The sequence below is a fragment of the Vombatus ursinus genome, unplaced genomic scaffold (genome assembly GCF_900497805.2).
Source record: "Vombatus ursinus unplaced genomic scaffold, bare-nosed wombat genome assembly UNPS02007822.1, whole genome shotgun sequence".
Taxonomy (NCBI): Eukaryota; Metazoa; Chordata; class Mammalia; order Diprotodontia; family Vombatidae; genus Vombatus; species Vombatus ursinus.
Genome location: NW_020947600.1, coordinates 1423356 through 1567534, shown reverse-complemented (window position 1 = coordinate 1567534; position 144179 = coordinate 1423356). Strand labels below are relative to the sequence as shown.

The window sequence follows — 144179 nt, the reverse complement described above, 5'->3', positions numbered from 1 at the left end:
AAGTCCAGGGTGCGTGCCAGGCTCGACCTGACTTTTTTTCTCCTCTAGCTCATATTCTAAGATGAACTATCCACTTTCCCCTTAAGATTACTATCATTTCTGTGTCAGCTGCCAGCTCCTCCTTGTTGGTCAGAATGAGGTCCCAAGTGGCCTTCCTCTTCCTTTATTCTTCTACCTTTTGAAGAGTGAAATGATTATTAAGGCAAGTCCAAAATGTAGCAGATGTTCTCCAATGGTCAGAGAATGAGTTCCAGTAGACATCCAGATATTCAAAATTGCCCATCTTTAGGATATCACACCCCATGTCTACTCTGTGATCTGTTTCCTTAACTCCTGAGCTTCCTCCTGTTGCCCAGGTAGTCTGGCGTATAATCCCAGGATATCACTTCTGGTAAGTGATCTTCACTCAAACGATTTTTGCCAACATGCTCCCCACCCCCTTCTACTTCCTGGTTTTCCTCATGTGAGCATACCTTCCTTTTTTTTGGGGGGCAATGGGGGTTAAGTGACTTGCCCAGGGTCACACAGCTAGTAAATGTCAAGTGTCTGATCTGAGGTCAGATTTGAACTCAGGTCTTCCTGACTCCAAAGCCGATGCTCTATCCACTACACCACCTAGCTGCCCCCATATCTTCCTTTTTTAAAGAATTTTTTTCTCAATTACATGTAAAAACAATTTTTAACATTGATTCTTTATGGTTTTTAGCATATCTTCTTAATATACCATATATTAATCAATACTTTAATTACTATACTAATATTATTTAATTACAATACTAATATTAATTAATAATACAATATAATAATGAATGTTTTGCTCCAATGCTCTTTAATATATTCTGTTCCTTTAAAATAAGATATAAGCCTTCAGATTCCTATTTCAGTAGTGTGACATTCCATCAAGTCTTAGTGATATCTATGAGGTCAAATCTGCCTCTTCACATTTACATTAGGATTTCTAGTTTTGTTGGCTTATTACCCCTACTTTGTGCACTTATTCATGGATAGATATCAGAGGTCTTGGGTTTTATTGCTATCTTTCCTCTTGGATATTTTCTTCTGTGAATTAATGGTCTTTTCTGTGATAACCCTCATGTGTTGCACCTATTACTCTTGATGGTATCTGATGTGATAAATATGTGTGGGTGGTTTTCTTCCTTTTCCTTCCTTTTTTTTTTTTTACCAGATTCTCAAGACTCTGAGCAAATTTATTTTACCTTTTTTATTAGGCACACTACATCATTGACCAAGAGTCTATATCATGCCTGTACTGTAAGCTGTGCTTCAGAAATCCAAATCCATTCTCAAATATAATCTTTTAACTTTTCCAGTTCACCTTTCTTTTCTGAAACTCCTGTTTTCAATCAACAGCAGTTTTGAAAACATGATTCCATTTTTGGATGACTCTAATTGATAGGATTTTTTCTTCTTCTATTGAATCAAGACCTTTCATTAATGATAATAATGAATTAATTTTGTTTTGAATTATGTTGAAAAATAATTTTTATATCAAATCAAGATCTCCCACTGATGATGGTGATGATTAATCTCATTTTTAAACTGAAAAATTTTGTACCAGGGCACTTTACTAGCTTGGGCACAGTCATAAGAATCAATAAAAAAAAAAATCAAGCATTTATTAAGTACCTACTGTATGTCAAGGAATGGCCTAGGCCCTGGGAATACAAATACAAAAGTGAGAGAATCCCTGCCCTCTAGGAATTTACATTTCAATTGGGGATATATGTTCCTAGATAATTGTAGATAATGTACAAGATAAATACAAAGCGATTTCCTGGGGGGTAGGGGGGGTGGGATGCTAATAGGTGGTAGAATCATTAAAGGCTTCTTCAAGGAAATAAAGTTTGAGTTAAGCCTTGAAGAGAGCTAAGGGTTCCCAGAGTTTCAGATTCAGGCAGAGCATTTTGGACATAAGGAATATCCTGTGTAATGGTACAAAGGGGAGAAAATGGTATCATGTATCACAAACAGCAAAGAGGTCAATTCGGTTGTAACATTGAATGATTGGGGAAGAGTAATATACTTCCTGAGTAAAATACTCAACCTGGAAGGACAGGCTGAAGCCAAATTATAAAGGGCTTTCAATACCAAACAGAAGAATTTGTATTTTTTTTTTCTAAAGGCGAGGAAGAGTCTTTTTGAGCAGGGGAATGACATGATCAGACCTGTGTTTTTGGAAACTGACTTCAGTACCCATGTGTAGGATGGAATTGAGGAGGGAGAGATTGGATATGGGGAGATTAGTTCTGAAGTTATTGCCGTATTCCAGGAGATGGTTGATAAGGGCCTCAGCTAGGGTGTTAGTGGTATGTGAAGACAGAAAGACAGAGATTCAAGGGATGTTGAGGTAGTGGAATAATAAGACTTGGCCACTGATTGTCTATAGGGAGATGAGTGAAAGTGAAAAGTTGAAGATCACTCTTAGGTTGCAAACGTGTATTACTGGAAGAACAGTGGTGCCATCAGCCATCATCTTCACAGGAAGAAGGGTGAGTTTAGGGGAAAATATGAGTCCTATTCTGTACATGTTAAGTTTGATATGTTTGTGGGATATCTAAGTGGAAAAGACATGTGACTGCAGTTCACAACAGAGATGTAGATTGGAGAGGTAGATTTGGGAGTCATCAGAATAGAGATGATCATTGGATTGAAGGGAGATGATGAGATCACTGAGAAGAAGCAAGGAGAGAAAGAGAAGAGGTCCTAGAGAGAACCCTGGAGAATGCCCATGAACAGGGGGCAGAACATAGATGATAATTCTTCAGAGGAAATTAAAGATTTGCTCATTCTGGCAGGAAGAGAACCAAAACAGAGCAGTGCCACAATAACCCAATGAGGAGGGAGCATTCAACATGGTCCAATAATGAAGGGAGGTCAAGAAGTATGAGGCATGAGAAAAGGCCATTGGCTTTAGCAATAAAGAGATGATTGCTGACCTAGGAAGGAGCCATTGCCATTGAGTTGTGGGGAAAGAAATCAAATTACAAGGGCTAGGAAGTGAGGGCTACATAGTTTTTCTAGGAGACTGGCCGCGAATTCGAAGAAATATAAGGCACATTGGAAGCAAATCCCAAAACTATCGACTTTGTGTCAAATCCAGAAAAACCGTAAGGTATCATCAAGGACCTACTTATCCATATTGTGTCTCTGCATCTCCAAGGAACCTTTTCTCTATTCCTGAGTTCAGAGAATCCTCACTCTTGGCATAAAGGGACTTAGATTTCCACTGAACAAGTTATGTAAGTTGAAATAATGAGAAAAATATGGTAAATTTGGGTAGTGTCAGGTATTAGTCCAACCCAGGCATTTCTTCTTTTCTCAGTTTCAAGCCTTTAAATATTATCATGAAAATACTTTATGAACCTTGATGTACTATACAAATATCAACTGTCAGTAATAATAATTATTAGTAATAATTTTTAATAAATCGTGACAGCTATCACAACCATATGGGGCTGTGAGTAATGCAAAATTCTTGGCCATCATGTGTTCCTATTGGCTGCTATGTTTTCTGTTCCACCCACCCAGGAGGCTGAACAATGATTCTGGCTGCTTGAGTGAGACTTTAGGACAGGGTCATCCCCTTTCCCCATGGTTATTGCTCATGGCCATGCTCATAACTCATCTCACTGACTGAATTATCAGCAAGTCAGTGATGGGAGGAAGGGGTAATTGTACAAGATGAGGTGGGAATGCATTTTAAAGGAGGAGTAAAAAACAAAAAAAGAACTGTGCTTAACTCAAGTCAATTCAATGAAACAAATGTTTAAGTATCTACTGCACTCTAGGCACTGTACTAGGTGCTAGGGTTACAAAGACAAAAATACAACATGGCTTGCCCTCAAGGGGCTTTCACCCTCTGGAAATTTTACAGTAGGGGCAGCTAGGTGGTACAATGGATAGAGCACTGACCCAGGAGTCAGGAGGATCTGAGTTCAAATTCAGCCTCAGACATTTACTAGTTGTTTGACCCTGGGCAAACCCAGGGTCAAACACTTAACTCTGATTGTCTCAGAGGGAAAAAAAGAAACTTTACAACAAGAATAATGTAAGGTAAGTGGAGGGAAAGAACACTGAGAAGGAAGGGGTGGCCTCTGAGCTGAGCCTTGAAAAACATTTAAGTTTTTGAGAGAAGAAAATGAGGAGGGATTCCAAGCATAGGGTACATTTAGTGGGAATGTAGAAGCAAGAGATGAGTGTTGATTTCAATAAATAGTTAGTAGTGGCTTTTGTCTGGTGCATAGAGTTCAGAGAAGAGAACACTGAGAGAAGGTAGGTAGGTGACTAATTGCATAGGGTCTTAAAAGCCATGATTGTGTTTCATGTTAAAAGCAATAGGAGACACTGAAGTTTTGTTCTTTTGTTTTGTTTTGTTTTGTTTTTAGCAGGAGACTGAGACCATCAGAACCTTGCTTTGGGAAGATTATTTTGGCACATGGGTAGAGGATAGACTAGAGTGGGGAAAGACTGGCAGCAAGGAAACCAGCGAGGAGGCTATTGCAATTGTCCGGGAGAGAGGCCTAAATTGAAGGTGATGGTGGTATGTTCAGAGAGGACACATCAGAGATGTTGTGGAGATAGAATCAGCAAAGCTAGTCAGCTGATCTGGTTGGGAAAAGGAAGAGGGAAAGAGAAGAGTGAAGGATAACTCCAAAGCTGTAAACAAGGATGACTAGAAAAATGGTGGTGGGCTCAACAGAAACAGAGAATGTGGTAGGAAGGGCAAGTTTAGGCAGGAGTAGATAATGAGTTTTGTCTGGGACAAGCTGCTCTTGAGATATAGGGGAGACATTTTGGTGACTACATCAAGCAGGCAGTGGTAATGTGCTTTAGGACAGAAATTGGAGTTAGATATATAGATGTGGTGCACATTCATGGAGATGAGAACTGAACCCATGGCAATGGACAAGGTCACCAAGAAAGAATGAGGAGAGAGAAGAGCAAAGGGCAGTCTTGGGGAATATGCCTGCATAGCAGGCAAGAGATGGAGGATGATACAGCAAAAGACATTGAAGAATGGTCAGTCAGGAAGAGAACCAGGTGAAAGTAGTTTATGAAAGCCAAGAGAAAAAAGAGTATTCAGGAGAAAGCAGTAAACATGGTAAAAAACTACAGGGGGATGTTGCAGGACTGAGAAATGAGATAATATTTATAAACCTCTGAGCACAGAGCCTAGCGCGTAGTATAGGCACTATATAAATATTAGCTATCAAAATCACTTGATGATGATGATGGTGATGATGATGATGGATGGCCACTCAATTTAACAGTTAACAAATTATTGGTAACTTTGGAGAAAGTGGTTTCAGTGGAATATTGGGGGGAAGGAAACTAGATTGTAGAAACAAAGAAATAAGGCTTTAATGGTGAGATTTCAGGAATTGTTGGGGAAAATACTTTGGGGTATTATAATAATAGACAGCATTGTATACTACTTTATATATGTTATATCATTTAATCCTTGCAACAGCCCTATGAGATCGGTGTTGATATTATCTTGTTGTCATCCCCATTTTACAGATGGAGAAACTAAAGCTAAGACAGTGCCCAAGGTCACTCAGTTAGTAACTGAGGCAGGATTCAAACTCAGGCCTTCCTGTCTCTTAGCCCAGCACTCCATATACTTTATCACCTCACTGCCTAAGGATCTCATGGCAACCCTGCTGTGTAAGGAAATGATCCCAGGCAGGAATTCTAAATGTTTGATTTCCTCTACTAGATCATAAACTCCTTGAAGGTAGGAACCCATCTTATTCACCTTTGCATTCCTTAATATCTAGGACTTCACTCTAAATTCTGTAAATACTTTTTTAAAAAATTTAACTGAAGAAAGGCAATAAACTCTTGTAGTCAAAGGCCAAGCACAATTTACCAGATATAGCCCATATGTAGACAAGGGTCCTTGTCCCAACTTCCACTGACAGTGACAAGTAGGGTCCCTAGAGAAGACAGCTCTCCCTCCTTAGGGTTCTAGGGCTGACTACATACTACCCCCACCCCAGGATTCTAGGAAGGGCAGTGAGATTCTTTATTTTACTCCTTAAAAAAGCAAAACACCCCAAAGTTTCCTAGGAGCTCATAGTTGACATGAGTCTCCTCTCCCTTTCCCTTCTAGTGAGTCCCACATTCACCCCCCCCCCCCCAGGACCTATAAGGCTTCCATTCTTACAGGAATCCCTAAGGGTTAGTCAGTCAGTCAGTTCACAAGTATTTATTAAGCACATACCATATGCCACATAACGTGCTAAATGTCAGGTTAGGATTCCCTCTAAAAAAAATGAACTCAGGATTGCTAGAGATCTATAGGTTAACAAGCATATCTTAGACTACTAGGCCTACTACGTAATGGACCCTGGGTTCAGTGCTACAGACACAAATACAATAAATAAAACAATACCTTCCCACAAAGTAGGTAAAAACAAATGAATACAAAGTAGGTAAACATCAGATGGGGCAGCTAGGTGGCTCAGTGGATAGAGTGCCAGGCCTGGAGTCAGGAATTCTCATATTCTTGAGTTCAAATCCAGTCTCAGACACTCACTAACTGTGTCGCTCTGGGCAAGTCACTTAACCTTGTTTGCCTCTGTTTCTTCATCTGTAAGATGAGCTGGAGAAGGAAATGGCAAACCACTCCACTGTGTCTTTCAAGAAAACCCCAAATGGGGTTTGCATATGATGGAAACAACTGAACAAAAACACAGGATGGCCTGAGAGGGACAGTGGTAAACACTTAAAGGGACCAGGAAAAGCTGCAGAAGGTGCTGCTTGACCTGAGTCTTGGAGGAAGAGATGAATTTCATAGGGTGGAGGTGTGGAGGGAGTGCATTCCAGGCATGGGCAGAGCCAGTACAAGGGCGAAGAGATAGGAGACAGAATAATGTGTATGAATAGCAAGAGAAGGCTGGGTTGGCTGGATCACGCGGAGTCAATTAATAAACATTTATTACATGACTACTCTGTGCCAGGCATTGGGCTAAGCACTGGGGATATAAAAAGAAGCCAAAGACAGTCCCTGCCCACGAGAAACTCACAGTCTAATGAGGGAGACAAACAAATATGTGCAAACAAGCTCAAAACAAGCTAAACAGGAAATAATTAGCAGAGGGATTGGGAAAGTTTTCTTGTTGAAGATGGGATTTTAGTTGGGACTTAAAGGAAGCCAGGGAGATCAGTAAGCAGAGACGAGGACAGAGAATATCCAGTGTCTTGTTTATGGAACAGTGAGGAAGCCAGTGTCACTGGATTGAAGAGACAATGGTGGGGAGTAAGGTGTGAGAAGACTGGAAATGGGACAGGGTGGGCACATGTTATGTAGAGCTATGAATGAAAACAAGGATTTTGTGTTTGATCTTGGACAAGATAGGAAGCTAATGGAATTTTTTCAGTTGGGGGGGATGGGAAAAGAGTGACATGGTTGGACCTGTGCTTTAAGAAAATCAGCTTGATGGCTGAAAGGAGGATGGAGTGGAACAGGGAGAGACTTGAGGCAGATAGACCCACCAGCAATAGTCCAGGCATGAGGTGATGAAGGCCTGTGCTAGAGTGGTGACAGTGTCAGAGGAGAGAAGGGGGTATAGTGGAGAGACGTTGCAAAGGTAAAATCACCCAACCTTGACAACAGCTTGGATATGGGAGGTGAGAAATAGTGAGGAATCCAGGATGATTCCTAGGTTGTGAGCCTGAGGGACCAGGAAGATAGTGTTGCTCTCTACAGTAATAGGAAAATTGGCCGGGGGAGGGCGCTTAGAGAGAAAAATAATGAGCTTTCTTTTGGACATGTTGAGTTTAAGATGTCTTTTAAAAATGCAGTTCAAGATGTCTGAAAGGCAGTTTGTAAATGTGAGATTGGAGGTTGGCAGAAAGGTTAGGGCAGAATAGATAGATTTGAGAATTATTGGCATAGAGACGGTAAGTAAAATCATGGGAGCTGCTGAGATCACCAAATGAAGTGTTATAGAGAGAGAGGAGAAGCAGGTCCAGGACAGAACCCTGAAGGACACCTATGGTTAGAGGGTGTGATCTCAAAGAAGATCCAGCAAAGGATGCTAAGAGGAAACTGTCTGATCGGTAGGAAGAGAACCAAGAATGGTATTCTGAAAACCTAGAGAAGAGAGTATCGAGGAAAAGAGAGTGATACACAGGGTCAAAGGCTGCAGAGAGATTAAGGAGAATGAGGCTTGAGAAAATGCCTTTGGATTTGGCAATTAAGAGATCACTGGTAATTTTAGAAAGAACAGTTTCAGTGGAATGATAAGGTCAGAAGCCAGATTGTTAGGTGTTAATAAAAGAACAAGAGGAGAAAAGTGAAAGCACCTATTGTAGATGGCCTTTCCAAGGGGGTTAGCCACAAAAGGCAGAAGGGAAATAGAACAATAATTATCAGGAATGGAAAGATCAAGTGAGGGGTTTTCAAGAATGGGGGCAACATGCGTATATTTGTAGGCAGTAGGGAAGAAGACAGTAGAAGGCGAGGGACTGGAGTGATAGAATGGGGATAACTAATGAGGTTGGAAACAGAGGTGAGGGCAAGGTTGTGAGGCCTTAAAAGCCAAACAGAAGAGTTTGTATTTTATTCTAGAGGCAATAGGAAGCCACTGGTGTTGATTGAGTAAGGGAGTCACATGGTCAGATCTGTGCTTAAGGAAAATCACTTTGGCAGCAGTGTGTGGGATGAACTGGACTGAGGAGAGACGTGAGGTTAGGAGACCAATTAGGAGAATGTTGCAATAATGTAGGCAAGAGAAGCTGACCTAAGGTGATGGCTGTGTGAGTGAAGATAAGGGATCTGATAACACCCTATTTCATCTCTGACATCATAACAGCTCACAGGAGTAGCAGAGAATGAAGTCCATGTTTTCGCTCCTTAATACTGTGGCCTCAGTCCCTTCCTGCCTCTGGGGCCTTGTTCTCAATCCCCTTCCTTCTAAGAGGCTAGTGCTGCCCAGATAAATCTTGTTTTCCCTCTAGAAGGCTGGGTCCCGAGATCCTCCCAAAATTGGAGCTGTCCAAGCTCTCCTGCATTTCTATTTCTCTAAAGGAGTAAGCCCTGCAAGTGCTCAGGGACTCAGAATTGTTCAAGAAATCCTCACTTCTCTATCCAAGAGACTGAGTCATGTTACTGCAGCCTTTCCTGAAGCCATTTATTTGAGAGGATCTACCACTACCTCTTGAAATCTACCATTAACTCTTGGGCTGTTAGGTGAGGCAGTGGCTAGAGTGCCCCATCTGGAGTCAGGAAGACCCAAACTGAAATCGGGCCTCAGATACCCACTAACTGTGTCACTCTGGGCAAATCACTTAACCCTGTTTGCCTCAGTTTCTTTATTTGTAAATTGTGCTGGAGAAGGAAATGACAAACCACTCCAGTATCGTTGCCAAGAAGACCACAAAAATGGGGTCACAAAGGGTTAGACGCGGCTGAACAAACAACCACCACTACCTCCTGTGACTGCTAGTGTCTCTGTTTCTGCCTCTTTAAGACTATCAATAGTGGCTTCCTGGGGAAATCTGTTCTGGATACATGGGCTTCTCATCATCATATCCCCAGGTTCTAGGCCTACTCTTAGCTCTATTGAGGATTCTTCTCTGACTCCCCAAAGCTCACACAAAAGATTCCCTGCTCTTTTTTAGAGCCAATAGAAAGAAGAGGGGAGTGACATCCAACCCAAGATTGCCCAACTCAATCAAACTTAATAATTTATCCTCAGAGCTATGCATGGGTCAGCAAATACCCAGGCCAAGGAGGTGGCTTCAACCTTCTCACCAAGGTATTAATGGGTATGGGCACCTTGCACTGGGAGAGATAAAGTCCCAAACGGTAGCTTCATTAAGTTAATCAGGCTCCCCTGATCTATTCCTCTCCACTGTATGAATAATATAATCATATCAAGCATATCCTTGCTCCACTGAACCAAAAGCATAAACATCAGAGCAGCAGTCAGGAGCGCTGCCAGGAGGTAACAAAGAAGGGTGACAAGCCTGTGGGCGTCAGAAGCCAAGGCTCTACATGCATGTTGGTTAGAGGGAGTAATGGAATTGTGTTTTATACAGTACCACTGGGATTTTAGTCTAGTGTCCAGGAGCACATTCTGAAGCCTCAGGCTTGATAGGAAAAATTCTTGCATTTAAGGACAGATCTTGTGCTCACAACAGGGAGCAGCCCCTATAAGTCAGAGGCTCTTTTGCTGAGAATGTACGGACACAGAGATAGCAATGACCAACTGCAGTCAATCTCATGAATTCCTCTCCCTCTAGAGTGTGTGTGCCCTGCCAATCATACCTCTCTCACAGCCATATTTCCGTTCCCTTCCTGGACTCTGGCTCACAGATACCTTCACTAACATTGTCCAAATACTCTGGCACTACTCCCAGAAGTAACTGACTTAGAACAGAGAATATGAGAGCTGGAAGGGTCCTTAGAGATCATTTTTCCCACCCACCCCCTCATTTTATAGTTGAAGAAACTGAGGCTATAGAGGAGAAATGATTTAGAAATCCTCTGGTCCAATGATTGCCTACTGGACTGCAACCTCTGCAAAATTCTGATGTTGCAGAAATTTTTCTCTTGTTTTAAGCCCTTTTCTCCTACTGAGAGCCTCCTACACCTCCATATCAGGCACATGGGGCCCTTCCAACATGACCTGGGTCTGACTTTAAAATAAGATGAGAGAAGTGGTATGTTAAACAACTGGATTTGGAGCCAGAAGAGCTGGGTTCAAATCTAGCTCTGAAACAGACTAGCTGTATGACGCCAGGTGAATCATTTAACCTATTTGAGTCTCAGGCTAATCATCTATAAAGGGGGACTAATAATACTTAATCTATCTACCTTACACAACTCTTAATGAGGAAAATGCTTTGTAAGCCTTAACAGGCTCTACAAGTGTGAATTATAAATTATGAGTTATTATTATTATGGGTTGCTGTGTATCTGTCAGTAATGAAATTCAATTATCCAGAAGTGGATTATAAAAATCCAATAGTGGGAAAGCAAGGTAGGAAAAGGGGAAGCCCCAAAGCCAGCCTGATTTGGGTGTGGGTAGACAGAAGTCAGAAACACAGGCTAAAAGAGATAATACCAGAGAGCAGGTTGTGCTGACCTACTGTGAAGAAGTCAGTATACTGAAGAAACCTCCAGGCATCGTAGGTCAGTTAGCTTGAATATGTGCCTTCTACCCCCCACCCCCCAAAAAAGAGGAATTAGGAAGGGAAAACTCTGCCATCATGTCTAATCTGGGGGTATTGTGCTATGAGAAGGTTTTGATGTTTATGATGCTTCCATTCAAAGATTAATTGAGGGGGTGGAGGTTAATGTTATCATTCTAGTCCAAAGTAAGGGATGATTTTGCTGCTGCAATAGTTTTAGGGGAGAATCTGAGGGCTGCCCCCAGAACTCGCTGCAGGCTGTGTGGGAGATTGACAAGAGTGAGGATTGAGGCAATAAAGCATCACCATCTCCATTCTGTTCCAGGGACCCTTGTGCTGAGACAAACAGCTGCAGCTGTACCAGGCCTGAATGGAAGACAGAGGGAGATACAGGCCCTTGATAAGGCTCTCCAGGCCTTGCCTCAACTGGAGGGCACTGAGCAGGCACTGGAGTGGGCTTTCTTGAGGGAATTCCTAGGAGGGGTTAAATAGAATTGACACTCAGACAAGTGCCTTCCTTGGGAGCATAAACCCACTGGTAGAAGCCCTCTCACTCTGGGCACTGGGGAGAAGGGACTGGGAGGAATGCAGATCCCCACTTCCCCAATGCCCAGACATGGATGGTCTAACTCCTGGAATCCAACACTCACCTGTTCTCTGGTCAGGCTTTGACACTGGCCCCTCACAGCCCTCCCCAGGGGAACTTGTTTCCTGAGCTCATGCTCTGACTGAAAAAGCAGTCTCCAGGAAGACAATTTTAGTTCCTAGAGTTAGAAGGGATGTGGTCCAGCAGGGAGATCCTTTGGGAAACCCTGAAATTATGCCCTGTGGCTTCCTGACAGACAAGACTAGAGACTCTAATGCGGCTTTTCAGGGCTGGTAGAGGTGGGGCCTGAGACAGATGAGGAGCCTTAGGGGTCCTTAAGATGGTGGGGAGGGAGAGACTTGGCTTGGCCTTCTAAGAAGAGGGCCAGGTACACTCCCACATGATTTCCTATGGATTGGCAGGGACTCAGTCCAGAGTGGGGGTGGCAGTGGGGGGATGGTGAGAAGCACTCTCTGCCTCCATCATTCTGTACAGGGTCAAATTCTCTACCTTCCCCCAACCTCAATCAATGTGAATAGTAGTCATTGTGGGAAACAACTGGGAAGACACTTTTGCAGCCCCCGTTTACTGCTCCTTGTGGAGCTGTTTCCCCGGAAACAGAATAATCACCAATAGCTAGCTAGCGCATGGCAACTGTGTGAGTTTGAATGTGTGTGTGTGCATGTGTGTGTGTTTAAGTGGATCAATACATGTGAATACGTCTGGGAGTGATTCTACTTGTGAGCATGTGTATATGAGAATATAAGCATGAGTGTGTGCTCATATGTAAGAGTGTATGTGTATATGTGTGTATGTGATAGTACTTTAATGTAATCATGTTTGGCAGTGGAGTAGACATGAGTGGGAAAATCTGCATTTGTGAGTGTGTGTGTGTGGATGAGAGAGTACATGAGTGTGATTGTGTGTGACAAGGGTTAGTTTGTATTTTTTCCTTTTAAAAATTATAAACTATAGTGTGGAAGAAATTTTACTCTTCTTCTCTCCCAATGCCTCATCATTGTCCATAGGAGACAAGGAAGTCCTGAGTAAGATGAATTTTTTGTGCAGATATTCATAACCGTGGCTCCTGCAGAAAACATTCTGCAAGTTCATATTGTAGGGATGACCCTTCTGACCAAACCCCACCAATGTTCAGGAAAAGGGTAGAAGCCATACTTGTTTAGGATCCTGGGGTCCTGTGCTCATATAAAATACAGAAGAGACTACCAATTGCAGCTATGTGTGTGATTTTATAATCCTCATAATTATATACAAACCAAGCCCTCCCTGGAAATGACCTTGACTGCTTGGAGTGCTATACAGGTTTCCCAAGGTCTTCTCTGATTGAGGGCTGAGATTCATACATGACTTCTTTCCAGCCCCTTTCTCTCCAAACTTCATTTTTTTCCCACTCATCACTTTTTTTGGTGCTTTACTCCTCCTATTTCCTGAGCTAGAAATAGAGCAATAAACTCTACAGTGATTAAATCACAAGCTGAACATTATGGTGTATATCATACATGACATATTATTAGATTATGACATATTTTAAACATAACAATGCTTCCATACCTCAATGGATCTGTGATCTCAGTGGTGTGGGCCCTCCTTCTATTGGCTCAGACCACAATCCCTTTATGCCTTCTCATTCTGACACCCTTATCAATGACTTTCCATACCCCAGCGGCCCCCCCCCCCATTGAATTTCTACCCAACATGCTTGAGACCTTGTGGACACTAATGCAACATTGAAGCTCTACATCTATTATCCTTTACTGTTACCACATGGCCAACCCACATCCTTTTTTGGTCTTACATGTCCTTAAGGATGAGTGTATTTTATGATTCTTCTGCACAACTCATTCTTTCTAATATGGGGCAAACTCCTTACATCCTTGAAGGGGCTTTTTATTGTCTCTTGGCACACCCACAAATTTGATTCTTCTCAGATGATAGTGTTGCATAATTTACAATCATAGAGCATCACTGGGAGAATACTGTTGAGAAACAGAAGGAGGGAGGGAGAGAGAAAGAGAGAGAGAGGGAGGGAGGGAGGGAGGGGGAGACAGAGAGATTTTCTCAGCAATTAGAGGCAAGTAATCATTAAAGTACTCATTTTCCAAATGTAATTTAGCCTGATTTCCTTCCTCTTATTCTGATCCCAGCTTATAGGCCATATGCAGTACCTGCTGAAAATGTACATACTGATAGATGTATGTCTACATATGGTTACTTGTTATAATCTAGGCAATAGGTTTCTTCCATCCATTTTGTCCATGTGGATGGCCATATCAGATTTTTTTTCCTTGGTGGTAATTTCACTGAGGAATTCTTGTCTGGCTTGGGGCTCAATGTCATTAGTTCAATGTCATCTGCAAAAGGACCTCTCAAGGATTGGCAGTGTTGTTTTTGTGGGGATGTCATGTAAAATATCCTCCCTGACATTGGTAATACTTCTGAGGGCAGAGTGGACAGTTCCAATTTTCTCAAGACATTTTTTTGTTGGTTCTGAGCAGAAGGGACTTCAGCCACTGTCTCTGCCTCTGAAGTTTTAGGTATCTCCTTTCCTCATCTCTTTCTGCTCCTACCTCTAGCCTGGGTAGGTTTACTTATTTTGTTTTTGCCTACTGCCCAGAAAAGACCATGAAATCTCAAGGTCTGGGGACTCCGCAGCTCTTCCCTTTCAATCTCAAGCCCTGCTCTGTCTCTTTGGGTCCCAAGGCTGTCATAAGTCGAAAGAAATAACTTGCCCCCACAAAGAAATGTCCTTTTTAGTTGACTTAAAACAGCAATTTTCCATTAGTTTTCCTTCATCTATCAGTTTTCCTTCTGATGTACCAGCTTAAGCCAGGAACACGGAGCCATGGTCCTGTTCCAAGACGAACACCTCCTCGTTTGTATCAAAATAACTTTCCCTTCAAACAGGCGGTGCCACCCCAACCAACTAGCGGACCCAAGCGGTCTCGCCGCTCCTGCTCCTACTTTGGCTTCAGCCCCCAGGAGGGGGCGGGGTATCAGGGAGGCCCCAGAACTCCAGGCATAGTAATCCCCGGAGACCACCCCTTCCTTCTCTGGTTTTCCGGACAAGTTCTACCCCTCCTCCCCCGGCCGTGGGACGGGAGGGACTCAGTTTCAGCCGTCTCCTCACAAGCGTGGGGGTGAGGGGGTGGAGGTGAGATGCAAAGGTGAGGGTGGAGATGGAGGGTTGGGAGGCTAGAGATAAGAGCAGGCTTGGGATGGCCTGGGAACCTGGGGAATAGGTATGGGGGAAACAACGCCCTGGGATCAGGGATTGGGGCGCGGAGGCGCCAAGGGTTAGTGATGAGTTGACTGGAGGCATTGGTGGCGGGGGGGGGGGGGCCGCGGGGGTTGGGGGGGGGCTCAGGGGAGTGAGGGACTTGGGTGCCAGGAGTCAGGGCTCCTGACAGAGCCGGGCAGAAGTGGAGCTGTGGGCGGCCCTGTCACTGGGGGAGTTTCGGGGGGGGGGTGCTGTGGGGGGCGGGGGGGAGCTCTCTGCGGTCGGCGCCGCCGCATCGGTTTCCCTGAGCCTGGCTGAGGCGGCTGCCGTGCTGGGAGGCGGCGGCGGCGGCGGCGGCGGCGGGAGGAGGAGGATGGGGTCCCCGGCGGCGGAGGGCGCGGCGGCGGCGGCCGCGGCACTGGGCCGGGAGGACGCGGGAGGATGAGGAGCCGGCAGGCGGTCCGGCCGCACCGCGCCGGGAGGAGGCGGGGGAGGCGGAGGGAGGCGGCGGCAGCGGCGGCGCCCGGGGCAGCAGCCGCGCGGGGTGTGGGCCGGCGGGGGCGCGGGCGCGGGCGCGGGCGCGGGCACGGGCGCGGACGATGAAGTGGAGCGTCCGCGGAGCCTGCGCCGCGCTCTCCTCCGGCCTTCTGCTCGCCTGCGCGCTCAGCGCCGCCGCCGTGGGGCTCAAGTGCTTTTCTCTGGGCTCGGAGCTCCGCGGGGAGCCCTTCCGCCTGGGCACCGCCGCCGGCGCCTTCTACTCGGGGCTGCTGCTGGCCGCCGGCCTGTCTCTGCTCGGCTCCGCCCTGCTCTGCTGCCGGCCCAGGGAAGAGAGCCCCGCGGGGGCGGTGCCTGGCGCCGGGGCCGGGCCCGGGGCTCTGCCGGGCTCGCTAGGGAGCCCGGAGGCCGAGCTCGAGAGCGGAGCGGCGGAAGCCCGGGCTGGTGCCGCGATCCCCGGCAGCCAGAACTTCCTCCTGCTCGGAGTCTTGGTCTTTATGCTCGGGGTCTTGAGCGCCTTCGCTGGAGCTGTGATCGACGGCGACACCGTGTCCCTGGTGGAGCGTAAATACTCGCACTACTGTGTGAAGCCGCGGGCCCTCGCCCCCGCTCCGGCCCAGGCCCCAGCGCGAGCCCGCAGCCCTTTGGACAGCTCCGAGAATGCCCCGGCGGCAGCACTGGCCCCGGCTCCGGCCCCGGCCCCGGCCCTGGCCCCGGCCCCCGCTCGTGTCCGCAGCACCCTGGACAGCTCCGCGTCGGCCCAATGTGAGAAGCTGAAGGATTACCAGCGCGGCCTCGTCATCTCCACCGTCTTCAACTCGCTCGAATGCCTGCTGGGCTTGGTCAACCTGCTCCTCGTTAAGAACTACAAGTCGTCGCAGGCGCGACGAGGGCGGCGCGGCCGGCGGCGGGGCGGCCGGGGCGGGCGGCCCCGCGGCGGCCCGGGCTCCCGCCAACACGCGCCCTCGTCCCGGCAGCAGCGGCGGGGCCGGCGAGGCAAGCGCGGCGGGCGGCGGCTGCTGCAGCGGCCCAGCGAAGGCTCCCTCTTTTCCCCGGACGAGACCGACCTCCCCTCCCCGGGCCTCAGCGGCGGCGGCTGCGGCGGCGGCTGCAGCGGCGGCCCCTTTCCCGGGGCGCGCCACGCCGTCTCCTACATCAACGTGGGCGTCTTCCACGCGTTCGATGAAGCCGGCGTGGAGGTGCGCTGCGGGGGACACCCCTCGGTGGAGCTGCCCGGCTACTCGCCCTCAGACCCAGAGCTCCAAGTCTCCTACCCCTACTGCTGCCGGCCTCCCCACGAGGACGTCTATCCCCGGGATCCGGGAAGGGTCAGCTGAGGCACGCTTTCCGCAGCCCACCCCGGGGACTGGCCGCCTCAAGCCCAAATCCGTGCCAGAGAATCGTTTTGTTCATCGGAAGGTGGGCAGGCTGGGGGGAAGGGGCGTAGTGGGCCACTGCCTCCGCCCCTAGGGGAGAGCGAGACCAGCTTCTCTCCAGTTTGGCATCTGCCGGGGGTCCCGGGGCGTGGGACCCCAGGCGCCAGCCTCTGCCCGTCCCTTCTCCGGCTGCTAGACTCGTCCCGCTGTCGGGAGCAGAGGCTTTGGCTGCTGGCCACTTCTGTGGTATTGGATGTCTGGGATGGGCACCAAGAAGGGAGTACATTTGTATTCAATTTTTATGTCTGGGGACTTCCCTCCTCTCCTCTGTGTCTGTTCGATATCCGGATTCCGTTTTAAAGTTTACAATAAATGTTTATAGGTTGGTTCATCCAACCACATTTCTCTTTGGCAAATCGTTTTGGTCAAGGGAAGCTTCGGCAGCAGCGCAGAGCTACCGGAGGGCCAAGAGCAAGGGGGAACTCGAAGCAGCCTTGAGAAACGTCGGACCCTCCACTGGGAAGAGGAAGAGAGGGTCCTGTTGTGTTTGCCGGTCTGGCGGGAGCCTGCTGTGTGACTGGTTGTACCCTCACCCCAGAGTGCCGTGAGTTACACTTTGGTTGTTGGGAGGTGGATACACAAGCCAACTTGCACTTTCCAAGATAAAAGAAAAGAAAAATGAAGAACGACATTTTTTTTGTACACGAATGTGCCTGCTTTTGTTGACAATTTCTTACTGTAAAAGCTTTCCAGTGAATGGTGAAAATGGTTGGTAAATTTATTGCAATTTAATAGCAGGGGTTTCCTTACTTAAAAAAAAATTGAAATGATATTGGAGAATTCCAATTAAAAGAGAGTCAAAGGCTATCTACGCACAAAACGGTTTAGGAAAAGAAGGTGGGATTCAGTCAGAAATGGATCATTGTGAAAGCTATCAAGCAGGTCTGTTCAGTGGGTTATTTGCCTGAATCCAGCCTATCTTTTCTTTTCTTTTTCTTTTTAAAGTTGACTGTTGTGTGTGTGTGTGTGTCTGTGTGTGTAGACACTGACACGAGGTCCCATACATTCCTCTTTTGGAAGCCAGTTCTGGGTTTTTTACTGCAACGCAGAGCTTATTTTTGGTTAACAGATGAACAATTCAATCCTATTTTAGACAATTGCAGTCACAGTCTTTCTTGTAAAGACCATCTTGAATATTACAGCACTTGATTTAAAATATACCCCTTAAATAGCCTTAATTGCTGTGAAGTTCATAATCTTAAGTGAACAGGATATCTATGTAAATGTATGTATATGTATATTACAAATGACATGTCAATATACATACAGGCAGACACACACATATGAACTCTGAGAACATGTTGGCAGAAAACTCCAGTATTCTAATCTTGCCACCAGATAAAATATCACAGGACCCCTCTTTAAGATTGGTGTGCTAAGACAGGGCTAATGGCCTTAAAGACAAGCCCTATCATGTCAGACTGATAAAATATGAGCTATGGTATTTTGGAGGAAGCATCATCTGACCTGAATCAGGATAGTATGGAAAGAGCACTGGATTTGGAATCAAAGTACCTGAAGTTAGAGGACCTGGGCTCTCATGAGAGATCTGCTACTTACTACCTGTGTGACCTTGGGCAAGTCACTTCATCTACCTGGGCCTCAGTTTCCTCATCTGTAAAATGGTTAGACTAGATGATTCCTAAGGTCCTTTCCAGCTCGAAGTCCTATGATCCTATTATCCAAAGGGGTCTTACTCTAGTCCCCAAAGAGAATGCTTAATCCCCAGTCCTCCATGCTAATGGGCAGACTCACAGCTAAGATGGCAGAGGAAACCAAAAGAAAATGTGAATTCTCATTTGGGACTTCATGGTGGCAATGCTAATAGCATCAATTTACACTAAGCAAGCAAAGGGGAAAGAGTTAGGGACTTTATGTTTTGTGGTGCATGGAGTTTACTTTTAATTTTAAAAAAATATTTAAAATGAATGGATATTGAAGTAACCTATAATCTGGGGATTCTGGGATCAGATCATATTTCCTGTGGGTAGCAGGAGTGATGGATTTGGAGCCAGAGGACCTGGGTCCAAATCCTCACTCTGCCTCATTCTACTTACGTGACCCTGGGTAAGTCATTTGCCCTCTGAGGGCCTGTTTCCTCATCTGTACAAGACAGGGTTGGACTAGAAGACATCTAAAGGATGCTTCCAACTCTAAAATCCTATCATCTCAAACTGGGGCTATCTTTATTTAAAGGTTAGGTCCGCTCGGATGCCCCCTGCTGATGACATTTGCTCCATTGTATTCCATATAGCATCATCATAGTCAACCCCTGTCAGGAACCTGGAAATGCTGTTCCCACAACTATGGAGGTGGTCCTGGTGAATCAGATAGTTCACAAAGCACCAAAGCCAAACAGAAAACTGAGGAAACATCACAAAATTTAAGCAACTCCCCTCTATTCCAAAGTGGTCTACATGGCACAATAGAAAGCAGAGCTTTGTTATTTAACTGATTCATTTTGATCATGTAGGTAGATGAGCGCATTAATTCAGACCAATTAGTATTAAGCTGGTGTTTGGCTGTCAGCCAGTATCCATCAAATTAGTCAGATAATTGGTCAGTATCCACTTTGTGTTTTATAGACACACACAAAAAAGATGGAGGCATTTGGTTTATGGAATTCATCAATATAGACTCAAATTTATACTTCATTTTGCTTGTGTCAACAGTAGAGGAAAATGACTCATCTCCTCTAGCCATGTCTATATACTTATTGTATATCCACCTTCTCTTTCACATTAGTTATGCTTTGGTAACAAGCACTTACAAAGTGCCTATTATGTAAAAGGCACTGTGCTAGGTGCCAGGGATACAAAGACAGTTAAAAATAGCCTCTGCCCACAGGGAACGTATATTCTACTAGGCAAATATAACATAGGGAGGAGGGTAGGAACTGGACCTTTGATTCCATTGGTATAGGGAACTCATTCTACCGAAGCAGGTCAGCAGCCTTTCTGCCACTTATGGTCTTAGGATTCAACATGTAAATTTACAAATATATTAATGATCATTTGAGGAAGTAGAGAGCAGTAACAACTATGGGAATACACAAATACACCAATGGATGTGAGATTTCCTTGATGTGGTTATTCCCTCCAAAAATGAAGTTCACAGACTGCCCATGTCCTTCCAGGTTCATTACAAGGGGTCCAGCCAATGTGCTGGGAAGCCTTTATCAATTTCAGTTGACATCATGAAGATACCAATGAAACACACAAGGGTAGTATCACAGTTACATAAACTTGGGAGGGTGGTTATAGAATGTAAGCTCCTTGAAGACAGGGCCTGTTTCTTTTTTACATGTGTATCCCTAGCTCATTGCACAGTGCTTGGCACATAGCAAGCACTTAATAAATGCTTGTTGAGTTGATCACAGTTCCACAGCACCAAACAATTGTGGGCTCTCCACTTCACCTTGGCTAAGTACACATAACACAAAGTGACAGTAGGAGTGGGGTACCTCAGGGAACTGGCAATTATCCAGTTGATTTGCTCAACTTAACAATTAATCTAGATGGTTTGAGCCCCCAAATGGATGGTTTCACCACAATAACTCTGTTTGGCTGGCTATATTGATCAAAGACATTGGATGACTGCTAGAACTTCAAAATGGATGATTTCACCACAATTACCCTGTTTGACTGGCTATATGGATCAACGACATTGGATGATTGCTAGAACTCTCTTTGTGTTTTGTGCTGTGTAGACCCTGCTAGACTTGGCAGAGTTTAGATTTGATATTTAGCTGTAAGGTAATCTTTTCCTGAGGAAAAATAAGACTCTTTTCCTAATATTAAAAAATGGTATGAAGTGGAGAGGAATTCAATTTCTGGAAAGGTTGCTAAGTTGAGTTTGGACCCAGTGACTCAGAAAGGATACATGCAGTATTAGCATAAAGTGCTAAATCTCATAGTATTATTTTGTTTTCTCTGATGTTTTTGATGTGCACAATTTGTACAACCTAAACTGTCAAATGCCTTATGAGTCTTTCCAAATTTGCAATCAAAATGTGTAAAACTTTTTTTAGTCTTTTCTTGGGATAGCACACACTTATTTTTGGTTTACTACTTATTTCCAAACTCTGGTGGCCCAAAGCTCTGGACATGGCTGATTTTCCCCTCTTCCCAGAACCTGGGATGAGAAAAGGTGTTCTCTCAGATGGCCTCATGGAATGATGGGGGTCTAGCCACTGGTTAGAGAGAATGGATAGGACAGGTTGTCTGCTTCAGAGAGTCACCCCACAGCACAAGCATGCTGGCCAAAACCTGGGGTCAGGAGCTGTCATGATGGATATCTAGGTGGAAGGGAGAATATAGGAAGAGGAGCTGGAGAGGCTATTTGAGTTGTCCTTTTCTCTGTGGGCCCAAGAGAAATTTAATTCATACAAGCCCACGGGGCTAATAATGCCAAATAATATTTTAAAGGCAAAATATTGTTAGTTCCATAAACACCTAGTTCTATTTTTTGGAGGTTGATACAAAATCAGAATACCAACATTTTATTTTTAAAAGTTTTGCTATAAGAATCAAAATTCCAAATATTCTGAAACTCCAATTGTCCCAAAGACCAGTGCTCAGGGAAACTCCATGGAAAAGGAAGGAATTGGTCTGATTGTTCTCATGGTTAGAATTCTAGCTCCAGATTTCTTAAGGATGCTGAATTTATTATTTTTTTATTCATGTCCATCTCACTCTATGTTATCTTTTCTATCTGATATTTAGAATTTCCACTTTATGCTCATTCAGTATTGTTACTTTTCTTCAAATGGGCCTTTTCCCCTGTCACTTTTCCAGTTTATGATATCAATGAAAGGTATAGAAGTATATTAGATATGTCAGCAAGTATATATTGAATAATTCATCATTTATAAATTAATATATTTAAACTTCATTCTATGGTTTGAGGCAGTGGCGACATTTCTCAGCCCAAATTCATATATTGTTTATTTAAATATAGAACAGCTGAATTAGGGTAGCAGGTGATGTCTTGGGAAAGTAAACTTACCAGAGAAGACAGGCTTTCATAAAGGATTCATCAAATAGAGCTTGTGTGGCCTGAGACCCCTGGCAGAGCAGTAACACCCTGAAGCTACTGGGGAACCACTTCAGTTGAAACAGTGTTGACATAGGCAATGGGTATCACTTTTCTGAGTGAAAAATTCAGATAAACTACTGGCCATTTCATTTTTAAAACCCAATCAAAATGATGGCTTATTCATTTTCATGTACACCAAATAAGGTTGTCTGACTGGATTCCTGTCCTATCCCCCCACTTCTCCACCCCCATTAATTAGTGTTTCAATGTTGTATTGATAGTCAAAGTGATAAATGTGGCCTATCAGGCCTGGCTGTGATTCTTGTTACTTCTAGGAATATCAAGGAATATTTACCACCACATTCTGCTCATTGGGGGCTCCATGATAAGGATGAAGCGTGTTTACTTTTTAGTAGCATTAATTTTCTGACCCATGGATTGGAGGCTGTATTGTCTTAACATGGGGTGAGAGATGCCTCCAAAGGGGTCCATATTGGAGAAGGCCGTTCTTTCTAAGGTAGGAGTTTTGAGAGTAATGAGACCCTGGAGCTTGGACAGGACAGTAGAATTGGGCAAAAAGCAGCTTTTACATGTGAACCACAAGGCCAGGTCTTTGGAACCCCTTCTAATTACCAAAATGTTGAACACTTGTGCTAATGTATAGTGTCTGTAGACTCTGTACAAACTGTCCTACCCAACTGGAAACAGATTGCTGAGATAAGAATGAACAATGTCCTGTGGTGTCATCACAGAACAAAGTGGAGTTGAGATTTGGTTAATTATCTGGTTAAGCTGACAAAACCATGACATAACTGTAATCTTGTTGATATGCCATCTTTCTTCTTTGTTCAGTTTTATCCTTGAGGGGAATTGGTTAATGGATGCGCATTTTCAGTGCCATCCTTTGGTGCTGTCCTGTTATTGTTGGCCAAAAAAAAAAATCTCTTTCATCTTATAACACAGTAAGACCTGAGAAAATGAACATGCCACAGAGACTTGAAAGGAGAATTACTTCTGACATGTGAATAAGGATAAATCATTTCTATATCTCTGTAACTATTTTTTATATAAGAGGAGAAGGCTCCCACCTGTTGCCAATTAATATTATCCCCATACGCTCCAAATATATTTGCCTGATTCTGTTCCTTTTTTTTTCTTTTGTATTGTAATTGACAAGACAGGACACTTAGAAAGCTGGGAATGGGTTAAAGAAAGTCTCATTCAGTTCAGGAGTAAAATGGTATTAAAAGATTATGACCCTTTTACACAGTTTGACTTCTCTGAAGGATTTCCTGGTGCTGATGAGAGAAGAGCCTGGTCGTTGGTATTGCAGAGCTATATGTTTCAAAGCCAATGTTAAGTCATGTTAAATGGTTTTTTAAGTCTCTGGGTTGAGAGGGAAATCTATTTACCTATGTGAAACCATTCAAGGAAGCCCTGTTCTCCATTTTGCCTTCTGATCTGACATTTGATCCTCAGCATAATTTCAATAAATACTTTGTCATTTCAGGATTAATAAAACCTGTTTTAAAGCACACTGCATCTAATACAAGCAGCTCTACGCCCTCGGCTCCTTCCTGGTGACCTTGTGATGTTGTAGGCCTATTGCATTTCCTGTAATTTCCAGGGAGCATTTCAGGTGCTGAATGCCACTCATCTAGCGATGGCAGGATCTCATTTCCAGTGGACTACACAGGGATGGCCCATGATAACCAATGACTCACCAAGGATGGGAATTGCTGAGCAGACAAAAAATGAATAGGATATTGCTTTAGTTTCCACCTGCCAGCTGAAAGTAATTGAGTCAGAGCAAGAGAAAAGGAATACCACAGAGCAAGAGTATCTGAACCTTCACTCAACCCTAGCAAACAATAGCAGCCTTGGTGGAGCCCTTCAGCTGGCCATTTTCCCCCACTTCTCCTCCCTGCCCTGCAGGGCCAGCTGAGACCCCAGTTTATCCCTGATCAGGTGCTGACTCCCCATACCCTCCTTCCTGCTTCACCTTATTTCTCACACCACCCCCATCTATTTTACTAAAATATTGTTTTCAAGGGAAACTAAGAGGCAACATGATGCCATGGAAAGATGCTAGATTTGGAGTTACAGGGCATGGGTTCAAGTTATAACACTGCTCCTTAATGTCTATCTGTGTGGCCTTGGTCAAGATCTCTTTGAGTCTGTTTCCTCATCTGTAAAATAATGAGGTTGGACTAGATGACTTTTATGGTTCCTTCCTATTCTAAATCTATGATATCATGATGATTACTCTTCCTTTTCCCGGCCACTTCTTCCACCCAGTGAACGACTTACGTAATTGACAACGTGTGCTTCGGACATGCAAAATATTCCTATTAATTACCTGAGTGGAGAAACTTTTAGTAATTATTTAAAAATATTTTCAAATGAGACCTAAATCAGCTCATCTGAATTTCTTCATGTAATCAGCTTACAAATAAATTCTCCTTAAGGTTAACCAGGGCACTGGTAATGACAGAGAGAAGCAACTAGCTTTCCTTATAAAAACATGTCAAGCTGGTCACACACCAGTCTGTTGGCAACTGTGGTCCTACCTGATTTTTATCACTGCCCTTCTTTGCTATCAACCAAACTGCCAGCGTTTTTCAGTTACCTGTTTGCTCAGCCCTGTGTCGTGACAGAAAAGAAACAGTTCCTGTCCTTGGGGAGCTTATAGTCTGAGGGTTTTTGTTTTTTTTTTTTTAAAAAAAGAGTAGACTGAGGTCCATTCTTCAGGAAGGTCACTGTTTTGGAAAAAACAAGACTCACTTAATGTGTGACTAAATACCCATTGGGATGTCTTCACGAAATAATCAACAATGACACCAACATTGCATTCTTAGGCCAAACAGAATCTATTGTTTTTCAAGCATATTTTAGGTACTTTTTTTTCTCACTTTATGCTTCCCCATGATGAAGTTTTTATGCTCTTTCCTGCCACGAAGACAGCCTAGGATCTGCAAGTTTATCCTGCCTTTCAGGGGGCATTTTGCTGCTTGGAAGAAATTAAGTGTCCTTTGTAAACTTGTAAGTTTCATTGTTGCAACGCATTTTACAGGTAACATACAGAAATGTCCAAGAAGATTCTCTGAGCTGGAAGGGCATTCAGTGGTTCTCTAGTCAGACCTATTACCATTCCCACTCTTTTGGGTTAGTTCTAATTAGTAGGATTTCCTTCCCCACCCTATGCCTTCTAGAGAGGGGCACACAGCATGTCAGACTCAGCTGGAAGGGTCATCAAGGACAGCTCATTCAGTCCAGATCTGAATGAGAATCCTTTCTACAACTTATCTAATACATGGTTATTCAGCCTTGCTGGAAGGTATCCAATGAAAGGGAACTTTACTTCCCAAAGGCAACTGATTTCACTGTTACCTAATCCTCATTATTAAGACTAGGAAGGTAGCATGGTGCAGTGGACAAAGAGTTTGCTTGGGAGTCAGGAAGACCTGGGTTTAAGTCCTGTCCCCAACACACACTGACTCTGTGATCTTAGGCCAGTCACTTAACCTCTCAGTGGCCTGGTCAACTGTCCATGACTGGAAGTTCCAGAGAAGGTGTTGACCTGTATTAACTAACTCCTAGAGTTCTCTATAACAATGAAATTATAGGTCCTGTTCCTTTCTCTAGTTGCTGAGACGTTTTTTGTTGAGATAATGAGCCAAAATCTACTTCTCCATAACCTGTAGCCATTACTCCTAGTTCTGCCATTTGACGTCATGAAGAAAGAGTTTAAATCCTTTTCCGTGGGAGGGTCTTTCAAACATCTAAAGCCAGCTCTCCTGTTCCCCCCAAGCTATATCTTCTCTAGCCTAAACGCCATCCCCCTCCCCACATACACACACACATTCATTCGACCAGTCCTCCTATGGCATAACCTCTTCCCCATCTTGGTTACCGGCCTCTAGATGCTCTTGAGTTTATCAACAAAATACTTCAGGTGTAGTCTATCAAGAGAAAAGACAGTCAGCCACCTTTCTAGTCCTTGAACCCATATCTCTCTTCAAGCATTAGCTTTTTTCCTGCTCTATCATATTGTTGAGTCATACCAAGCTTGCAGTACTCTAAACTCCCCAGGAACCGATTACTAACTCCACGCATTTCTTCTACTTTGTACTTGTGAAATTGTTTTTTTAACCCGCATTAGATTTTGTGTATCCCTAATAAATTTTAATCTTATTAGACTCAACCCAATAAGCTAGGACTAGAAAAAAGTTTGGGGGCTATTTTGTCCAACTGGCCTCATTTTACAGATTAAATAAACTGAGGCCCATGGAGGTTGTGACCTGCCCATGGTAACAAGCATCAGAGGCAGGATTGGAACCCAGGTCTTATCCCCACAGTACCACAATTCCTTCCTACATTTTGTCAAGATCTTTTTGGACCTGATTTTGCCAACCAAAGTTTTAACTATTCATCCATGCTTTGTGACATCTGCAAATTTGATTTTGCAAATTTTGCAGAAAGGCCAGTTATGCCTTTAAGTCCAAGTCATTGATAAAAATATTAAACAGCACAGGACCAAGGACAGATCTTTAGGCCTTCTAGGAGACCTCCTTCCAATAATATAGACCCATTAATAACTATTCTTTAGCTCTAGGCATTCAACTAATTCTAAATCTACCTAAATAAAATTCAATAACATTTATAAAGTACCAGTGCCTGGCACATAGTGGGTGTTTTAATAAACAAGCTTTTATTTTCCCTTCCTTTCCCACTTAATTATATGTAACCCATTCTTGCCATTTTCCCCATATGAACAGCATAGACAACTTTGTCAAATGTTTTGCTAAAATATACGCAAGCTTTATCTCTGGTATTCTCCTGATCAACTGGTCCAGCAATACTGCCAAAATTGGGATAATTGTCCCTTTATAGTCATATTTTGTCAGGTATTTCATTGCCCTGTGATGTATGTAGACTTGAACTTATTTGAGGGCATCGAGGTGCTCTTTCCATTCCCTCATGTTCTTGGGTTTCAACTCTGTTATTCTTTGTTAAGTTTTCACCAGATCAAAGATCGTTCTCTTTGGTAGAGAAAATAAAAGCAAAATACAAGTTCAGTGCTTGTTAGTCCTCCAGTAACTCCAGTCTTCTTCTACTTACTTCCCAGAGAAGTCTATAGTTACTGGGTAATAGAAAGACCAAAACGTTTAAAAAGCTGTATAAAAAATGTTTTGTCCCATCTTGATGATGTGTGAATTGTAATGGATTTAGCATCAAAAACCGTGGGCTCAAAACTTGACTCTACTACTGACCATCTATGTAACCTTTGGCAAATCATTTGAGTTTTTGGGTGGCTCAGTTTCCTCATCAGTAAAATGAGGGGGTTGGACTAAATGACCTCTAAAGTCCCTTTGGGCTCGGTGTCTTTGGCAAGACCAAGTTGCTGCTGTATACTAACAGAACAATTCGACTTTCCAGAGGTCACACAGGACCCTCCTTCTATCTTTGCTATCCATCTTTCCTATACCCATTGGGTGAACTATACTGGGCATTTCTGGCCATTCTAAGTGGGAATCATCATCAGAACATATATCCACATAGCAGAGTCACTGCCTTATGCTTTATGTACCCTTTTAGTGGTCCTCTTGCTAGAATTCCCCTGCTATAGTTACCTCTACTTTTCATGTTCAATGTTGTACCAGCAGCAGTATAATTTTAAAAAGTCAAGCTACCACTTTAAAAAGAGCAACCACTGAAAGTTCTTCATCTTCACATCCCTCCTTGGGGGTCCAAACCGTTCCAAACCTTCCTCCCTCAACCCCCTCCCACCAGCAACAGTCCTGTCCCTTCTTTGATGTTCCTCTTGCCTTCCACTGAGCTTTGGCTCTTTGTATCTGACTTAGCATTCATTTCCACATTCAGCATCTTAATCCTCTTGGCACTGTTCTCACATGACCACACCACTCTTGTATTCATCGTCAGTTATCTGCTCTTGCTTCCATCTTTATGCATTTTTAAAATCTAAGTTGGACGAGTTCTGAATGCTTTCACAATGGTCTCTAAGGACAGTGTTCCACCCCTCCCCCAGTCCCATCCCACCTCACCCCACTCCCTGCCTTTACACTATCAGAGTCCTTAATCAAAATTTCATCTGTAAGTGTATTTTTTCTTGGACTGTCTTCCCTCATAGAATTCTAAGTTCCTTGATTTTCCCCAAGTTTGCCCTTTGCTCCTATTACCATCTAGGCCAGGCAGAATAAATCTAATCCCTTTTCCATGATTGCCCTTCGTATTTTTTGATGGAGACTATACATACCTTAAGTCTTTTATTCTCTGTGTGAAATATCTGCAGTCCCCTCAGTATGTTACATTTCAAACACACTGTAGGGTCTTCCCTCTCTATACGTGTCAGGGATTGTTTCTAAAATGCAGCATCCAAGACTGAATACAATACTCCAGGTATTGTCTGGCCAGGGTATGGAACAAGATTACCCCACCCTTGGTCCCGGAAAACTCTGCCTCTATTAATGCAGCCTAAGATTGCATTAACTTTGAGGACTGCTACATCACACGCTGATTTATACTGAGCAGGTTGTCCAAGATAACCCCCAGAATTTCTTCAAATGAACTAAGGCTGCTTTGCCCTTGTACAGTTGATTCCTTGAACTTAAGAGACCTTTGCATTTGTCATCTTATTAAATGTGAACCATCTATCTTCCACCCCCCACGCCCTATCCCCATTTCCTAAATATGAGGAAAGGGAAAGCCTCAGCCTTTGAAATGCATTCAGTGAGGGAATCTGGAGACAGATGTCTTGAAAGGTGAATTCCCATGGTGATACTACTGTGAGGAAAGTGCTTCAAAGCACTATAAAATCTGAGTTGCTATTATCAAAGTAGCCCAGACCATTTCTCAGGTTCTTTCCTACTACCCAGAAGGCCAGCAGAATCTCCCTAGAGATCTCCAACCCTCCTGGAAATATTATTCAGACAGGACTGGCCTCTGCAATCTTAGTGAAAGCAGGGGGAAGGGCAAGGGAACCAGGAAGAGGCAAAAATACACAATGGGCAAGAACAGAAACCCCAAATTATTGTGTGCAGGTTTGCCTTACATCAGAATGATGGTGCAAACTTGTTCTGACTTTCCTAGAATATGAGGCTGGTCTTTTCCAGATCACCAGCATCAAAGCAAACTCTTACTAGTTCAACAGACAGTAACTTGATGTAGCTGGCCATAGGCTACTCAGCCTCTGCCCCTGCCACACTAGCACACTAACTCTTGGTTGGGTTGATAACTCCTGGTACTGTTACATTTGCCTAAGGGCATGACTAGGACTGTCTCTAAACAGTCATGTTTACTGGAAATACTGACCCCATCATTCTGGCCTGTCAATATTTTTCTGGGCTGTGATTTTGCTCTTTCAACTTATTAGCCAATGATCCCAGGTACATGTCACACACACAGAGACACTCTTACACTAAAACAGTCATATGAAATAAGTTTTTCATTTTCAGGAATTGAAAGTAACAAATGGAATCCTCTCCAGCTCGATTTCTTTCTAATAATCTGAATCCCTTGTGTCAGAGCCCATCTCTCCCTGCTGGAGAAGGGCTGGCTATGACTGGATGCCAATTTTTCCAGTAACACTCACAATATGAAATCTCAAGACTAAAGGTAAATTTAGGTTGTTATAAGGTCAGTTACTTACACACCTGTATTTACCAATTCAATATAATGAATTTCATTAAACACCTACTACTTCTGTGCCAGGCAATAGATACAGGGTACCCCAAAAGGCTTAATGCAATTTTAAGATATTAGAGTTATATATAATACATAATATATAATATATGAAGGTATTAAAAGAAAAAAACCCAGGCCCTGCCCTCATGGAGTTCCCATTCGACTGGTAGGATTAAACGCTTTGGTCTCGACTCCCAGATTCAGTGCCCTTGCCCTTTTCCCCTCACTTCTAAAGGAGAGTAATCCTACTGAAAGGGGTAGGTGACCACAGGGTCAGAGAACCTAGTCAAGGTTTGACTTCACACAACTCCACCTATTATCTAGTCTCTGTGCTGATTTTCCATTCTCTGAAAATGTTTTCACTTAAAACCCAAAGGAGGGAAAGCACTTTGGCTGTTCTGGGCAAAGTCAGGTAGCTGCTTCCCAGAGCTCTCTGGGAATGTTCAGCTGGCTTTCATCAACCTTCACAAGTTTTGCAAAACTGTGGTTTTTTTTATTTTTTAATATAAAGTCAGTTCCTTGTTGAACATCTTCCATAAAGGAATATTTTTGTCACTCCAAGCCCAGTCTGGGGATCCATCCTAGAATATGAAAGAGTTGGAAAAGAGCTAAAAAGTCATTTAGTTACCATCCCATACCCTCCACAACATCCTGGAAAAGCCTTCCTCCGTCCTCCACTATAAGACCTTCAATGATGGGGAACTTACTTTCCCAGCACATAAATCTTTTATCTGTCCCAGCTCAGCCACTTAACTGTGGCCATAAGCAAATCATACTTAATATCTTTGGTCCTCAGTTTCCTCTATAATATATGAGGACTGAGTAATCTTCCTCAACGTTCTAGCTCTGAAACTGTGGTTCCCTCCTCCCTATACCAGTCAGCAACTTTCACCCAATGATAGACCCTTTGTTAACAAAACTGAATCAGTTTAGTCTTATGTAGCCAAGGAAGACAGTGTGGAATGGTGGGGAAAGCACTGTTTCCACGACCACAGGACCTGGTTAAATCCTCCCTCTTATGCTTACTACCTGTGACCTTGGGCAAATTATTAGCTTTCCCTGGGTCTCAGTTTCCCCATGTGTAGAAGTAGGGAAGGAGAGGGGCTTGAACTAGATGCCTCTCCCTTCCCTAATCCTTCTTCTGTAAGGCATCCCTTTAAATATATAGGAATGTATCTGGCACTTTCCTCCTGGGCCTCCTCCTGTCTAGGGTAAATCTCTCCAATCCCTTCAATCGATATTTACAGAACAAGCTATGAAGCCTCTGACCATCTTGGTCATCTTATCCCACAGATGCTCTAGTTTAACGTTCTTCCTGTTAATCACAATGTTAAAAATAACAGTTGCTAGCATTTATACAACACTTTAAGGTGTACAAAGCACTTTATAAATATCATCCACTTTGATCCTCACAACCACTCAGGGAGATAGGGGCTATGAATATCCCCATTTTGCAGATGAGGAAGCCGAAGAAGAGAGAAGCTAGTGACTTGCTCAGGAATACACAGCTAGTAAGCGTCTGAGGTGGAACTGAATTCATGTCTTCTTCATCCTCTAGGCCACCTAAGCCAGAAGAAAGAGGGGCTATGATCTGTGAATTTCTGGACAGGACGTTTTTATTGATGAAGACACTAAGATCACATTAGGGGTTTTAGCTGCCATGTCACATTGATGACTCACAGCGACCTTAGAATCACAAAAACCTCCAGGTCTTTTTCACAGGAACTGCCACATCTCACTGTTCCTGTCCTTGTTTCTCTCTAGCAAAGTTCCCAAGTGTTTGCAGGACACCTGGTGCTCCCCAATTCTTAGGTGCATGGACGTAGTCCAGGGACGTTGCCCTAGAGAACAGGGGGAGTAGAAGGGAGCATCCTCTCTCCTCCCTGACCCTCGACCAGCCCAGGGCAAAACGTGGGGCATCAGCATACTCATTAATGATTCTTTTCGAGCCTTCTGTACCTTCTGTCACTTGACTGAATCAGATGATCTTCCTCTCTTTCAGTTTCCTCCTCTTGTATCTCCTTCAGCCTAGGATATCTTTTGACTACAATTCAGTAAGTCAGCTGCTGGCTATTGCTCATGGATGGTCATATAGTTATACTCATGTCCCTCTTTCTTTCTCCCTGCCATCTCATGAATAATCATGGCAGAGATGGATAAAAACATGTTAGACAGACACATCTGCTTCACATGCACCACAGTCTAAGTAAGGATCCATCTTCTCCCTCCACTTCTTAAGCCCTCAGAATTAAGCACATCAAGCAGCTGGGTAAAGCTGAAAACTTTTTAAGACTGTCATTCACTAACAAACAAAACTCTGAGTCAGATTTATAACACATATGGAGTAAATTAACAAAACCAGAAGTTTTTAGACTTATTTGAGTTAAGGAAAAAGGGTCATGGTTTGTAATCAAATTTAATATTCTGGAACAAAATTAGTACTTTTTCAAATGGTCAAAGAGTCTTTCTCTTCCCCCTCCCCTCACCTGTCCCCTACCCAATCTCAACCACAAAAAGTCACTTAGAGTAAATCTATATTCAAATACAGAAGTCAAAAAAGTTGAATTTTTTTTTCAACAACTGGTAGAACTCATCAGCCATAAATAACTTTTTATCTTTTTCTGGAATGATCTTCTTAGTAGTTAAGCTTATCTTCCATTACTCAAATCCAGTCAGCAATTAATAGGCTTTTTAAAAAGCACAGTTCTTTTCTGCATACTTAATAGACTAAGGTTTTATGAGATTGGTTTGGTCCATGGCTGTGAAAAACACACAAATGGTAGCTGTGAGTAATAGATGCATTCCTTCATAGAGAAGTTTTGGAGAAAACACACTCCATATAAACAAATGGTAACGTAGGGACGTCACCAGGATGATGTACGCAGACACAGGGATGGAACATATCACTGCATAGCAGAAGCAGGCGTGACTCATTGCTGAACTCCTGCTAATGAAGAAAAAACCATGAAGAGTGTTAATGTTATTGCACACTTACACTTTATCTTAAATGCAGCTATTTAAAAAGTAATCAATAATCTGATTTCCACAAATGAGCCCAAGGAAGGCTATTAATTTTTACTTCTCTAATTTATGATAATTCATGGTAACAACCTGGGCTGGGCCAAATTCCATTTCTGCAGCAAGTATCATGAAAAAGGCATCCGCTAAACCAAATAATAGTGTAAATGAGAATTTAGGAGAAATGCTTAACTTGGTCAGGAACACAGATTTTTAAAGTACTTTGGCACCATCTATTTGAATGCTAACAATGTGATTATTACACAGGACTCTCCTCTGTTATTTAAAGAAGGACTCCAAGACTCTCTCCTTAATAACAATGTTAGTGGTTAGTTATTTGAAAACAATTTGTCTGTACTCCTTTAAAAATATTCAGTAATTCAAATTTTTACTAACTCAGACTGGCCTTTCTCCAACTTAATCTGAGATTTAAAAAAAATATATCTTAAAATATTTAGGGATTAATGATCCTACAGTCTAATGTTCTACAAAGGCTAATGTTAATTGACCATCCTTCTGTTCCAGCTGATGCTTAGGTACAAAAGAGTCTTGGAGTCAGGTCTCCCAAAAACTAAAGTTATCAGAAAGCCATTTTCCAGAGTAGAAATTGGATTAATGAGAGATTTAGACAAGGGAAGGCATGTGCCCTGAGGCAAAGGAAAAAGCTAAGCTAACATGCATAGTATGCATGCCAATGACTTTACGGGAACTAAATCTTATTACTAGCACAGACTAAAAAATGGTGGGATATACAACTCATGCTTGTATGCAAAGCTTAAAAAGCTATCAATGAGTCTTTTAAAGATTGTTTTCCTTAGATTACAGTTACAATGCTCAGTATACCAACCTGTAAATGTTAAATCACAGCATAGCATAAAAAGATCTTATTCTATAGAAGTCCACATTAAACAGTGACAGGTTTTTGTTGAATTTCTTTTTCTGAAAATGGTTTTTCATCCATCCATGTGGCACAGACCCTACCACAATCTCTACCCTAACGGAGATCCCTCTTCCTACATACTAAATAACTGTAATGGAGCCAGCCACTTCCTCCCTCTTCCTTTTGGAGATCTTTCAAGAAGCAATCTGGAATAATTTCTATGATCCAGTCCAGCTATCTGGGAGGAAGATGAAAGGTGGAAGACAAACAGAGAAGGCAGGATTTGCCCTCTTGAGCCTCTGGACTAAAGGGAAGGGAAGGGAGAAGGCAGAAGGAGAAGAGTGAAAACTCAAGATAAGGTGGAGGAGATAAGAAGGGAACACAGACTGTACAGGCAGACAGTACAGGTAGTCCAAAAACGAAGTCATTCCACCAGAGTTATGTGTGTGGGTGGGGGGCCGGGTGCTAAGTGACCCAGATGTAAGACAACAGGTTTCAAAAGCTGAAGGCACAATGGCCACAGGGCATAGAAATGTTAGCCTAGCCAGCCTAGTCTTCAGGGCAATTTTCCTATAACAGTAAGATGCAAAAGGTAAGCTGAATTGCTGCAAGCACAAGAGAGTCACCCACACATGCCTGGAAGGGCTTTGGGGGATAGCAACAGTGGTGGGAGTTGGGGACCCAGGACACTTGGTGGGACTGAAGGAGAGACGAGGGTAAACACTAACTGTAAACAGAGACTGGAGGAGAATCTTTGGCATGAGACTAGAAAGATGACATAGAAAAGGGAATTCTCACCTCTTTTGTTGGGCTGAATATAGGGCAAGTCTCTGGGGAAAGTGGCCCATTCTTTGGCTCAGATGTTAGCTCCTAGAGCCCCCACAAGAGAGGGGTGAATGAGCAAGATAGGTGAGAGGTCCCTAGGGCCTGGTGCCTCCCACACAAAGGTTTCATGCACAAAGGTACTGCCTTCCTCTACTGATTTATTTTCAATTTATCCTGTAGATAGCTCGTGTGTACATTATTGACATGTTGTCTTGCCCATTAAGAGTGTGAGCTCCTTGAGAGCAAGAACTGGCTTTAACCTTTCTTTGTAATCCAGCCCTTAGCACAGGGCCAAGCACATAAGAGGTACTTGGTAAATGTTTATTGATTGACTCTAATAGAGCACTACACATCAAGAATGCCACCCAACTGGGAAGCACTACAAAATACACTGTAGAATGACAGAAGGAAGGCTTCCTAAGATCTACGTCTCCTCCTATATGAAGAAGGTGGCACAGCAGCATCTCTATTGTGAAAGAAACTGATTGTCACACACCAAAACCACCCAAGTCGATAAAACCATTAGGCTCCACAGCACGCCAAAGTGAATGATGCAGAAGCACAGTAAACAAAAGAAAGGCAACCAAAGCCACAAATGTTTTTTTTAAAAAACAGAAAGTGCTCAAGGGTGAAGGCAGTCAGCTACCCTGGAAGCCTGGACAAGTATTCCCAGTTCACAGGTAAATAAAACATGAATTTCAATGAGGAATAATGCACAGCATCCAAATTACCAATTCTTTTGCTATCCAGATGCAGTAGCCTTAAAAGATCATCATACACAAACATTACCAACATGTAAATAAAGAAATGAATTGAAAAGGAGAAAGTTCTTAAGCTGAACAAGCTAAGGGTACTATTAAATCATTTTCTTTATGAACTACAAGACACAACAGAAAGGATAAAACAGAGTCTAAAGAATTTGGCATCAGTAAGAAAAGGTTAAATTTTAGTAGCAACTAAAATCCATGCACATGATGAAACCATCATGTGGTAAACAAGGTAAATAAGGTGTGGGACTCTATCCCAAGTGCGACCCACAAAGAAGCAGCAACCCCCATTCCAAAGCCGAGCACAGAATGGGAAGAAGTCTAAGTCATCACCAAGCTCCCAAAAGCAAAGGAAGTCCTAAGGCCCAGGGAATCTCTTGGTGGGAGAATAAAGAGAAAATAATGAGAAATGAGACTGGAAGTGGTGATTAGAAGAAGAAAGGGAAATAAGCCAAGAAAAATCTTCTGGCTTTCACTGGCAACAGGTTCCATTTTTATTCCTCATCCCTTATATATTAACTATACCACCAAAATTTGTCTTTCCACTGATATACCAGCAGTACACTACATCTAGCTTACATACCCTAATCTACATAGAAAACAGAGACAGAAACAATCTCAGGGTTGGAAGACACCTCAGAGATCATTTTGGTACAAGCTCTACCTAAAGCAGGAATTCCTTTTACAGCCTCCCTGACAAGTGGTCATCTAGATTCCACTCCAGTCTAGGTGAATTCATTAGGCAGCCATTTGCACTTTTTGGAAAGCTCTGATTCTTGGAATTTTTTTCCCTCAAGCTAAACAAAAACGCATTTTCTTGTAATTTTATCCATTGGCCCTAGGCTGTTCAATAGGGCTCACCACCAAACAGCACAAACTTAACTCCTCTTCTACATGATAATTTATCAAATACTTGAAGATGGTCATTTAGTCCTCCCTAAGTCTTCTCTTCACTGTTCCTTCAACTTCTCCTCCTATAACATAGTGTGGAATCCTTTTAACTGAGTGTCCCTTCCCCGGACATATTCCAACTTACAAATGTCTTTCTTGATATGTAGCCCCACGATCCAAATACCACATTCTCAATGTGGCCCAACTGGGGCAAAGTTCTCCAGAAGTACTACTGTCTCCTTTGCTTTGGAGGTGATACTTCTGTTAACAACGTCTGAAGAAACACCTGCCTCCTCCTATCGTAGAGGTGACCCTGGGTTCCCAAAGACTATGCTAGCAAGTCCCACCAATCTGGAAAGGCTTTAAAAGCAGTGATTGTACTGTGTCTGTTATCCTCTTCAAGGTCTCACAGGCAACTCAAACTCAGTGTCTAAAATAGAATTCATTACCTGTCCTTCCTCTAAATGTCCCTATTTCTCCTATTTTTGTTAAGAGCATCGCCATCCAAAGTCATCCAGTTTTATAGCTCTGGAACAATCTTTGATTTTTCACTTTTCCTCCTGATCCAATCAGCTGACAAGTCTAACCCCACCACATTTCTCTCCTCCTCCCATGGTCACCACCCTAGTCCAGGCTCTTATCTTCTCTCTCCTAAACTATTATAATAGGATCCTAATTGGTTTACTGCTTCTATTCTGTCTCCTCTCCAATCTATCCTCTAAACAGCTGCCAAAATAATCTTCCTAAGGGTAAGCCCTGACCATGTTACTCCTCTTCTCAAAAACCTTCAGCTGCTCCCTACTGCTTACAAGACCAACGTCCTTAGCCTGGCATTTAAAACTCTCCAAAATCTGACTCCTACCTACCCTTTCAGATTTATTTCACAAATTATATTCCTGCCAAAATGAACTTAGCTGTTTCCCAAACTTGACACTCCATCTGCACCTTCATACATTGATTGGCACAAGCTATCCCCATGCCTTGAATATGCTCACTTGTCTCCCCCCTATTCCTGTATTCTTTCAAGGCTCAGTTCATCCTCTTCCTGGATGCTCCCCAGTTATCAGTGTTCTTTCTCTCCTCAATTTTCCTCATTATTATTCTTGTTTGTGCATACATTGTATTCTGCTGCCTCCCCCAGAAAATATGTTCCTTAAGGGTAGAGGCTGTTTCATGTTTATTTTGTATCATCAGTGGCCAAAGCACAGTTGCCCAAGGTAGGAGCTTAATAAACGGCTGTTAAATTGACCAGCCTGGCAAATCTTGAGAAAGTTGAATACTAAGTGTTGACTTTTTTGCCCAAAGCAATTCATGAAGACTGTCAATAAAGGTACTGAAGAGCTAATGTGCATCAGGGAAAGGGCCTCGTTTCCATACCCAAATAAAGCTCCTCAGCTTTTCTGGTGGTCACTCCTACTGAGTTTGTGGTTCACCGAAACTCAAGTTTTTGTTTTTTTTTTTACATAAACTATTTAGCCATCTTGCCTCTGCCCAATACTTGTAAGTATAAGGTTTTAAATTTATCTGTAACAAATTTCAAATTTAAATAGGATTTTACTCATTATTCAAGTCTGTGGAGATCTGGGATCCCTACCTACTCCTCTTAGCTTCATGTTATCTATAAATTAGATAAATGTAACATCATCATTCAAGTTAGTGATAAAAATGCTAAACACAATGGGGTCTGGAACAGCCCTGTGGCTTGCCACTATTGATCTCCCTCTGGCTAACATAAATCCTTTAATCAATTCAATAGATTCAACTCTCCTTGGGTCTGGTCATTCAACCTGTTCCATTTCTCCATCTTGTCCAGAAGGACATGGTGTGAGAGTTGGTCAAAAGCTTTGCTGAAATTCAGGTATGCTATATGTCTGACATTTCCCTGATCCACCAGTACAGTAACCTGGTCAAAAAGGGAAATTAGTTTATTCTGACTTGTGTTTCTTAACTAGACCAGGCTTAATGAATGTGACCGCTACCTTTCTTTCCAATTACTTACAAACTAGGCTTTTAAGAATGATTTCTGGAATTTTCCCTCACATCAACATCAAATTCACATGGCTAGAGTTTGCAGAATCTAATTTCTCTTCACATTTGAAAATCGGTACAGATGTTTGCCAATCTGCAGTTCTAGGGAATCTTTTCTATTCTCAGTCCTTCAGGGATTACCAAGAGTGAGTTAGTAAATCTACATTACTAACACTTTCACTACCCAGGAAGAGAATCTGCACAACCAGCTGACTTGAATTAATTTAGCAAGAGGTAAGTGTTCTTTTCTCCCTTCACTTACACCAGGTTGCAATTTCCTCAATTATTTTCTCTCTTCTTTTAAATGTAAAACTCATTCTCCTTAACAGGGGAGACAGAAGCAGAGTTAAACAGTTCTGTTACCTACTGCCACTTTCCCACAAATCCTATGCATGGACTCAGCCCTTCCTTATTCTTCCTGCCACCAAAAAAGCTCCAAAATCACTTTCTGTTGTCCTTAGCCTTCTCCCCACGCCTCAGCCCAGCTCTTACTGGGTTTCAGCTGTCCTCATGCTAATCTTCTAGGGCCATGTCATTCCTCTGTATTTTGGCTTTGGTTATGGGCCCCTGATGTTATCTTTTGTACACATTCTTTTAAAATGCGAGCTCAACAGAGAGCATGAAAGAACTTGACAGTGGGCACATTCACCATGCAGGGAAGACAGACTGAGAATGGTAAATGAAGAAATTCTCTTTGGATTAAAGTCTAGGTTTAATTTTAGTAAAGGAGGAGTAGAAGGCTTAGTTTTATCTTCTCCACTGGGTCAGAAGCTTTCAAGAAAAAAAGATTCTAAAAGTGAAAGGGAGTAATTATGGAAAAACTAGCAGCACCACAGGCAAGGCCTCTCACTGTTTTTCATTTTTCATGTTATTGCCTCCTCTGACCCTGCAACATGCAGCTTTTATCCTGCTCTTCTATGGAAACTACCTTCGCCTAAACTGAGGAACTAGTAAAATGGAGGAACTATGCTCTTGCTGGACTAAAAACATAAGCCTCCTCTATTTAAAAAAAAAACCCAAAACTATTCATTTGATTCCCCTGAATTCTCCTTCCTGTTCTATTTCTATCCTTCCTTTGCTTCCACCGTGCAACACAGTCCTGGCTTTCCTATGTCTCTGATCACTCTCTAACTTCCTTCACTAGCCCTTTTTCAAGACCTCTAAATATGGGCATTCAGAGGTTGAATCTTTCACCCTCGTCTAGTCTACTTCCCCAGGCCTTCCTGAGGAACTTGTCTGCTCTCAAGGTTTTACCTCTCCCCACAAGCAGGCTTGACGGATGTCCCACTCTTGAGTTTTCCAAATTCTTGGCAGGTTCTACTAAGCTGACAAGGCTCTGCATATAGTTTCGGTGACAAACTATGTTCCCTGTCTGAGGCGCAGCCATGTTAAATATGGACAGGCTCATCAACCATAAGTGGCCACTAAGTCATTCATTTTTCAGCCAGGGCAGACCATGAAATAGAATGGGTTTTGTTTTTTTTTAAATTACAAAATGGCTTCAGTTCTGGACAACCTCCTGTACCAGAACAATCAAAAATCAGGTAAAGGGTAATAAGAAACACAGTTTTTAGGCTACATAGAAAGAGCAACTTAACCATTAGTAAAATAAATGAAGCCTTTGGTAAACATTCAGTAAGTTTATATACCACTGAAAGCACAATCATAATCAAATTGACATTCTGCTAGAAATCAAACCAACAAGGATCCTAGAATGGTGAACAAAGGAGTTGACAGAGTTAGTTTCATCACATGCTAAAAGGCAACAAAAAATTTTTCAAGACACTGGTCATCACTCTTTGTGAGGAAGGTAACTGTGGTTTACATGCCAACATCTGTTGCAGAGATTGCGCACATAGAGACATTCTATGGAAAATTTGTCAAGACACTACAAACAAAGGCAACCTATACCTTGATACATAGCAATACCAATGAGAAGGTAAGTACAAGGAGGATGGCAAAAAATGTTGGTAAAGAAATTAAGGGGTAGAGACTTGTGAATTATTTGCCCCCGAAAGGAATAAACTCTTTCTTTAAGAAGACAGTGAACAGCACTCTTCAAAATCATCTGGTATTGGTTTAAAAATAGAGAAATATATCAGTGGAACAGACTAGAGACAAGGGAGAATAAAAAACAATGGAACTCAATAAACCAATGTTTCATAAAATGAAAGACATAAATAACCTAGGGAAAAACTCCTTATTTGAATAAAACTGCTGGGAAAACTGGAAAGCAGTCTGGCAGAAATTAGGCTTAACCCAACACCTTACTCTACATTCCACAATATACTCTAAATGGACAAGTGACCTTAATATAACTATAAAAATATTGGAAGAGAAGCAGATCGTATACTTCTCCCAGCTATGGATAGGAGATATATCTTAATTAAACAAGAGATAGAAACAGTTACATAAGATGAAAATTAATAACTTTGATTAAATAAAACAAAGCTTCTGCACAGACCTGCAAATTGGCAGAAATGACAAAAACAGCAAGTCAATGTTGGAGGAGTTGTTGAATGATAGGCACACTAGTACATTGTTGATGGAATTGTGAAATGGTACAGCCATTCTTTTTTACATTCATTTTTAAATTTTGATTTCCAAATTCTCTCCCTTCAGCCCCTCCCCAACTCATTGAAAAAGCAAGCAATATGATACCCACATATACATGAGAAGATACGCAAAACATATTTCCATATTAGCTATGTTGCAAAAAAAAAGCAAGAAAAATAAAGTGAAAAAATATGCTTCAATCTGCACTCCAAAGATTATCAGTTTTCTGTCTGGAGGTGGATAGCATTTTTCATCATGAGTTCTTTGGAATCACTGTATTGATCAGAGTAGCTAAGTCTTTCACAGCTGACTATTGTTGCAATTTTGGGTACAGACCCAAATTTGAAAGCAATTTGGAATTACGAACACAAAGTGACTGAAATGTCCACACCCACTGAACCATTACTGGACTGATATCCCAAGGAAGTCACTGATAAGAGCGCTGAGAACTATCCCATGCACAAAAAGAAATGACTACATCTTAAAGAGCAAAAAATGACTAGTTGCTAATGTGGGAATCGTTTCAGAATCAGCTGTGTTTCAGGTCCTTAAGGTGTTAGATATCTAAGATAAAAAAATCCTTGCCTAATTAGAAGCATAAAGATGAGAAGAAAATGCATCTAATTTCACCACTTAAACCTATGTAAATTAATTGCTAGCTCTGAAAAAATGGATAACAGCTGTATCTATGTATGTATCTATAAAGACACCAAAGGGGTAGGCCAAAAGAGTCCAGGCTGCCTCAGCCAGCACTTTAACCTCTTTGCTGGGAGACTCAATAACCACAGGCAATAACAGTTTAGAGCACTAGTTCATTTGCAAAAGATTATGAAGAGGGATGATAGAAGATTATGAACAGCACTGCCTCACAAAATACCAAAAAGCAGTGAAAGCAAGCCTTTGAAAAAAGTTTGAAGTGAGGCAATTGGGTCATATCATTCATGATTTCAAGAGCATTTATAGATGAAAATGCCACCCCCCCAAAATGTGAAATGGATTCAGTACCCAATAGCCTATGTGAAGAAACAGAAATAGCACTCAAGAAAAAGAAGCCCAGAAAATGCAGCACATTCTGATCAAGAACACAGTAGAGGAAATCATGCACAAGGTAACAATTGTAATTGCAGTCAGAGATTTATTTTCAAGACACGTCAATGCAATTCAACAAGTACATATTAAGGGTCCATTATATACATGGCAGTGTGCTAAGTGCCAGGAATACACAGACAAAAATTAAAATCCCAGTTCTCAAGGCATGATCTTCTACAATTCCCTAGTGGGAAGGGACACAACGTGTTCAAAGCAGTCTGAAGAAAAAGGGAGCGTTAACTGGAGGTGGGGGACATCAGGAATGGCTTCACAGAAAAGGCAGCCTTAGAGGAAGATGAGGATTTTAGCAACTAGAGATAAGGAGGAAGTGCCTCTGTACCATTAAGCATGACTGCAATGGGCTCCCTCCCGGCTTCTTCTTTTGCTCAGACAGCACCTCCTACAAGGAGTCTTTCCTGACCTGCCCAGCTGTTAGTGCTCTCCATACTTTTGTGTACATGATATATGTCCCCCAGTTTAATGTAAGCTAATTAAGGGCAAACACTGTTTGATTTTTATCTTAATATTGTTCTTCCTTGTTCAGTAAAGTGCCCTGAACACAGTAGGTGCTTAATAAATGTTCAGTTTTATAGAAAGGCCAAATAAATGGAAGAGGGTTTCCCTACACGGATGCTCATATAGCTGCAGATGGCATTGCGCTGGCTGCACTGAATCTGGGATATGACACTGCTTCCTCAGATCCATGGCCAATCAAAAATGAGATTGGGTTTAGGACTGGACAACAGGAAAACCAAACGGGTAAAGAATGTTTATTGCTCAGATTATGTCATGCAGTTGAATGTGCATACCACTAAATCTATCAGTACATACTTTTGATAGGTATTAAAGATGGGCGATAGGAACAAAAGACTAATTTAGATGGACAGTTGAGTAGCACTTTCAATAATTCCAGTATTCCTTCCACCAAAATCCATCATTTTAACATAACATTTTCTCAGCTACATGAAAACCATAATCACAGAATAATTAAAATGCAGGTGACTAAAAAAGGGCAATGGAAAGGCATATGGTAGGCTATAGTACATTACTAAAAATAACAAGAATTGTCAAAGAAGACATCATAAAATGACTAGGAAAGGATGTGGGGTGGTCAGTCCATGCACTATCTACAAGAGGAAGGCCTCTTGGCATGCTGGGTAGATTCTTTGTGCAGGATTTATGGAAAGACATGAATATGAACTACATAGCATGAGAAGGCACAGATGGATTGTGTTATGCACTCATGACGGGAATACCAACTCACTTATATAAAAAAAAATATCAAAGTATTGAAGAAGCTTCACCCCCCTCACCTCACTCAATACATTTGAAACCAAACTCTCATTTTTCTCCCAAAATAGGTTCTTGGTCCTGGCTTCCTTTATCATGTTAATGGTATTGTGAGAAATGAATATTTCTCTCTTATATTTAATAATTATTATATTAGGACCAAGGTTTTCCCCCTTTTCTGCTTCCTCATCCAGAAACCTACCAGTGTGGGAAATCTCTCTTAAAGATTTACCCAGGCCAAGATATAATCAGACAGTAAAAGAAATTCTAAGTTTTGGCTAATAGGTGTGTTCTTATTTACTGTGTTTGCTCAGATAGGTCCTGGGATAATGCTGATTCTCCCTATTATCAAGAAAGGTGATATGGAAATTGATGTCTCCGATCAAGATTTGAGTGAACTAAGTCACATACCCCAACATAGCCTACCTCCCATTGTGTTAACCAATCAGAGGTGATCAGGTATCAATCAGGAACACCTCCTCTTTGAAGAGCATATAAACTGTGACCCTACCACCATTAGGGGTCTTTGGTCTAAGAAAGATGGCTAAATGACTTGCTGGCCTTATTAATGAAATGATTAAATTACCCAGAAATTATGTCTCTCGAACTTTTTAATGGTCATAATTTAGTCATTCCGCTAGTCTCCAAAGCTCTAAATCTCTGGGTCATTTTAAATTCCTCCTTCTCTCTTTACCAACTGTCAATTAGTCACCCAGGTCTATTAATTCTTCCTCGGCTATCTCATTTATTCTTTTCCATTCTCAGTGGTACAACCCTAGTTCAGGCTTTTGGAATATGCTATGGGCTTAGTTATTGTGCAGTAGTAAGCATATCTTCCTTTCAAGCAGGTTAGCTGAATTAACTTCTCATTCAACTTGCGGGCAACGAGAAGGGGGACCAGCAGTGAGTACTATCAACAAAAAGAGCACAGAGGAAGATGTGAACCCAGCAGAGAATAAAGGATGAATAAGCAGGTGGGGTTTAGGGCTGCACTTCCATGTAACAAAATAAAAGAAGGAGGAAACCTGGAATTCATCCAGTTCTGCAAATGGGCAGAAGATGAAGGTCAAAGAATACATAGTACTGCACACACAAGTAGGCTAAAATACTGATTAGTAATTATAAGCAAAGGATTGGGGTGCTTGGGAAAAGCCAATTTTTAACTAAACACAATGCATAATTGTATTATATATAATATTACAATAGATAATAACAGATTGTAGAATTTAAGAAATTGGGTAAAGAGAGAGAAGGAAGGAAAAGGGCAGCATGGATTTCTCCCTAGGATATTATTCTTTTTCTAAGAGAGGGAAGAGCAGAGGATTAACCAGAACAATAACATGACTAAGTACATACTACTCATTCCAAGGCTATTGCTATGTTGTAGAGAACAGCAGCAGCTGCTTCTACAGAAGGGAAGCAAGTTTATTAGCCATAAAAGTGGGGGAACAGAATAGGTACCAAGATGAGCGAGGACTCTCAAAAAAAAAAAAAAAAGGCACACCAAAACTTGAGGAAATCCCCTTATTCCTTGGTGGATAGACTCTCCTGGAGAATTCTTGGATGCAGGCTAAGTCAACCAAGGGGCTTAATTCTGAGGAAACCCTACCTACTAATAGGGCAGATCACCTAGAGACTCTCTCCCTGGATAATGGCTGTCCCCATGCCTGAGACTTGTTAATTAGCTCAGCCCTTTGGGAAATAGTGGCAAACTCAGGCTTTCTAGGGAACATTTACTGCAGGTACTCACCTGGAGAGGTGAAGCAGACACCATACACAAGTGTCCTCCCTCCACCCTCCCAATGTCCAGCATAGACCCTCTCATATTTTGCTTGGACAACTGTAATTGTATATGAATCAGTTTCCCCAACTTGAGACTCTTTCTCCCCCTCTAATTAAATGTTGCACACTGCTGCCAAATTAGTCTTTATAAAAGACTGCATAACACATGTCCCTTCCTTCAAAGGCTCCCAATTGATCAATGTTCCACTGTTCTTCTGTTCTGTTTATATCCATCTAACTACCACAAATAGTCATGGAATCTCAGACTGGAGGGTGGGAAGGTATTGGTCCCCCTGAGCCTTTACTCACCATCCTCCTCCTTGGCTGTAATGCCCCAAGTCCCCATTTCCTTTGTCTAATCCCTACCCTTCCTTTTAACTTTCATTTCAAGCCTCTCCTCTTGCATGAAGCCTTCCCAGAGAGTCCCAGACTATACATTATATTGTATAGAAATTGTAGTGACATTAGATTCTAATAAATAAATGACTTATAGTGAATGTGGGCCAAGGTCAATTCCGACAAAGCAGAGAAGAGATATACTTCAGTACTGGACTACTGCAGGTGTCCACTACAATCAGATCTGCTTACCTATGCAGAATTCTCTAGAGGAGAGAAGCCATAATTTGTGTTACTCTCTTCTAAACTTAGAGAATCCTACAATTTTTTATAGGGCCTTAGAGAGTGTTTCATCTAACCCCCCATTTTACAGATAAGGACACTGAAACACAGAACAGTTAAATGACTTGACCACAGTGATGCAGCAGAGGAGCAGGGTCTAGGAAGGACAGCCATTCGTTCTTTTCCAGTTTTTCTGATTCACCAGAAAAATATGAAAACTAAGCCTGGCATGCTGCTTTAAGCCTGTGAAACAGTAAGAAAAAAAATGCAACTGTCTAATGTAGGAAATTTTCATATATTATTAACACATTAAGTTGCTTTCTTAAGAAAAGACCAGGATATCAGATCATCTCACTTTATAAAACTGATGTGCTACTGAAAAGGTCCATATAAATCAAATCATAATTCACATTTACTAAGGGACTTTGCTATTTTGAAGGGAATCTTTCACCAAGTAAAGAATCTTGATCTGTGAACAATGTCCCCTCTTTAACCCTCCCAGTGTGGCCAAACCTAATAAGATGAAATTTATAGGAATAAATACGCAATATTATGCCTGGCTTCAAAAAGTCAGCTTCACAAGGATAAGATGGGGTAGCAATGGCTGGACAGCAGTTTCTGAAAAACAAAACAAAAAAAAAAAAACAAAAACCAAACCACGGGCTTTTTAATGGACTGTCAGGTCACTATGAGTCAACCATGTGACAAGAACAGCCAGAAAAGTTAACCTGACCTTAGCCAGAATGAGGGAGATGACAACTCTGCTATAGGCAGTCCCAGTCAAATCACATGTGGAAGAAATACTGTGTTTTGTCTTGATGACTATCTAGGAACAATCATGAAACATTATCACGACATCGGACACACAAAACACTTAAGATCTGCTTGGTACTCTTGACAATACCCTTTTTAGGTAAAGACTACAGATCTTATTATCTCCAGTTTGCAGATGAAGAATATGAGGACAGAAAATCAATAGAAGGGTTAGGGGATTTGTTCACCGTTATTCAACTAACCAGTGTCAAAGGTGGGATTTGAACCCAAGCCTCTCTTGATTCTGAGACCAGATTTCTTGATACTGTAGAATAACGTTGATGAGCTGGAAAATGTCAAGGTAAGGTAACTGGGAAAGTGTGGAAAAGGGATTTGAATTTTCTGCCTGGATCCAGAGGATAGAATTAGGAACAATGGGGGGAAGGAGCACAGGGAAACCAGTTCAGATAGAGGAATACTGCCCCAACTGGAAAGGGCTGCCCCACAGGGAGGAGTTCCCCCTCACTGAACGATGGTATGATCAGAGAGGTAGGGAAGTTCTTGTCCAGGGATGGGTTGGGTTAGAGGTCCCTGAGATCCCCTTCTACTCTTCTATAAACCAACAACCACCACCACCATCAGTATTTTAACATCCTTTGCATATATTATCTCATTTTATTCTCACCACAACCCTGTGAGAGAGGTCTACTATTCTCATTTTACAGTTGAGAAAACTAATGCAAAGAGAGGTAAAATGACCAGTATGTGCTTAAGGTAGGACTTGCACTCAGGTCCTGCTGTCTACCACACCACCTAAATACTTGGGATTCTGTATGTCTGATTTGCTTCACTGACCTAGACAGTCCTAGGCTGGGTATGCTCAGTGTGCATCTGCCTTGGAAATCCCAGCATCCTGCCTCATCTCTATTCTCTGGCAGAGATGGGAGCCTTTGACTTTACGTCTAAAATAGACACATGGCAGTCCCTTAGGGTGTACAAGGATCCAAGTTGGGCAGTCAGTAATGGGCTCTGCCTTCTAGGTGGACTGAACATAATGTTGAATTGAGGACAGGCTGTCCGTGGGCTTGAATGTAAAGCCACCCCTTGACTGGAAGCAGGCTAGCTACAAATGAGATCTGGGCCAGCAGGAGTTGGGGGAGCTGCTGGGCAGTCAGTCAACAACATTTATTAAGTTCTTATTATACAGGGAGGAAATCCATCCTCCAGGCAAACTACTGATCCATGAACCATAAGAGGATGAGCAGAAACTATAGAGCACTGTAACTTCAGTCACGCATCACTGTCTACAACCCTCAACAGTTAAGTTATACTTCTTTCAGGCCAATCAGTCAGGAGTCCTTTGGGCTTCTCTCTCCACACTCTCCTCCTCTGAAAAAGACATGGTGGAAGGCAGACTGGACTTGGGAATCAGAAAACCAGGCTCTTCTGATTACTAGCTGTGTGACCTGGGAAAGTCACATTACCCCTGTACCTCACTTTCCCCATTTATCAAGTGCAGAATGTGATACTTGTATCTACCTCAAAGAGATATGGCAAGGATTAAAGGAAGTACTTGACACAAAGCACTTTGTAACTCTGAAGTGCTACATAAAAGCGGATCATTATTATGGCTTTAGCTACCTCTTCATTCAACAAGGCTTTGTAGAGTGTATCTACTATTTTCCTGGACCAGATACTTGCAAAATTTACATTTCCAGCCGTGATATTTCACCTGACCTCTAAATTAATATTTCATGCCATTCCAGGTCCTCACATCAACTGAAATGTAATGTGTCCAAATCTAACTTATTTTTAAATGAAATTCTAATTATTTTCAATCAGTGAAAATCTGCCTTTTATGTCCCACTTCTTCCCCTCTGCCCCCTCACTGAGAAAGAAAAAAAAAAACACCTATTAAAACATGTATAGTAAAGCAATATGGGCAGCTGGGTAGTGCAGTGAATAAAGTGCCAGGCCTGCAGTCAGGAAGATCTGGGTTCAAATATGGCCTCAGACACTTATTAGCTGAGTGGCCCTGGGTGAGTCACTTAACTCTGTTTGCCTCAACTTCTTCATGTGTAAAATAAGCTGGAGAAGGAAAGAGCAAACCGCTCCAGTATCTTTGCCAAGAAAACCCCAATGGAGTCATGAAGAGTCAGACATGACTGAAAAACGACAACAACAAAAAATAGTAAAGCAAAACAAATTCTTCCACTGGCCATGTTTAAAAAAAAAAATCAACCTGCACTGAATCCACCCCCCTTCTCCGCCAAGAAGTGGGTAGCATGTTTTCTCATGAGTCTTCTGGAACTGTGGTTAGTCATTTTGTTAATCAGAGTTCCTGAGTCTTTCCAAGTTGTTTGTTTTTACAATATTGTTTTTACTGTATAAATTGTTCTCCTGGTTCTCACTTCACTCTCCATCAGCCCAGACATGTCTTGCCAGGTTTCTCCTAAGCTGCTTCCTTCATTACTTCTTACAACACAATAATATTCTATCACATCCATAACCAATGACTTGTTCAGCCATTCTCCAACTGAATTCTCAGTTCTCTCCTCACTTTCCAATTCTTTGCCACAACAAAAAGATCTGCTATATATAGATATTTTAATGGTATTCCTGGGTCAAAGGATATGCACAGTTTAATAACAGTTTGGGCACAGTTCCAGAATGGCTGACCCAGTTCACAGTAATCCACTAACAGCATATTTTATATATATGTTTTCCCAAAGTCCCTTTAGCATTTATTTTCTGTCCAAATCTAAATTGATCATTTCTCCCTGCCAAAGTCTTTATTTTCATCACCACCAGTGTTTTCTACATTCAAAACCCTAGAGTTAGTTTTGACTTTGTTCTCTCCATACCTAATCTGTCACCAAATCCTGTCATTTCTTCTTTTCAAGTAATCTCTTAGATCTGTCTCTTTTTCTCCAATACCACCGTTACCACTTTATTCTTGGTTCTTAAAATCTCAAGCCTGGACTACTGCAATAACTCGTAAGAAGTCTCCCACCTCCAATATTACCATGTTCCAATTCATTTGACATACTATGGCCAGATTAATCTTCCTAAATGATCATTTCAGTGTTGCTTCTCTATTCAAGAACTTACAATGGCTCCCTACTGCCTCCGGTAACAAGTCCAAATTCTGTATCACTCAAAGCCTTTCATAATCGGATCCCATTTCATCTACCCAGCCTTATTTACCATATGCCATTTGCACTGTTCCCAGAACATGTCATACTCATCTTCCCCCCCCCCCCCAACATCCTTTTCCCACTTCTTCACTTAATCAAATTCTTTGCCTAATCTTATCAATCTTAGAATTGCAGCATCTCAGACTAGGAAGTTATCTCAGAAGTTATTTAGTCCAGGAGGCAGCAAACTACATAGCCCAAGGGCCAAATCATGCCCTCTGCCTGTTTTTTTTTTTTAATATATATGGCTTGACCTGTGATCTAAAAAAGGTTTTTATGTTTTTAGATATATTTAGTATATTAAATATAATATGGGGGTAACTAGGTGACACAGCTGATAAGAGTGCTAGGTCTGAAGTCAGAAAGACCTACCTTCCAGAGTTCAAATCTGGCCTCACACTTATTAGCTGTGTGACCTGGGGCAAGTCACTTAACCCTGTTTATCTCAGTTCCTTATCTGTAAAATAAGCTGGAAAATGAAATGGCAAACCACTTCAGTATCTTTGCCAAGAAAACCCTAAATGGGGCCACAAAAAAGTTGAACATAGCTCAAACTACTGAGCAAGAAAACAAAAAAAAGATTTAAAATATACTTAAATATTAGACTATTTTAAAATGTAAAAACCATTCTAAGCTCACTGATAAACAAGATACCAATGTGGATTGGATTTGGCCATAGTTTGCTGACTCCTGATCTAGTCCAACTTCTATGTGAATCATAGAATGTAGAATCCTCTACATTTCAACAAAAGAAAGGAAACAGAGAATTCACTACCTCTGAAGACAGCCTGGTTCATTTTGTAGACAGATCTCACTGTTAGAACTTCTTCCTTAAGTCAAGGCTCAGCAAACGTCCTACTACCTACATGAGGCCTGACAACAATCCCTCTCGAGCCTGCCTTTCTCATCTCCCCTGCCCTCCTCCAGCTCTGGCATTCTGCTATACTATTTAAAGACTGGACGAGTCAATGTATTGCCTGGTGAGAGGTAGGGATCTATAATAAAAAGAGCACTGCCCCTGCAGTCAGGGCGTCCATCAAGTCCCAGCGAACTGACAATGGGAGCCCAGCTAGTGTACTGCAGTCTTAAAAATAATGCTTCCTTGAGCTGATTTCTCTCATGACATAAAACTGTCAATCCCAGAAGCATGCTCCTAAAGTTGTTTTCTAGAGACCCCCCAATTCCCTGCTTAGCCTCTGTCTTTGACTTTTGCTAGAATCTTAATCTGAACTATGCTCTTCCCCCGTGGGAAAGACAATCCCATGACATTTACTAGCTGTGTAACCATGGGCACATCACCCTCTCCAAGCCTCAAGGTTTTGTAAAAGTCTATAAAATGGGGATAACAATACTTACATTATCTTTCTTATAAGGTTGTTGGGAAAACATTTTGTAAACTGTAAAATGCTATATTTACACAGAAGTTATCATTATGAGAATATATCTTACATCTCCAACTAGTCGTACACGGACAACAAATAGCATTGGCTAAAAAGCAAAGGGATAAACTTGTACTTTTTCACTGACAATATCAGGGATCATTTGCAGGCAGGCTGGTTGTACATGTGTGACTCTCACATATGTAAAGTACCAGTGGACTGTCCTCTCTGAACTACTGCCTAGTAGTAAAGAGTCTCAGGGTTATGTCCTAATTCAATATACTATAGCGATTGCTGTGGACTTCTACAAATTCAAACTCCTACAGGGTATAGCTCCATGTCTGCTATGTGATTGGGATAATGTTGGTCAGTAGTCTTGTTCACACACTCATTTATTTTGATTTTCCCCAATGTCTAGCATAAAGTAGCTGCTTAATCATTTTTGCTAAATTGCACTGATTCGGTAGAAAGGTGGACTCTGGGATGCTACAGCGGGCTCCTTGCTCCATCTCCCACGCCCAATGCTTCAGAAGTACAGGAAGATGCTGCACCTATGCAGAGCGCACAGAGATTCCCTCCTCACCTTTCCTAGGGTTCTTCTTGCCAAGCTGGGGATAGGAGCGAGAGAAATAGTGACTGGGCTCTTTCTGTAGCAATACAAGATTTTCCTCCTGTACTCTATGAACCAAAGAAGTTCTCGAGCTATTTCCCATCCCTCGTTACCTTCTTCCATTCCAAACAGTATATGCAATGACAGTGGAGTCTGTACAGGAGCAGTAAAGTGTGGGAGAAGAGCTATCATCAATTAGTGAGAGTTAGTGCCCTATCTTGGCCCTTTTCAAGGACTGGGTTTGGACTGGACTTCTCACCTCCAAATTTACTGCTAGAAAGTCTATCTCTCTCTGTCTCATGTCATGAAACCACCCAGGAAAATAATGTCTAAGTCCTTAGTAACTAGTAATGCTCACTCTAGGGGAGGGGGGAGGGCTGCCCCATTTCTCTGCTGAACATCAACAATCACCTGCTGGACCAACCCCCCCAGGATGTCTGGCGACACCTCAAAATCCAACATTTCCCAAACAGAACTCATTGCTGAACCCATTGCTCTTTAAATTTCCCTGTTTCTGTTGAGGGCACCATCACTCCCAAGTTTCATACTCTGGGAATCATCCTTGACTTTTCCTTCTCCCTCCCCGCCCATCCAATCAGTTGCCATAATTTGTCATTTCTACCTCAACAACATCTTTCACATCTATCTCCTTTTATTTACAGCCCTATGACCTCATCATCCCTCTCCTAGATCAATGCAAAGCTGTGAGCTCTTCAATTGTTTTCCTTGCTCCCAGTCTTTCCTCGCTCATGGTCTTTCTTCTCTCCATCCCATCTTCCACATGGCTGCCAAAATCACATTCCTCTGGCATCTATCTCATGGGGCCATTTCCTTGCACAAAAATCTCACCAGACTCACATTTCAGAGCTGGAAAAGAGTTCAGAGTTCTTTTCAGCTAACCCCATACCCATAAAAGGAACTCCCACCGCCTCTAGGACAAAATACAAACTCCTCAGTCTAGGATATAAAGCCCTACCAATCTACCTGCAACCTGCCTTTCAAGACATTCCATACTCCCCCTCATACGCTCTATGTCCTGGCCAAACTGTTTCCAAACTCGGCATTCTATCTCCGGTTTCTGTGCCTCCCAGACTCTGCCTTTTCCACCCAGAATACCCACCTCATTCTAGACTCCTTAGCTTCCTTCAAGGCTCTACTCAGGTGTCATACTTTCCACTCAAAGCCTTTCCTGACCCCTTCCCCATATATCAGCACTCTCTCCCTCCTTAAACTACCTTGGTTTTGTTTTGTTTTCTGTTTTATTTTGCTATCTTGCCTGTGTGTTATATCTCCTTTGGTGGAATGGAAGCTCTCTGCAGGCAGGATCAGTGTCCTCAGTGCACAGCACAGGGTGTTGCACACAGGAGGCACTTAATGATTTTGTTGAGAAAGCATTTGTTCCCTGTCTACTGACACAATTCTGGATTGTTCTATTTGCAGGCAGATGATTCTCAGATTTAAGAAGTGGTTCTGCATATGACCTGCATGATCAGCCAGAGAATAGAACACACTGATTCAAATTTTCCATTTAAAAAAAAAAAGCCTTTTTAGAAAGAAACAGATTAAGCAAAATTCTGCTTTGAGAAAACAAAAGCTGGTGGAAAACCATCTGTAAGACACCAGGGGAGGCGATGGGAGGAAGTTTGCTTGAGCCCTGAGCCTTGAACTAGATTCTGGGGCCCTGCCCATGTGTACTGATCAGTGAATTCCTAAGAAGAAGTGGGCAATGAATCCCTTGCCAAGTCGAATGTCCCATCCAGAAGTCTGAGTTTTAAAATTCTCTATACCTCTGTCACAAAACAATCACAATGCCCCAAGCCTGAGGATACCAAACCCTTGCCCCCAACACCAGGCCAGGAAGAACTCAGAAATTAATGATTCTGCTATGCGGTATGATAAAGAATCTATCTTAGAGATTTTTCTAACCAGTCGCCATGTTCTGTCGATTCTAGCTCCGTAACATCTTTCTCTTTTGTCATCTCTCCACTTTACACAGCCATTACCATTTTTAGGCCTTTCTCACACCCTGCTAGTATATATTACTCCTACCTGGCTGGGATATGCTGTAAGAAGCAAGGGAACAGATGGACAACTGTCAGCCTAACCCGTCTTTCTCCACCAGGTCTGGATACACAGATGAGTTCCCAAACTGTTCGTTTTCCTCAGGCACGCCCCGACTCACTCTTCTACACACACCCACTGAAACCACCTTTACATGGGAATGATTCTCACAGCAACCTACAACCAGAGCCATTTGCCTCACAAGCTCTAGCTCTCTCCACGCTCCCACAACCACTGCTTCCGGTTCAAGCTCTCAACCTTCAGACTGACCAACACTCATCCGGAGCCTGCTGGCTGATATTTCTAAATAGTGCCACAGAGCAAAAGCTTGTGGGTCCTCCTGTGGCCTCCAGGGAACACTGGAAGTTCCACTTTCCCTCTCAGTTGCCCCACCCCAAGCTCCTGACATCCTAGCATCTTGTATCCTTCACAGAAGTCAGAGATAGTAGGGACCTCTCTAGACCAATTTCTACCTAAGAGGAATTCTCTGTACAATGAAGCCCAAAAGCATCCAGCCACCCCCCTCACAAGGCAGCCTGCCCCATCCCACTTGTGCAGCACTCTAGCGCAGAGCACTCCCCTAACATCAGGCCTCTGTTTGTCTCTGTGCTACCTCCCCTCGTCTCCCCACCTCACAACCTGGTTCCTGCTTCTGTCCTCTGAGGCCAAGAGCAAGCCTCATCTCCCTTTCATGTTGCCACATAACACCTACAACAATCTGGAGGCACCTCTCATGTACCTTTATTCTCCTCCCCTCAAGACTAAAGCTCCCCAATCACTTCAACCGATCCTCGAAGGACGCAGACTTGAGGCCCTCTACAATTCTGGCAGCCTCCTCTGGACTCTCTCCAGTTATCAATGGCCCCATACACCCCTTTCTGGACTGGACTTGGGACTTCAAGTGACTTCATTGGAAGAGGGCCCTTACTCTTTCTATGAACGCAGTTCAGCAGCTGCTCTGGGACTCCCAGTTGTACAGTGCTATCTGGGGACACCAAGGGGTTCAATGACCTCTCCAGCATCACACAACAGTCTGGATCAAAGGTCTAATTTCAGCTTAGGTCTTCCCAACTCTGTCTACTCACCATGCTATGCGGCTGCTTCTCCCCAATGATCTTCCTAAACAATGGCACCCACAACTGAACCTGACACCTGAGACATTGTCTGACCAGCACCACCACCCTCTTCATTGTCAGAAACTATGCCTATCTTAAGGCAGCCCAGGAACACACAGGTTCTTGTGGCTGCCCCATGGCACTGCTGGTCCAACTGAACCTGTGGTCCACTAAAATCCTCAGTACTTTTTCTGCTGTTTAACCATGTTTCCTTTTTTGTACATGTGAACCTGATTTTTTAACCCAAGTGTAAGATATTCTATTCATCCATACTTGAAAGGCATTTTAGCAGATTCAGTCCAATGCTCTAATCTGCCAAGACTTTTCTGGATCCTCACTCTGTCATCCAGTGTGTGTTTTCTCCCAGTTTTATGTCATCTGCAAATTGGAACATTATGCCATCTAGACCTTTTCTTATTAACCTCTCCCTGTCTTCTCCTGCCCTCCAAAGGAGGTATATAGCCAGGGGGATCTGATAGGGCAGGTCGAGGCGTGTCAACAGGTTTCTCTTCAAATTAGAAACACTTGACCCTTAACTAAATATTCAGAAACTCTTTGGAACGGTCTGCCTTGAAAGGTCAGGAGTTTCTTGTTTTAAATGTATTTCATTAGAAGCAGGACTGAATACCAGTCAAGAATATTGTAAAGAGAATTTGGTTTCAGGAAGGGACTTGCCTAGATGCCCCCGACGGTCCCTTTCAACTCGGAGATCCCATGATTCATTCTGCTAACTTCTCTACTGCAGCTCTGAGAAAGCCAAAACCAAACCACCTGAAGCCACAGAGGAAAAGCTCTCCACTGTCCTCCTCTGATTCTTAGCCCCAAATGGTCACAATCTGAATGGAAAAATGCTGAGCGACAGTCTGTACCCTAATTGCTAACCACTCCATCTCTTTTTGTCAGGAGCAGAAATGGGCAGGGACAGGCCCTGGGTGAAGAGATGGCCCAGGGCATGCCCACATGGTCTAATCTGACCTCAAGTGCACAGCTCTTCAGCTAGCTCAGTATTGTTCTGCCAAGATGCTGGGGTGGGAGGAGGGGACACACAAGCTCACATATCATCTCTCTCACAGGGTCGCCATGAAACGGCTTTAGATGGACCTTAAAGTGCTATAGAAGCGTGAACTGGGATTAGTAACCAGTTTTTCTCAACTCCTTGTAATGAAGCCTATGAAAATCAAAACAGTTATTCTCTGGAATATAACACACCATCCAAATCAAACACAATGAGTCTCCCCTAAACCCAAATATGGAAGACAGTACAGGTGGGCTTGTGAAAGAAGCCTCCCTAGGTTTTGGTCCTCAGGAAGATCTATACTCCCCAATGCACAGGGGACAACGTCTGTGAATTTTGTACTTCTTCAACCTAGAATATACTGTCTGTCATCAGAAGAAATTACTATATCTACCTGTACTATATAATTGTAAAAGAAATCAGAAGTGCTCTCTAGGAAAAAAAAAAAGAATTACAATGACACAGTCCATTAATTATTGCTTTTTGAGGGACGCTGAGACTGATATAACTCTAAGTTACTATTATTCCGCCTACAGGAACCAAAGCTGTCTCCCTCACCCCTTGCCTCTGTTCCCCCTAAGAGGACAGGGATAGGAATGAGTCTATTTCCCTCTCCTGGGGGCAGAGAAGGTTGGCTTCCACAATGCCACCAGCTTGTCTCCCCAGGTGTTAGCACTCTCTCCCTCCTGAAATGACTTGGTAGATTCTTTGTATTAACATACAGTGTACACATTGCATCCCCTGAACTACACAAATGGTTCTTAATCCTTCAGGATTAAGACTATTCCATTCTGCCTTGCTACTCCACAACACAGCACAATGCCTAGCATATAAATATTTGTTAAACGGAATTTTTCAAAATGCTGAAGCTGTCATGTCAGTTCCCTGATTGAGAAACTTACTCAACACTTCACCTCTTAGGTAGGAAGCTCTTTGAGGGTACAGACTGTGTCATTTTTCATTTTTAATCCTCAGAACAGTGCCTTAGGCATGTTAAATGCCTAACAAATGTTTGCTTCACTAAACTGATTAGACTGACATTCAAGGTCTCCTGAAATCTGGGCCCAATCCATTGTTCTAACTTTATAGTCTTTTTCCCAACTTCTATTCTCTATTCCATTGAATGGTGGGCTTACTGGTCCCTAAACACAACTGACTCTAAGCAAAGACCTGGATGGAGAAATTCATGCTCTCCTGCCTGAAATATATTTTCCTTTTCCCCTCAGCCTATCCAAATCTTCTCTGCCATAAGATGCCTACTTCACGGGGTCTTCCCTGACCACTTTTGTACCCAAAGATTTCTTTTTCTTATGAACTCACCTAGTACAGTTGGTGAGACCCATTCGGCATAGCACTGTTCTTTAATTTCTGAAGTGTATCTTCTCCCTGGCTGGACTATAAACTATTAAGAAGAAGGACTGTGTCTCATACTACTCTGGAACTCTCCTAAGGTCAGTCTGCACAGTGCCTTGCATATGATAGTCACTCAACAACATTTTTTTTCGTTGACTTATTTAACACACAGAGGCAAAGCTATTAGGCATCTATCTTAAGGAAGTCAAAGACAGAAAGAAAGACCCCAAATGTACAAAAATATTTGTAGCAGCTAAGAGGTGGGAAAAAAGTAAATGCCCACTGGTGAAGAACAGCTGAACAAATCATAGCATGTTAACGTAATGAAATATTATTCTGCCGTAAGAAATGATGATTATGAAGAATTATGAGAAACTTGGGAAGAACTGAGGCAGAGTGAAGTTAATATAATGAGAAGAACAACGTACATGATGACCATGATATCATCGGGAAAAATAACACTGAAAGACCTCAGAACTCTGATCAACACCATCAACAGTCATGAGTGCAGTGGACTCAGAGTGAAGCGTGCCTCCCACCTCCTGGCAGAGCGTGTGGACCAGAGGTGCAGAATGAGGCAGACGTTTTCAGACAGGGTCAAGTGCAGATTCGATTTGATTGTACTTATTTTGGAGGAAGGAATGGAGAGTAATTAGGAAGTGACATAAGAAAAGATCAATAAGCTTTTTTAAATGACACAGATTTACACACCTTTTTAAAAACACAGTTAAAATGCACAGTCAAGTCTCCTTACTCATAGATACTCTATTTACCCACCAAATCTATGCCAAGCCTCTAGCACATTCTATGCAACATATCTCCCGGGGCAGCTCTCAGTAGAAACCTAAGAAGGTACCTTACAGGATTCTCCAGGGGTTCGCAGCTTTTAAAGTCAGATACTCAAATTACTCTGTTCACATGCTCCAGAAAAGTAAAGAACAAATTTCACCATTGAGCCAGATGCCCAAGAACAAAATCTGTGAGGACAGTTGAATATGTCTCGTCTCCTCTGCACTTAGAAGCCAGGCTGACTAATGTTGAGGCCAAAGAACTAACAGAGATAAGCAGACTAGGGTGTAGCCAAGAGCTCTCATGGAAAGCTCTTTCAGGGGGAGGATGATCCAATTCTGGAGGTACCAGGTACCTCCGTCTACCACACCTGGATGTCTCATAGGTAGAAGTCTCCCAAGCCCTTGTTGCTTAACGGTTCCTTCTTGTTATATAGAACAGTCAGGAACAATGGACATGAATAGCTAGTCTGGAAAAAAAAATCCTGTGGGCTCCCTAGTACTACTGTGAAGGTAAAGGATGGGCTGCACGTTGGAGGAAGAACACCAGACTTGGACCTAGGTTCCAATTCTGGCTCTGGTTACTTACTGCCTATCCCTAACCTTGAGCAATGTAATTCTCCTTTCTGGGCTTGATTTCCCTCATTCATAAAATAAAATTGGTCTACATCAGGAGTCTTAACCTTTTTTTTTGTGTCATGGATCCCTTCAGGAATCTGGTGAAGCCTACAGACCCCCTTCTAAGAATTTTTTTTTTAAAATGCATAAAATAAAATTCATACGATTACAAAGGAAACCAATCATGCTGAAATATGATTACTGAAATATTAAAAAAGACAAGTTCATGGACTCCAGGTTAGATGATCTCTAAAGTCCCCACCAACTCTAACTCACATAATTCTGTGAATGCAAGTGTTATTCTTAATTCTAGTTACTTTATTATCAGATTTGTAGTTAAAATAAGTCATTACCTGTTGTTTTCTGAACTCAAAAAACTCAGTAAGTGAATGGCCCAAAGGATAGGTCCTACATATGTTGCAAAGGCTGTGAGGAACATAGCTGGTACTTCGATATAGTGGTCTAGGCCAACAAAGCCTGCTGAAATATCCACTGTGGCAATGTTATTGGAATTACCCTGAAAATAGAGGAGAAAAAAGGTAGATGAGTCTAGTGAGGTATTAAATTTATTAAAACATTTTAAAAGGTTACACAATGCTTAGAGGCTTTAATGCCAATAGTAAAATCTTAATTATGTATTTGTTCATTAAATTTTTTATTAAGACTTACTACACACGACACTGTGCTAAGTATTGCCAGAGGTACAAAGACTAATAAAACAAGGTCCCTCTCGTCAAGGAGCCTATATATAGTCTAGCGAGAGAAATCAGTTGTGTAACCCATATAACTACAATACAAAATAGACTGTGATGTACATGATGTGCACATAAGAAAAGGACAAAGTGCTTTGAAAAAGGGGAAAAGTCACTTCTGGCTAAAAGATAAGGGAAAGCTTCACGGAAAAAGCAGCATCTGTGGATCACTGTAACAAATTTAAAAGTTCTCAGTTAAGGACACCACGATAAAATAAAAAATGCCTTGTCTTTTGAGTCAGAATACTTGTGTCTAAGACTTCACTCTGACTTGGCAAATTACTTCATTTCTGAGACTCCATTTCCTTATCTGTACAGTGGGCAGGTAGATGGCACAGTGGATGGAGTGCTGGCCCTAGAGTAAAGAGAACCCAAGTTCAAATTCAGCCTCAGACACTTAGTAGCTGTGTAACCTTGGACAAATCACTTAACTCTGTTTGCCTCAGTTCCTTAAAATGAGCTGGAGAAGGAAATGGCAAACCACCACAGTATCTTTGCCAAGAAAACCCAAAATGGGGTTACAGAGAGTCAGACATGACTGAAACCACTGAAGAAACACTAAAAGGTGAGGATAATACCTACAATAACTACTTCACAGGGTTGCTGTGAGAACTATAAAAATGTGAGTCGTTATGGGGGAACAAGGGAAAAACTGCTTACTTTTCAACGAAATCTTGGAAATTTCAGTCAAGGGAAGACTTAGAGGGACATGATCACCAACTTCAAACACCTGAGTGATGCGTGAAGGACAGGCTTTGGCTAAAACATATCCAGGACAGAACGACAGAAGTTACAGGGAAACCAACTTCAGTCTCCAATAAGGAAGGACTTTCTAACTTCCAGAAAACTGAATAGACTATTGCATGAGGCAGTGACTTTCACCTCATTTGGCTCTATCTAGGTATTGGAAGTACTTAAGTGGATTTAAGTACTGGATGGTATGTAAGTAGAAATGAGTTGATCACATGAAGTTATAGAGGAATTCATGCTTTAGGTAAAGCTTGGAAATTAGATGACCTTTCAGGTCCCTTCCACCTCCTGGATTCCATGATCATATGAATTTTGCTGTTGACTCTGCAGTCCTCAAATAGCTTACTCCTTAGATGACCTACACGCCCTCAGGAACTGGTGTATAGTCCACTTCTATTATAGTTCAGCTTTTTCTTAAAAAGCAAGTTTCACTGACATCTTTTGTTTTTACACCCTGGTCATCTCTGGAGTATTTTTCTGTAGTCAGAGAAGCATGAGAAGACTTATTTGAGCTGATTAAAAAAAAAAAAAACGAAGAAAGCAGAACCAGGAAAACTGTACATAATGATTATGGAAACAGAAACATAAAGAATAAATAACCTAAACTGAACCCTGGAAAATTACAATATTTGAGCGTGGCTCAATAGAAGAACTGAGAAAATCAATTTCCTCCCCTCTTTACAGACATGGGGGATTATGGCCATGGAATATTATATATACTGTCAAACACAATTTATTGGTTGGTTTTGCTGAACTTTTTTTTCCCTCTTACCTGTTCCTGTAAGCAGTGCCTTGAAGGGCAGGAGAGAGGGGATGAGTATATTCAGAAAGAAAAGTAATATAAAAGCAAAAGATATCAATAAAGTAGAATTTTTAAAATGAGGAAGTTGAACTAGATGGTCTTCAAGATTCCTTTCAGCTCTAAATCTACAATTCTATACTTGTTTCATTCTGCAACAATTTTTACAAATCTTCCCATGCTTCTGAATTCCCCACATCCCTCATTTCTATCCACATAATAACATTACATTAATATATACACAATTCTCCAAATACAGCCATTCTCCAAATGATAGGTGCTCACTTTGTTTCCAGTTCTTTGCTACAACAAAACATGCTACTATAAATATTCTGGTTTATACTGGAACTTATTTTTGTCTTAGACCTCCCAGTAACAGGATCTCTGAGTCAAAAGGTAGGAACGGTTTAGTCATTTTCTTGCATAATTCCAAATTGTTATCCAGAATGGCTGCTCCAATTCACAACACCACCTGCAGTATATGAGTATGCCCGTCTTCCCACAGCCCTCCAACATTGACTGTTTTCCATTTTTGCCATCTTTACTGTTTTGTAGGGTGTTGGGTAAAACCAGTACTTGAATTTGGAGCAGTTATCCACATGGTCATTTATAGTTTTCAATTATTTTGAAAACTTCATATTAATAGTCATTACCTCTTAAAGAAGAATTTTTAATTATCTTCCCTCTCCCTCTTCACGTAGAGGAAAAACAGTCAAGTGAAAGAGTCAGAGTGCACTTGAAGTCAGAAGGCTGCACACAGATCTAGAAGAAAATCTATCTCCAGCCTAGAGGGAAGACATGGTGATCTAGCAAAGCTGGGCAACTGAACAATTCTATCTAAAACTCTTCACAGTATGACTCAGTGAATTCCTAGATACTCAGACTACTCATATTCAATAGTTTTTTTTTTTTTTAATTTTAATCCCTTGATAAACTGAATATAGATGATGTGGGGATTAGAGTTTGGAATAATCTTTGTCATTGTTTTCCTCCACTCACTGGAATGAATTGTTGAGAATAAAGACCAGGAACACATTTGTTGACAACACCCCACATGCAGTTCTATCGGGAAGGATCATCATTTATTAGCTTCTTACGTATTGCCTAAAAATACTAAGGACAAAACCATGATAGAACATGCCAGATTGTGTATAGTTAATTCACACATGTTTATGAAATGCAAGTACATTGTGTCTTACTAATTAAAGAGCTAAAGGATACTTGATTTTACAAGCAAGATTTTAGTTGACCACATAGCAGATCTAGATTTCAGCACATTTGCGAAAAAGTCTCTCAATCTATCTTTCCAGACAAGATGGAAGAATGTGGGTTGGATAGCACAAGAGGTGGACATATAATTGAGCATCCTTAAACAAAGAATATGGATTAATGCGTGGATATGAAGGGAGATCTCTATTTGCAAACAGAAAGCTTTGTACTGGATCCTGTCCCATATAAAAAGAATTTTAGATCCAAGAAGGTTATTAGAAGATCATCCAGTCCTTGGCTCTTTCTCTTTTCTCTCTCTATCTTGGATTATCACATCTGCTCTCACAATTCTAAGGATCCTCTATCTCTAAGTGGATGACTTCTAAATATAGACCTTCAGTCAAAAATTTCAACAGCTTCCCAGCACATCCACCTAGATGTTCCAACAGCCCCTGAAACTCAATACGAATTAAACTGAATTATCTTCCCCTCATTCTCTTCATTATTCTGTTGATGGTCCCAGACAACACAACTCAAAACCTCTTCCAAACTTCTTCCTCTTCCTCATTCTCTAATCAGCTGCCAACTCCTGTAGATTCCATCTTTGCAAATGCTCTTGCATACATACCCTCCTTGCTACTCCCACCACTCTGGTTCAGGCCAGAAATACACAAAAAGAGCCTAACAGTTGGAGGTCATTAAGCTCATTTTGTAGCTAAAAAGGAATTCTCTCTATGACATCCCTCCAGCTACCACTTAAAAAAAAAAATCTTTAGTGCCAGGGAATCCACGAGCCCATTCCCAGGGTCTCATTTTACAGATGAGGAAACTGAGGTCCAGAGAGGTTAGACAGTCACAAAGGTAAAAGGTAGCAGACTGGGATTCAAACCAGGCTCTATACTGTCAAATCAACTGCCCCGTCCTGTCTTCCTTCTACTTCTCTCTTTGGGCCAAGCACAACAAGTTCAATCCTTCTGCCATAATAAAAGCTAGCATATTTCTAAAGAGTGCTTTAAGGTTTGCAAAGCATTTCACATATGCTGTCTCCATAGATGAGATCACATGAGCCGGCCCTTCACATACTATTATTTGAAGACAGGCATAACGTGTCCCCCCAAAGTTCTCTCTTCTCCAGGAAAAATGTCCCCAAGTGTTTCTCATATAGCCTGTCGCTGAATCCCTTACCCATCCTATCTGCCCTTCTCTGGGTACTCTTGGCTCCCAGAACTGAACACAAATAATCTTTCAGATGTGGCCTGACTAGATGACAAGGGATCTTCAATAACCTGCTTCTGGACTCTGCTTCGCCCCGAGGAGTCGAAAATGTTCTTAGCTTTCCAGTTCAATCAAACTGCTGACTCACACCGAGCTTCCAGTGCACTAAGATCTGCTTGCAGGCACTATCTGCTATCTTCCATCACAGTGCACTTGTACAATTGATTTTTCAAAAAAAGACAAAAACAAAAAAAAACAAACCCAAAAAACAGTGTGGGTGTAGTGGAAAGAGGATCCGATTCTCTGTTTGAGAACTGAGGTCTGAAACCTGAGTGTGTTGTTTACCTTCAGTGCGACCTTGGGTGACTCCCTAAGCCTCTCTGGGTCCGAAGCCCTTCTTCTACAAAATGAGGTTTGGGCTTCTCTTCTAGTTCTAAGTCCTATGAACTAGGATTTTGCATGGATCCCAATTAAATTTAATCTGCAATGAGACTTAGCTGATAATCTATTCTAACTCTTGAAGGCTTTTGTCTCTTAATTCTGCCACTCTGAGAGGCACCATAGCCTAATGGAGAGGGAGCCAATGTCGGAGTCAAAAAGTTCTGGCTCTGATATATCCTTGGTTCTGTGACCTTGGGCAAACTGCGTAATCTTTCACTGACCCGTCAGGCAACTCTCTAAGATTATCAATTACAGAACAGTTGTTATTCTACCTTGGAGGGAGTTTCATTATCATGAAATCCCAACACTAATCAAAAAAAATTCGAGAACCCTCCCAATAAAAACATCTATCATTCAATGTGCTAGCTATCACTCCCAGCTTTACACCATCTATGCATTTTATAAGGAAGTTGTCTGTCTTTATCTATGTGGTTTATGTCTTCATCTGATAAAATGCTGAACAGTACAGGGTTAATGACAGATTCCTAAGACACTCTACTAGAGACCTCCCTCCAAAGTGAAATCCATCAATACATGACTACCTTTTGGGTCTGATATTCAACCAGTTCGAATGTGCCTATCTATACTATCATCTAGTCCACGTATCTTCAAATTGTTGATAAGGACTGTCAAATGTTTCATCAAATTACAGGTAAATGATGTCTTTGGTACTCCTCTGAGCTACCAGCTAAGCCAGTAAAGTAACCTCGGCAAAAAAAGGAAATTACATTAGCCTGGCATGACTTAATCTTAATGAACTTAAATTGGTTCTCAGTAATACCACTTCCTTTTCTAAATGTTTGCAAACCATTCCCTTAATACTAAGTTTCTAGAATTTTGGGAGGAATCAAAGCCAATCTTCATTGGCTTAGAAGCCCAAGTAAAAAAGGAAACAACTACTGCCCATCTCCCCAGTCAGATGAGACCAAAGAAAACCAGCTTTCCTGGCAATGAGAACTTCTGAATTCACTGCATCGAAGGAGCTCTCGGCAGCAAAGTCTGTTAACCAGTAGAATACAAAGTATCTTAAGGTGTAATAGTGAAGTGTAATAGAATGTTCAGAAACATAAAGTACTCAAGGAAGACAAGAATCTCCTGCGCAGAGAGTTTTGAAATGGGATCTGGACAACTCGTCACAGCCTGACATAAACAAGGCTTAACAAATCTGCTCTGGATTTGAAGCTAGCTACCTAGTTTAGGAGCCAGATAAATGTACCGAATAAACCACATTAAAAAGTGCTTTACCGTTTCAATCAATTTTTTTCATGTATTCCACTGAAGATAAAATCACAGCAACCAGAAATGAACACACTATTAGAGATGCGTTCTGACCAGGGCAGAATAGCACAGGACTAGTACCTCTGTAGTACTAGAGGAGAAAAGAGGAGGGGGGAGGGGAGAGAGGGAAGAAGAGGAAGAGAAAGGATGCAGACGAAGGAGAAGGGCGAGGGAAGAGGAAGGAAGGAGAAAGAGGAAATGGATCCAACTCAAGGTCAAACTGACCAGAAGACTGGAATTTTTACCTTGAGAGGAAATACGCTCTCCTTTCCCAAACTGTCCCACACTGAGATGACTATAATGGTGTCCTAATCCAAAGGCAGCATGATGGAGTAGAAAAAATCCTGTATTTGGTGTCAGGATAACTGGGTTCGAATTCTTGCCCGGCCCTTTACTCTGTGTGGTTCCAGGAAATTCACTTCACTTGTTTAACTCTTGCCAACCAGCATCTCCTCATCTGTAAAATGGGGGGATTGGAATGGATGTTCTCCAAGGCCTTTTCCAGTTCTAAGGTTTATGCTTCTGCTCTCCCTTTTCTCCAATCTAATGTACCTTCATGTAACTGCCAAACTCATCTTCCTAATGCACCTCTTCTTCTGCTTCAAAACCCTGTGTTCCCTTCACATCTACAAAACATAACATAAATTCCTCAGGCTAGAATCTCTGAAGGCCCTCCTAAATCTGATTCCAAAGCTATTTCTACACTATTTCCCTTTCCACACTCTGCCTGCCAGTCAAAATGGACTCCAGTTATTCCCTAATCTGGTCTCTACTTCTGATACTGTACAACCTGACACCTGGAATGTGCACCCTATAGATAATTCTTTTCTCTAACATCTAGCTCAAGTACCACCTTCACCATAAGGACCTTCATGATCCTCCCATCCCCAATTTAAAGGGATCTCTCTCCTTATATTTTTCTATTACACTGGAGCTCTCTTTTGCTCTTATCATATTTTACCTGTGTTATACTTATCTGTGCACATAATAAATCCTCCCAATTAGACTAAAGTCCTTGAGGACAGGAACTACAGATTTTCATCTTTATATAGTTAGTGCCATGCCCAAGGAGGCATTTATTAAAAAGTTGACTAAACTGAATTTTGTTGAATAACTACCATTCCACCTCACATCCAGGAAACTGGCAGAGATGACAGCTAATGGAAATAGTCAGCCTTGGAGGAATTACAGAAAGATGGGTACACTAATACACTCTTAGTGGAGCTGTGTATTGGTGCAACCATTCTGGAAAACAATTTGGAATCACACTAAAAAAAAAGTGACTAAAAAGTCCATATCCTTTGACAAAGAGATTATATATGTGCACATATGTATGTACGTGTACACACACACACACACACACACACACACACCAAGGAAATCAAAGACAGAAAAGAAAGGACCCATATACACCAAATCATTCATCTATTCATAGCATCTCCTTCTACAACAGCAAAGACTGGAAAATAAGTAACTGCCATTAGTGGAATATTACCATGCCTAAGAAAACAATGAATATGAAGGATGCAGAGAAGCATGGGAAGACATATAAAGTGATACAGAATGAAGTAAGCAAAACCAAGAAAACAATTTACACAATGACAGACAACAAAATAAATGGAGAGAACTGATCACTGTATAATTATAATGAAGAAGCTTGACCTAGGAGAAGAGTTGATAAAATGTGCTCTCCTTCCTTCTTTGCAGAGGTGAGGGACTATGGACTAGAATAATGCCTACACTGTCAGATGGTCGTGCTGGCTGGTTTTGCTGAAAAGTCTTCCCTCTCTTTATTCTTCATCATGGGGCACAGCTCACTGGGTAGGGGAAAAGTAAGGAGTATATTTGGAAATGAAGCTGATGTAAAAAACAAAATATATTAATAAAATATTTTTATAATACATATAAATCATAATGCTACACATTGACAAACAATTATTTCTTTCAGCAAAGACTACAACTTCTAGACCTGTAATATTGTTAATAATAATTTTCCCCAAGTTAAAGAAAGCAGAAACAATAGCATGTAAAAAGTAAACAGAAGACTCTAAAAGGCAGAAGTCTAAAAAACAGAAGATAGGTAAAAAGTAAACAACATACCTGAAAATAAAAGAACGCTTGGCCAAACCAATAATGCATTATGGTAATTTGAGCTGCATCGTGTTTCAAGGGCTTCCAGATGAATTTTGTCATTACAGCTTGAATCAACAGACTAAACACCAAAACAGGAAGATTGTGAGGTCGGAGCAACAAGGCTGCTAGGAGAACTAATCCGCTATATATTTCCCACAAACCTCGACTCTTGATATTGACATCTGCAGAAATGACTTGGGACTTAAGCAAGTCTTTGGTTCCGGTGAAAAGAATACCCAGAACAAAGACATACACAAAGCGAGCTTCAATAATTCCCCTAAAAGAGAGAGAACAAATTAGGTGTATTAGCATCTTTCTGTAAAATCCAAGTACTTACTTCCATATGTGGCATATAATTCTATTTGCATCAAAGCAAACAGTTAACACAAGCTAGTTCTGCTGGCTAAAACTCCATGGAATCAACTTCACTGCCCCATTGGTAGGGGACACTAAGAATAAGCCTTTGTGTGTGCATAAAAAAAGGAAGGATGGTATCCCACTCTATTCTAACATATCTGACAGTGCTCTGTGTTATCAGGTGAGATGGAAGGAGGGGGAGCCTGGAGTTTAAGATTCAAGGTAATATTTATGTGATTACAGCAAACCAAAAGCAAAGTTCCATTGGTTTGCCACGAGTAGTCTGAAAAATCACTATATTGGTTCCGTTATCAAAGGCACAATTCTGATATGAAGAACAAGGTGCCTTAAACTATAATAAATGATGCAATTTCAGGCCCCTGGGTGAGCCACTGAATTACTAATTCTATCAGAATCACAGAATTACTGTTTTTCAACTCTCTAATGTACAACAAATACTATGGATTATAGCAGTGTTACAGCCATACCTCAGAGATATAGCAGGTTTGGTTCCAGATCAGCACAATAAAGCAAATATCACAATAATGCAAGTCACATGAATTTTTTCATTTCCCAGGACACATAAAAGTTATGCTTACAGTATACTGTAGTTTATTAAGTGGGCAATAGTATTTTATTTAAAATAAACATACATATCTTAATTAAAAAATACTTCATTGCTAAAAAATGCTAACCCTCATCTGAGTCTTCAGTGAGTCATAATCTTTTTGCTGGTAGAGGTCTGGCATCGATGTTGATGACTGCTGCCTGATCAGGGTGGGGGTTGCTGAAGGTTGGGGTGACTGTGGCAATTTATTAAAATAAGACAACAATGAAGCTTGCTGAACCGATTGACTCTTCCTTTCACTTGAACACGCAGAGGCCACTGTAAAGTTATTAACTGGCCTAATTTCAATGCTGTGTCTGAAGGCATTGGGAGGCCCGAGGAGAGGGAGAAAGCCGTGAACAGTCGGTGGGTGGGGCAGGTAGAGCACACACATTTGTCTATGAAGCTTCCTATCGTGTATGAGAGCAGTTTGTGGAGGTCCAAAACAATTACAATAGTAACATCAAAGATCACTGACAACAGACATAATGATAATGGAAGTCTGAAATATTGCAAGAATTACCAAAACATGACACAGAGACAGGATGTGAGCACATATTTGTTGAAAAAATCAAGCCGACAGACTTGCTCAATGGAGGGTTACCACAAACCTTTAATTTATAAAAGCACCCCCCCCATATCTGCAAAGCACAATAAAATGAGACGCGTCTGTAGTATCTTATAGATGGGGCAGCTAATTGGGAACACTTGAGTTTAGATAGTGCCTCAGACACTACACATGTGCGTGTGACCCTGGGCAAGTCACGTAACTTCTTGCCTCAGTTTCCTCATCTGTAGAATGGGGATAGTAATTGTAAAGGACTCAGCACTGTACCAGAATACAGTAAGTGCTATAGAAATGTTAGTTATTATTCAGAGGTTATCTGGTCCAACCTTTACCCAAAGCAGGAATCTTCCATAACATCCCCAAAAATGATGATCTGGGCTCTGCTTGAAGACCTCCTGAGGTGGGGAGCTCACTGCTTCCTAAAGCAGCCCATTCCGCTTTTGGACAGCTCTAGTTTTCCCAGAAGTCTTTTCTCATAACAAAATGACACCTGTCTCCCTGTAAACCCCTACCCTGGGCTGTAGTTGTGTCCTCAAGGGCCAAGTAGAACAAATCTAATCCCTCTTTCACACATAGAGAAATAACGTGAGTTAGTTATGTGGTAAAAGCAGAGGAGATGCCACAGAGGGACATCAGGGAAAAAAAAAAGGATAGGTCCACTTTAACAAGGGCACTGTCAGAAGCTGTCCTGGGGACAGCTAGATGGTGCAGCGGATAGAGCACCAGCCCTGGAGTCAGGAGGACCTGAGTTCAAATCTGGCCTCAGACACATAACACTTAGTAGCTGTATGACCCTGAGAAGTCCCTTAACCCCACTGCCTAGCCAAACAAACAAAAACATAAACAAAACAACAACAACAACAAAACCCCAAAAGGCTTCCTGGAAGAAGCAGCACTGTGGTTCCCAGGCTGCAGCAGCCTCCTCAAAGGGACCCTCTCCCAAAGAGCCCTAGGCATCCCAAAGATGCCTACCCAGCATCCACGGGCTCTGCTGTGGATAACCTCAGTCTGCTGCAGGGGAGAAGATGCTGCTTTTAGACCCTCCCCTCCCAGCTAGACTCCGCTGCTCCTCCTGCTGACCCATCATCTCTCTGGCCACTCCTAGGCTGAACTCCCTCGGTTTGTAGACCAACTGTGGAGTTGGAAACCAGACTGCTGCTGCCCCCTGCTGGTGCTGGGGACACATGCAGGTCTTGGCAGGCAAGTGCTGCCCTGCCCTGGTTAAAGCCATGTCTCTCAGAGCCCTACTTTACGTCAGGGACTGCTTGACTCGCCCACTTCTTAGTTCTTTACTCTGAAAGTCAGCCCCATCCAACCGTTTCATTTCAAAATTACTAAAAAAACCAAAATTCCCAAGAATGACCTTCAGTGGCACTCTTGCTCCTTTCTTTGTTAGGCAGCAGACTCCACAGGACACCCTGGCTTTTAAAGGCACCAGGGAGATTTATTTAGAAAAACTAAGGATGAGTCGGAGAGCCTTAACATATTCTTGCTTTATAGAAAGGGAAGTCATCCAGTTCATTCTCTGCCACCTGGTCCTAAAGGGATGGAGAGGCCGGAAACCTCTACATCACTTTCATCTATTAAATGTTTACAAGAAGTTATGTTGAGGTGGGCACTGTGCTGATGACTTTGTGAGATCACGCCAAACGGCTAACTGAGGAGAACCTCAGCCAGGTCATAGATCCCAAGGCTTCCTGTTCAATACCAGCATGGGCCTCTAGTTTAGCACTTCAGAAATCAGGACTGGATGGGATTCCTTATTTTGTCCCCTTGCTCCCTCTAGGGAAAATATTATGAACACAAGGAGGCAGCAATTGTCTTCCAAGAGACTGAACTAAACAGCACAGTTAGGCCTGTGACTGGCCTGGCTGGTCGTCATTTCAACAAGGGATAAACAAAGGTGATTGTCGGAGAATCCCCTAGGATTTCCCAAAACACTGAACTTAAGACATACAACATCCATCGTGGCTTTCAACATAGAACGATTGTGAAGTCTGGTAGGAGGAAGGACCCTATACAGTCTTATTTGAATGTTCTAAAAACTATCAGAGATCACCAAGATCCCTTAAGATATATGTTTCTACATAATACCACCTACAGGAAGAATGTGGAAGGTTCTTTAAACTTGTAAGAAAAAAAAAAAAAGAGGCCCAGAAGTAGAGACCCAAGGTGAGGTCAGATAAATACATCAGCTGCTTCTGATAAAGGTGTGGCCTATCCATACCAAGCACTCTGAAGTGAGCCAAGGCTTTGCTTGGCTTCTTCACAACAAGCTTACGAAGGAGGTAGCGCAAGCAGGAAGACAAGCAACTTTTCTGGTCCACTAAGATCCCATTAAAGCCTACTAAGCTACCTTTCCCCTACTGGTTCACTGGCCTGAGGATGAACTCTGGAGGTTCTCAACTTCCTTACCTCCTTTTTAAATAAGTTTTAACTAGTTTATGAACTAGTTTAGAATGTGACCACATCTATGCATCATAGCAGCATTAAAGGCATAAAGAAAACAGAAAGTGGGGAGATGCAAAGACCTGTTAGAATACTATTATGATAGTGCAGGCAGAGGGCAGCGCGTGTTGTTTAAAGCCTCTCTACTTCTTCAGAGCCTTTTCTTCCATGGTTTCTTTCTTCGATAATTTTTATCCTATCAAGGAATACTTTCTCTTCTGATAGGGTAATTTGGTCTTTATTTCTAGAGGAAGCCCAAATGGTTCGATGCAGGTGTAATCTCTGCTACTTACTGGAACTGTTCTTCCGAATCTTGGGTCCTTGGTTGTGTGTGGCTTCCCTCACTGAATGCCCTCAAAACTTGCAGGGAGTTTGCTCTGGCTACCCGGTTTTCTGGCTTCTAACCAAGTGATTACAGGTCCCTGGAGCAGTCTTCTTATGGACTTCCTTTGTTTATCTGGTGCTAATATTCCCAGATATGAGAGCAATCAGTAATTAGCAAACTTCTGCCTGTATGTTAATTGCCACAGTGCTTTCATTAAGGCAATCATTGGCTTTCTGGATGGAGAAATTCCAAGCTGCCTTTCCCCCCTTCTGTTGGCTGGCTATTCTGCAGTAGGTTCTGTCCATAAGGGAGCTAAAATATAAGAAAAAGGTAAATAATCACCCTTAAATTTTTCCCTTTAGATTACTGCACTTTTGGGTTCCAAGTTCTCTAAAGTAGTCTAATTGTACAGGAAGAGGTCTTTACAAATGAACCACTTCTTCTCTGTCTCTTTTTCTTGATCCTTTTCCTTCTCCAGATTCCTTAAAATGGATATTCAGTTCAATAAATATTTATTAAAAGTCCTTACAAGGCACTTGCTAGGTAATACAAAATCAGAAACAAAAATCACCGCCCTCAAGGAAAATGCATTCTATTAGTATTCCCCAGAATTTACTGTACTTCGTTATTTGCCCTGTCTACATTCTCTTCCTTGGCAATTTTACTCACTTCCATGATTCTAACTCTCAGCACCATACAGATGACTTCTAAGTCTCTCTTCTTTCCAAAGCTCCAGACCTACATCCCCAGCTACCTACAGAACATCACTGTATGAATGCCCTGATGACACATAAAACTGAACATAGCTAAAACAAAGTATATCTTTTTTTTTTTTTTAAACTAAGCACGCTTCTCCTCTGAGTAGAAGGATAGCAACTAGACTTTGCTGTGGATCAGACCACTGAAAATGTGCAGGTTTGCAGGATGTCTCTGAGTTCCTAGAATAACACAATACTCAGAAGTCTCAAGAAAAATGCAACAAGAGCAGCCCAGATCTTCCCACCACAAGTACCAAAGAGCCCAGCTCTAATATCAAGTTCAAAGTAAGGGTACTTGCTGACTTCTTGAGGCTGGAAGATTGGGCAAACAAAAAAAGAATCTCCCCAGAAAGAGCTGTTACGGTGGCAGGGAAGCTTAAGACACACACCCAGGAGTAGAGGATGACTCCAAAACATCTATATGCAAAGCTTCAGAGAAAACACATCTTAGACACAAACTCAACTATAGTGCCTGGAAGAGATGAAGCAGGAATTTAAAAAAGAATTTAAAATATTTTTATAAATGAAATTAGAGTACTCGAGGAAAACAGTGGAAAAGAGACGAGAGCTATGGAAGCAAGAACTAGAAAAAGAATGAACGGCTTGGCACAAGAGGTACAAGACCTTGTCCAAGCAGAACTCCCTGAAATTTTGAATGGACCAAACAGAAGCTAATGACTCCATGAAGCAACAAGCAATATTAAAACAAACTTAAAAGACTGAAAATATAAAAGAAAATGTAAGCTATCTCACAACAATAAAAAACTGACCTGGAAAATAATCAAGGAGAAAAAAAATCTAAGAATCATTGTACTATTAAACACCATAACCGAAAAAAGAGCCCACACACCTTATTTCAAGAAGTCTTAAAAGAAAACTGTCCAGATCTCTTAGAACCAGAGGGCAAAGTAGAAATAGAAAGAATCTAACAGCCACTGGACTTCCATGACTCTGGAAGAGAGAGTGAGGCTTTAGCCTCACTTTGGACTTTGTCCAACTCAGCCTCACTTAAGTCCAATTCACTCACAAATTAAGACATCAACCTGGGATGTCACTGGTCTCCTTAGAAAATTAAGGATGAACAACAAACAGCAACGGGTGTGGGACACCTTTCACACAGATGAGGAATTATTTTCCTAGGCTCCAAAGAATGTTAATTTGCCCAAGGTGAAAGAAAGCCGGTCCTAGCTCAAAAGGTCTGGTCCACAGAAAGGTGATCAGAAAGGCAAAATGACTGCAGACCATTCCATAAAAGGGTAAGTTTAAAGAATCACAAAAGTTTAGCCTGGCAAAGAGGAGGCTCATCGAGGGCATGAAAGCTATCTCCAGATATTTTAAAAAGAGGAGTTAGAAATGTTCAAGTCTGCTTATCTCAGAGGCAAGATGAGAACCCATGGCTACAGCACAGAGGCATATTTTGGCTAAATATAAGGAAAAACTTCCTATAATTTGATCTATCTCAGAGTGAAATAGGTGCCTTGGGAGGCAGTAGGTTCCCTGTGGTAGAGGTCCGGGAAAGTATGTGGAACGGATCAAGATGCTGTAGCTAAGCTACAGGGCAGACCGGATGATGTCTAAGGTCCCAACTTTGAGTTCCTATGATCTACATCAGTACTTGTCCTATACATCCTCATCTATAGCAGGGCATCTGAGGCTCTGAATAGTAACCTTGGATCATCAAGGAAAGATTAAATCATGTTGAGAATACTTTGTTTTCTAAGGTAAGGAAGTGTGCTATTTCAGAAAGATTTCCAAACACAATTAAGATGAAGATTTGGGTACTTATCCTTCAATTATAGAGAAGTGCCTTTTCTCCAGACCATCTTACTCTCTGGATATTCTAGAATCTAGATAACAGTCAAACCTATACTATGGCAGGCTTGAATTCTGACTACTCAAATTTTCGGGTCAATTCAAGGTTGAACAGAAATCTCTCTCTCTCTCGATTCTATGGCATACCCTATAAATTGGGAGACTTTTTATACGTTTGTTTTTTAAATAAATCTTCATCAGCTGCCTTTTCCTCCTAAAAAGCAAAATGGTTAGCTGGGTTGCAGTCAATTAAAATTTTACCTTATTATAATTAATGAAAAACATAATACATGACTTTTAAGAACTAAATTGACATTATAAGCAACAACACAATGCCTTTCAGTACACAAGTTATTAAAAAAGATCTAAAACAAGATTTACATATCTGCCTATGAACTTACTTAGAAATATCTTTGTTATCTCGTTGCCATGGCAAAAAGACATTTCCAAATGCTGCTCGGTAGCAATAGACTCCCAAGAGCCCCAGTGCCATTGCTACTTTTGAAACAGGACAGCATCTTCTCTGAACCAGAATGAAGATCATGACAAGGGATAGAAATGCCAGAACAGAGAGTTCAGCTTTATGATCAGAACTGCAATGAAACAGAAAATGCCACAAATTATTGCAAAGTATAACCTAATTACTACATTTCTACAAATCTGTAGCAAGTTAATGGCTAAGATGCACATTTAAAATGCTTTCTTTTTTTCAGAATAAACTGTTTAGATTTTCTGTCCAAAACAACAATATCAAAAAACATAACCATATTTCTGTTCACTATTTCCTAAATAAAAGGTAATATTTATATATCACAGTAAATAATATAAAAATAAGGGAAACTCTTTTCTTTGGAAAAAACTTCAAAAATTGGAGCAAGAGTTCCATTCATTAAACCCTGAAGTAGAATCAATTGGAGATGAGGGAAGAAAAATGTCAGCTCCAACCTTGGCATAGGTCTCCCCTCCCTGCCCCTTATTCTGACTGGAAAAGAACCTCGCACATTTTAAAGGGTCCTGAGTATTTTGGCCTTCCCATCTTCCCATCATCTTAGTATTGCCCTAGGCCAACAGTAGTCTGCTGGAGCCAAGGATAAACTAGACATAGAAGATTCACCATGCTTTTGAGCACCCCATGAAAGGGAACTTCCAGAAACCAAGAACAGTGAGTCACCTTTATGCTACAAGTGCTCTCTCAAGCTTGAGCCCACTCTTCCTGGGACTATAAGTACTTGTGAGAGTGGGTGACACAGATTTTTGGATTTTTGTTAACGACTGCTCTTATTGTGCTACCTTAGTAAACACCGTTTTCTTAAAACAATTTAAGGCTGGCTGACTAAATGGTTCAACTGATAAATCTTGGGACAGGCTAAATGATTCAACTGATGATCTTGGAGGGAGCACAATGATGGGAGTTAAAACCAATGGCATTAATCTCCCTCAACTCTTCAGGGGTACCCCTAGAACCTAAAGGGGGAGATAGAGCCTTGCTTTGGGACTTGACACTGGTCTATAAGAGGGGGAGTTGGGATAATGATCTTCAGAGCTTACATGGGCTCAGCAGAAACAACCACAATGTTTATCAACAGCATCCCCAACCTTTACGGACAAGTCAGGATGCAAAAGTTTGTAGTTACCTGGATATCTGAAGTTGCTAAATATAATTTTTCCCTTGTGGTATATATGATAGTTACGTTTCCAGACTAGCCCACAAAAGTCAAGTTAACTGGAATATGTCCATCAATAATTACTGTTAGATGCTATAGATATAAGTACAAAGAACGTTTCCGAAACCTGTGTGTATGATTTTGTATTTTACATACATATAGTTAGTTATAATAAATAGGAAGAATCCAAGAAAATGTCATTTATTCTAAATCTCAGCTTGCTACACTGTGTGGTACAGATAAACTGTGTGGTACTACTAATTATTTTGCCAATTATATCTCATTTAGTATGACCAAATGAAATTATTCTGTAAATCACAGTTGAGTAGTTTCCTTAGCCATAAAGTTCCCACAATCATGGGACACAAGTTGTCTACAGGTATGTAATAAAAAACCTGGATTGTCTGGTCTCTATACCCACAGAGATTTGCATTAATTTGTTCAGGACACTACAAAGTGAAAATCATTCCATGATCACCATGCTGACCTTAACCCTCACTACTTCCTAGTTTCTCTCTCTCATATAACAAGGTAGATTGAGAGGGTGGAAGGTTATAAAGAAAGACCTGAATACCAGATTATCACCAGCTCTGGTTACCATTCTCATTCTCAACTCATCAATATCTTCTAATAGATAAAGAGAGAGAAAAAAAAGAAAAGGAAGAGGAAGGTAGACCCAGCAGAGGAAGGGTGGTCCAGAGAAGTTTGTTTATACTGAGAAATGGGGGAACAGGATTAGGTTACAGTAGCCCCACTCTCATTGGCTCCCTGTTCCTGCCCACCTCCCTAGTCCAGCCTTTCCTTCTCTAAAGCACCCCTTATGCTGCCTAAGTTGCCAACTAAAACCTTCACTGCATTTTCCACAGCCAATAATGTAATTATCTCCATTTGTGCTCCGGGTTTTCGTTAATGACCTAATGAAACAAAAAGCCTTCATTAGCTCATTCCAGAGTCAATTAGCCAACAAACATGTGCCCTACATGGCTCTAAGTACAAGTGCTACAAAGGCCATGTCCATTTACGTGCCCAAATGGCCCAGGCAGACAACTCAAATGATCATAAGGAATTCAAGTAGGTCTCAGCATAATGAATACTATTATTAACGGAGATTCGTTCTACATTCATTCAACAAGCAATTATCAAGCACCTCATGTACTTCCTAGGCATTGTAGGAGGTGCTGGGAATACAAAGACAAAAATATAACAGTACTTGCCCTAAAGTAGTGTTGGAAATCCTACTGGCAGGAAACAACATGAGTATAGACAAGTAAATACAGTATGTTTGTGGGCATGCATTGTGCAAAGTAAATATGAAGCAATTTCAAAAGTGGAGGTGTCTAGCAAACAGAGACAAATAAGGACAGGTCTCATGTAGGAGGTAACATGAGTTAAGCCTTGAGGAAAACTTGGGATTCAAACTGGCAGAGGTGAGAAGAGAGTGCACTCGAGGCATGGGGACAACCTAGGCAAAAGCACAAATAGGGGACCAACGTCACATTTGGGAACAGCTTGACTGGAATGCAAAATGCAAGGGGAATAATGTTCAAGTGGAAAGACTGACTGGAGTCAAATTGCTAGGGGGTTTATATGCTAAACATCTGGGACACTGGGGCAGCTGGGTAGCCCAGTGCACACAGAAGCAGGCCTGGAGTCAAGAAGACCTGATTTCAAATCTAGCCCCGGATACTTATTAACTATGTGACCCTGGACAAGACATTTAAACTGTTCGCCTCAGTTTCCTCACCTGTAAAATGGGGATGATAATAGCATCTACCTCCCAAGGTTGTTGTGAGGATCAAATGAAATAACAGCGTGCTCAGCAGAAAGCCTGGCATATAGCAATAGTTATACTGTTAGGTATTAGGAGGAATTTATTTTCAAATGGAAACTACTGAAGCTTCCTAAACAGGTGAATGACATGGTCAGACCTGTGCTTTGAAAATATCAATCTGACAGCTGTGTGGAGGATAGCTTGAAGAGATAAGAGAATGGGGACAGAAAGAACAAATAGGAGGCCACTGCAGGAAACCACATGAGAAATGATGAAGAAATAAACTAAAGTGGCTATATGAGCAGAAAAAAAGGGGATGGATTTGAGAGATACTGTGGAGGCAAAATTAAAAAGACTTGGCAAGTGACTGCTACATTGCAGTGACTGGGGGGAGGTGAAGGAAAGGGAAGAAATGAGGATGAATCTGAGGTCTGAACTTGGGCAAGTACATGAATGGTGGTGCCCTTAAATAGAGACCGTCAAGCCTGAAAAAGGAAGGTTAGGGGGATGGAGAGAAGACAATGGTTCCGTTTTAAACATGAAGAGTTTAAGATGCCTGTAGGACATCCAGTTAGAAACGTCTAATAGTAATTCATGATGCAGGACTGGAGCTCAAGAGAGAAACTGAGACTGTATATAGAGATCTGGGAGTCATCTGTATTGTGGTTATTTTTGTTAGGTCGTTTTATAGTTGTGTCCAACTCCTTGTGGCCCCATTTAGGGTTTTCTTGGCAAAGATATTAGAGTGGTTTGCCATTTCGTTTTACAGATGAGGAAACTGAGGCAACCAGGGTTAAGTGTCTTGCCCAGGTCACACAGGTTTGGTAAGTGTCTGAGGCCAGATGTGAAGTCAGGAGGGGAGGCTTCCTGACTTTAGGCCCAGAACTATCCACTGCACCATCGAGCTGCCCCATCATCCATATAGAGATGATAATTGAACCCATCAGAACTGTGGGTCATAGAGAAAGAGAACATAGAGAGGGGCCCAAGCACAGCAGTACAAGCACAAATCAGAGGTGGGCTATGGATGATGAACCAAAAAAAGAGACTGAGGGCAGACATGCAAGAAGCAAACCAGGAAAGAGCAGGGTCTTGAAACTCCAGGAGGAGAGAATATCTAGGAGGAGAAGACCAAAATGCCAAGTGACTAACAGAGAGAGGTCAAGAAGGATGAGGGCTAAGAAGAGCTGATTGGACATGGCTGTTAAGTGGCTCCCTCTTCCCTCTAAGATTAGATACAAACTCCCTTGCTTGGCACTTAAAGACACGCACTATCTGGTCCCTTCCTAGCACTCCAGCCCTAGATATGACTCCCCTCCACTCGCCTGCTCTATGGTCTGTCCCAGTGGCCTATTTGCTGCACCTCACACACAACCCTCCACTGCCCGGTCTCCATGCCAAGAATGCTCCTCTTCCTCATGGCTGCCCTTGGAATGCCTGATTCCTTCAGAACTAAATTCAAATACCGCCTTTTACCTGGTCATCTCAGCTACTAGTGCTTTCTCATCTACGGTTGCTGTTCATCTCCTCTGCATGGGTCTCATACACAGCAGCAACGAAGCACCATAACATGATGGATAGAGTGCTAGACATGAAGTCATGAAGACCTGCAGTCAGTTCCTGCCCCCAATACTGACTAGCTGGGTGATGAGACAAATCATTTATCTCCTCTAAGTCTTAGCTGCTTTATTTCTAAAATGAGAATAATATACTACCTACCTGACAGAGATGCCATAAGGATCAAATGAAATAATACATGTAAAGGTTTTGCAAATTTTAAAGCTCTATATAAATGTGTACTCTCCCTCTCGAGACAGAGAGAGAGAGAGGGAGAGAGAGAGAGGGAGAGAGATGGGTATATGTGTAGCTATGTAGATATATATCTTATATCTATATCTACACACACACACACACACACACACACATGTTGTTTCCCATGTTAGAATATAAGCTCCTTGAGGGCAGGGACCATTTTTTATTTCTATCTCAACTGCCTAGCACAAAAATGCTTGGTGACTAATTAGTTATTAGAAATCTTTATCCAAAATTAGTCACTGGTGACACTTCTATTGGAAAAACTGCATTTTACTTAAAACTGTCATTATAAAATTTGTGGAGTGATGACAAACCCAGCGTTAATAAAGCTAGTTCTAACTGAATAGCACTCAAGATGGATTTCTCCTCTAACATTACAGACTAAGGGATCCTCTTTCATCTCCTCTAATTTTAAATACTTTTTATATCAGTGTGAAGTTCTGATGTAAAGAATGTAAAAAATACGAATGAACTTTTCACTTTAAAGAATACAATAATTCAAGAGCAAAAGAATTTAACACTTGACATTCTTACCTGGTCAGCCAGTGGCCAAAGTCTGGTCGATGAGCCCACTGCACTCCAGTCTGATTTAATGAGCGGAGCAGTCTACAGCAAATCAATATAAGCCATGGACTGGCCAATCCCAACCACTTTTCGTAGCCCTCTGGCAGTTCCAAAGAAGATATCTTGTGCATTTTGTCGTACTCTGGAACATCCACAGAGTCATTTCTGTATTGTAAAACTTTCTTAGTATCTTTTTGAAAATCTCCTTCCACAGCTAAATTATGATCAAAGTCCTTCCCAAGAAAGTGGTTTCTACATATTTCATGGCCCAGTGCTAGACAGAGAGTATTGACAAGAAAATACCAGGTTTGGTGTTCTTCTTCTATAAAACTGCTTGCACCCAAACTCAGAACGTGGCCCAGAGTTCCAAATAAAATAATCAGATCTAATCCCGACCAGCTGGAACCAGAGGCAGCTGAATTCTGTGGAAAGAAATGGGCTAACGTTAACGATCACATGAGAAGAACACTCTTACATGTATCATACGCTTGACACTTACCTACCTGTACCCCAAAAAAAGACTCTTTAAAAAAACAGGAAAACAGTGGTCACATTTCTCTTTGGATTTTCCACCACTTTTCTCCAAGAAGGTTAATTTTATTGTTGCTAAGTCAGTGCTTCAAGACTGTGCCTTTAGTGATACTGAACTTAAGCTAACTTACACTTAAAGTAAAACATGAAAAAAATCAACACTTCCAAGGGAGAGAACTATCTTGTTAAAAATATAACTGAGCACAGCAGTTAGGTGGCACAGTGGATAGAGCTCCAGTCTTGGAGTCAACAGGACCCGAGTTCAAATCCAGCCTCAGACACTTGACACTTACTAGCTGTGTGACCCTGGGCAAGTCACTTAACCCCAACTGCCTCACCGAAAAGCAAAAAAAGAAGGAAAAAATATAACTGAGCAAAGGTGGGAGCCTGTAGGTATAGAATACTGAATATACTGTTAGACTCAGGAAAGGGGTCAGTTTTCTCTGGGTAGGAAAGGGGGAACTCTGTACTTGGAACTGAAACTGATACAAAGACAAAAGATACCAACAAAAATGTTTTTCAAAAATTACTTCAACCATAAATACCTTTAAGTAAGGTTTATATGACCAAGGTAAAATGAAAATCATTTGGGAGACAGAAGCAAACCTTCATTTTTACCTGAATTTTTCCGTTCAATCCCACAAATATTTATTCAGTGTCTAAAATGGGAAAGACCGAATTCAACCATAAAAATTAAACAGTTTTTGCCCTCAGGTGCCTTACATTTGGAGAGGGGGAGGGGAAAGGCAGGGACAGGGGAGAGGGAAGGAAAAAGACAAGGCACCAATATGCACAGGGGTAAGTAAATACAAGGTAATTTGAAGGAGAGAGCACTAGCTGGAGGGGATGGAAAAGGCGACTCAGGGGAGGAGGGGGGAATGAGGCAGTGTTACAGGGAATGCTTCATTCACCAAGGAAGTAGCATGTAGAGCCAAATCCTGAAAGACAACAAGGATTCTGGGAGAGCATTCCTTTTTTTTTTTTTTGATTCCTCCACTTCCCAATGTACTTTATTTTTTTCCCACTTAATAGTATTTTATTTTTTCCAATTACATGTAAAAATAGTTTTCAACATTCACTTTTATAAGATTCTGAATTCCAATTTTTTTCTCCCTCCTTCCCTTCCCCCTCCAAGATAGCATACAATCTGATACAGATTATACATGTACAATGATATTAAACATATTTCCACATTAATCACATTGTGAAAGAAGAATCAGAACAAAAGGGAAAAACCACAAGAAAGAAAAAACAAAAAAAGTGAAAAAATTATGCTTTGATCTGCATTCAAACTCCATAATTCTTTTTCTGGATGTGGCTAGCATTTCCCATCATGAGATTTTTGGAATTGTCTAAGATCACTGTATTGCTGAGAAGAGCTAAGTCTATCAAAGTTGGCTATCACACAATGTTACTCTTAGCATCAGTTCGTGTAAGTCTTTTCAAGTTTTTCTGAAATCCACCTGTTCATCATTTCTTAATAGAAAAATAGTATTCCATTACATTCATCTACCACAATTTGTTCAGCCATTCCCCAATTCATAGGCATCCCCTCAATTTCCAATTCTCTGATACCAAAGAAGATACCAAAAAGATCCAATTCTTTGATACCAAAAAGAGCTGCTAAAAATGTTTTTGTACACGCGGGTCCTTTTCCCTTTTTTATCATCTCCTTGAGATACAGACCTAGTAGTGGTATTGCTGGATCAAAGGGTATGCAGTTTTATAGCCCTTTAGGCATAGTTCCAAATTGCTCTCCAGAATGATTGGATCAGTTCACAACTCAATCAACAATTCATTAGTGTTCCAATTTCACCACATCTTCTCCAACAATTATCATTTTCCTTTTCTGTCTTATTAGCCAATCTGATAGGTTTGAGGTGGTACCACAGAGTTGCTTTAATTTGCATTTCTCTAATCAATGATTTAGAGCATATTTTCATGACTATAGATAGCTTTAATTTCTTAATTTGAAAACTGCCTGTTCATATCCTTTGACCATTTATCAATTGGGGAATGACTTGTATTCTTATAAATTTGACTCAGTTGTCTATATATTTTAGAAATGAGACTTTTATCAGAAACACTGGCAGCAAAAATTGTTTCCCAGCTTTCTGCTTTCCTTCAAATCTTGGTTGCATTGGTTTCGTTTGTGCAAAACCTTTTTAATTTAATGTAATCCAAATTATCCATTTTGCATTTCATAATGTTCTCTATCTCCTGTTTGGTCATAAATTCTTCCCTTCTCCATAGATCTGACAAACTATTCCTTGTTCTCCTAATTTGCTTATGTATCATCTCTTATGTCTAAGTCACATTCCCATTTTGATCTTATCTTGGTATACGGTTTAAGATGTTGGTCTATGTCTAGTTTCTGCTATACTAGTTTCCAGTTTTCTCTGGAAGAGTATTCTAGGCAAGGAGACAGTTTGTGTAAATGAACAGAGGCAGGCACAACCGGTAGTCCAGTTTGGCTAGAATATAAAGGGCATGAATTATTCAGCTATCTCAGATGAAAGTAATTTGGACAGAGCCTGAAATATTCAGATAATTGCCTCAATTCTCTACTTCATTTAACATCTGACATTAGAGGCTTCAGGTTTTCCCTTACTAATCTTGTTTAGAAACAAAAAGCAAGAATTGGCTCTTTCCCTTCATTTGTAAAAGGAGAAAAAAAGAGGGGTCTGGTAGTGGTCAAAAAATAGTCATAATACACATTCTTTCTAATTCTCCATAGACTGTCAATTGCCACCTAACTTTTAGAAATCACGGATTCACAATCTCAGAGTTGGAGGAGAATTTAAAGACCATTGCTGCACAATAATGACCTTGGCAACATTCCTAACAAGTAAGCGGTCATTCAGTCTTTTTTGTTTTTTTATGACCTCCAGCCACAGAGAACTCACCACTCCTCAGGCAGCCCAACTGAATTTTAGATAGCTCTAATAGTTAGGAAGCTTTTTCCTTACATCAAGCCTAAATGTGCCTGTCTGCAACTTAGGATCAGACTTACAACTGAAAGGGACCACAAAAGTCATCCAGTCCACTCCCAATTTCACAGATCAGGTTCAGAGAATGTAAGTAACAGTCCCACAGTCACGTTGGTATTAAGTGGAAGTACAGGGATTACAAAGTCTGGTCGTGTGACTCCACACCCAGCACTTCTGGTACAGGTGCTTCCTTGCTCCTGATAATGCCGTTGGGCCAAGCAGAACAAGTCCAATCCTACTTTCATGTAACTGCCTCTCAGACACTTGAATGACAGCTACCCTGGCTCTCCCAAGGCTTTTTTTTTTCTTCTGCAAGTTAAACTCCCCAAGTTTCCTCAATCAATTGTCATGAAGAATGATCCTGAAGGCCCTGAACCATCTGACTGTCCTACGGATCTTTTCCAGCTGATCAGTGTCCTTTTTAAAACGTGGCATCCAGAACTCAACAAAGTTCTCTCAGATATGGTATAGCCAGGGCAAGAACAGTGAGGGACTGTCATGTCTACCACGTCTCTAGTCTTGACCACAATGCTTCTTTTATTATCTTGGCTTTCCTGGCTGCCCTGTCACAAATGTTCACTAGTACTGAGCCAGGAGTTCACTAAAACTCCCAGATCTTTTCCAGATGAACTGTCGTCTAACCACACCTCCTTTATCTTGTACCTGTGAAGCTGTTTTTTGAACCCAAGTCTTACATTTGGGTGCAAAGTGCATGCAAAAATGCTCATCAATGACTAGATATTGTCAATATATTGCAATTCTGACATCAAATGACCAACTTCTTTTAATGGAATTGCATCATGATGAAGGTCCTAGAAAAGAATGTGATCATATCATTCTGAGTATTTCCATAGTCAGTATGTCCCTCCACCTTGCAGAGTTTGGCTGCCCTTTCCAGTTTCATATCTACACACTTCTCTGATCTGAACCAGGCTTCCACACAGATGAAAGACCTTTGCAGCTGACCCAGGGCACTGTAAGAACACATCAAAACCACATTCAGGGGCAGAAGAAAATGACAATTTGCCCAGAACTATTAAAAACCAACAATGGAATGCCTTCCATGGCATTAGGACAACCTATACTCCACTGAAAAGGAATATCAAAATCAACACTTTCATAATTTATAAAGTAATTCCACTTAAAAAATGTTAAATGTCTTATCACTTGGCACAAAGTTCAATTCTCCAGCCTATGCAGGTGCTATGGCAGCAGATCAGTCCCTTCTCTGCTATATCCAGAGAGACCATACATCAAACCCCTCATCCTCAGACAGCCCTGGCCCCGAAATCAGGTAAGGTCTAGGGTTAACAGAGAGGAAAAGGGACAAGGCTGTACATTATATGTCTTCACTGATCTCAAGAGAGCTGCTGCTTGCTCCCTATGTCTTTAAAAGGGAGCAAAGTGATAGCATCTTCTAGGGTTGCACCACAGTGAGTCTAGGAAGCTATCAACAGACTTTCTCCTTCTTCTGAACAAGGATGGGGATCACGGGGACTAGTCTAAGAGAATGTGGAAGATGTTCCTTCTCCAGTACTCATATAGTAACACATCTGTCCCCAGGGCATGAGAGAAGTAAGCTTCTTAATAGGGACCCAAAGAGAAATAACAATGGTTGATATTTACATTTGCATCTTAAGGTTTACAAACTACTCACATACAACCTCTCAGCTGGTTCTCACAGTAACCCTCTGAGGAAGATTCTACATTACAGATGTAGAGATAGGCTCAGAGAATGTGACTGGAATACTGTCACAGAGCTAGTTAGCACTAGAAGTGGGAGCTGAGGGGCAGCTAGGTGGTACAGTGGATAGAGCACTAGCCCTGGATTCAGGGAGGACCTGGGTTCAAATCTGGCCTCAGACACATAACACTTACTAGCTGTGTAACCCTGGGCAAGTCACTTAACCCCACTGCCTAGCCAAAAATAAAAAGAAGTGGGAGCTGAAGCCAGGCTCTGAGTCAGAAGGCAGGGTGGTATAGTGGTTAAAGCACCAGGCCCTGCAGTCAGGAAACCTGTATTCATTATGTAATCCTAGGAAAGGGAGTCCACTTCTCTGAGCTTGTTTTCTAACGTCTAAAACAGACATCATAATATTGGGACTACTTACCTCAGTGCTTTGCAAACCTAAAGCACTGTATGTTCAAAGGTTCTTGCTGCTTAAATCTCGTGTTCTTTCCATTACACCCTCCTGGCTCTTTTGCTACTTACAGACAAAATAGGAGTTCTTCTAAGGCTATATGAATATAGCCTCCAGCTGGTTTCTTTCTTTCATGTTAATGATCAATCTCGGGAAGCATACATCCCCTAAAATGGCCCAAAGTCCCAGGTCCATCACACAGTGCTTTGTTTTGATCATAAAGAAAAAGCCTGGGGGCAGGTAGGTGGCGCAGTGGATAGAGCACCGGCCCTGAAGTCAGGAGGACCTGAGTTCAAATCCGGCCTCAGATCACACACTTGACACACACTAGCTGTGTGATCTTGGGCAAGTCACTTAACCCTGACTGCCTCACTAAAAAAAACCAAAACAACAACAACAAAAAAAAGCCTGAATAGTCTAGGGATAAGTGAAAGAACTCTAAAGGCCTAGAAGCTCCAAGAAAGTACACAATCCAGCTCCTTTCTTCAAGGAAGGTCAGCACCTTTGCCATACACAACAGATGGCTGCCTATTCTATTAGGGAAAAAGATAATGAAGTCACAGTCACCTAAGATGACCTGTGAAGAGGCTGCACAATCACAGAACTGGAGGTTGGGGGGCGGGGGGAAATACCAGGGGCAATCTACCCAAACCCATCCTTTATAACATACCCAAAACAAATGAACCAGCTTCTACCTGAAGACCTCTAAGGAAGGGCAACCCACCCCCCTGAAACTGAGCCATTCTACTTTTTACAGCTTTAATTATTAGGAAGTTGAATTGTTAGGTCCTTTTTTTCTTAGTCAATCCACTATAAACACAGGAAGATGATCTTATACCAAATCACTGAATGTCAGAGCTGAAAGAAATGTTAGGGATCACCTTGTCCAATCCCCTTATTTTACAGAGGAGGAAATAAAGACCCAAGAAGAGTTAAGTGATATGTCCTTGGTCAAAGAGCTTTCAGGTGGCTGAGCAGAGACTAGAAGTCTCTTAGACCAGTTCTCCTTTCATAATCTTTTATCTGTGGAACCTGAATCCAGACTAAGGTACACTCCTATTTATGGTCCTTTTTGGACACTGTTTCAGACACACTTTTATACATTAGTGTATGTAAAACAATGTTGTCAGAGTCTGACATTTTATCAGTAAAGGTAGATTTTCTCCAAGGCTTCTCTCTGTTTATCCTAATCTCTCATTCATTCTCATAGTTTCAAGGATGACTTTTACAACTACTTGCCCGACATTTCCACGTGGGTGTCTCACTGTTGCCTCAAACTCAACATGATCAAAACTAAACTCGTGATCTGTGTCCTTAAACCAGTTTCTAAACTCCCAATGTTTGTACATACTTTCATTCCCTTAGGTTTCAACCTGGGTAATTCTCAGATTCATTCCTCTTCTTGAACCTCTACACTGAGGTAACTACCAAATTTAGTCAATTTTTTCCTAAAATATGTCTCACACCCATCGTCTCCTCTCCCTCCACTGTGGCCATCTTGGTCCAGACCCTCACTATTTTGGACCTATGTTCCTTCGAGAGCCTTCTTGCCTGAAACTCTTCTCCACTCAATTCATTCCCTGAACCACCACCAGACTAACATAACTAAAACACAGCTTTCACTCTGACTTCCCTGCTCCAGAACCTTCTGAAGTTTAATGGCTCCCTACTTCCTAATGCACTAAATTTTAACCCTAGCATCTCAATTTCATGGGCCACGATCACCTAGTCCAACTCTACTTATCTTGTTTCCCAAGACTCCTGAACATGAACCTGCTGCTCTGGTAAAGCCAGTCTCTCCACTACCTAGATACCTGTTGATTTTCATTTCTGTCTCCACACATCCTTCTCTCTGTGCATGAAAGAAATTGTTTCCACTCCAGGAATGCCTTCTCCTCTTCTACCAGTGACTAGATCCTACACACCTATCCTTAAAGGCCCAGCTCAAATCCCATTTCCCTAAGAAGGTCTACCTACTTAACTCTCCAGTCCCGCTACTTTGAATTCCTACAGTAAGTAGGTAGTCTATACCACATTGTTCACCATTATTTCAAGTATTTTAGTCTCATCTCCCTAGTTAAACTATAAACTCCTTGGGTGCAGGAACCATATCCATTTCTGTATTACTCTCAATGACTAGCACTCAATATGCCCTTAAATTGCACCAACTAGGTATCTGGATTTTTGTTAGAAAGTCAATAGTTTTCTGAAATTATAGTCATCAAGCTGGGCTCCAAAGAAGGAACAAGAAAGGATAACTCTTCCAACTACATTGGAGAAGTAAGGGGTCCACGGGTGTGAAATGTTGCATGGAACACCTGACTTTTTTGATATGTTGGTTAGTTTTACAAACTTTTTTTCATTTCTTCATTTCTTCTGTTTAAATTCTTTTTTTTTTAATGACTCTCTGTGAGAGGATAAGGGAAAGAATAGAGCAAAAAATGTTAAGTGATATAAAAACAAAAGATATCCATAAAAACTTATTTTTTAAAAAGCCACAGTCTATAATTTTCAGCATAACTACAACAGGTAATAAAAAGCATTCAATTTGATAATTCCACATTTCTGAACTTGAGGATATTCTGAAACGACAGAAGCAAAATACTGCTTTAAGACATGGGCCACAGGGCAGCTAGGTGGCGCAGTGGATAGAGCTCCAGCCCTGGAGTCAGTAGAACCTGAGTTCAAATCCAGCCTCAGACACTTGGCACTTACTAGCTGTGTGACCCTGGGCAAGTCACTTAACCCCAACTGCCTCACCAAAAAGCAAAAACAAACAAACAAAAAAAAAGACATGGGCTACAAGGAAAGGCAGACATGAAATTTTTAAGACTATATCTTACTGATCCCATTGCAGGTCATATAACCTCAAAGACAAAAAGAAAGCCCCCGTATCTATAGAAGCATTGTGGATGCTGACCAACTGTGGAACTGTGGAACAAGTCATGGTGTATGAATGCAATTACTGTGCTGTGAGAAATAACAAATACAATACAAAGAATTCCAGGAAATGGGAAGATCTGTATGAACTGATGCATTAGGACAATAATTTGCACAATCACCACAATAATTTAAAGGCAAAACAACTTGGGCAGACTCCGAAACTCTAATCAATGCCATGACCAATCATAACTTCAGAAGTGGATGAGGGAGCACATGCCTCTTGCTTCTTGGCAGGGAATGGAAGGACTATAAGTACAGAATGAGCTTTCCATTTTCTGACAATACCAATTCACTGATGTGTTTTGTTTGAGGATACTTATTTGTTATCAGGGATGGGGAAGCAAATCATAGTGAGAGAGATGCTCCAAAAAGAATCAACAAAACAAAAAATACACAGGAAAAAACAAGTTTAAAAGACATACACTGGTGGGGCAGCTAGGTGGCGCAGTGGACAGAGCTCTGGCCTTGGAATCAGAAGGACCCGAGTTCAAATCAGACCTCAGACCAAATACCTGACACTTACTAGCTGGGTGACCCTGGGCAAGTCACTTAACCCCAACTGCCTAAAAATAAAAATAAAAAAATTTATAAAAAAAAAAAAAAGACATACCCTGGGCAATTTCACTGCTAACTTGCTAAATTTAATATGTACTTTTAAAAAACAAAATAGAAGTTTATGGTTTCCCATATAGGACAGGGACTAGGCAGGAAGTGAACCTGTGATTTCATCAGTAGAGGGAATGCAGAGAGGAGGAGACATGGCACAGGAGCTAGAGAGCCAGCTTCATTAAGGAGGGTCTGGGTTAAAGTCCCACATCTATCACCTACTGCCTGTGTGACCCTGGACAGTTAATGCTGGAAGCGACTCTCTTACACTCTACGTTGCAAAGAAAGCACCATCCTGCAATGGCAGAGGGAATTTCCGGAGTCCCCTACACCAGTGAAATCACAGGTTCACATACATTCTGTTTTTTGTTCCTTGATGCTTAAGTCCATAATTAAAAATAAAAGAAAAAAAGAGAAAAATATCAAATATGAGGAACAGAGAAAAACATGGGGAGACTTGTTTGAATAGATACATAGAAAGAACAGAATGAAGAAAACAATGAACAAGATGACTAAATGATATAACTGAAAAAAAATACTAAAAGAAAACACTGTTTAAGTGTCTTGACCAATTTTGGTCCTGGAGATGAAAGGACACACACGCCTCCCTCTGTTCCTTGCAGAGGAGGGCAAGCACAAGTGAGAAATGTTTCACACGCTGCCAGATGTGAGCTGACAGACTTTGCTTCATTCTTTTTTCTCTGTTCCAAGGGAAAATTCACTAGCTGAAGGAGGGCAAAGATAGCTAGAGGAGAGTATACCTGGCAATGACTGTGATTCAAAAAACCAAGAACATCAATACAATTTTACTAACAAAACCAAAAAAGGAATACATCTCACCTTAGCTGGAAGTTTGACATTCTCAAATGTATTTGTGAGAACAGACAATATCACACAGAGAAGTGCGGAAATCAGCATCATTACCCCAATGGCCATCAGCCAAGAGACACCACAAAAGTAGCATGACCTCTCAGCCGAGGTGCACACGATGACGTGGACCGCAGAGAGAACGAGGACCGTCAAGTAGAAGAGCAGGGAAAACAAGGAAGACCACAGTGGAATCTCAAATTCAGCCTTCTGGCACAAGGTTTTTGGGGTACTGAGCAAAAGCAGAATCAGAACCTAGAATGGAAAATTGCAAAGTACCATCACACACTAATTTTGAGATTCTAAGAAATCCATATTTAAAATAGATAATGTACTTCTTGGGCCCTCGTTTATTCCAGGAAGTACACATAACACTTAACATAGGGAAATTTACAACTAACTATAATGATGCACAACTTGTTTCTCTGAGCATCAGCAAGCACTGATGCTAGGAAGTTAAGGAGGGCAGGTCAATTGGGGGTAAACGTCTCCTAGCCTCATCCTCTCATCTCACTAAGTAACCAAGTCAAAGGGAATCATTTGGCACCTGACCCATGCCCAGAGCTGATACTGTGTAAAGATCAGGAAAGCCAAGGGCAAGGCCAAGAAACTGGGAAAAGGTTGGTTTCTCATGTTTTAAAGGACAGACAAGGATGATTCTTTAATATGTCATCAGTAAGTAATTTCATCCATACAGCTACTGCACATTTCAGCAAACAGTCTTTTAATCACCTCATGGTCAACCTTCTGATGATGATACAGCTTTCCAAGCTTAACCAGGCTGGTTCACAGAGATCAAATACAGCCTGTGACAGGGCTTGCACTCAAAGATGCTCCAGTTTAGAGGAACCTGTCAGAGAAAGCACTGTGCTGGTGCCTTCTGAAACAGCTCGCACCTTTCCATACTATGATGGGGCACTGGAGGAGCGCTGTAGTGGAAGACACAAGATCTGGGGGAAACCCAAAGCACTCCAATATTTTGATGGACAGAGCAGAGCTATATAATGCTGGTCTATGACTATGATATTAACAAATAACAATCCATACCTCTAAGACTATGACAGTCCCAATCATCATTGAGTACATATCATACTGGGCTACTTGTTTGCTCAGTGACATACTCATGGTCTTCAAAGCATTTAAATACTGCTTAAGAACTTTTCTGCCAAGGTTTAAAAGGACTTCTGAATTATTTCCCTCCAAGTAGAGCTTGATCCAATTCCCATGCAACTTTTCTGTTACTTTAAACTGCTGAAATCCAGGATCTAAAATGAGAAGGAAAAAAAAGTTTTAAAACAGAAAATTATAATTAGATTATGATATAATTATAATATCTTCAAATTCTTACGTCTGACAACTGGAAAAGTCATTTTAAAAACTGATACTTCATGTAGTTTAATGGAAACTGGTTGTTGTTTTTTTTAAAACATACATAATGAAAATCTAAGACATCTCTGCAAAAAATAGCCAATGTGGTAAACACTTTAGTTTTTAATCATATTTGTTTTAATATTTTCCCAGTGAATGCTTTTCCAGACAATAAAGTTAAATCTGAAGTCCCCAAATAATGTAGAGCTCAACAAAGAATCTTAAAGTTGGAAGAAATCTCAGAGCTCAGAGAATCTAGTATCAATCCCTCCCTACAACATCCTCAACGAGTACTTAGCCAGTCTCTTCAAGAGCACATCCACTGATAGGAAGGTCATTACTTCCCATGGTAATCCAGAGCAATGAGTGTTAATCTCAAGGAAAATAAATTGTACAAATGGAGGAACACATTTTAGTAACCTCTGACCATGGAAGGGAGAGGGAGAAAGGAATAAACATTTATATGGTGCCTACTAATGGCTTTTATAAATGTCTCATTTGATCTTCACAGCAATCCTGTGAGGCAGGTGCTATTATCATCCTCATTTTATAGTCAATTTACACTGCTTCTCTTCTTCTTATTGGTGGGCACCCTTTATAAACTTATCATTCAGAAGACAGCTTTCCATATGCTGTGATAGACTTTTTACACCTCTGGAAGCTGGAAGAGTTTCAGTTTCTGCAGTCTAAAAAGAATGCTGATACTCCACTAACTATTACTGAAGCTGAGAAAATCTCAGTTTGCAATGACCTAAAGGTATCCAGACCAATCGCCTGTCTAAATCAAAATCCCCAACAATCTGACATCCAGCCTAAGCCTGAATCTGTTAAATGATGGTGAATGCACCACCATGTAAAAAAAGGCCATTAAGGGGCAATGAATAAGAAATATCTTCCCAAGACTAAGCTGAAATCTATACCCACAGAATTTCTACCCAACTGATTCTGGTTTTCTCAACTGGAGCATAACAAAACAAATGTATTATATCTCCTACGTGTGTAGGGTTCAAACACCTGTGGAAAGTCCTCGTATCTTGTCTTCAATTCTGCCTTTTCTAGGACAAAAACTCCTAGTTCTTTCAGCCAACCTTCACTGTTTGGTTTTAAGTCTCTGCCACCACAGTGATCACCTTCCTTTACATTCACTATAGTTTGTCAACATCCTCTTAAAATGTTGTTTCCCGCCCCCCCCAAAAAAAGTGGTCCCCAGAAATGGACACAAGATTTCAGCTCTGACCCAGGCAGGGGACAGTGGGCCAAATACTTCCCTCACTCAGAATGCTAAGCTTCTACTAATGCAGTCTAAGATTATGTTAGCTTTTCTGAGAGCTGTCAAACTGCTGGCTTATCTTAAGGTTGCAGTCATAAAAACAGCCAAGTATTTTCCCTAATGAAATACTGCCAAGCCATCTTTCCCTGTCCTGTACTTGTACAGAAACTCTGAACCTAAACTGAGGATTTTACATTAGATGCTATGAAACTGAATTCTGTTAGCATCTGCCCATCATTAGTTTTAACTTTCTAAGACCCTTCTGGTTCCTGATTCTGCCACTCCAAGTAGAAATCACATAATTTTAGACAGAAGGAAACTCAGGGGTCACTTAGCCCAAATCCCACATGACATGCCAATTCCTTCTGAGACATTCCTGAGAACTGATTAACTTGCCTCCACTGGAGCATTTCCATCATATTCCAAGGCAGCCCAATTCCATGTTGGGCATGTCTAATGGTTAGGAATGAAACGGTTGAAATAAAATCCCTCTGGCCCAAGCTCTGCCCACTGAGAGAAACCAGATCAAGTTAAATCCCACCTTCTACATCAACCTTTCAAATACTTGAGGTCTACCATCACGTCCATCCTAAGTCTCTTTTACTCTAGGTTAGACACCTCCAGCTCCTTCAACGAATACTACACAGCATGATTTCAAGTTCCTTTACCACCTTGGTTACACTGTTTGGGCCTGCTCTAGCTTGTCTCACCGCTCCTAAAATAAGGCACCAAACTGTGGGTTCCCTTGTGACCGACATGATACTTTCACGAATGTGGCCTAAGATCTTACCAGCTTTGGCTGCTATATCACAAATACAATGATTCACATTCATCTTATGGTCTGTCCATTAAATATATTGGCTTTTTCACATCAACTAGTGCCTAGTCACATCTGCCCAACTTTGTACTTACGTATTAGATAATATAATCTCTAGGACATTTGACTTTATCATCCATATTAATCATTTCAATGACCTGGGATTTCATCAGTATAGGTATTCCTACAGGTATGCAACTGCAGAGATTCTACTCATCTGTGACTCAATAGGTCCTCAAGAGTTACTATGGTTAAAAATTCCATCACTTTTCAGTCAACCCGCAGAAGTGCCTCTCCGGACTTAGCTAGCCTGACAAACGGGTGCCAGCCCCCGGGGTCCTCATGGCAGGACTCTGTGCTCTCGTAGCCCGGACTTCACACCACCCCTTCACCTTCACACCACAATGAGGCTCCACGAGAAGGTTTTGGTGGTGGTCCTCAGTCTTTCCCTTTTATTGCTATTAAAATTCATTTCATTAAATTTGGTCCATTGCTCCAGCCTGCTGGTATCTCCTTGAATCAAAATTCTGTTACTTAATGTATTAGGTATCTCTTGTATTTGCATCATCTGCAAAGCTAACACCTACACTGCCTTCCTCCAACTCATGGATAAAATTCTTAAAGGAAGTCAGGCCAAAGACAGGAAGCTAGTACCACTCACTTTGGGTTGGCATAGTTCTGTTAGTCAATACTACTTGGGGTTAGTTTGGTCAAACTCTAAAAAGTAAGGGCTAAGCTCTCCCTAGGCAACCACTCCCAGCAGTCAAAATGAACCAATGTCACTGTGATGCTTTCTTACAGAGGGACCAACTAGGGGCAATTATGTATTATATAGGGTGTCCCAAAAGTCTTAGTGAAGTTTTAAGTTTTAATAGCCTAAAATTACACTAAGACATGGGAACTCTGGGAGCCTGGGCTGCTCCCCAGCTCATTTTTTGTAGGAGGCAAAAAAGCAGATCTAATCTCAAGGACCATAGACTAAAGTAGTAAGTGTTAACCACGAATTTGTCCTAATATCCAGGTTAACTACGGACTTTTTCTCTAGACTCTTGAGTCCTAATCAATCCTGGTGCTTTGAAATAAATCTGTTATCACCAACAAAAAATACTGAGTATGTCTAGCAAGATTTACCAGCCATATCAGTAATTTATATTTTTACCTTAGGCACTTCAGTTACATGTTTTTTAATTCTCTCTACTATCTCTTTATCTGTCAGATCATAGATTACTAGTAGGACTCAAATGGTTCTAGATATTTAAAGATAAAAACAATGACCATAATGTGACCCACCTTCTTGTCTCCCAATTGACTTAGTCTTCTCTGCAGACAAGTTCCCTTTCCCCTCACCCTTTTCCCCACCTATTCTTTGTCCCTCCACTAACTTCTATTCTTTTTTCTCTTTCCTTTTCTTTATTTGGTGCTCAACAGTAATAAAGTTTAAAAATTGCTACAATATGCCTTACCCACTCTAAGAGTAGCAAACTACTTTATTAGGCATATAAAAATTCATCTTCCCATTGGTTATTCCCTAAACACTGCCAGCCAACTCACATTAAGCACCACAGGGAGAAAAAGAAGGCCTGGTAAAACCTTCCCAGAAGTGACCCTGATGTAGATAATCTCATGCACAAATTTTGCTGATAGGAAGCATGGCAGTTTAACAAAAAGAAGGCAGCAGCAGCATTTGCATACAGGAAAACAAATGACTATGCCTCATTTCTATTCCCTCGGCCTCATTAAAAAAAACCACTTTAGGAAAATGTCTGTGTGCTCAAAGGGAAGAGCAGCTCCTAAGAGAGAAGACGAGAGACTTGCCTTTTTCATACATCGGCACATTCTCTTGCAGCAGTCTGCTGAGCTGTACTGAATTTAAGTGCAGGAACCTCAGCTGCTCTCTCATTGTTGCTCTTTCTACAACTGGAAATAACAGGCTCCCCACGCTATTTTTTGGAATCGGCAAACCAAGGCCCACTGCTAGTGTGGCAGCCAGGTCAGTCTGCTGGACGTGCTTTGGAGGTTGGAAGTTACCTAGAAAAACGAGAAAAAGAGTTTCTTACTCAAGGTAGTGTGACATCAAGGAATCAGCCCTGAACCCAGAACCCTCACACCATCTCTTGGACTAACCAACTTTATGAACTTGGGCTGCTCTCTGGAGCTCTGGGGCCTCAGGGGCCCCATGTGTAACAGAAAGGGGCTGGGGGAGATGATGTCAAAGTGCCTTTCAACTCTAAAATGCTACCATTTTGGGATCCTCTCCAGCCTTCTCGAAAGTAACCAGTTTTCAAGCACAGTTCCAAAGGAGAGAAACAAAAAAACATCCCCAGTCTATTCCTTTGAAACAGTAGGTGTACAGGGGCAGCTAGCTGGTGCAGTGGATAGCGCACTGGCCCTGAAGTCAGGAGGACCTGAGTTCAAATCCGGCCTCAGCCTAAACACTTGATATTTACTAGCTGTGTGACCCGGGGCAAGTCACTCTACCCCAATTGCCTAAAAAACAAAACAAAACAAAAAAAACAGTAGGAGGTGCATGGTGTGATACACTGCACATATTTTCACTTTTCCAATGAATTAATTTGTCTTGCTCATTTTTTTCTCTTTCTTTTTTTCCTTTAAAATATTATTTGTTATATGAGATGGCTCTCTGGGAATAGGAAAGGGGAGGGATACTATGAGAAAATTTGGTAATGTAAAAAAAGATATCAATAAAAATTTTTTTAAAAAAATAAATCATTTCACTTCAGAAAAACCTGGAAACACTTGCATGAACTGATGCTGAGAGAAGTGAGCAGAACCAGGACAACAATACACAGTAACAGTAACACTGTGCAATGACCGACTTTGAAACACTTAGTTCTTCTGAGCAATGCAATGATCTAAGACAATTCTAAAAGACTCATGATGGAAAATGCTATCCACATCCAGAGAAAGAACTATGGGGTTGAATGCAGATCAAAGCATACTATTTGTTCTTTTTTTTTGGTTGTTTTTTGTTTTCTTTCTCGTGGTTTTTCCTTTTTGTTCTGATTCTTCTTTCACAACATGACTAATGTGGAAATATGTTTAATATGATCATACATGTACAGCCTATATCAGATTGCATGCCATCTTGGGGAGGGGAGAATGGAGAGAGGGAAGGGGAATTCAGAACTCAAAGTCTTATAAAAGCAAATGCTGAAAACTAAAAATAAATTATTTTTTTAAAAAAATCAATCACTTTACTAACTGAATGCTAGTAGCTGGGACAATGCAAAATTCTACCTTATCTAATTTAGGACTTAATTAACTAAACCTTGCATTCATCCCCTCCTCCCCTACCCCCAGCCATCGGTTCTAACACAGTACACTGCACACAGTGAGTGCTTAATAAAGGTCTGTTGAATTGAATGTGGGCAAAATGATCTTACTTAATTCAATTCAATTAACATTTATTGAACACCCACTCAAATCCTTGCTCTGTGGTAGCAGAGGGATCAGGAAAGGATAAATAGAAGAGATAGCAATTAAGCCTTGGAGGATTCTGAAAGGGGAGATGAGGAGACAAGGAGAATGATCTGCATAAATGGAAAGAGGAACCAGTATATCAAATGCAGAGACTAGCTGTAAAATTGAATACATGAAGGGGAATAGTGAAAGAAGGCTGGAAATGGAAGGCTCAATGTTCCTGGTTGCTTCAAATGATAGCCTCCTCTAAGACTTGATGATAATCAGAGTCAATGATTACAATCACAGTAAATGGGTCCTTTTACCCATTTCTAATTTAATATATTCAGCATCTTATTTAAATAAGGTTTCTTGGGGATTATTATAACTCTAACTATTGTCTGCTCATCTACTCCTTTTTTAATTTTGATTTTCATTTTTGCTCTAAGTGGTCTGACTATACATGGTTCTGAAATGACTCCATCAGTAACCTGTTAATTCCCACGATGAAATCAATTTCATTTTTTGAGATGATACCCAGTGCTCACCAGGTCCACAACCTTCTGACTCTTTGTTAAGAAAATATTCACAACATACTCGTCCAGACCTTCCTATTCTGTGCAGTTTTTGTCCAAGTCTTTTTGTAAATCTGAGACTTTCCAGATTACCTTTTAAACAGGAGTGAGGCAGTCCTTGATAGTTTCTGAGCCAGAGAAATCTGACCATGTGGGATGTAAGGTGAACTATGTCTATAGGTGCCTTGTAAGAAGCCCTCCTTGACATATGCTGGAAGAATCTCATTAACAAATAAGTTAGGCATTTTCACCTCATGATGTTAAGGGCTGTTAAGGGGTCCCGGAACTTGTCTTTTTGAGTTGCTGTATTTTCCAGAAACACTGGATCCAAAGTGCAGGAGGCCCTGAATGTGTCAAGGATGAAGCTCCCCCTAAGCTGACATAAATCATTGTTGCACCCCAAACTGGACTCCTCGTGTGTCCTTGGGAAGCAAGACAGACACCAACCAGTCTGTGCCAGGCTGGGACAATGCTTGTGTAGCTTGGGTCCTTTGCAGATAAGAAGAACTTCCTATCCTTATATTTTCCCCAGGGAAAAGAATGAGGCTTTTGCCATTACCTTGCTCCTCCTCATGGGGAGCAGTCTTGTCTTTTTTCCCACCTTTGCTGCACCATTCCCCCTCCCATATTACTCCCCTTCCTGGTATCCCTTCCTCCCTGGTCCTATTATAAAAATGTAAACTTCTGTAAAGACTGGGAACCTTACGGGTTCCACATGCATGATCATTTCTCTTGTAATAAACCTGGTTTTCACATAAGTCTTGTGATGTGGTGACTGACTGTTGACAGTATTCTTTCAGTTGCTGCTGCTACATCACTACATACATACCACATGTAGAGTACCTTCTTGACTGATATGCAGTGCTCAATAACTAACTATGATTCAAGAGACAGAGTATTACGGAATTTATTTTTGCAGATGACATTCATTCCCTCGTGGTCCAAGATGCACTGAGTGTTCTCGCCTTTTACTGTGATCAGTCTTCTCTGCTGCAATACGGCGATGCTCTTCTCCCTTCTCCAGAGTGTTTCTCCTCTCTGAATTCTTTGCTGTCAATCTGACCTTGATTTCCTGCCTTGGCCTTCCTTCTCCCTTTCATGGGCAGCCTACCTCTCCTATTGAGTTCCATTCTATTGTTGCATTCACGTAGGTCTCATGAGCTGTCTGAATGCTCTCACACTGTTGGCACCAAGGACAGCCTTGTGAAGAAGCAAGCCCTCGTCATCTGCTGCCTGCCTTCTCCACTCTCCATCACAGACCTGGCCCCTGGGCCAGCCAGTGAGCTCACATGGAGCACTTTGCGCAGCAAGAGTCCTTGGAATTCTTTCCATTTGATCTTCTTTTGCAGTAACATGGACAACCTCAAGTCACTCTGAGATCCTGGCAATGACTCTTTCCTCACTGACAGAAAAGAACTGCCTCATGTCACTGGGGGTGAAATCGACGTGATTAAATGCTGTCTTAGTGAAAAGAGTGAATATTCACAAGTGTTTCTCAGAATGGTTCTTTAAATGATTAAATTAAGCAAATACTGTTCAAATGCCTGCTATGTAAGGAACCTTATGCTAGGTGATGAAGAAACATTAAGACCTGGTCCTCGCTTTCATGGAATGAAGTATAGCAAGGAAATATGACACAAAGCTAAATAACCCCAGTAAAACTGTCTTAAAAATATAAAGCAGATTAGTAAAAGCAGAATATTTTTGTGTGAGGTCTAAGCAATAAAACATCACTGCTGCCTAGGGGAAGATTATGGAAAACTTCCTGGGGAAGGTAGAACAGTAGGGTTTGAAGAGATAAGGAAGATGACTAGGCCTAAAGAAATCAAAGAAAGAAGAAAAGAATCCATACGCACAAAAAATATTTATAGTGGCCTTTTTAATGGTAGCAAAGAACCAGAAACAAAGGAGATGCCCATCAATTGGGGAATGGCTGACAAAACTATTATAACAATGTAATAGAATACTATTGTGCCAAAGAAATGATGATAGGAACAGTTTCTGAGAAACCTGGGAATATTTACATGAACTGATCCAGAATAAGGAGGGCAGAACAAGAGAACAATTTAAACAATAAGCATATTTTAAAAACAAACAACTTTGAAAGACTTAAGAATACAACGATCTGATCAATACAATGACTAGCCATGATCCCTGAGGACTAATGGAGCATGCCACTCAAGTCCTACCTGAGAGGTGATAAGACTCAGGGTAAAGAACTAACATACATACATACATTTTTACATGATCAATGTGGGAATCTATTTTGCTTGGCGGGGCACAGTTATTAGAAAAGCTCTGCTTTTCTTTTTTTCAGCTGGGGGATGGTTGGTAGAAAGGAGAAAGAATGGATTTTTGTTCATTGAAAAAAATTCATTTAAAAAATATAGGCAAAGAATTCAGTATGTGAGGAGGTAGAGGAAATTCCAGATACAGGAAAAGCATGAACAAAGACTCAAAGGCAGGAAAGTATAGGCCATATAAGAGGAATGGCAAATAATTTTTTTTGGATCCTCAGGCATTTGGCAGGTAGTGTAGTAAGAAAAAAAGACTGAAAAGATGAAATGGTACCAGATAGTTAAGATCTTGAATGCCAAAGTACCTAAAACTTAAAACTTCTCCGGCCTTAGTTGCATCAAATGTAAAATGGGAGGCCTAAGATAACCTCTAAGGTCCCTCTTTAGCTTGACTATGTCCATAATCCTAAGGCTTTGGTGGTTTTTTTCCATTTCTTCCCCCTCAACCATGTTTTCCACCCTATTTTTCCCTGTCCTCCCCAGACCTACTTTCACAACGAAGTTACTGAGTAACAAAATATACTTTAATTTGGAAGATCCTTATAGTTGCTTCGAGAATTTCTCTACCACTTCATCCTCTGTAATGTATGTTGGCACAAAAGCTATAATTATCTTTATGGCAATCTTTGCCCACACTCACCATGAGAACCACAAGGCAATATGACCAAGCACCCACAAAAGGATGTTTCTTGTTGTTTTGGGGGTATCATAAAACCAATGCCATTGACTCCATCATTTGCCTCTCCAAAGAAAGCATGAGAACCATCCTTGTACTAAGCTGCAACTTGACAACTTCTGGTTTCACTTATGATGAGAATGTTAACATGAAAATGGTTCAGTATATTAACCCATTTGTCAATGGGCAGAGATCTCATATATAATCCTAATAGTTATTTTTATAGATGATATAAAAACCATGTCACGCAGTAATATAAAAAAAAAAACCATTAAAAGGTCTCTATAACCAAAGCCATGTGCAATCATGACTTTTGAGAAATGACAGTGAAGCCTGTCTCCTACCCCTTGGCAGAGAGGTGATTCTGTGACTCCCCCACTCAATTAACTCTAGGGGCTCCACTGTTTCTGAGATCAGAAACAAACAGCTCTGTTTAGCTATGAAAGTCCAGTACAAGTTGGCTCCAATCCATCCTTCTGGCTTCCCTAGATATTATTCCCTCTGTTCCTCATAAGCGACAGTCCACCTCTCATCTGCATGCCTTTGCACCGGCCATCACACATGCCCTCCTCACCTTGGCCTCCCAGAGCCCTTCTTTACCCTGACGATGCAGCTGAAACATTCTTTTTTTATATGAAGCTTTTCCTGACCCCACTCCCCACAAATGCCAGTGAGTGCCCTCCTTTATATTTAACTCCTCTGTACATAGCTGTATTTGTTAACTGTATATATGGCTCCTGCTGAAAAGATTAAGATCAATCCTGTACCATTTTCTTATTGATCCTATTTAAAATTCATTGATTTTTGTCCCATAATTGCTTAAGGCATGGGTCTTTGTCTCTGAACTTAGTTCAGCTGGCCTGCAATGGCTTAAGGTTAAAAATCCAGCTCTCCTGCTCAAGGAATTTAACTGATCTTTGAGAATACATGGCAAAGAAAGGGAGACAGGCCTGATATCTTTACTCCACCAACCTATATCTGGGCCACTATCTCACACCTGGACTCAAACAAAGAGCACCTCTTAGTCTCATGAGAGAAGAAGGGAGGTCGTTGCTAGCCCCCGATTACCAACCTTCCAACTGTCCATGTTGCTTCCTGCACCTCAGCTCTGTAATCAGTCATGCTGCCCTTAATCCTCTATTATCTACCATACACTGTTCTTTGTTTTCTACTTCCGAAAACCTATATAAAGAGAACTGTTCCTTTGCTTGGAGTCTTTGGCATTAATGGAGGCAAGTCAATGACCTATTTACTGACAGGTAGCATGCCCCTGAAAATAAACGATATCATACGTAGAGACCTGACTCAGTTTACCCTTTTGTTAAAATTCAAACACTACACTGTACACGTTTTATATGGACATATTGTATTTCCCCATTAGAATGTAAGCTTCTTATGAGAAGGGACTGCTTTATTCTTTGTACTTATATCCATAGGGCCTTGCACATAGTGGCACTTTATAAATACTTGCTGAGCGACTAGAATGAAGTATATATTTTCAGATATAGCTAATGTGTTGATTTGTTTTGCCTGACTATACTCATTTCTTAAAGGGAGAAGGTGGGTGGGGGGAATCATCGGGAAGTGATAGTGATGTTAAAAAAAAAAAAACCATAAATAAAAAGTGAAAAAAAAAAACCTATATTATCCTTAGCACTCACCACATCTTTTTTCACTACAATCACTATGGTGGTGAGAGGTGCCATGAATGACTATTTTGTATTCTTTGTTTCACAGTTTGCGAAGGCCAAAGAATTAATCGTTTTCTAATAGCCAACCTGCTGGCTACTGAATGTCTCTGCATGTAGGCTGATCCATAGTCAGCAGCAGTCTACTGCCAGGCCCATAACTCAAAGCCTTTTGAACTTGGGTAAAACTTGCCAGAGCTAGGATGCTACTGGGAAGGTCTTTGACAACTGAGGCTCCCCTCCATGCCATAGTGAGGCATCAGAGGGAGATTTCTGTAGAGGAATCCTTCTTTACTAATAATACTATCCAAAATTTAAACCAATTTCAAAAATAAATCTTACTCATCTTTCCATCAACAATAAGAGAAAGATCATTTCATCACAAGCAACTGGTACTGAATTCTTTTAATCCCATACCTCCTATGTCTGAAGGTTCAGACAATTCTTAGTGTCACCTTTAAAAAAATTCTCTCTCTCCTAACAGGGTGTCAATTTACCTACAACCCCTTTCAATTAAGTCAGCCATATCCCTGCTAAGACCACAGCTGGAGAATAAATCGGAATATAAATTCTCTAAGAACCCTACAGGAAAAGGAAGGTAGCTGTCTGCAACCAAGCCTCACTGGCTGGGAGACTACAAAGGCCTCCAATGTTCAATCCAGTCCTATGGTATCGCCTGTGACCTCTGGTGACCTAGTTAACTCAGGCGAGCTATGTCATTTTTTTAAAATTCAGCTTGAGATAATGGAAACTTCCCCACAAAATGAAATATTCCTTTCCCCTGCTGGTCTAAATAAGCTGCTTAGAAATACTCAGGTTTCCCACAATACGTATTAATAGCTCCCGCTACTTCAACGGATCAGTGACTGCAGAGACAGAATTGCTCTTTCCGACGATGCTGATCACACCCCATGCAGGCCTGCCTAGGCTGGGCAACGCTTGTCCGCATCTATTTCCAGATATCTTGGCAATAATTTTCACATTTTACAACTCAGCTTCACAGGCTCACAGATCAAGGGCTAGGAGGTACCTCAGAGTCCAACCCCTTCAATTTTCCAGCCGAGGAAACTCAGGCCCAGAGAGGTCAAGTGTCCTGCTCAATAAGTCAGCTAGACTCAATCGCTGGCAGAATTTGAACCCAGATCCTCTGACTCCTGAACCAGGGTTCTTTCCACAGTACCATTTCTGTTAACACTTCTGGTCCTTAAAATCAGACACATTCTAGGAAGTGGGCAAGTGATTCAGGCCCAAACTGCCCAGGAAAAATGTCAAAGAATCACATGCACAGCATTGGGGAAGCGACACAGGGAGACACAATGTTCAGATCAAGAATCATCCCTGCTTTCACGCAGCTTACATTAAATACACAAAGAGCTTTGCTGCAGATATACGTTAAGTGAATGAGAGGCACAACAAAGATTTATATGAGGGTCAAGGCAGTGAGGAGGAAAAGCATTTGAGCTGGACTTTAAGACAGGATTCCACATATAAGGACTGTGGTAAGCAGCAGAAAACTGAGGAGGGAGGGGCAGATGGGGCATGTACAAAGGCCAGTAATTACCTATTTTGTCTGGAACATAGAGTATGTAGAGGGGAGCAGTATGAAATAAGGTAGTGGAGAGGGGAGGAAGGCTCCATATTATTAAGAGCCTAGAATGCCAAGCTAAAGTTTCAGGGTATGGGGAAGAGTAGACACATAATTGAGTCTATGCATGAGGAAGAGGAATCAGACAGGGACACAAAGGATGGCTGCAACAGTCCAGGTCTATATAGGGTGATGGCAATGGGAACAGAGAGGAGGGGACAGAAGTCAGAGAAACTGCAAAGGCAAAATGATTAACAGTTTAAGAAAAACTTTCTTGAAAAACTGAGACTATGATACATACAATGTATATAAATGCAGTACTTTAAATTTAACAAAAAAAAAACTTCAAAATTCATACCGCTTTTCCTTTGAAATGCAGAGCTGATCAAAATCAGAGGTGTGCTCACTTCCTCTACTGAAGAGGCTCCATGGCCTCCTGTTTCAGACATCCCATGATCTCCACAAAGGACCAATAAATGGGGCAAAGAAGCCTCTCTCTCCTACAATTAAAAGGACAAACTTCTCAACTGTATTACAAGTTGAAGGCTGCTGTGAGCTCTAGAGGCCTTGGTCTGCCTCAGCACCGTAACATACATATAACACTGGGACAGGAGAAGACTAAGGCTCAGGAACTAAAGGAACCCATCGAGTCTAGCTCCTGACAGCCTTACAGCCCGTCAGGATTCCCCATCATCCACAGCCATTTAAAGCTATCCAACTCTGATCTTCACCAGTCCTGTGGATCTCCTGATTAACAGCTGCTGAAACACTACGGAAGAGTCAAGATTATGAGAAAATACATCCTAGGTGGATCGATGACTCTGTAGGAGTAATGGAAGTCCTAAGAAATAGGAAAGCAATAACTTGTAAGATAGGTGTGGGAGTGGAAAAGGCAATACCTCTAAACAGGCACAGAAGAGCAGTCTGATAGCCACTATGCCTTAATGAAATAGGGAGTGGCCATCTGAGGGGGATTATCTGTATTGGGGGAAAAGTATGTATGCAAGGCTGTCCTCATCACGTCACTGAAAATATCTTTCTTCTCCCAAACCACAACAAACTTACTCCAATAAAATGGTCTGCTGTTTCGATACACAGGGGTTCTAATAGTAGATGAACTAAAAAGAAGTTTATGGACTGAACCCTCAAATTCATCTCTAAACGAATCAGTAGTGTGCCCAGAATTCAGACATACTTAAGGTCATGACAAGTTTCCATGTTAATGTAATATGGATGTTTCTAAAAAAGTCTTCAAAATAAAAGCATTTGTGGAAGAAAAACAACCCTTATGACCCCCCACAGCACTCTTAATACATCAGGGAAGTTAGAGGGCAACATGCTATGCCAAAGAAATAAGAATATAAGTAATCTCAGATGATTGAAAAGTCTTCATTAATGCCATCCTTTACCAAATGTTTTTTGAACACCTATGATGTACATGGCACAAATTCTCCCTGAAAATATAATAAGGTATATGAATACTAATTTTTACCTAAATGAGTACATACCTTGGTAGGCAAAATGTGAAAACAGAAATTTCTTATTAGTTCTCTTTCTTAGGAAAAACAAATAGCAACAACAGAAAAAAAAAAATCTATCGCCACCCGAACAATTACCCCGCCTGCCCCCATGTCCCCCCAAGTAGCTTACCTTGGACAATAATGAAATGTGGATCTTCTTTAGGATGTAATCCATTTCTTTAAGCTTTGGTCCTATCATGGGACTATGTGGCCCAGTTATGTGACCAATATGATCTAATCCTAGGTAGTGAAGTATTAGCATATCCCAGTCTTCCCTTTTTAATACATTATCCAAATGCCTTGTAACATTATCATCAACCTTTAGAAGGAAGGAAAAAAATACCTTTAGAAGCTCATCTAATTTTCCTTCTCCTTTTCCCCAGTGGATGAAAATGAAATAATGGGCTGAATTATACTGCTAAAGCAGGCTTTTCTCTTCTAGTACAGTAAAATAACACTATTGTTAATATTAGGCCAAAACAATGATAGACTTTCAACCCTTTGTAGTTTTTAGGTTTCAAGTGACATGATTTGCTCATGAAAGCCAAGAGTAACACCAGTCTTATCAATTACAATAATGTCCCGGTGATGCTATAGGACTATGAATTAGGGAAAACTATGACTGCCAAAAAAAATCAAAATTGTGAATGACCCAAAGGGCAACAGAGAAACACAGAGTGGATCTAAATAAGCAAGCTGTACATAGCAAACTACTGGCAATGGCTCACATACAAGAAGCTGTATAAAAAATATTAAGGATAAGCATGACCAGAAAAGAAAGTGAGGGGTCACATAGTGAGACCAAAGGATGGATAGTCTGAGTCCTGTACTGTATCTGTGATCACAATCACAATAAAGATCTAAATCACAATCATTTATGACCTGTGGAACCTTGGGCCAGTCACATCCTAGTTCTGGGCCTCATTTGTTAATGAGGGAGTTAGACTAGATGACCTCTAAGATCCCTTCTAGCTCTCAATTTATTTTTCTAAAACCAAGAGAAATAGCTCCAGTGAATTTAGTAGATTTTGTATATTGTGTCTACGGATAAGAACTGCATTGATAAGAAGACGTAGTTACAACCTGAATCAGGGGAAGGGGTAACCCTATCAAAAACAACATGGCTCCTTCAAGGTAGAAGTAAATGCCAACAGAGATCTCCTGTGATATAAGAGTGAATGAAAATGGACAATTCTAAGTGAAAGCAAAACCACCTTGCAATGAAGTTTTTTCCTCCCAAATCAATGCAATGATTTTTATTAATAGCACCAACAACTTTATTAGAAGAGGAATTACAGCCAAAACAGGCAGTTTGTTTTGGGCAAACGTGACTTGAAATCAGGAACATCTGAGCTTGAACTCTGAGCAAGTCATTCAGCCTCTCTCAGCCTCAGTTTCCTCATCTGGAAAATGGGGATTTGCGAGGATCAAATGAAATAACATATATAAAGTGCTCTGTAAACCTTAGAGTATTATATAAATATTTTTATAACTATCATTATTATTATTTCACAGGATACAAGGCAGAGAATAATTAGGTCCCAAACTGTTACTTACACAAGGGGAAAGGAACAGTGATTTGTTATTACTGATAATAATAAAAAAAATAATACTAGCTAGCATTTATATAGCACCTACTATGCACCAGGCACTGTGCTGAGAACTTTACAAATATTATCTCATTTGATCCTCACAACAACTTTAAGAGGAAGGTGATATTACTATCCCAATTTTATAGATGAGGAAACTGAGGGAGATAGAGGCTAAGTGTCTTGCCCAGGCCACACAGTTAGTAAGTGCCTGAGGCTGTCTGTTGTTCAAGGACCAATCTAGCTCATTCAGAGGCTCACCAACACGCTAGTCACTGGCTAACAAAAATTTTTGGCCAAGGAAAATGTCTATTAAGTTGCAAAGATCTTGAGATCTGCATGAATGGAGGGTGTATTCATGCTGAAGAAATCATGGGTCCCTAACGTGCTAAAGTATAATAACTTGCTTTATCAAATCACTCACCTCTCTAAAATCTGACACGAAAAAGGAGGTTGTTCCATCGTATTCTACAAAATGCTTTGGGAATAATTTAATCCATGTATCATCTCCATAAAAGATGATTCTTTTCCCAGCTGCTTTTGCCTGCCCAATGAGGTTGTCTTCCAGCAACACGGGAGAATTAAAGTTCATAACAGCATCAATAAAGCCAGGGATGCTTCCCGTCATTAGAGCCTGTGTAGGAAAAAACATTAAACATTAGCCCACAAAACCATGGACTCTCAGAGACAGATAGTATTAGGTAACATTTACAAACAATTTAAGGTTCAGCCAGGTTTTCTTCACAACCACCCTGGCAGATAGATAGAAAAGTATCATTCTCACTGTACAGATGAAGAAAACGAGGCCCCAGGAGGTTGAAGTGACCCATGATTTTTAAAATATATCATACTGCTTCCCCAAGAGAAAAAAGATTATCTAATGCAGGGGTAGGGAACCTGCAGCCTCGAGGCCACATGTGGCCTTCTAGGTCCTTGGGTGTGGCCTTTTGACTGAGTCCAAGTTTTATAGAACAAAAGCTTTTATTAAAGGGATTTTTTTCTGTGAAGCTTGGATTCAAAGGGTTACATCTGAGGACCTAAAGGACCACATGTGGCCTTGAGGCTGCAGGTTCCCCACCCATGATCTAGTCCAACCCTCTCCCTTTACAAACAGGTGAAATAAGTTTCAGAGTGGGAACATGATTTGCCAAAAATCCTACAGCTAAGTCATGGTGAGCTGGGAATGGAACCCTGGACTGACATTGCATACTCTTCTCTTTTACTGTGCTGGGACCCAAGGACAGCAAAACTTGAGCCAAAAGGACTTAAATGCCAGACTAACTAGTGCAGACTTTATCTTGTGGGCAACAGTTCTCCATCAAAGATTTATAAGCAACAAAGTGACATGGTACGGAAGCAGTTTTAAAAGATTAATAAGAGTGGTATAAGGATAAGAACTGGAGATTAAAGGCTGCCCACTTAGGCTCCTGCCGTGTGGGCAGGCTTCACATTTCATCCAATGCATTGCTAGAAAACAGCATACTGGAGAAGTGGGAGACCAGTGGTACAGAAAGCTGCATGGGCTGTCAGACCCAACTCTCGCCAGTTTGCTGAAGTTAAAAAAAAAAAATTTGTTACAGGGGAAGCCTCAGGGGGAAAGTTGGAGTTGGCAGAAAGTGAATTATTCAAAAACAAATAGGACCTCTTTGGGATACAAGTCTAGTAGTGGTATTGCTGGATCAAAGGACATGCACAGCTTTATAGCCCTTTGGACATAGTTCCAAACTGCTCTCCAGGACGGCTGGATCAGTTCACAACTCCATCAAAAGTGCATTACTGTCCCTATTTTTCCACATCCCAACATTTATCATTTTCCTTTTCTGTCATTAGCCAATCGGATGGGTGTGAGGTGGTCCCTCAGAGCTGTTTTAATTTGCATTTCTCTAATCAATAGTGATTTAGAGTATTTTTATGTGACTATAGATAGCTCTGATTTCTTTGTCTGAAAACTGCCTGTTCATATCCTTTGACCATTTTATCCTTTGACCATTTTATCAACTGGGGAATGACTTTTATCCTTATAAATTTGACCCAGTTCTCTATATATTTGAGAAATGAAGCTTTATCAGAAATATTTGCTATAAAATTTTCCCCCCATTTTTCTGCTTTCCTTCTAATTTTAGTTGCATTGGTTTTGTTACTATTTTCGCTTTTTTTCTTTTTTTTAGTTTTCTTGCAAAAAATGACCAATATAAAAATGTGTTACATGGTTGCACAAGTATAACTTATAATGGATTGCTTACTGTCTCAGGAATGTGAGAAGGAAGGGAGGGAGGAACAGAATTTGGACTCAAAACTTGAAAAAAAAAAACACGAATGTTAAAAACTCTTTTTACATTTACAACTGGGGAAATATATTATTTTAAAAAATAAAACATTTTTAAAGGTATCAATAAAAGTGGTTTGTTTTTTTTTTAAAAATACCTGTCATCTCCAAAAGACTCATAATGGAAAATGCTATCCATATCCAGAGAAAGAACTATGGAGTCTGAATGCAAATGGAAGCATACTATTCACTCTCCTTTTGTTGCTTTGTTTTGTTTCTTCTTTCGTGTGGTTCCTCCCATTAGTTCTAATTCTTCTTTACATCATGACTAATGGAAACTACGCTTAATATGAACGTATAAGTAGAACCTATATCAGATCACATGCCATCTTGGGGAGGGGGGAGCAGAGAGAAGGGGAGAAAATTTAAAACTCAAAATCTCATGGAAGTGAATGTTGAAAACTAAAAATAAATTAAACATACACACACACACACATCATAAAGCAGATAATTTTAGAGTGGGCCCTATTTTTTCCCTAAAATTACATTAAATTAGGAACTGTGTTCTTAACCCAGTACTTGAGCAAGGCCTGATCATATCATTCTCCTGCTCAAGAACTACCACTGGTTCCTTATTGATGTCCCAGCCTCTAGTCCTTCCATGACGAGGTGATGCCATTTTTTCTTTGCATTCAGCATAGTACCCTCAATCATGCACTCAACAATTTACACCAAATTTTCTTAACCTGGTCTCCACGAACTTGTTTTTTTTTACATAAGTTGATAACTATATTTCAATATATGGGCTTTCTCTGTAATACTATGTCTTTTATTTTATGCATTTAAAAACATGACTCTAAGAAGGGTTCCTAGGCTTCCCCAGCCCAAGGGTTCCAATGAGACAAAAATGTTAAGAACTCTCTCCTGGCTCTAGATAAAATGTTCTATTCTCTGGTCCACCTCCGTGTCTCTACTAATGGCATTCACTATGCTTATATACTAACCCAACATCCTCCCCTCACCACCTTATCTGATGAATTCCTACCCATCATTTAAATCTCCACTTAAAAACCATTTCCCCAGGGAAGCCTTTCCTGATTTCCCCTAAACAACGACCTCATCACCCCAGGCTTCACACAAGCACTTGGTTTTGAGCCTCTTCAACGTACTTATGATGCATTATCGTATATCATAACCCTGTGTATATATCTGCTCCTCCTACTAGAATATAATCTCTCTGAAAACAGGAAATACATTCATTCAAACTTTCTCCCCTGCAGGGCTTAATATACCATCCTAACCACAAAAAGCATTTAAACATTTGTTTGTTCTGCTAAATTGAAGGACTGAGAATCACAGAAATTATCAAAAAGTCATAAAAACAAATCACCACTATAAAACTCTAAAATTGTGTAAAATACTTTTTAATGCTCCAGTCATTGAGTTATAGAGTATTAGGCAGGAGAGGAACCTTAGAAACCATCTGGTCTGACCATCTCATTCTACTGTACATATAAAAAAACTGAGAACAATGGAGTAATTCACTGTTGAAAGTCACACACTTAGCTCTAGTGGCAAAGGGAACTAGAATCCGGATCTTCTAACGCCTAATCCATGTTATTTCTACTAAACCACACTGGCTCCCTTCAAAAGCCCTATAAAATAGGTATAAGTGCATTGCTGATATCCAATTATACTCAGGCCTCCAAGATATTATCAAAGCACATGCACAGTACATAATACAATGGTCAGAAATTTGACTTAAAAATAATATGCTAGATAAAAATCAACATTGAACATTTAATTTAAATTATTTTGCTTGCCTTCTTTATCTCAAGGAATTTGGGGAGGTGATCTAGAAGGCCTATGCTTCTTTTAAAATGCTGTCCAGGGAAGTCTTGCTATCTCTCACTCACAATAAATCCCTTGTAGCAAACAAAGGGATTCAAAATGATCCAACTGATCCTTTTTTTTTTTTTTGTCGAGGCAATGGGTTGAAGTGACTTGCCCAGGGTCACACAGCTAGTTAAGTGTCAAGTGTCTGAGGCCACATTTGAACTCAGGTCTTCCTGAATCCAGGGCCAGCACTCTATCCATTGTACTATCTAACTGTCCTGTGATCATTCTTTTTAAAAAACAACAGAACCTATTAATATCCAAAAACATCCTAAAAGAATCCATATATAAGTGCTTTGAAAATTGCAAAGTAATATACAGGGTGTCCCAAAAGTCTAAGTATAGTTTTAAGCTGTAATAGCTACACAAATGTCGAGGGTTATAAGGGCTTAGAGAGCAAGAGTGCCCATAGTCTGACTCTCCTGTTTATATATGACCACTATTTCTGTATTTGTAAAATTAAGTTTGGACCACATGGCCTCTAAGGTCCCTCCAGGCTCTGACAGGCAATGATGGGGTTTCCCCTTCTTCTTGGCCTCCATAATACTCACCTTCTCAATTACTCAATCAACCAACTAGCATTGGTTAGTAAGCACTTACTACATGCCAGGAACTGTGCTAAATGCTGGGGATACAAAGACAAAAGTCAGACAGTCTCTCACCTCAAGAAATATAGTCTATAACAGAGGGGACTACACCAACATACATAGGTACATCCAAGATGCAAACAAGTCAGAGAAAAGATCACATTAGAAGGAAAGGCACTAGCAGTGAGGAGGACGGAGAAAGGTCTCCTACAGAAGGTAGTACTTGAGCCCAGGGAGGTTTGTGCCTTTACCATCAAAGGCAGAATGGATAAGCGGCCAAAGCACTGGATATGGAGTCCAAGCACCTGAGTTCAAATTCTGGCTCTGTCAATTACTACCTGTGTGAAACTGGACAGGTCACTTGCCCTCTCTGGGACCCAGTTTCCTTACCTGTAAAATAAGGGGAATGGACTAGATGACCTCTGAAGCCTCCTGTATCTAAATCTATGATCCTACATAGACCTTCCCCAACCTGGTAGCACTCTTACCTCTTCAAGCCTTTTCTCATATTACTACACTTCCCTCTGTATCATCTACGAACCAAGCAAACTACAGCTATTTACCATCTCCCTTACATTCCCCACAATTTCCAAGTTTGGCACCTTTGCTAACTCTATATCTGGAATTTCCCTCCTTGCCTATTGAATTCCTTACCATTCTAAGATCCGACTAATAGGCTGCCTTCTCCATCAGGTCTTCCCTAATCCCCTTCAGGCAGTAACAATTTTTCATCCCCTAAACCTCACACAAAACACTTTGCTTGCACTTTACCAGTAGATTTAGACACTGGTTCTATTTTTTGTTTCTACTACAGTTGTCTACTTATCATATTTCCTTGCTAGACAAAGTTCCTAGAGAGCAACAGAGAGGTCCTGTATGAGATCTGTAGCTTCCTCAATCCTAAGGATAAGGTTCTATTTACAGCAAATACATAATGTTTGTTGAATTGAATCCTGTACACAAATTTCCCAAAACAGAGAGAAACACCTGTGGACATGGACCAGTCCCAATGAGAGAGTATTAATTCATCTCATTTTATCACAAATAACATGAGGCAATTCTTCTCTGTTATTAAAGAATCATTACCAGGATCTCAGAGTGAGTGATGACTATCCATGTCATTGCAAAAGGTCAAATAAGACAAACTCAAAGCACCCTTGCTATGCTAACTGTTCCATGCCTGAGCACTGACTGGTACTAGCACTGCCTGGCATACTGGGGCCTGAAGATCTTTAGCTCAGAGTGAAAGAAGGTTCCAATAAAGAGGATGGGAGCTTGCTTCCTCACAAGGCTGTCCTTGGTGCCGACAGAGTGAGAACGTTCAGCCAGAGCAAAACGTAACTCAGCAAGAAAGGGAGACTGCCCATGAAAGGGGCAGAGGAAGGCCAAGGCAGGAAACCAAGGTCAGCCTAGACAGCAAAGAATTCAGAAGGCTTTGCCTCTAACACAAGAAGAAACTACCCGGAGAAAGGAGAAGAGCATCATCCTACTGCAGCAGAGAAGACTGGTCACATTAATAGATGAGAACACTCAGTACAACATGGACCAAAAGGGAATGAACATCACCCACGTCATCGGCCAAAAGTTCTACAGTAGTCTATGTGTTCTTGAATCAGTCAGATGGAAACCACTGGATATCAACTAATAATACACCCACCCGTAAAGTGGGACCAGATGGTGGCAACAGCTAAATAGATGCAAGGTGAGAAATGCCCAACCAATGATGGAATTCTCCCTGCACATGTCAAGGAGGGAATTGTGTAAGGCCCCTACAGACGGGTTCACATTTTCCTTTTCATGTGGTCATAGCCCTCTGACATGGGAAGTACCAAGAACTACCTCACTCCTGCTTAAAACGTGACTTGAAAAGTCTCAGATAAACAAAAAAGGCACGGACAAAAGCTGCATAGGAAAAGAAGGCATGGAGATGTTCTGATCAATACCAGTGGAACAATGAAATTATAAGTGCAAGGATAATAGGAATGAGGGAAGCAGCAGTCTGGGAGAAAGGGTAAAGGCACTTAATAGCACTAGGGCACAGGAAATGCTGTGTATGTAAAACTGCATTTTTTAAAGAAGTCTCGGAGAGAAGAGACAGGGGTCAAGCAGGAACATACACAAGCAGGAACATACATCCACAGCCAAATGACACTCGTTCTCAACATTCTGTTCCAAGGGTCCTAATACATTATTTTTCTCTCTAGGTTCTAGTTAACATGCATGTAAAGCACTCTGCAAACCTTAAAGCTCTATATAAGTGCCAGCTAGTATCATCATTATTATTATTAATCCAGTAAAGACCTTGAAGACTGCTCTATGATGATCAGGATGCCTGTTATTAAAATTACATATGCCTAGAGCTCCCAGCTATATAGCATCAACTCTTGATAAGGGGACCACGGAAAACTTAACCAGGGTGGCTTCTGGGGGAGGGCTCCCCATATAGGGCTACAGTGAGAAAAAGGAACCAGGAACCTAGTGGTTTGTGTTAGTCAAATCAAATAAATATTTGGCGTATCATAACTGAAGTTAGGATCAGAAATATACGTAATGTTGTTCAGTCATTTCAGTTGTGTCCAACTCTTCGTGATCCCATTTGGGGTTTTCGTGGCAAAGATACTGAAGTGCTTTACCATTTCCTTCTCTAGCTCTTTTTACAGATGAGAAAATTGAGGCAAACATGGCTAAGTGACTTGCCCAGAGTCACATAGCTAGTAAGTGTTTGAGGCTGGATTTGAACCCAGAAAGATGAATCTTCCTGGTTCCCAGCCCAGGGCTCCATGCACTGTGCCACCCAGCTGCCCTCTCCATATTATAGGTTTTATTTTTATGCTTGTATAAGGATACTACCTCATTTATGCCCTCTCTACTTTGTTTCCTCCTAAAAATTCCTTTTGGAAAATTCCAATCTTGTCTCACTTGAACTAAAAGGAAAGAGTTTCCTTTCCTATCCCCTCAGCCTTTTGTCAGAGCCCTGCTAGTATCCAGGTGTGATGCAGTCACATACATCAGCTTAAGTACCAGCAAAGTGGTCAAGTCAAGGTAAAATAAATAAGGAACTTAGGAGATAAAGGGTCAAAGAGAATTATGGATTTTCATCTCTTCCTGCTTAGTTTAAATTAATTATATGTAAAGAGCTTAGCACAGTGCCTGTACACAGTAGGCACCATGTAAATGTTTGCTGTTATTATCATCTCTTTAAGCTGTCTTTGTCTCACCTTAATTTCAAGGCTTGGGGGGGGGGGGAAGTAGTTCTTTCTTACAAAAGGATGGAGAGCCTGCAAAAGACTACTAGTCTATACCCAATGTTTCTATTTCCTAACTACCTACTCACTATCCTTTTAAGGTCACCAACCACCTCCTTACGGTCAGAAGTGATAACCTCTGCCCAGATGGAGACCTTCTACACCTCACTGCTGCTTTTCACCCAGCTCACCAGCCTCTCCCACGGCTCCACCAAGGAGCCACTCTGCTTATCTTTCTAACTACTCCTGTTGCTGGCATTGCTGTAGGGCTTCCTGGAAAACATTCATCTACTACAACCCCTTACTTTTATAGATGAAGAAACGGAGGTACTAAGAGGTTAAGTGCTTATACAATGGCTGAAAACATTTCAATTGAGCAAGAAAATTTATTAAGCAGAGTTGGGATTCTGCATCGTCTCTGAATTCTAAATCTCCGGCTTTTCCCACTAACCACACTGCTTTTTCTCTTCCTTCTCTATCCTCTGTATCAGCAAGTTCTTCATGTCTGTAACTTTCAAATCTACATCTCCAGACCTAGCCTCCCTGTTGAGCTCAAATCTTATCTCCAGCTGCCTATGTCACCTCCCTGTCCCAACCATACTTCAAACTCAACATGTCCCAAACAGAGGTTATTTTCTTGCCCCCAAATGTGGCCCTCCCTCTGGCTTCGCTGTTTCTATTCTGCGGCTCTACCAGGTACCATCTCCCAAACACGAAACATTGGTGTGACTCTTCCCTCTAGCTCACTCTTCACAGACTACCACAACTTCTCCACCCATTCCTTTATCTCTGTTCCTAGGGTCATTCTGATGGGGTGCTTGGGCCCCAGCCCTAAGATAATGTCTCTGGAAGCTTCCCAATTCCTTAGTAGGCCCATATCACGCGAGGAAAATTTCCCTTGTTGCACGACACATTCTCTTATCCGAACAGACACAAAGATGCCTGGCCCAAGGATTTTTGTCCTTGGCTGGCCCAAGGACTCTTCCTCATGCCAGATCCCCAAGGTCCATGCCTCTGACAACTCCCTCAATTTCTGGTATTAACAAAGTTATCTCTGCAAAACTCCTTACATTTTCCCATCCACAGCTCCCAAAGACACCTGGACCCCTTGCATTATCTAATTAGTATCCCTGGCATTGCTTTCTCATGCCCCTTTTCCATATAAGTCCCAGTACCAGCCTCAGTATCTAGCAGGTTCCCTAAGGACCCTTGCCAGCTTTTGCTAAGGCATTATAATAAACTTTTCTGCCACTTCACTAAGAGAAGGCTTGAGTGTGTGAATTCATTCCAGGCAACTCTGTCTTGGCATTCTCAGGGTCCTAGCACCCCCAAACCTCGTCAACTCCACTACTACAGACCCTCATAACCATTCACCTACAACATCACAGACACATGCACAGATCTCTCCTATTCTAAGCTATCCCTCAAACCGTTGCCAAAATACCTTCCTTATCCACTGACCAAGAGGCAGCATGGTATAGTGGATGGAGAGCTGGCCTCAGTCAGGAACAGCTGGGTTCAGTTCCCGGGCTGCCTAACTGGGGAAAGTCATTTAACCTCTAAGTGCCCCAGGAGCTGGAGAGCAGCAACCTATCTGCATTGGTTGAGAGAGCTTCCTCATTAGGAATTACTTATACCAATGAACTCACAGGTCTAGGAGTTTGGGGGCTGGGTGGTACCAAAAACTCATAGAATTGGTCACGTTACTCCTAGACTCAGTCATCTTCAGTGGTTCCCTATGACCTATCAAATAAATAACTTCTTTGCCTAGCTTCATCCAGCTAACACAACACACATCTCTTCAACTTTCCATTCCTCCCTCCCCACAATACATACCCCGCTAGCATGCCCTCTACTCTTACTTTGGTGCCATACTAAATTTTATTTCAGGAACATCCTCCTCCTCTCCGGCTCCACTGGCTAAATTCTTACCTCCTTTAAACTCAAACGAAATACTACCTCCATCAATAATGATCATCTCTGATCTTCAATGGGTCACTAACACATTGTTTACACATTTCCAGTGCACTTACACAGCATGTCCCAGAAATCTTCATGCCTTTTTAAGCTATTAAAATTTAGGAAGAAAGAGGACAAAGTGCCAGGACTAAGACTTTTGGGACTCTGTATTCTGTCTCATAGGTATCTGTTCACGTCTTATGCCCTACTAGAGTTCAGGGACCACATTTGAGTTACACCTGGTATCTGCCCTAGTACCTACCACAGTGCTCTCTGCATCCAAACAGCTCTAGCTAAACTTTAGATGAAGGAACAAAAGAACTTCTTCCAGTTTGTGCTCTTCTGTGAAGTAGTTCCATGGTCACTTTATCTCTCCAGGGTGCATTCCCTCAGATGTTAAGATAACATCTGGACAGAACCTCCTCGAAGATCCCTTTTGGTTCTACAGTTCTACGACTCTTTAAACTTCTGGTCTACAATGATTAAACACAATTATGTATGGGCGCGGAAAACCACAAGGGAGATCTTGCTGAATGCTAAAGCTACAGCTCCTTCCAAAGTACCTTTCCTGGGAATTCATCATGCAAGTACTGATTTTCATTGCTAACAGAAGCCATAAAGGTCCAGACCACATTATTGGGGACATTTCCAGACTATTTCCTGCATTACTACTAAGCCCTAAATTAATATATACAGAGTGGGAAGGAATAAAGGTAGTAAGTGTGAATTCTAAGAACCAGAATACACAGAGCCACTCTGAACCACCATTATGAGGTCATAAAACACCATATCAAACTGTTTACCTTGATTCGAGGCAGAGTGACAGTGGGTGGCTTTGCTTCTGCTATAAAACTATGAGTGAATCCTTTTTCTATAAGATAAGTTGTATAAGGCATGAATTGCACACCCTTTGATCCAAAAACAAAATCGCCTCTCAAGCCGTCTACCAGCATTATAACAACTTTTCTGAAGAGAGGAGGTGGAAGCTGGGTCCAGTTGGAAGTTGTTCCTACAAAAGTATTTAAAAAGGGGAAAAGAAAAGAATTTGAATTCCTTTAACACAAAACCGTTAAACATTTAACATTAAAAATATGCTAAGGTACAAAATGATGGGATATTTACTGTAATAATATATATCATAAATTCTATATAATTATGTTTGAATCAAGACTGGTTCAGAGTCTCTAATCCAATATTGTGTTACATACATCCAATAGAACCTTGCTATCAATATGTTCTGCTACTGAGCTGTAAAAATGTTCTGCTACTGAACTTCGTACTGCCTATGAACACCTGCCATACTTCTCCTCCAATAACCTTTCCAGACAGCAATAACCTCTCTAGACCTTCTAATGGCAAGGAATGAAATGCAGGTGATCAAAATATTCAGTATAAGAACATTTAATATATAGTTTACATTAATCATTCAATAAAGATTATTTCTAAGTGCTTTCTATGTGTCTGGCAATGTGATAGGCCTTGATGATTCAAAAACAAAAATGCAGGCCTTTAATTTAAGGAGCTTACATTGCAGTGGGGGTAACATGTACACATATAAGCATATACAATATAAATTCAAGGTTACTTAGGGGAAAGAGGGTACTAGCAGCTGGCAGTGGAAGGGGTCAAGTCAAGCCAACAAGCATTTATTAGGCTCCTACTATGTGCCAGGTACTGTGATAAGCACTAGAGAAACAAAGTTAAAAAAAAAAAAAGTCTGGAGAGGATCTATGTAAAAGGTAGCTGAATTTTAAAGGAAATGGGATTTCCAGGAGCAGAGGTGAAGAAAGGAAATCATTCCAGACATGAAGGGCAACCATAAAGAAAACATACTGGAAGAGCAACAGAAACCAATATAACTCATAACTATGTGGAGAGGAAATAAAGAACGTATAGCAAGCAAAAAATTCCAGTAAGGAAAAAGGAATGTGTGACCTCTGGGAATGACAAAAGAAGGCTTTCCCAGGAAAAGCAAAAAGTGAAACAGTCTCCATTTATAACTGTGCTGGATCTTTTTCTATTGGAGGAACAAGTAAGAAGATGGTATTAAAGGGGACCAAGAGGAGGAAGGATACATGAGGGATGGAAGAAATGGCCATGATCGAGCCAAACAAATAAAAAGATTAGTACAAGTCAAGAAAAAAGCTAAGGAGTTATTCTAAGACTTTATAATTTCAAATTAATAACTACTGGGAAAGCCGGCACCCTCTCATAGCAATCCTATATAATTTCTAATGTTTAAAAAAAAAACTAAAAACTCAGGGCAGCTAGGTAGCACAGTGGACAGAGCACCGGCCCTGGAGTCAGGAGGACCTGAGTTCAAATCCGGCCTCAGTCACATAACACTCACTAGCTGTGTTAATCTGGGCAAGTCACTTAACCCCAATTGCCTCACATAAAAAAAGAAAACAAAAAAAACCCAAAAACAAAAACAAAAAAACAAAAAACAACTCTATGGACTCAAGAGGACTGCCCACCTACCTGCTCAGGAACATGATGGAGGAGGAAAAGACAAGGTTGGGAAAGACCCTATTCAGAAATAACAGCCAGTTATAGCTAATAAGGAACAAGAAAGCCAGTCCCCATGGACCACAGCAAAGAAAAAAGAAGATATCAGTGGAGCTGTGCTTTGATTAATTTCACCTGGGGATTTCTACTATCAAAAAGGTACCACACTAACATATATGGTGTTAGGCTGTCAAAAGTACTGATGCTGAGGTTAACCCAAAATCAATACTGGCACAGGGAGGAGAGTAATTTTGGGAATTGGTTAGCATGTAGCAGAGGACGGATTTTTGTTTGGGAGGAGCTCAACAGAAGTGGGAAATCATTCTGCCTAGTTCTCAAGGCTAAGTGAGCTACAGCAAGTCATGGAAGAGGACACATAAGATAATGATAGGTAACATACTCCAGGTGGCCTGGGGGAGGTCAAGAGAGCTGGGAGGTGAGGAGAGGGTATGGAAGGTGTTCAGTCCTCTTGAGCAGTGGTGTAAAAAGCAAATAGAAATGGGGCCCACTAATCCAGACATAAGGATCTCTGTATGCTGCAAAAAGATTTAGTTTTAAAATGTAATGTTTTATCTATATTTTGTTGTATTTTTATTTCTTCTGTCAAATATCTCCCAATTACATTTTAATCTAGTTCAGATCTCTTCAGTCTACCTCTGTTCTGGAGGCATTTGGATAAACCCGAGCAATCACTGACAATTTACAGCCATAAACACAAGGCTAAGGAATGCCAAATATAGTAATGATCGCTCACATTTGTATAGTACTTTAGAGTTCACACAGTACTTTTCACATCTACTTAACAGTGGAATATTAGCCCCATAAGAAAACTGTAGCTCAGAGTGATTAAGTAAATCAACAGTTACAGTGATTAATTAAAGACTCAAACCCAAGTCTTCTGAATCTAAGACCAGGACACTCCATTTATGATATCTCTGAATCAGAAATTAAAGGCAAAATAGGTGCATGCATTTTTTATTTGCATCACTCACCACACTGAATGTTACTGTGGATTAGATGACTGTGAAAACTTTGGGGGGAGGGGGTTGCAGGGCTCTTTGAGAGAGTTAGGCGAGAAGTGTTTGGACAATCACTCAGCTCTGCAAGAAGCCAAGGAGCAGTAAATACACAGCAATATCACACTGTTTTACATGCTCTAAGTTCCAGGAAACTCTCTGGGTAATATCAGAAGCATCCCCCATAAAATGGACAATCTTGTCTCAGATTAGTGAAAGATGTTTTGATAGAAGATATTCTGAAACCAAGGCCCAGCCAAGAAGAAAAGTCCAAAAAGAAAAGAAGACTCTTCTCTCCCATCTCCCCACCCCAGGGAACATCTGTTACACACATTTACATGGGAAGGACAGTAGGAGAGTATATGTCCAACATATGTTAATGAGAAAGAGTGGGAAATGTTTATGTAGCTTCAAGATGCCATTCAAGGATTCTGAAGTGATTAAAAAAATACAAAACAAAAAAATCTGCACATAGTGCCATTTTTCAAGGGGTCAGTAATATCCCAGTGACTAAAGTTTTATACCAGTAAATCTGAGTGACCAGGCTCTAAAACAAGTCATTTTAAGTGTTGAAGTATCATTCTTCTAAGAATCTATACATTCATATCTGGAGTGGGAGAAATGGCTCTCAAACCACTGAGGCTCACTATCTAAGTTACTGTAGACATATGCTCTACTTGGCAATGACGGAATGGAAAAAAATTGATCAATACAGTAGTATGCAAAGGCCCTTTTCCCCATTGTGGGTGGGGTTTTGGGGAAGTGTGGTTAAAATCCTGGACCAGGGGAACCAGTTTTACAGGCCCTAGAAAGGCTGTGGAAATTACAAATCGGGGTTCTGTGCTTCAGAACCACTGAGGGCAGGGAACCCTGTACTGAGACCTCACCACAGTAGCATACTTTCAGTACTATCACTGGGCTGCTTTCACAGGTTCCCAAATCACATTGTTGGGCTCTAGGGGATCACTTATGTCGGTCATGGTTGTAAAATGTGCCTACACAACAACTTTATTTCCCCTCGTGTCAACTTTGTGCAACTCGAACTTAAATCCAATTCACACAGAAGTCAAGACGTCACCTTTATGATGTACTTAGTCCTGGTTTTATTCAACGTGGGAGGAAAGGTCTAAGGTCCTGTCTCTTTTCAGCCTTTAATGATCCCAATTGCTATACATAACATGAACTAAAAATTCACCATTATAAACCTATGGGGAGCAAGGAAGTTGGAAACACAATGCCTTGCACATAGTAGGGCTTTAATAAATTTTCACTAGCTGAACCGAAGGAACCACAGCGCTTGTGATTGGGTGAGGGCACAGACAAACTGAACGCATCTATGGGGAGGCCAAGGAAGGTCAGATGCTGGATCTTTCTGGAGGAATCTCAAGGTTGAGGCAGGGAAGGGTGTGAGCTGAGGGCGAGGACCCAAAAAGGTCCTGTTAACGTGTGAGTTGATTTATCAGACTTACGCGAGGCCCCTCCACCCCCCATCCAGCGAGAGAGCCCTTACCTGGAGGGCAAAGAAGGGAACTTGGGGCAGGGAGGACCCCCTACCCCTCACAGGAGGGAGGGTGGAGGGGAGGCGTACAGAGAAGAGGATCCTGGGGGGGGAAGAGTACGAAAGGGAGGTCCCCTCCCTCACCTGGCATATATGGGGGGGGCACCAGAGGGAGGCTCCCGGGGAGGGGGAGTGAGGTAGCGGAAGGGCGGGCAGGGGGGACAGCGGAGGAACCCCGGGACCGAGGGAGGGGAGGCCTAGCCTCCGTACCTGCCGCGGGCTCCGGCGCAGGGGTCAGGGGCTGGACCCGGGACGCAGAGCGCACCGACACGGGGAAGAAACCCCGGAGAAAGACAGCGACCCCGAGCACCTCAATCACCACGCAGCAGGCGGCGAAGGCTCCTGAGCCCAGCCGCATGGCGGCTCGTGTGCCGCCGGCCCCGCAGACCCCCAGGCAGCCCTAGCTAGCGCTCGAGCCGGGTTACAGCCAGAGCCCCGCTGCCGGCACTTGCAGACGCCAATACGACATAGTGAGCATGCGTGCTTGCACCCGGCCCGTGCGTGAGCGGACTCCCGGGGATCCCTGTGATTGGTGCTCGGCCGACGGAGGGCGGAGCTTTGGAGTTCTACCGGAAGTAACTTAGCCAGTACTTCCGCCTAATAGGTTTCAAATTTGACTTGGGGTTTGAGGCTGTCTTTGTACTGCGATGCTAGTTTACGTATTGTCGTCCTAGAACCCGGCACAGGCTCGAGTGTCGAGCCGAAGTGCACCCTACTCCCTCGACCCCGAGAAACGAGCGGTTCAGGCTCAGCCCCGCCCCTTCATTGCTCAGCCTGAGGTACTTTCGCGTTTGTGGCCTTGCTGGGCTGGTGCCGCGCATGCGCATGCGTATGCATCTACACCTGGGCCTGTTCGAGTGCAGGCCTGGGTCAAGCAGAAACGACGAGAGACATGTCCTGCCTCCGTCCTGGGACTGGTGCTGTGCAGTGCACTGGGATAATTTTTTTATTTTGGAGATTCGGGCCGTAAATTCCCAGTGTTGGAAATCCCTGCACCAATGAAGTTCAGAGGCTCTTTAATAACTGTGATTTCTCTAGGACAATGAAAGATAAGGTGAAATCAGATCTTTCAGACTCTAAAGCCAACCCTTTCCCAAATAACTCTTAAAAAGAAAAGGAAAAAATTAAATAACTGCATCTAGAGAGTTTGTGGCCATAAACTTCTTAAAATTCTTCTGAGGCCTAGACTAGCAGCTCACCAATGTTTTCTCTTTCCCACCTATCTAAAGCTTGGGGACCCTCTTTACGGTGTCCAGTGGTTCCAATATTCAGCTATTACTTAATTAACACTGGCTTTCTTTTGATTTTTTTTTCCTATAGTTTTTGCCTGTTTCTTTTTTTACTGCTAGTGGCTGCAAAGAATGAGATGAGGGTTTAAAATAAAGCAAAGGGGAGCCTTTGTACAAAGCTATGGAAGTCACACCTGCTCTTCACAGTGGGTCTGATCGTTCTATGTACCTGCCACCTTTTACGAAATCATTTATTCTTTTAGGAGGCAGTCACCTATTTTTTAATCTCATTTTTTCTCATTTATATTAAAAAAATTGCAACATTCATTTTTTTAAATTTTGATTTCCAATTTCTCCTCAAGAAGGCAAGCAATTTGATATAGATTATACCTGTGCTGTCATGCAAAACATTTCCACATTAGCCATATTGCCAAGTAAAACAAACCAAAAGGAAATGGAAAATAAAGTTTAAAAAAGTATGCTTCAATCTGCATTCAGACTCCATCAGTTTGTTGTGGGGATATGGATAAGATTTTTCCTCTTTGTAATTTTACCACTTTGTAATGTGGTTTGAGATCTGGTACTGCACGGTTGCCTTCTTTCACATTTTTTTCATTGATTCTCTTGGAATTGTCTTGGTACATTATATTGTTCAGAATAGCTACATCATTTACAGTTGATCATCATACAATGTTGCTGTTATTTACACAGGTATTCTTCTGGGTCTGCTCACTTCACTTTGTATCATCAGTTCATGTAAGTCTTTCTAAGTTTTTCTGAGAGCATCCTTTGTGTCATTTCTTATAACACAATAGCATTCATCTTAATCATATACTACAACTTGTTCAACCATTCCCCACATTTCCTCAATTTCCAGTTCTTTGCCAGCACAAAAGGAGCTGCTATAAATACTTTATCTATTTTTACTCTTTTTGGCTTTGGTATCGGTACCATATTTGTGTCATAAAAGGAATTTGGAAAGATTCCTTCTTTGTCTATTTTTCCAAATAGTTTATATGGCATTGAAATTAGTCATTCTTTCCATCTGGTCCTGGGGATTTTTTTCTTAGGGAGCTCACTGATGGCTTTCAATTTCTTTCCCTAAGACATAGTTATTTAAGTATTCTATTTCCTCTTCTGTTAATCTGGGCAATTTATATTTTGGTAAATATTCCATCCATTACTGCTTTACTCCCATAAGTTTTGGTATATTGTCTCACTGTTGTCATTCTCTTTAATGAAATTATTTATTGTTTCTATGATTTGTTCTTTGACCCACTCATTCTTTAGGATTATATTATTTAGTTTCCAATTTTTAATCTATATATCCGTGGCCCTTTAATGAATGTAATTTTTATTGCATTATGGTCTGAAAAGGATGCATTTAATATGTCTGCTTTTCTGCATTTGGTTGTGACATTTTTATGCCCTAGTACGTGGTTGACTTTTGTGAAGGTGCCATGTACAGCTTAGAAAAAGGTATGCTCCTTTCTATTCCCATTCAGTTTTCTCTAGAGATCTATCATATCTAAGTTTTCTATTCTATTCATCTCCTTCACTTCTTTCTTGTTTATTTTATGATTAGATTTATTTCCTACTCTAACTCATTTAATTTTTCCTTTGAGAATTTGGATGCTATGTCATTTGGTGGGTATATGTTTAGTATTGATATTACTTCATTGTCTATGATACCTTTTAGCAAAATGTAGTTTCCTTGCTTATTTCTTTTAATTAGCCCAATTTTTGCTTTTACTTTATCTGAGATCATGATTACTACCCTTTTTTTAAAACTTCAGCTGAAGTATAATAGATTCTGCTCCAGCCCCTTATTTTGACTCTGTGTGTTTCTTGTAAACTATTGTTGGATTCTGGTATTTAATTTATTCTACTATCCACTTCCATTTCATGGGTGAATTCATCCCCTTCACATTCATAGTTGTGATTATTAACTGTCTATTTCCCTCCTCCTTATTTTTTCCGCTGTTTATCCTTCTTTCTCTTTCTTTTTACTCTGTCCCTCATCAAAAGTGTGTTTTGCTTCCAAACACTACCTCTCTTAATGCGCCCTCCCTTCTGAGGCAGCCACTTTTGATGGATTAAAGAATACAAACAAAGCAGAGCTTTAGGGGAGAGATCCATAATTTTTTTAATCCTCTACCTCAGTGACTTTCAGTAAAACCTCTACCCCCTATATAATATAAAAGGAAATAAATTCTAGAATAAACAAACATTTTAGTTTCACAGAGTTGCTAAATTTTAACAGAACAGAGTCAAATAAGCAGTCTCCTGATTCTGTTTCTTGTTAACTAAGAGCTATATTCTTGGTAGAGCTTTAAATAGAGATACCAGCATCTCATGATCCATTTCCAGTTTGTTACTTGGTTGAGATTTTTATTAAGAACAAGACTTAGCATTAGTTGCTCATGGGTAGGCCAAGCTAATATAATAAAAATGACAATTCCACCTAAACTAATTTACTTATTCAGTGCCATACCAATCAAACTACCAAAACATTACTTTATAGAGTTAGAAAAAATAATAACAAGATTCATTTGGAAGAACGAAAGGTCCAGAAAATCAAGGGAACTGATGAAAAGAAATGCAGGGGAAGGTGGTCTAGCCATTCCAGCTCTTAAATTGTATTATAAAGCAGTAATCATCAAAACTGCTTGGTACTGGCTAAGAAATAGAGTGGTGGATCAGTGGAATAGGTTAAATTTGCAAGACACAGTAGTAAATGACTATAGTAATCTATTATTTGATAAACCCAAAGACCCCAGGTTTTGGAATAAGAACTTTGACAAAAACTACTGGGAAAACTGGAAAAGAGTATGGCAGAAACTAGGCATAGATCAAAATCTCACACCATATACCAAAATAAAGTCAAAATGGGTTCATGATTTAGATATAAAGGCTGATACTATAAGCACACTGGGAGAGCAAGGAATTACTTATCAGATTTATGGAGAACAGAAGAATTCATGACCAAACAGGAGATAGAAAACATTAAAAAAAGCAAAATGGATAACTTTGATTACATTAAATTGAAAAGTTTTTGCACAAACAAAGCCAATGCAACCAAGATTAGAAGGAAAGTAGAAAATTGGGAAAGAATTTTTACAACCAGTCTCCCTAATAAGGGCCTCTTTTCTAAAATATATAGAGAAGTAAGTCAAATTTATAAGAATACAAGTCATTCCCCAATTGATAAATGGTCAAAGGATATGAACAGGCAGTTCTCAGATAAGAAATTAAAGCCATTTATAGTAATATGAAAAAATACTCTAAATCACTATTGATTAGAGAAATGCAAATCAAAACAACTCTGAGGTACCACATCACACCTATCAGATTGGCCAAGATGACAAAACAAGAAAATGATAAATGTTGGAGAAGATGTGGGAAAATTGGAATACTAATGCATTGTTGGTGGAGTTGTAAACTGATCCAACCATTTTGGAGAGCAATTTGGAGCTATGCCCAAAGGGCTATAAATCTCGGGTTTCCCAAAGAGATCATACAAATGGGAAAAGGACCCACATGTACAAAATATTTATAGCAGCTCTTTTTGTGGTGGCAAAGAATTGGAAGTTGAGAGGATGCCCATCAACTGGGGAATGACTGAACAAGTTTAGGTATATGAATGTAATGGAATACTATTGTGCTATAAGAAATGATGAACAACAGGCTGACTTCAGAAAAACCTGGAAATACTTGTATGGTCTGATGCTGGGTGAAGTGAGCAGAACCAGGAGAACGTTGTACACAGCAACAGCCACGTTGTGTGATGACTAGTATTGATAAACTTAACCCTTCCCAGCAATACAAAGATCTAAGACATCTCCAAAGGCCTCATGATGGAAAATGCTGTCCGCATCCAAAGAAAGAAATATGGAGTTTGAATGCAGATCGAAGGGTACTATTTTCTATTTTTTTCTTCTGTTGAGTTTTGTTTCCTCTTTCTGGTAGTTCCTCCTATTGGTTCTAATTCTTCCTTACAACATCACTAATGTGAAAATATGTTTAATAGGAATGTACATGTGTAGCCTATGTCAGATTGTGTGCTATCTTGGTGAAGGTGGTGGGGAGGGAGGTGGAGAAAATTTTTAAACTCAAAAGCATATGGAAGTGATTGTTGATAAATCAAAATAAATTAATTAATTAAAAAAATAAAATAAAAATAAAAGGATCTTTTACAGTTTAAAAGGCAAAAAAACTAAAGAAACAAGACTTAGAATCCTGATTCACAGTGTTAAGTTGTTATAAATGGAAATAAAGCCTTATGAGTACCTTTAATAAGAAATGGGATATACTTACTTCTTCAAGGGTACACCAAAAATGTTGTGACTTCATTGATTAGAAATCAAAGTTTCTGATTATTGTAGAGACCATTTAGTTTATCTTTCACTGGGTATTATTGCAGGTTTGTTTTTTTTTTTCTAATTCAACATGAAATCAACATGGAAAGGATTTCATATTAATTCACTGGCTTTTGTTTAGTAGGAATATTTCCTTGAACTGCCTCTTCCCTTTCTACTCCCTCACTGTCCAGCCCACAGATTTTTTCATGAGTACTACTATTTGGGGAATATTTCAACAAGATGATATAGTAACTTCCCATATATCCCCCATATCCTTTTGCCAAGTCTTTTTTTTTAACCTGTGTATACATACCCCAGGTTGAGAACCCCTGCTTTAAAAGCAATTCTAGGCGCAGATTGGTTTGACTGACCCAGCCTTCTAGATAGCCAGCCTCCATCCTACTCTCTGCCTTAGCTTTGGCTTTGGGTTTGGGTTGGTACCACCACTAGATTCAGTGAACTCATTAACATATATACAGTGCTTTGCAAAGCTTAAAGCACTATGTAAATGCAAGCTATTATTATTGTTATAATCTTTTTAGAACCTGCTGCCTTCTCTGCTGTATGCTCCCCTATTATCACCCCTGGCCCTGGATTATACTGTACTTCTGGTTCTTTAGACATTTATCATTCTTGGGTTTGAATCTTGACTGCCACTTACTACCTATGTGAATTAGGGGAAATCACTTCACATCCCTCTCCTTATAGATTGAAGCTTTGATGAGGCGCTAATGGAGAGTGTAGAAATGGAAAAAGTTGAGAATTATAATTGTTGCCTTTCTCTTAACCACTTCAAATCTATAATAGGCAACTATAATGATTCCTCCTGAGCCCAAAACCTCTTGATGCTCCCTTTCCAGCTCCTTTGCCCTACTCCTAAAAGTTCTGTATTCCCTCTCACTTAGAAGAGATTATGAACAATGGAGTTGGTCCACAATAGAACCCTAGAAATACTCTTAAGTTTTGATTCAGTCAAGAGAGACTGATCAAATGCTTAATCCTTCTCCTTCTTATATTAGCAAAAGCTGGATGGGCACAACCTCAGCTTCTTAGGCTATAAAGAACAAATAACTCACACAGATTTAACACATTAAATTTACAGTAATCTACCTTGTCAAACACAGTTACATCTGCCTTCTCATGGAACCTCACTCTCATCTTCATCAACCTTATAGGAAAACTTGTCAAGAAAAAAACTGTCTTCATCAGTGTCATCAAAAGAGAATAACGATAAAGAAAGGATATATCTGACCTGTTCCCTGATGTTTTTATTCTATGTGATGAACAGTTCTCAGTGTTTTAAAGTTATTCATGTTTTGATATTTAGGGTTTTCATACATAAATTAAAATGTCTCTGATGAGGTGTCTATGATAGTGAGATTTTCCATTTTCATGATGTTTCAAGTGTAACTTTTTAGAATTCATTCCTCGAATGAATTTGTTGTTGTTGTTCAACCCATACATTCATTAAAATGTCTCTGATGAGGTGTCTATGGTAGTAAATGAGATTTGCCATTCCCATGATGTTTCAAGTGTAGCTTTTTAGAATTGATTCCTGTGAGAAATCCTTTGTTATTGTTCAGTTATTGGTGCTGCTAGTTCCTCAGAGAGTTCCAGGGGGAGGAACTTAGAAATACTGATTTGATATAGCCATCTCATGGGCGTATTAGCAGAAAGTTTGCAGAAACAACATAATTGAATGCATAAATAACTTTGGAGCTAAATCCCTTGGAATGAGCAAAAGTATTACAACTGAAGAAATGAAGTAATAGAAGTTCCAGCTCTCAGCAACATTACTTTGGCTCATTCTCTATTAAAAGGTCAAAGACATCTAGCAATGAATCTCTCTCACAGTTGATGTCACTTGGAAGTGAATCACCTTCCCTTTCCGGGCCTTAATTTTTCCATATGAAATATTAGAAAGTTCACCTAGCTGGTCTGTAAGATCCCAGCCACTCATTCATTTAAGCATCACTTATTGAGCATCATTTTAGGACATATGCTTCGTTAATGCTTCAAGGACTCATCGGTATGTCATCCTTTTCTTCTTATCCTATGTTATTCTTGTCCATATGTTTTCATAAATTCTTTATTAAAATTCACCTATCATTCTGATGGTCTTCTTTATTTTTTTTTTCAATATTTGGTGGATATCAGTGTAATATTTGAGCTGTATGTATAACCCTTCACTCTTACTACCTTCCTGGTTAATCTCCTTTTTTCATCATATATATCTATGATGATGTCTTCTATAACACTTTACAAATATTATTTAATATCTTGATAGAGCTTACATACACTCATTTTATATTTTTGTCACCTGCAATTTTAATTGTTTTAAGATCATAATATTCCATGATTCACAGTGATGAATGTCACCAGAAGAATTGCTAGTGTTTAAAAGGTGACCTTGTGCAGAAGAATGTAGTTTGAGATTACCAAAATCATGGCAAAATTTCCTTAATGTGACCAATCCTGATCTCCTTCTATTCAATTCTAGAGTCAGATTGTTGTGACTATGCAGTATCTGTCAAGATGCACAAATACGCACATACTGGTGGACTAATTCAATGAACTGTATAACCAATTGAATACAGCAATAGGTGTTTTTCATTCATTTTGTTGGTATTTAGAGGGTTGAGGCAATTAGCACAATTTCACCCATAACAGGAACATCCAGAGAATCTCATGAAATCCCTCTTCTATTTGAATGACATATAGGACACCCATGATGACACTGGTGAAAATCTTTGATTTGCATTATCTTCCTGTTTTTTACATTGCCTGATGTTTACATTGCCTGCAACAATGTACGGATTGTTGAACAAAATTATCTTTGTAGTTGTATTTGCAAGAACTTTTTTAATTTTAAGAAATATGAGAGAGACTTTACTTGAGGAGAGCCTATAAAGTTACATTTTGTTCTATCCAATCAAATGCTTTTTTGAAAATAAACAAATAAATACAATGGCACCGTGTGTGTGTGTGTGTGTGTGTGTGAGAGAGAGAGAGAGAGAGAGAGATAGATCTTTATTCCTCACAATGAACTATTTGACTATAAAGATAAGGTTTGCTGTCAAAAATCACTAATGGAAGCCTGTCCATTCATTTTCCATGTTTTATCAAGGTTAAACTGATATGATTATTCTCATAGATCATTCTTAACAAATTTACAGATTTATTAGAAATGAGATTTATAACTTGGTAGTTGCTGATGTCTATTTGGTTGCCTTTGGATGTAGGGGTGAGTAGTAATAGCACTATGCCTTGTTGTTGTTTTTGTTCTGCGTCCTTCATTCTTAAAGAGGACCAGTGAAATCATAAAAGTGATATCTTCTTGACTTATGAGTGAATTGGATTTAAGTGAGGCAGAGCTATGCAAAGTCATCAGCCTCACTCTCTCCTCCAGAGTCTTCAGAGTCCAGTGGCAAGACCTAAGTCAAGATGACTGGCAATGGCCCAGGAGACAGTGAGTGACCTTGGCCTTTTTAAACTGAGGTCTTTCCCACGTCTCAGTTTGTCTGAGGCAAGGCCTTTTCGGTGATTAAGGGCTAGGTAAGAATTGAGACAAAAGATGGCCTACTTTGCCGTCACAAAAGAATCAATCTGGGAGAAGAGGACCCTCGGAGTTTCTGGCTGGGAGCAGAAAACAATTGCTATTTAGACTCACTGAGCCATCAAAACCCAAACAATGAGTAAGAGAGGCTTGGGCTGGGACCTATTATTGGCCAATCAATGAAAGCCAAAGTGATTTGGGTTTAAAGGCATAGTCAAGTAGTTCCATTTGAATCACAATGGGCTTTTTCAAAACCTGTCTTTTCAGAGCTATGTTTCAAGAATTCATGAATGAAAACTACAGGAGAGGGGCAGCTAGGTGGTACAGTGGATAGAGCACAGGCCCTGGAGTCAGGGGGACCTGAGTTCAAATTTGACCTCAGACACATAACACTCACTAGCTGTGTGACTATGGACAAGTCACTTAACCCCAACTGCCTCATCAAGAAAAAAAGAAAGTTAAAAAACTATATGAGAGAGTTAATTGTTCCAGCTTTTTGAAAAAATAATTGCAAAATAAATAAATTGGGGGAGAGGAGGTAAATCTAGTCCCCAAACTCCAAGATATCTTGCAAAGTATAAGCAATCAAAAATTATATTCCTTTAGATAGATCACCCACATGTAAGGGTATGACTCCCCACATGGGCAGGGGAAGGAGGAGAAGATGAAAGAGGAGGAGGAAGAGATGGAAGAGAAGGAAGAGGAGAGAAGAAGAAAAGAAGAAAAAGAAGAAATAATAGCAGCATTGACCAACTCAGAATGTCCCACCATGGAGCGGCTACTCACAAATTGTTATTTGTCCTTTGTTCTCAGAGAGGACCAATTGCATCATAGGGGTGGTATCTTAACTTTCAAATAAATGAATTGGATATAAGTGAGGCAGAGCTGTGCAAAGTCATCAACCTCACTCTCTCATCTAGAGTCATTGGATACCAGTGGCAAGACATAAATTAAGACAACTAATGATGGCCCCAAATCAATGAGCAAGCATTAGCAGGTACCAAGCACTGTGCTAAGCACTGGGGATGCAAAGAAAGTCACTTTACATTCTGGATCCAATGTAGAAGATCTGGACTAAACTTCTTGATCCAATGGAAAAGTCCTGGACCAAGTAGGAAATAAGCCAAGGAACAGCAAGGGACAGAACCATAATATGGAGGCACAAACTCAGATTTTGTACTTTAATAATACTCAGTTATGTGAGTTCAGTAGGTTCAGGAGAGTAAGTTGACCTTCAGTACTTTCTCCTAAGCGAAATAGTACTTAACATAGTAGTATTAGTCAGTCTATAAGACTGTAAATCCCTGGGAGATAAGACTCACCAGAAGAGTTGACTATTTTACTCTCTAGCAACCCAAAGTTCTTTTCTATTGTAGAGTAATACTATAAATCCATATTACTTGCCTGTCCTACTATATTCTATCCTACTCATGCCCATCATATGCTTTTCCATTGCCCCCTGGGTGATAGAACACTTAAATCAGAAACTGTAGAATTCCATCATACATAGCTATATAACATCACTCGAAGAAGATTATTGTTAAAACAATGGGCCTTTGATTCATTTGCATCATTTAAAGTACTGAGCAATTTCCCAAATTCCATCCAATCTACCCTCCTCCTCATATTCAATTCCAGGTCCAGCTCATGGCCCATTCAAGATATTTGTCCAAGATATATCTACTGAAAGATGAGTTCTTTGGGTCGTCCATCTAACTGCATATAGGCATTCTTCATTCACTTGGTATTTTCTCTGTGAATATTTAGGCAGAATTATTTTGAGTGATCATTGATCTCATTTATGAATGAGAAGAGATCTTGGGGATCTGCTGGGCTTGATGCAGTTAGCACAATGCCGCCCACAAGCAAGTGCATCTGAAGGACCTTAATACATATAGGAAATCCCTCTTTTGTTTGAAGCCTGCGCTGAACATCTATTGCAGTAGCAAACTCCTTTGGCAAGTATACATCTCTTTGTTATGTGCATCACTTGATATTAGCAATCATAGAATTGTCAAAGTTATCTCTATTGTTGTATCTTTCAATAAATCATATATTAATCCAAAGGTGGTATACTGTTCAGTGCAAGTGATGGAGAAAAAAAGTATATTGTAAAAGTCTCTGCGTATTTCTTCCTATTTTCTTTTGTTTGTTTTTCTTCCACTTTTATTTTTTTAAATGTTCTCAGTAGCATTTTTAGTTGTTTTGTTCTCTTGCCAAACTTTCTGTATATTTATTTTTTTCTGCACTGATTGTTGCTATTTTGTTAGGTCATACTACTCATGATTTTCCAACAATCTCCTTTAAAGCATTTTATGAATGAATTTATATTTTGACCCAGTGTTGTCTTAGGTTATCCTATCTCTTTGGTTGGTATGGAGAGCAAGCATTTGCTGGCAAGGCAGAGTCTAGACTCTTTTGATCTCCTCTTTATGATAATTGATTAAACTTATGTAGGAAATAGTAATAATATGTTGATGTCTGCTCATTTATTAATTTCCCCAATTAATTGGGACCCTTACCCTCCAGGGCCTTGTGCTGACTTAGGAAAGAGGCAACACAGAGCAGTGAAAAAAGTGCTAAATTTGGAATCAAAGGCCCTAGGATCAATCCTGACCCTGCTCCTAAGTACCAGTGGGACCTTAGATATTTTACCACCTCTCTGGGGCCTCATTTTCCTTACTTGTAAAATGAGAGGAGTGTACTCAATGATCCCTAAATTTCTTTTAGACTATGATCATATGTTTTTAAGTTGAAATTTCTAATAGATATAGCTGTTATAGTTAGATGGGTTTCAAGACTAAGAAGTAATTATTTATAAATGGTTGATAAACTTTTAAAAATCAAAATCAATCATTTACCTTGAAAGATTTCAGACTGAAAAAGTGGGCACAATATATTTTGAGTTACTTGGTTTGCTATAAATTTCAGCCACAGAGACTTCATCATCTCTTAATTGTGCTTTTTCCTAAATTCTTATCATTAATGAGAATGGAAGTCATTTATTTTGAGACTCTAAATACAATTATTAATGAATTCTTCATATACTTTTAAGTAATCCTCATTTTCTCGTTTCTTTTCTGACTCTTACACTATCACTTTAAGGAAAAGGATCTTCACAAAAAATATTTGACTTTGGGATGTAGAGGAATATTGCAGTGTTGAAATCCCTTCTTGCATAGTCTTTGGGCTTATGTAAGACAAACTGTTTTGCTAAGGAAAATATAAATCATTCACCATCCCCTCCACACACACACACACCCCAAAGTATTTTAAACACAGAAAGGAGATGTCTACCTTGAAATCTAGTTACCAAAATAACTTAAAGCTATGGGTATGTATTTGTGTGTATATCTGAGCCAAGTTTTCCTACTTGTATGAGATATTCCATATTTAGCATGGAACAAAGTGCATAAGGAGAAAAGAGAGAAGAGGAAATGTAAAGATCTGTGTATACAGCAGCCTTACCTGACTGTTCTTTGCTATCTCATATGTAATTAAATGTGCCAGAGATGTTGTTTCCAATTCCTTACTAAATGAAGGGAATTTGAGCACGGAGTATGAGTAGAGAATTTTGATATATTCTGTGAATAGTATCAAAAAGATGTGTAATTCCTTTAACAAGCTGAGATTTATCAATGTCAATTATTGTCTTCATTGTCACCCCATTTGTTTTTATATGTCATTTATAATATGAGAGAAACTGAATAATAGTAGTAGCTCTGAGATTCAGGGCCTGAGAGCTCTTGGGCTGGGATCAAGTCAGAATCATTCAACAATTTCCTCTTCTGGGATCTTGATTATTCAAAAAAAATTTTTTTGTGTCTGATGTCAATTGCCTGGACCCTGTTCCATACCCATTTTATCTCTGATATGATGGTGAGTCACTTTTACACACTCACTCAAAGTTCTTGAGAAAATATGACCTCACCTCTTTATCACCATTTTCAGTATCTAAGACTTGCCATCTGTTATTCTGAGTTTTAGTGTGGAGTGTACTCACTGTTCTCTTTTCAGTGCCCAAGAGATGAATTTCCAAATTTCATGCCTTTAGAAACTTAGCAAAGAGAGAAATGGAGTTTCCCATAACTCTGGTGGAATACAAGAGGATTAGGCCTCATTTTAGGAAATAAATTCAGTTCCTTAGGGAAATCTGAAATTTTCATCTGCCAAGGAAAATTCATCTAGTCTTTACAGGAAGACTGTAGACATGTTCAGCACCATGGACAGATCCAGATGGGGTTGGGAAAGCCCTGCTCAATCAGACTTTGACATTCCCCTTCTCTCCCCTTTCTATCCCTGCCCCCCAGCACCCATCTTGTCTTTCCCCGTTTCTGATTTTTTTCAAGAGATTAGTACAGAGAGAAGGGAGAAAACTCCAGAGAACAATTTGTGAACTACATTCAACATTGTAAAGAAAAATGTGAGAGACTTAAGAACTCTGATCATCCCAATTACCAACCACAGTTCCAAAGGACCAATGATGAAGCACGCTGTCCAACTCTTTAGAGAAAGGTTATTGATTCAAGGTCATTATGAGCATAAATTTTTGGACATGGCCAATATGGGGTTTTGTTTTGCTTGACTATGCATATTTGTTAGAAGGGTTTTCTTTTTCCTTTTTTCCCCCATTGGTTATTGGGGTGGTGGTGGTAGGGTTGCAGAAAAAGAGAGAGTGATTGACTGTATGTCCAAAAGAAAGGAAGGTCATGGGGCAGGAGAAAGCAATAGAATCCTTAAAGAGAGGCACTAGCATTAAGGGTACTAGGAAAGACTACTTACAGAAACTGAGGTTTTAGATGAGACTTGAACAAAGACAGAGAAGCCAGGAGGCAGAGATAAGGAGGGAGAGAATTCTAGGAATAGTTAGGGATAACCCTTAGCCCTACATTCTCCTTTCTTAGAGCAAATAACATCACCAGTAGATAGCACTATAAGATCTACAAAGATGTTTCCTCATAACAAATTTCTGAGGTGTATAGCACATTTGTTACATGGATTGCAAATCTCCTTTGGCAGAGCATCCATGCAGATAGAAGCCGGCTTGTCTCCTTCCCACCCCCTTTTGGTGATTTTTTAAAATTCCAAATTTAATTCTTTAAAAATTACTGATGTATTTTGTTTTGACACAACAGATACTGCCAAGAAACATCAAAAACAAATCCCTTCCAAAGTACATTCTCTGAGAAAACAGATGATTAATTATTAAGGAAGGAAATAAAAAGGTAATAAGCATATCATGTTTCTAGAGTTTTTGCTTAGGCTTCTATTTTCAGAGTATGGCAAGTCATCTAAAAATAGTGCCAGGAGCAATAAAACTCAGTTGACAGGCAATATTAAGGCCTGTGAAACCAGTTTTGTAAAGCTATTTTGTGGATAAGAGAAGTCAAAGAAAAGAAATGACTGTTACATAGAATGGATGGGCCAATAATAACAGTGAAAGAGGGATGGCAGAACTACTCAACTCTTATTTTCTTTCTGATTTCTCTACCAAGAAAAGCAAGATTAAGATTTGGAAGGGTAGAAAAAATGGTTAACAGGAATTGAATCCTAGTGGCATGAAACTAAAAACACCTAGCTACCTTTAATGAGGTTGTCACCAAAACCAGAAAACTCACATCTCGAGGTACTGAAAACCATAAATGTCATTGCTATGCTACTGTCATTGATCTCTGAAAGATCATAGAGAATGATGGAGGTGATAACAAGACTTAGCACAGAGGAAAGTACTTGGTGTAATGGCATTAGTTAGAATAAAAGAACCCAAGTTCTGTAACTTTTCTGCTATTCTGCTATGGGTAAATTTGGGAAGATGTTTTATCTTTCTTGGTCTCCGTTTCCTCATCCATAAGATCAGAGCGTTGGACTAGATGATGTCTGAGTTATTCTCTATCTCCAGCTCTATAATCTTATGATATACCATGACAGCAGATAGGTAAATGTTGTCCTAATTTTCAAAAAAGATAAAAGATATATTCTTCCAACTATAGACTACTGAGTTTGATTTCTTTTCATTGCAAAGTTCTAGAATATATTATTAAAAGAATTTTTAATTGACATTTAGAAATTTGTGGATGACTTAAAAGTGAGAGGAATAGCTAACATGGTAGATGACAGAATGAAGTCCCAGAAAGATCTCAACAGGTTAAAACAAAGGGCCAGATCTAATAAATAAGATGAAATGTAGTAAAGATAAATATAAAATCCTATACGTAGGTTCAAAATCTCAATCACACAAGTACAGGATTGCTGAGACATAACTAGATACCAATTCATTAGAAGAAGAAAAAAAAATCTGGGAGTTTTAATGGGTCAAAAGTTCCATGAGAGTCAACAAACATCATGTGATCTTAAGCAGCATTGATAGAAATAGTATCCAGAATAAGAGAGGTAATAGTCCTATCCTGGCTAGACCATATCTATATTTTGATGTTCAATTATGGATGGTACAGTTGAGGAGAGCATTGATAAAAATTATTCTCAGAAGAGGAAAACTGGGATGGTTAGACCACTGGAAATTATGCTATACCTAGAGGGGTTGAAGGGACTAGATAAGACTTAATGGGTCCATGATAGTTGTCCTAACGAGCTTGTAGGATCCTTATGTGAAGTAAGGATTACACTTGTTCTGTTTGACTATTTAGGGTAGAATCAGGACTAGTGGGTAGAAATTGCAGAATAGAAAATTTTAGCTTGATATCAGGATAACCAGTCTAACATCTAGAATTTATCCCAAGTATGTGTGGGAGGGAATGGGGTTATTTGAAGAAACTTCCCTCATACGATCTATAAGATCCTCTGTATCTTTAAGCCTTAAGTGGAGGCTAAATGCCCATTTGTCAGAGAGATTTTAGAAGAAATTCTTGTTCAAGTGTGGCTTCAATTAAATGATCTCTGAGGTCCCTTCCAACTCTGAGATTCTGCAAATCTGTCATTCCTAGAAAAATTATAGATCAAGTTCTTAAAAAGGGAGGTTTACAAGTACTTGGAAATGGCAACAGTGACCACTATGAGCCAGCAGGGATTCATGATTATTATCATGTCAAAATAGTGTCATCACCTTTTTCCAATGCCTCCCCTTTCTAGGCTGATTTGATGTCACCATAATCTTGTGGACAAGATGGACTGACATAGGCTAGATGATAGTATGTTTATTTGTATTTGGAAGCAGTTGAAGAACTTGACCTAAACAGGTCTGACTGATTTCAACCTGAAGGGACATTTCTAATGGATTGCTTTAATTACTTGAATGAAGGTATGGAAGTCATGCTTATCAAATTGGCAAATGATCCAAAACTAGAAAAGATAACTATTGAAATCTAAAATGATTTTGACAGGCTGGAGCAATGACTTCAATTAATATGTTTAAATGGCTCCTACTGCTGGGTTCCCCAAAAAATCAATTGTGCAAGACATGAAGGGCATGGCTAAGTAATTTTTTATGTGAAAAATATGAGAGGGTTTTAGAGGACTACAAGTAGGTTTGATATATGTCAGCAATGTGTGACAGGAAATTGAAAACTGTCAAATGAGGATAGGTTGAAAAAACTGGGGATGTTTGCAGAAAAGATTTAATGAAGCCATAATTGTTTTGCAGTCATTTTTCAGTATATGCAACTCTTTGTGACTCTAATTGGGGTTTTCTAGGCAAAGATAATGAGGTAAACAGGGTTAAGTGACTTGCTCAGGGTCACACAGCTAATATCTGAGGCTAGATTTGAACTCAAAAAAATGAATTTTCTTGACTCCAAGCCCAGCACTCTATCCACTGTACCACCTAGCTGCCTTAAATATCTGAATTGTTCTCACATAGAAGAGATATTAGACATTTAATTTGGGCCCAAAGGACAGAACTAGGACCAATAAACTATAATCTCATGATCCTAAGTTACAGAGAGTCAGATTTGGACTTAATAAATGCTGACTGATTGATTATTTAATGGGAAGTTTGGTCTTATATTAAGTGCAGGGTACTGGAGATGGACATTCAGAAATGGAATGGAGTTCCATGTGAGTTAATAAATTCTCCATCATTAGAGATCTTCAAGTGGTATATAGATGACCACTTAGTACGAGTTTTATATGTGGAATATGTGTTCTGGGTATAGATTTGGACAAATTGACTTCCCAGATGCCTTCTCTCTCTGAAATTCTATGATTTTGTGAAATTCATCTTCTTCAGTGTTATTACTTTGGTCAATTCTCCATTAAAATACCAGTGTTACATAAGTCATCCTACAGTCAATCTGATAAAGTGTGACTGAATGGAAAGCAATAGATTTGAGTCAGAAATCTTGGGTTTGAATCCTGGTTCTTTCACTTACTAGCTGTGTGATTTGGGGCAAATCACATAAGCTCTCTGAGCCTCAGTTTCCTCAACTGCAGAATAGAGATAATTGTACTTGCACCACCTATGTCAGGAGCTGTTAGGAAAGTCTTTTGTAAAACATAAAATAGTGTGTAGATGGAAATTATTGTTACCACTATTTTGTTATTGTTGTAATAATAATTTAGTAAGTTAACTTAGGTAAACCATTTCTACTTTGGGCTTGAAAAGTCAAGGGATTGACTATATGAATGCTAATTGCCTTTTCATTGCTATTATACCATGAACCTTTGATTCTTGTATTTTACCCAAGTTTGGTGGGTTAAATATATGATTTTACAGGTCTATAATTCTTGAAGTCCATTTGAGTATTCTTGATGGTATAATTCAAGAATTCTAAGATTTTATTTAGTGATTCTATAATTATCCAACTGACTGTAATGGTCAGGGCCATTATAAGTGTGTGACTATTATTTTTCCCAGATATATCGCAAAACTAACCCCTTGTTCAAAAAATCCATGCAACAAAATTAGTCATTATATAAACTAAATGCACTCTTAAGATCACTGAATTTACCATTAAAATTTTATTCAAATAATTTATCAACCTAAAAATTAGCTGTCTGGAGGCTAGGGGTCTAAGGCCAAGAAGAGTACTAATTATAGTGTCTCTAAATCTAACCCCTGTGTCCCTAGATCCTGACTTTGGGGTACTGCAATATTATGTTGTGCACAGGAACAGGTAGTGAAGAGAGGAGGAAAGTAATGTGGTAGAGAGGAATGGAGAAGAAAGGGAAGGAGCCAGAGGGATTGGAGTGGGTAGATATATTAGAGAAAGCCCACGTATCTAGAGGCCCACATTCCTTAATAGAACCAATCATAATTCCTCAGCCCCATGATGCTGCCAACCCTATGACCAATTGTATTATTTCCTCACCTACCTTGTTCTGTTCTTTGTTCTATGCTTATAAAAAGGAGCTGTGTCTCCATCTTAGGACTGAGGCATCCATTGGCCTACTTTATTAACAGGTTCATGCCCTTCTAATAAACTTATATTACTTGGAGAAAATATAAATAAGAATATCAATTACATAAAAGAGGTAGCTCAAGGGAAGAAAAGGTCATTTCTTGCCAGGGGGGTATATGTGGTAACAATAATGATAGTAAATATTTACGTTGTGTTTTAAGGTTGAAAAAGCATACTAGAAGGCTTTTATGGAAGACATAGAATTTTAGTGGTCCTTGAGGGATGGGTAAGAGTTCAACAGAAAGAAACTGGGAAACCTCTTACAGGTATGGGTAGGAGATGTATTCTTAACCAAACAAGAAATGGAGGCAATTACAAAAGATAGAATAGATAGCTGATTCCATGAAACTGAAAATCTTCTGCACAGACAAAATTAATGCAGTGAGGTGGTGCAAGTGGAGAGAGCACTGGGCATGAATTCAGCAAGACCTAAGTTCAAATCCAGATTCACACACTAGCTGTGTGACCTTGGGCAAGTCACTTAGCCTCTGTCTCACTTTCCTCAACTGTAAAATGGAGATAATAATAGCACCTGCAATGCAAAGTTGTTGTGAGGCTCAAATGAGATAATATTTGTAAAGTGCTTAGCACAGTGCCTGGCATATCATAGGTGCTATAAAAAATGCTAGCTGCTATTATTTCAGAAGTGAGGGGGTTTATTATTGGCAGAGAAGGACCGTTCATTCACCAAAAACATATGTAAGAAGGAGTGAGGGACAATTAACAACCCAAGTTATAGACACCAGCAGGATACAGAGTCAAGGCTCGTGGCTGTGATATAGTAGAGTATGTGGCAGGTGGTCATGTCACAATCATAATTCATTGCCACCAGGGGAAACTCTTCCACCATATCAAATAGAAGTAAAAAGTAATTGTTTGACACTCTCAACATAGAGAATGCTCTGGATCTGGATCTGGATGTTCACCAGCTTCTTGGGGGCGCTGATAGAATGTAGCCAGTTAATGTAAGTGAAGGAGGGCGAGACTAAGAAGCACCCAGGGGTGTGGAGATCAAAGTTGATTATCTCAGCTTCCATGGGCTGGGGATTCTCAGAGCTCTATCTCCATCCCTAATCTCTCTCTCGTGCTTAGTCCTGCACCACCAACTGCCCTTTTAGACATTTTGAACTGAAAGCCCTGTGGGCATCTCAAACTCAATTATGTCCAAACGATAACATTAACTTTCCCCCCAAATCCTACCTGCCCAACTTCCCATGATCCCTCCAATTACCTGGAGTAGATGCTTGGCATTGTATTTGACTCCTTAACTCTCACTCATTCAACATATGTTACCAGATTTGGTCACGTTTACCTTCACATCATCTCTTTCATATGCATCCCCCACTCTCTACTTGCACAACTATTATCCTAGTTCATGCCTTCATTACTTCTTGCCTGAAATATTAATATCCCTGCCTCAAGCCTCTCCTCCTCTAATCCATCCTCCACTAAGCAGCTAAAGCAATTTTCCAGAAGTGTAAATCTGCCTATGTCTTTTCTGTCTTCAATAAACTTCAATTGTTCCCTTCACCTTCAGGATCGAATATAAGGTCCTCTGATATTTAAAGCTCTTCACAACGTGGCCCTTTCTTTCCTTACCAATATCCTCACGTTTTATTCCCTTTCACACATTCTACATTCAAGCAACACTGTCCTGGCTATTCCTTGCAGGACATGCTATCTCCTGGCTAATTTATATTGGCTTTTCCCCTTGCCTGTACTTCTTCACCTTTTCTTCCTAGTTTCCCTGGCTTCCTTCAAAACAGCTCCAATCCTCCCTTCTGCAGGAAGCCTTTCCATGTCCCTCCACCCCAAGTTCTAGGGCTTTCCTCTCTGGATTAGTTTCTGTTTACTCTACATATAACTTGAATGTACCTAGTTATTTACATGTTGTACCCTAACTTAAATGAGTTCCTTGAGGGCATAGATAGCTTGGGGGTGGTGTTTTGCCTTTCTATTCTCCGCACTTTAACTTATTGCTTGGCACAAAGTAAGCACTTAATAAATGCTTTTTGACTAATTGTCCCTTCCTTCTTCCCTTCCCTTTGTTCTTTCCTTCTTTCTTTCCTTCCTTCCTTCCTTCCTTTCTTCCACTAGTATTTATGTATTTAACATCCACTATGTGCTACATGTGGTCAGGTAAACATAAAAATTATACAAGTCTAGCATTTTGTGATTCTAAGATTGTTGTAGTCTATTCAAGGATTCTAGATTTGAGAATTCTACTTGAGTCAATTGATTCTATAAAGATAAGATCATATGATTCTTGAATATTATTCTAAGATTTTAAGTTTTAGAATTTCAAAATTTGTGGGGCAGCTAGGTGGCACAGTGGACAGAGCACCGGCCCTGGAGTCAGGAGGACCTGAGTTCAAATCCGGCCTCAGATACTTGACACTAGCTGTGTGACCTTAGGCAAGTCACTTAACCCCAATTTCTTCACCAAAGAAAAAAAAGAATTTCAGAATTTGAGGATTTTATTCAGTCACTCTGAGATTGTCCTACAGACAGTAATGGTCATAGACAGCTGGATAGGGGAAGCTATGCGGTATTCTGTGAATGTTGTTATTTTTCAGTCATGTCTGACTCTTTGTGACCCCATTTGTGGTTCTCTTGGCCAAAATACTGCAGTGGTTTGCCATTTCCTTCTCCAGGTCATTTTACAGATGAGGAAATTGAGGCAAACAGAATTTAGTGATTTGCTTAGGGTCACACCATTAATATATTCTATGGGGGCAGCTAGGTGGCGCAGTGGATAGAGCACCAGCCCTGAAGTCAGGAGGACCTGAGTTCAAATCCTACCTCAGACCAACCACTTAACACTTACTAGCTGTGTGATCCTAGGCAAGTCACTTAACCCCAATTGCCTAAAAAGAAGAAAAAAAAGAAACTTTAAAAATATATATTCTATGAATAGAGTATTACAAAATATCATCCCCTTTCACAAATAAAACCTCTAAATAATTATTTTTATTTCATGAGCTAAATTATATTCAAGATCATTTTAGTTTCTAATACTTTCCAGAAATTATGAAATCAGCTGAAGTGAACAGTTGTATGTGTCAGGAATAGGAAATGGGAGACTGTGGTCTCCCTGCCTACTGATGCCCTCCTCAAAAGCATTGTATTTAGATTTGGTGGGCCTGGGGTCTACGTGCACTCCCTAAACTTAGTATTTTATCTTCTACATTCATTTCTTTGCCTAGGCTATCCTCTGTGCCTGGACTGAATTTTTTTCTTACCTGTACCTCTTAGTTTCCTCTGTTTCCTTCAAAGATAGTTCATATGGCACCTCCTATGAAAAGTCTTTCTTGATCCCCCAAATTAGTGTTTGTTCCCTCTTCGAATAATGATGTATGTATTTATCTGTTTAGATGCCGTCTCTATGTCAAATTTAAGGTCTGTGAGGACAAGGAATTTTCTGTCTCTGGTAGCCTAGTGATTCACATTACGGTACCTGCTTAACAAATACTTTTTGGATAGTATTGGATTGAATTGGTCTCTTTACCTCCAGTCCCGGATCTTTTTTTTTTTTTTACTTGCCTGTTCTTTTATCATAGGCCTCAGTTAATTTAGGTGCTGATCAGTGATGGAAGAGGATGTTGAGCATATCTCATCATTATCATTGGAAGCATTTAAACTGAGGCAAGATAGCCATCAAAACTTCTGTTGAGGAATTTCCTTTACAGCACAGGATCTTGTCCTTCCACTTCTGAGACCGGGAGAGAAGAGAAATAGAAGGAATCGAAATCATGCAGTCTTATTCCAGGCCATGGATAGACTTAGCAAAAGGAGACCAGTGGAAGAGAAGAACCAATTTATGAGGCAATCAGTGGGCAATAGCTGTAGAATCCTTGAATCTTAGGATTGGAGTAGACAGACCTTATAGGCCTGCCCTTTATCCTTGTCCATCCTCTGTCCTAGCTTACACGTTTGGCCCGAGTGAGGCTCCAGACCTTTTTCTAAGAGCCTACTTTTTTGCCTCTGATCCTTGCATAATTCTCTATCTGTCTCTCTGTCTCTCTCCTGCTTCCTTGGCAGCCAAGTCCCATAGATACTTGTTAATGACAAACAGTAATTATCCAGTTTCCCCTTTTGGGAATCTGCTGTGATATGTTCCCTATGCAGTGCTAATACTTCTGACTGTCCTTTGGGACTCAGAAAGACTCCTCCAGAAAGCCTTTCCTAGTCACTGTGTTTG

At 40.8% G+C, this 144179-nt stretch overlaps 2 protein-coding genes across 4 annotated transcripts; one reads left to right on the top strand and one right to left on the bottom strand.

The window, feature by feature from the left end:
* Positions 1–15589: 15589 nt before the first annotated feature.
* Positions 15590–17438, top strand: LOC114034005 (transmembrane protein 271-like). The gene is made up of 3 exons (XM_027849650.1): positions 15590–16813; positions 16913–17107; positions 17292–17438. The coding sequence occupies exons 1-3, from the start codon at positions 15590–15592 to the stop codon at positions 17436–17438; spliced, it is 1566 nt and encodes a 521-aa protein (XP_027705451.1).
* Positions 17439–31156: 13718 nt separating this feature from the next.
* On the bottom strand, positions 31157–121857 carry LOC114034008 (GPI ethanolamine phosphate transferase 2-like). 3 transcript variants are annotated; one of them, XM_027849654.1, is made up of 13 exons: positions 121690–121857; positions 117201–117406; positions 106869–107078; positions 104986–105174; positions 103694–103835; positions 94910–95122; positions 90687–90904; positions 89613–89894; positions 79532–79983; positions 74149–74340; positions 66840–67149; positions 58649–58812; positions 31157–32606 (listed from the first exon to the last, which is right to left on the bottom strand). In XM_027849654.1, exons 1-13 carry the CDS (start codon positions 121835–121837, stop codon positions 32390–32392), a joined length of 2943 nt encoding a protein of 980 aa, XP_027705455.1. In that variant the 5' UTR covers positions 121838–121857; the 3' UTR covers positions 31157–32389. The 3 variants fall into 3 exon arrangements, with proteins under 3 accessions (XP_027705455.1, XP_027705454.1, XP_027705456.1); XM_027849653.1 differs by having other exon boundaries at positions 31157–32609; positions 121690–121856; XM_027849655.1 differs by lacking the exon at positions 117201–117406 and having other exon boundaries at positions 31157–32609; positions 121690–121761.
* Positions 121858–144179: the final 22322 nt, after the last annotated feature.

Coding starts and splice junctions, on each gene's coding strand:
- LOC114034008 (XM_027849653.1), bottom strand. CDS start 121,837: ATGCGGCTGGGCTCAGGAGCCTTCGCCGCCTGCTGCGTGGTGATTGAG. Junction 105,175..106,868: donor TCGTGTCAGATTTTAGAGAG/GTGAGTGATTTG, acceptor TTCCTTCTAAAG/GTTGATGATAATGTTACAAG. Junction 79,984..89,612: donor ATGTCAAACTTCCAGCTAAG/GTGAGATGTATT, acceptor TTCTTTCCACAG/AATTCAGCTGCCTCTGGTTC.
- LOC114034005 (XM_027849650.1), top strand. CDS start 15,590: ATGAAGTGGAGCGTCCGCGGAGCCTGCGCCGCGCTCTCCTCCGGCCTT. Junction 16,814..16,912: donor ATCCCCGGGATCCGGGAAGG/GTCAGCTGAGGC, acceptor GAAGGTGGGCAG/GCTGGGGGGAAGGGGCGTAG. Junction 17,108..17,291: donor GGCTGCTGGCCACTTCTGTG/GTATTGGATGTC, acceptor GTTTTGGTCAAG/GGAAGCTTCGGCAGCAGCGC.